The 127,682-nt window shown below is 37.7% G+C and overlaps 2 protein-coding genes, 1 long non-coding RNA gene and 1 other non-coding gene across 6 annotated transcripts; 2 read left to right on the forward strand and 2 right to left on the reverse strand.

Annotated features, from left to right (window-relative positions):
• Positions 1-5,994: 5,994 nt before the first annotated feature.
• trpm3 (transient receptor potential cation channel, subfamily M, member 3) lies at positions 5,995-104,459 on the forward strand. Of its 3 annotated transcripts, XM_038306493.1 has the most exons (26): positions 5,995-6,118; positions 9,823-10,024; positions 13,144-13,357; positions 15,117-15,241; positions 17,289-17,460; positions 41,372-41,546; positions 41,990-42,113; positions 53,560-53,632; positions 59,993-60,093; positions 60,327-60,461; positions 60,541-60,591; positions 66,814-66,849; positions 67,000-67,140; positions 73,182-73,211; positions 74,184-74,476; positions 75,723-75,951; positions 84,620-84,823; positions 89,718-89,858; positions 92,181-92,309; positions 93,081-93,332; positions 95,878-96,052; positions 97,613-97,741; positions 99,270-99,420; positions 100,997-101,190; positions 101,371-101,503; positions 102,049-104,459. In XM_038306493.1, the coding sequence occupies exons 1-26, from the start codon at positions 6,033-6,035 to the stop codon at positions 103,667-103,669; spliced, it is 5,316 nt and encodes a 1,771-aa protein (XP_038162421.1). In that variant the 5' UTR covers positions 5,995-6,032; the 3' UTR covers positions 103,670-104,459. The 3 variants fall into 3 exon arrangements, with proteins under 3 accessions (XP_038162421.1, XP_038162428.1, XP_038162436.1); XM_038306500.1 differs by lacking the exon at positions 97,613-97,741 and having other exon boundaries at positions 84,620-84,787; XM_038306508.1 differs by lacking the exons at positions 66,814-66,849; positions 97,613-97,741 and having other exon boundaries at positions 84,620-84,787.
• On the reverse strand, positions 84,101-85,454 carry LOC119797442. Its single transcript, XR_005282590.1, has 3 exons — positions 85,111-85,454; positions 84,591-84,715; positions 84,101-84,220 (listed from the first exon to the last, which is right to left on the reverse strand). It is a non-coding gene; the product is annotated as an uncharacterized LOC119797442 (long non-coding RNA).
• Positions 104,460-118,435: 13,976 nt separating the features above from the next.
• On the forward strand, positions 118,436-125,444 carry klf9 (Kruppel-like factor 9). Its single transcript, XM_038306522.1, has 2 exons — positions 118,436-119,186; positions 123,496-125,444. The coding sequence occupies exons 1-2, from the start codon at positions 118,829-118,831 to the stop codon at positions 123,774-123,776; spliced, it is 639 nt and encodes a 212-aa protein (XP_038162450.1). The 5' UTR covers positions 118,436-118,828; the 3' UTR covers positions 123,777-125,444.
• Positions 122,322-122,395, reverse strand: trnai-aau. Its single transcript has one exon. It is a non-coding gene; the product is annotated as a tRNA-Ile (tRNA).
• Positions 125,445-127,682: the final 2,238 nt, after the last annotated feature.

Consider the following 127,682-nt stretch of genomic DNA (forward strand, 5'->3'; position numbering starts at 1 on the left):
TTTGTGTAACTTTTTTCATTTTTGTAAAATGATTGCAAACCATAGGTAGTCATCAAAACGCAGTTAACAGAAAATATCTCTGCCTCATTTCTTTTTCATCACCCAGTTTATTTTGCATTTAGTGAAGAATCAGGCAAGGATATATGTAAATTGTAGAAAGCTGTTCTTTTATACTGCTTTGTACCTCAAACATGTATGTTTATATCCTAACTAAACCATTCAGACAGGATTTTTAAAGAAAGGAAGGAGAAGCAAAAGAAGAGAGTGGAGACATTAGGATGTTGATTGGATTTCGTTCTCAATTCACCTTCCTGCCACTGCCAATAACATAGAGGGGATACAATAGTAGGGGTGAGGAGGAGGAGGAGGAGCGAGCATGAAGGGGGGAGGTTGCGGATCTTGACTGTAATGGAGTCAGGACCCCTAACAGGCTGTCAGATGCTGGTTATTTGCTGCCGCAGTCACGCTCCACACTCAAACACCGTGCACACACTTCCAAGAGTCAATCCAATGTTTGACTTGACAGCTGGTGTGTTTGTGCTTGTGCATAAGTGTGCCCCCGTGATAAATATTAATTACACAATGGAGTGCTGGCCATGTGCCACCTCATCATTCTTTATCAGACCTCATAAACAGCATAGTAAGAGAGGGAATCAGAAAAGGACAGAGGTGACGATGTACTGCATAACCTTTTACATTGGCTTTAGTTGTTGGTTGTTTTAAGAGGTTTTTCACAGACAGCCTGTTTTTTCCCCCAGTAGATTACCATCTTTCTTTAACAGGATAATCAGAGTTTGTATTTTTTGAAAACTGTAGAGACGATCTACTTTATGCCAGGACATGTCAGCGGATGAATACACCATTATGGCAGAGCAGAGGAAGAATTGGGCTGTGGGGTAAAACAGTGGCATGCTGAGTCAACGTTGTCAGGCTAATCTGTAAACGCAGCCCCCTCTGCCCCACAGAGTAATGGTTAACCGTGGGAAGTCTGGTGTCAGGGTAAGTATGCAGGCCAGGCACGGTTGTGGACAGTTGCAGTGGGTTTTAGGGTGCCTTGGCGTGACAGGGTCAGTCAGGCGGATGAAGCGGGTGTTGTTGTAGTTGTGATAGTGAAAAAAGCCCTGTAAAAGCAGCTCCCAGCTTTGCTGACTGGGAGAAGTGTTGGGGCTGCTCTCCCACCGCAGAGAGCAGAAAAAAGACCACTTTTTTTGTCTTTGCTGTGCTTGGATTTCTTCAACGATTAGCTTCCTGTCTGACTGACAGATTAGGTCTTTCTATGGACCTCTGACTCTCAGTCTAAGCCCAGGAAAATTATTTTTCATTTCCATCTTGAGTTACAGCTAATGTCGGGTCAAACACCTAACAAACATCAGTCATACAAAAAATATATATATATTATCTATCATATCTGTTAAATATACAGAACAACATGCTTTGTTTCGCTTGGTTGGCAGCATGTAGATGACATTTGTTGGCTATTTATAGATGGTCAATTCCTTTGTATGAAATATTGTGGTAAGAAGTTTTGTTGGAAGACACATTTCCTTCCTCTTCAGGCTTGACATTTTTGTCAGCATGTTTTGTCAAAACCCAGATGGGCTTTCATGATGTAGAACTTAACTTTTATGAATTCATATTTTCTGGTATTTTTTATTTGGATTCAATCTCTTGGTTACAAACTGATACTTTTTTCTACATGTTTTCTTTTTTACTCCTTTCTCAGCATTTATTTAGGAGGTTTGTCTTGTTTCTGCTAACAATGACTTTTCTAACTAGGTCCAATATTCCAATATTCCCAACAATGGAGAATGAAATTGTTTTAATTTGTTTTAGGCATCTAACATGAAGGCATACAATTAATATCAAATTCACACCATATCAGTGTTAACCAATGAAACTCATGCACATAATAATAAATCTTATAGAGGGTTATAGCAAAGTAAATGAACACTAACACATTAATATAAAGTTGACCAAATATAAAAAGCGCTCTAAAAAGCTTTGCAGCCTGATTACGGCAAAACATACTGGTGGCATTTTTAGAAGAATTTTCAAAACTTCTAAATGTTCCAGGTCAAGTTCATAAATCTAAAAAGTAAGATTTAACAATAAACAAACCATTGAGGTGTTTCCAACAGGCAATGTTTAAGTGTTGACATATTTGGAAAAACTTGAAATGAACAGTCTAGTTTTTTGATTACCGTAACAAGAAACTGAGTAACATGCTGATTAGTATTGGAAGTGATAATGCTTAGTGGAAAAAATCCCACTACTGAAGAAAAGCACATTGAAGCTCATGCAACAACTTCTGACAAGAATTACAACAAGCAAATAAAATGTACAACATAGTCTATAGAATCGGTGACAAAGGGCAACGTTGGCGAAGTCCAACTCTCACCGGAAACGTTTCAGACTTACTGCATGCATGTGAAAACTGGTTGAGCGAACTCCCATGCACCCTCCAGGACCCTGCTGAGGTTGTAAAGGTGATACAGTGTTCCACAGCAAGAAGTGAGGAGTTCTGGATATGTCCCACTGGGAGGAGACCCAGAGGGAGACCCTGCACATGCTGGAGGGTCTATGTTTCTCGGCTGCCCTGGGAACACGTTGGGGTTCCCACAGAGGAACTGGCCCAAGTGGCTAGGGAAAGCGATGTCTGGGCCTCCATACTGAAGCTGCTACCCCCCGACCCAACTCCAGATTAGCGGAATAAGATGGATGGATGGATGGATGGATGGATGGATGGATGGATGGATGGATGGATGGATGGATGGATGGATGGATGGATGGATGGATGGACGGACGGACGGACGGACGGACGGACGGACGGACATAGCCTATAGACCAGGGGTGGGCAATTAATTTTTAAAAGGGGCCACACAAGAAAACTGACTTGTGTTGGAGGGCCGAACCAACAATAACATGAGCTTAATTCTGCTCAGTATTAATTTTTCCTATTGTAAAAAACATAGAATTTAATAGAATTTAATGGAAGAAACAATAATTGCATCAGTGTTTCATTTTATTTTTAACACGTTAATTTTCTCAAATACTGAAAGTGTTTTACAGTATATTAAAGATAAGCAACTGTCAACTTCATGCAAAAAGCAATAAATGCTTTTCATGTTTTACAGTTCATTTTACATGCTCAGTGGGAAAAATCCAGCCACAACACTTCCTGATGTATAATACAATGCAAAAATGTCCATTTCTGCTCAGGGTTAATTTCTGTCACTTTTTCCTGCATTCTCTTCAAAAGTCCAACATTTTTCCCAGTCAGATTTGGAAAACCATCTGTTGTCACACATGCCAGCTTGTCCAATTTTAGTTCCAACTTGTCCAAACACGCATTTACCTCCGTGAATAAATCACTCCCGGTTGTTGTCCCTTTCATTGACTGCATGGCTGCCAGCTCCTTCGTGATTTTAAAGTCTGCAGATATCCCACGTATGAAAATAAGTAGCTGGGCAGTGTCACTTACATCGCAGCTTTCATCCAAAGCAAGGGAAAATTTGTCGAAGCTGACCGCTCTGTTCTTCAGCTGAAGTTCCGGATTCCCCGCGATGTCCTCCACCCTCCTCGTTACAGTCCGTCGTGAGAGAGGCACGTTCTCAAAAGCTCCCTTTTTCTCCGGGCAATTTAGGGCAGCAGAGTCCAACAAACACTCTTTAATAAACTCCCCGTCAGAAAACGGCTTACTTTTTCTAGCGATTTTGTGGGATATGACATAACTTGCTTGACAGCTGCATCTCTGGATGTGCAAAGTTTTGTAAAAAGTCCTTGTTGGTTTTGCAGCTTTGCTAGCAAAGCATCCGACTCCTTTGCGCGCTCTTGGTCAGACGAGTTCTTGTATTTCTCCTCATGTTTGGTCACGTGGCGCTTCAAATTGTAATCCTTAAGCACGGCGACCTGTACACCACAAACTAAGCACACGGCTTTACCTTTGACTTCTGTGAATAAATATTTAGCAGTCCATGTCTTGTTGAAAACGCGGCATTCTGTGTCGATTTTCCTCTTTTTGCCGTGGGCTGACATGTTGAGGGCGAGCTTACCAGCATCACTTTTTTTTTCTTACGAGCATCACCTGTCGCCGTTCGCTTACGCATGTGCGTCACTACGTAAATATAAAAAAAAAAAAAGCAATGGCAGTCTTTTCAAAATAAAAGTAATACTGCCGTATTTCATGCTCAGATTAAATAGGCCTATTTTTTGATTTATGTTTTAATTTACTTGACTTCATGCGGGCCAGACAGGGACAGCCAATGGGCCGGATGTGGCCCGCGGGCCGTAAAATGCCCAGGTCTGCTATAGACCTTAACTGAGATAAATTTATGTTATTGCACATATTTTTTTGGATATGTAACATTCTGGCTCATAAAAATAAAAACCCCCAACAAGATCTTACTTTGGAGCCACAGGATTTGAATCTGTTTTCCAAAATATAGTACTAAAGAAGCAGCTGAAGGAAACATTTACAGGGAAATATAGTCTTACATTTTTGGCTAAATCTAAATAAACTGGAATGAATTAAATTAAGCCTAGAATAAAACTGTATAATAAGTTTAATATTTTTTCAATTTGACAAAGCAGAGACACATAGACTTTGAACTGGTCATTCTTGAAGCTTTAGTTTCACAAACTGAAACTAAAGTTGCACACTGCAAAAAATATAAATCTCAATAAGTTATTTTTTCTTAAAATAAGTGTGTTTTTCCTTGATTTGAGGAGGTAAGTAAGACACTTTGCCAATGGAACAAGACAATTTCCTTTTAAAATAAGAAAAAACTATTTTATCGTCTTATTTCAAGTAAATATTATCTAACTATCTTATTTTAAGAGTGAAAATACTCATTCCATTGGCAAATCATCTTATTTACCTGCTCAAATTAAGGCTAAATATACTTAATTTAAGCCATTTTTTACTTATTTCTGGATTGTTTTTGCAGTGCAGGAAATTAATTGAACAAAATCAAAAAAGTATGGGGAAAATTAAAATCAGAGAGCACAAACTTAAAGGTTTTTTTTAGAAGATTTTAATATAGTTTTTCCATTGAAGAATACCCTAAAAAATAATTTCAGAGATGAATGTGAGTATTTTCTACATTTCAGTAGGAGTGTTCAATAGTTATTCCAGTATATTAAACTAAATTTTAGCCATTGACCCTTGACACCTTCAGCCTATTTATATGTGTGAGGAGTACATAAATGGTTAAAACAGCTCTTTTCAACTTCATGCTGAAAAAAATAAGTTTTCAAAAATGTTTTTAATGTCATCAGTTTGGACTTTAAAGACATGCCAGTCCAATAGAGGGATGGTGTTTTTTGTTCCTAGATGTTTTTTTCTCTGTAAAGAGAGTACAGTGAGAAACCATGTCACTGCTACAGTATATCCAAACACTGAAACATATTTTGCAACGCCCGACTTAGACGGCCCACCTAGTGTAATAGACAAAAAGAAATTTTAAAAAATGTAAAACATTTGGAAGCGTGGAAAATATAGAGTACTCTTACTTGTGACTAAATAAAGAGCAGCTAGTGCAAGTCCTTCAAACATTTTTACCATTTCTGAAATTGGTATGCTTTACCTGCACAATATCCAGGCAAATACAGTACCTCTGTTAGACATTAACTTTCTACTTGGAGGAGTGTGTGTGTACGACTTTATTATTTTGCAGTGTCATTCCATACAGGTTGGAAACAAGATAATTGGATTCTGTTAGTCTCTCTAACCTGGACCACATGTGACTGCAGGGTATTAAAGTTTCATAAATGAACAATTAGACTGCCTGTTTGAAATCCCACATACCAAATTCTATCCGTTATTAATGTTTTAAGTGTGCACACATGAGTGCTTTGGATTCCCCTAACTTGAAAATGCTGCAATTTAAGTACAAACCATTTACCATTATCTGTCAACCATTGCTTAAACTGGAGAAATGCTAACATAACCAATGTTTCCTGGGTTTTAGCTGACGTTTCTCCATGGACATATTTTTATAGCACACTGAATTTTCTGTCTCATTTTCTGTCTCATGCAGGCACAGAAATCATGGATAGAAAGGGCATTCAGCAAGAGAGAATGTGTTCATATCATCGCGAGCACCAAAGACCCCCATAGGTGAGTACAGATGTTTGTATAGCTCAAATTTATGTTTTATTTCAGCCAGCTTAGGTCATTTGGATTTGTTTGACCTTTTTCTGACTCAAATCAATAGAAACTTTTTTTTTTTTTTTTCAAAAGTAAGGGTTGTGCAGATTTAGTGCTTCATGGGAAACTTTTAAGTGTAAGTTTATGATGGGTATGGTGACATCTTGACACTTATACAATAATTATAGATTTTCTTATAAATTTTGCAAGTTATTTGTTCAACAATGCTGTCAAATCGAAGATACATAAGAGCCTCTGCAGGGGTCATCTAAAGCTGATCTTGTTGAACTTGTCAAATCAGCCCTTAAATGCCAACATTAGACAAAAGTTAGCGTTATACTGTACATACAGTACACACACACAACCCCTCAACATGAAAGGTGAGTGTGTGGGAAGAATCCACAATTGCAGGGTCCTGGGAGTCCAGTTCTGATGACCTCTCCTGGACTTTTAACACCTAAGCTGTTATCAAGAAGGTCTAACAGCATCATCTAGACTTCCTGCAAATTCTCAGGAGGCACAACATAGGCAAGAAGCTGCTGCTGGCCTTTTAATGCTTGTCCATTGAGACCCTGCTGATGTACAGTTTTTCCACCTAATACAGGAACTGCACTAAGGCAGATAGAGTGAGGCTTCAGAGGACGCTCAGTGCAGAAGAGAGGATTGATAGCTACCCTCTCCCCTCCCTCACAGGCATATGCAGCTTGCAGGGCCTCACCAGAGCTCACAAAATCATCATGGACAGTTCAGCTGTTCAAGCTAGTGCTTTCTGGGAAACATTATAGATACATCAAATCTAGGGCAAACAGACTGAGAAATAGTGTCTTTATGAGAGCCATCATGAAATCCCATGCTGCTCTTATCTACTCTACCTCCACAGGATTACTCCATACATTTACAGTAATATGATTGTTTGTGAATGTAAGCACATAACTAATATCCCATGCAATATGTTTTAATCCCTTATCTTTACATACTGTATCTATCTTAGTTTTATGTTTAACTGGGAAATGTTTAACTTCATTTGGAAATAGTATTTTTGGTGGTAATTTCATTTGTCAGTACAGTAAATACTGTAAGCTCTCTAATCTCATGGTACATTGTATAACAACAATAAAGAGCATTGGACTTGCTTTGAAAAGCAATTACCAGGGGCGTTGCTAGGCACAAAGCTTTACTGGGGCACTGGCCCCCTACCGCATGTGCCCCTCCTGCCATACACAAATACAGACAAGCACACTGCCCCACCCTGATACATTCCTACCAAAATTACCAGTTGAGATATTAATGAGTGTAAGAGCATATTTGTTTTAACAAACATGAACATTTTCAACATTGCAGCTATAAAAAATAAGACAGTACAAACTTAAAAAAAAAAAAAGTTTCCTTATACACATTCTGAAGTAATCATTAATTCATAGGTTTCAGAGTTTTAGTTCAGGGGAAAGTTTAACTAAACCTGAACTAAGTTTTTCTTCTATTTTTTGAGCATTAAAGTGTACCTCCTATTTTTCATTTTTGCAAAGTGGTCAATCACTTGTGACTCAGCTTAGAAAGTTCTTCCTTTTCAACTGATAAAATAGCAAGATGATGGAGCCTGTCTTGTCCCATTGTGCACCTCGGCCAAGTGTGGAGACTTCTCAACACACTGAATGACCTTTCACAACTCCAGCTGTTGACTGGGATGGTGAGGGAGATCTGGATGACCTGCGTTAGTGTGGGGAACATGGTGTTATCAAGCAAGTTGAAAACACACTGCATATCCTTGATGACAAGGCTTTCTTTTTCAACCATAAAAAGCTTTCAAACCATTTTGAATTAAATGAAAGTTTTTTTTTTTCACTCCAAATTTGTCCTGGGGATAGTGGGACAACTTCACTTGTTTAGGACCATCATGCTTTCCCCCTAAGTCACTAATGTCCCCTTCTTGTTTGTGGACGCTGGTTGTTGCTTCCTCATCACCTTCATGGTCCTGTCTCTCCTGTCTCTCCTGTCTCTCACCTGTCTCTTGCCTGTCAGTCTCTCCTCCTCCTCCCTTTCCTACTCCAGCACCTTCATTCTCATTCTCTACAGCAAACATTAAAAAACGTTAATTTATAATTATGTAAATATCTATCATATGGCTAATAACGTCCCTAATGTAACTGCTTAGCTTAAATCACTAATTCACCACGGGACCTTACCTCCCTCTCTCTCATCTTGTTTTACTGCTTCCCTGTCTCTGCTTCGTGTGAGGAATTTCCTGATATCCATCTACAAACCAATTGCAGTCATTTTCAGTTAGTAGCCTATAAAGCATGTGGTTTCACTGGGAAAATAATAAAATTGACAGGTAAGAAACGTTATCAGAACGTTTCTTACCTGTCAATTAAAAAAAAAAATACGTTGCAGCCGCACAGTGTCCCATCCAACTCAGTTGAGAGCAGCGCGTTGATTTACCTGCAGTTCATGCAGTGACATGCGCTGACGTGGGGGCGCTAATACATCCTCAATTTGGAGTAAACAACACACTTGCTACGCATTTCAGTAGAAATATACGTCTCCTCCCGTTGGAATTATCTAAATTGATGCATTAAAAAAAATTTATCACTGTTGCAAATATTCATTAGATTTATACTGGGGCACAGTTCATTTATACTGGGGCACGTGCCCCAGTAAATGGGGTCTGGCGACGCCGATGGCAATTACTATTATTACAAAGTTAAAGGACGATTCAGCTTAAAGATCTAAAAATGAAGACGGCGACATTGTTCTGCCTAATTTTTACTGCTTAATGCTGCTTTTCCAAATGTCTAAGATGATTAGCTCTTCTAAACCAAGTCTGTATAATAGTGAGACTGCAGAAAGCAAAGCAGTTAGAAGAATTAGCAAAGCAGTTAGCACTTTGAGTGGTTGCATGTTGGTTATCTGTGGTAAAAAAAAAAAAAAACAGCTCTGTGGTTAAGCCGATTTTAATAAGCTCCACACAAAAACTATACACAAAAACCATAAAGACTGTTGATTAAAAAAACACATTAGCAAGATTACCCCAATCAACTGAATGCAAAAGATCAAGATAGAAATGAAAAGAGATGTTTTTGTATTAAAAGCATTAATAGTTTGTTCATGCTCTTGGCAGAGGAAGGAAAAGAGAAAACATTCAGTGAGAGAAGAAAGAGAAATGAAGTCAGAATCAAAGCCTCCTATGTCTCTTCATCCAGTGACTTTTATTTTGCCATAATCACAAAATTGAAAAGCTTGGGTTTTAGGGTGCCTTGGCCCATTCAGGAATCACACGATTCCCGACTGTCATTCTGCCAAGTTACTGAAATGCAGAAGAAGGCCAGAACAAATAGAAAAAAAACAGTTGTTTTAAGAGGAGCGAACAAAAAGGGACAGAGTCTATGAGCTGCTGCACAGGCCTGCAAATCCTTCATCTCTCCTCCTCCCTATAAGAAGATGAAAGCGAGATGACAAGCTGCCACTTCAGCCTTCTCCCCCTCTTACACCCGATTATGGCAGCTTTTCACACTCTTTTCTCTGTCACTGTCTATCACAGTCTATCTTCTCATTCGTACTGTTACAGCCGCTTTGTCTAGGGATCACACTTCACAACATTTCAATTATTTCAAGTAAAGCCCTGTGAAATACGTCGATCTTTACCCGGCTCTCACCTTTTTTTCCTTCCTGTCCAGGTGCTGTTGTGGTCGTCTCATAGGTCAGCATGTGGGTTTGCCGCCCGGCATCTCATCGAGCCAAAATGACAAGGCAGAGCGTTTGGGCAAGAATGACAGCCTGTCAGAGAAGTGGTCAATCAGCAAGCACACACAGCTCAGCCCCACTGATGCCTTCGGTACCATCGAGTTCCAGGGAGGAGGACACTCCAACAAAGCCATGGTGACTCCTGCATGTTAAGAGCTGCAATTTAGGGATGCAGCAAGATCCTTTGCAACAAAAGTAGTCAAAACTTAGCAAGTTGCTCATCTTAAAACTGTCAAAAAGAGCTATGGAGATTTACCCATATTTTCAAAATATCTTTATGCCCATATGGCTATGTGCCTTCTACAGGTCAAAAGTCAGATTTGGATTGGAATCCTAAGATGCAATAAATCATGTTAATGACATTCACTTGTGTTGCGCAAAATGCAGACAGAGTAACTCTGACAGCAGGTGGATGATGATGTCTACGTTTGTGACTGATTTACTGATTAAGACTCATTACAGTACAACAATAAAAAACAACTGCAAAGATTCCTGGACTATATTCTAAAATATTTATCAACTGGATAAAGCCATCTAAACAGTGAATGCATGAAGCCATACAGGCACGTTTATGCACTATTAGGTTGAAAATAAATGAAGATTTTAAAATTAGCAAGCCTTTTGCGTTATAGGTTTAGGTAGTGATGGTATCAACGGGATAAAGAAGCAAAAGAATCTATTTCTGTTCTGTTTCAAAACAGATTATAAATAGACTCTAGGTTGGCAGCAAAGGCAAAGAGAAGATAATGGTAGATGTGCGTGGGTATGTGAAAGGAATTGTCCTGGAAAGTAGTCACATGAAAGCTGTGCTAGATAAATATAGATACACCTTGTTGGATGGTTTCGATGGATAATATTGTTTATGTTTGTTGAAAGCAAAAGATCTCATAACAAGACGTAATCCACCTAAGCCTGCAGTTTTCTGTAAATGACTCAATTTAACAAGATTACTGTATGAGTGAGTTCTCAACAGGAAAATTCCTAACACAAAAAATTAATTAGGCCCATGGAATTATGATAGGAATGTATAAAGACTTGTTGTTTTTAAGCAAAATAATATCTCAGATAACTATGAGATGACAAAAGTTGGTCAATCCATTTTAGTAAGTAGTTTGGAGTTGAATTAGGTTAGGTAGGGTGACCAGATGACTTCCTTTTCCCGGACATGTCCTACTTTTCATACCTATAAAAATGTCGAAACACACTGGGCACTCGAACCGAGCAGTCACCTCCAGGGCTGGTCCAGACGGGGCTAGGGAGCCAGCGGAGGACGGAACAACTTAACCCAACTCCGGGATGGTAGCCTGGACATCGGCTGCCCCGTGCTTCCCCCCGCCTGCCTTACCGCTCCCCAGCCCTCCTCTTCCTCTCTGTTGAGGTCTGGTCCAGTCAGCGGCGCAGCAGTCGATGCTTCATACCCCCCCAAAAAAGAACAAGTGTCCTCCTTTTCAGAAACCCAATTCTGGTCATCATAGGGTTAGGTCATCTCCTGAGCTGATTCTTCATGATACAACTTTTTCTTCAAACAAAAACTAAGTCTATTTACAGGACAAAGTACTCTAACTGTTTGAGACATTTCACAGCTATAAAGCTGGGCATACACTGTGCGATTTTTGTCAATTGTTGCATGCAGCTACAGCTGTGCAGGTTTTCGTCGTACAGTGTGAGTTCACAGCTCACGATGTATGTTCTCACACTGTGTGGCCCGACGCTCTGAAGCGATCCACCTGATGACACTGTACGTCTAAAAACGCAGTGAGATGGTGCTACTGGGACTCAGCTATCCGGAAGCCAAACAAGCAGAAGAAGAATATGAAGCTCAATAGAATGAAACGTGCTGCTTTGGCAATTTGTGCAATTTTGTGCTGAAAGCCCTAAAAAGAAAATGCAACGACTTATTTGGACAAAGACATGGCTGAGCAAACGTGGCTACTACGGTCTGTCAATTTTACTGAAAGAATTCCATTTTCTCCCATGCCTCTGTGTTGTTGTCTGAGAGGAAGAGGAAAAAGAGTCCTTTTCTGTGCATGCCCACTGAGCGATCTGCCCACGACCACCTTACAACGGCCGACTGAATTTCAAACATGTTTGATTTTCCCCCGACCTTACAGATCGGCCCGAAAAGGGAAAAAAATCGTACAGTGATGCCCAGCTTACGTCTTACTGTTTTTCAAACATACCAGGAAGTTCTGCGATTGGTTTGGATGAAGTGACTATTTTAGGTCCTGGCAAAGGTTTTCAGTTATATTTAGGTTTAGACTTTTACTGTCTTAATCTTTTACATGTATATTGTTTGTTGTAAGCCACTTAACTGAAACTCTGACTATATAATTTAGTATTTTAGTACAATAGTCCTGCTGGATGGTGATCCTCCTTCCTGGTAATATTTTTACAGCCTCCAACAGGTTTATTCATTCATGCAAGAAAAAAAGTTTGAACCCTCGCCCTTAGGGTCAGATTGTGACTTACATGAATGGGTCATTAACAAGCCTCTGTGGCACAATGATATATACCAAGGATACAATCGCTTCAAGTATGCTGAAGCAGCAACACATTGAAACATTCAGAAAATTGGCCCTTGAGGACTAGGGTTGGGGCAACAACAGAATCTTTATATATATATGTTATACAATCTTTGGCAAACTGTGAATTGGACTTGAATTGGACTTGTGGCTTTTTTAACAATAGCTTTTACAATAGCTTTTATCTAGCTTTGATTTGTCATATCTATTTTATAATTTTTTTTTGGTAAAGGCCAGACTATTTGTGAGCACATAGTTGTCCTTTGAACTGATTTTCCCACTGTGCTGCAGAATTCTGCAGCTGCACCAGAGTATCATTGTCTACTTAGATGCTACTATGGTTAACTTTTTACATGGAACACCATGTCCAGGAAGTTCCGCAATTGCACACTTTTCTTTTCATTTTGTGATAATGCACTAAACAACATTGTGCAAGTTGTACATCACATAACCTTGGACTGAATGACTTTTCCTTGTTCTGCTCACTTTTGTCAGAGGCCACTGGTTTCACTGAAAGTCATTTAAAGATACTGTAATAGATCAATCATGGCTAAAACACAATTCAGTTTTACAATTGAAAAAAAAAACATTCTGCATTCCAATTCATCTTTTTATTTCCACATCTAAAGTTTGCATTAATTAAATAAAAATAATGACAGTTAAAGGGATGGCATTGCTTACAGACAGCTTTTTGTGTTTACTAACTCCAGATCTATTTTGCTCTATTTACAGTATGTGCGTGTGTCTTATGACACCAAGCCTGACCTGCTGCTCCACCTGATGACAAAGGAGTGGCAGCTAGAGCTTCCCAAGCTGCTCATCTCAGTTCATGGAGGCCTTCAAAACTTTGAGTTACAGCCTAAGCTCAAGCAGGTCTTTGGCAAAGGGCTCATCAAGGCAGCAATGACTACAGGGGCTTGGATATTTACAGGAGGCGTTAATACAGGTAAAAAAATAAAGAAATGAACAAAACACTGTGATATTTTATATTTCACAAGACATACTGAAAGTTCTTTCCCTTTTTTACAACATCCATAATAGAGGAAAAAGAAAAGGAAGTGAAAACAACACATCAACCTCATATTGAATCTTACTTGCACTGTGCAGGCAAATACTGGTTTTACAAATGAAGTGGGCACTTCAAACAGGAGTATGATGAGTATGTGGAAACGTTTCACATGAATGATTAGCTATTAAAGAGCTCTTTGTCAAGCCAGTATAGGCTCTCAGGATGATGAACCACTGGATCCAGGTCAAATTACTCAGTGGGCGGTTAGCAGTTCATGTTCACTCAACTCAAATTACACACACTTAAAGTAGCACCAGACACATGGAGATATGCCAGTGATTTATTAATTACAGGACACTGAATTACACTGATGTCAAACAGACTGAAAGGCGTCTTTTAAATCAACATGTGGCAGGCCATGGAATACTAACTGTTCTTTATGTGGTTTTAGGCATGCCAAACATATTTGTAGAGGATACATCTTTACATCTTTAATCATTTATAACAATTTGCTGTAACAGAATTTTAAGCTGGTCAATATATATCGGTCCACAGTTTCCCCAGTGCTGTTTAAAGAGGATGCAACACAGCAGTAAATATGCCCCTTTTTTTTTTTTACTTACTGGCATCTCCTTTAAAGAACATGATGTTTTAAGGTGTACAAATGTTTCTTCATGGATTGTAAAATTATTCTGCATTTCAGATTGAGGCTGCTTTATCCAAAATGAGAATTTGCATTTTGTTCAGAGTCATTACCCTGTTCCAATCGTATCTAAATTTTAACTCCGCTTAGGGAGTTCTTTTTTATGACACCTAACATATTTTTTTATTTTAAAATAAATGCTGGAGACAAAATAGTATAATAGATCATTCAAAAAGCATAAATCTTTCTAAAAAGTCAATCTAAGACCTAATGATAATATATGGATGACCCAAGTTAACACTTAAAACTCTGAAATATGTTTTTTGTATAATCACACAAAAATAAATCTAATTAAAGGCCCAAAATTAAAATCAAAGTAATTTTGATGATGGTTATAATGACACGTGGAAAGATGTAATGTTTTGCCCTTCTGCTCAAAAGCATATCCATTAGGAAGTATTATTGATGTATTTGAGAAATATTTAGTTTCACACCTACCTCTATTTACCTCTAGTAGATAAGATTATTTGAGCATCTGTTTTCACTGCTTTTGAGTTCCTCAACAATGTTATTTTCAGTAAATACAGATTTCTATAAGAAGAACAGCCAGGGTTGCAATCTTTAATACAACAAATTAAAATACTTAAATAGAAAACATTACAGTATTGAGAGATACAGGATTTCCACACTTGAATACAAAAAGGAACAGGGTGTAAGATTTAGTGACAGATTGGGTACAGAGGCAAGAGAGCTTGAATAATAGATGGAAGTCTGTACTCGATGGACAGTGGGTGGAGGTGGAGAAAGAATGAATGTCAGCTGGAGAAATGTGATAAGATGGCCTCCGGGCATGACTGCTGCTCCCCTGAGGATGACACCTAGGTGCTTTAAGAAGTGTTTGCGTATGGCTTCATGTGGGTGTCTATTCATCTTTTGCTGCTAAAAGATTCTGTCAAAATATCATGGCAGAGTGCATGGTCATGACATTAAGCTGTTAATTGATTGTGACAATATTGTTCCCTTTATTCCTGTCTCTGAATCTTTCAATCAAAGGGGTGATCCGCCACGTGGGGGACGCGCTGAAAGACCACGCCTCCAAATCAAGGGGCAAAATCTGCACTATTGGTATAGCTCCATGGGGCATCGTGGAAAATCAGGAGGACCTTGTTGGCAAAGATGTAAGTCTCAGCCAAGCGTCTTTACTCATTAGGAACTTGTATGCTTGAGAACTCATTTGAGTGGCTGCTCTATAAACAAAATGTGTAAACTGTCTCTCACCAATTGACAGGTTGCAAAATGCTCACAGTTCATAGTTTTGTTTAATATATTTTTTTTTGGGATCCCTATTAGCTCCTGTACCTATTAGACCTTTGCCCTAGGGTTCAGCCTATTAGCGGGGCTGCAGAGTTAGGCAATGACATTCCTGATAAACACTTTCACAGTGAGTTGCACAATTGGCAGATCCTAATAAGACCGCAGAGTTCCTGCTGACTCTTTGAGATATCTGGGAGTCACCATTATATTCTCGCTATGATTTCATCAGAATGTGCCACACTGGGTCCTGCTGAACAAGTCAAGCAGAGCCAATTAATGTCAGCGACTGAAATAGGATGATCGAATGCTGGGGGACTTATTTTCTCACTTGATTAGTCTTAACTGTGAGCCTAATGATGAGAATACATTACCTCATATCCTTTGGCATCGCTTCAGTTCACCATGCGCTAGCTTCTGGGAAACTCACCCTTTATGGATATCAGCAGTTTTCAAGGCGATGTGTTTTTGTTTTAGAAGCTTTTAAACGCATGAACAGTGTAAAACAATTCATAAGACGATTGTATTAGGAATTGGTTCAGATTTAGCATCTAACTGTAAAAAGGATTCAGTCTAAGAGTTAATATAGAGAGCTCGGCCTGCAACCTGATCCTATAGATGGATGGATGGATGGATGGATGGATGGATGGATGGATGGATGGATGGATGGATGGATGGATGGATGGATGGATGGATGGATGGATGGATGGATGGATGGATGGATAGATGGATAGATGGATAGATGGATATATGGATGGATAGATGGATAGATGGATGATCAGCTGGCTGGCTACACAGATGGACAGATGGAAAGGCAAAAAGCAACAGCTTATATTTTTGTGCTATAAAAAAAATTGGAAGAAAACCTTCCAGTAAAACTTTATTATTCCCTGGATTCATGTTTGAAGGGGCAGCTAGCTCTCTTATGTAACAGAAAGGCTGGGAGAACCCATTTTTTTTGTGAGCGAGAAAACCCCTCTGAATATTTGGAGGGCTCATATGAGCAGATTTTAGAGTGACATTCTCACACAATGCTGGAAAATGGTGAAGTAAAAATTTATTTTTGAGGACAAGGACATTTTCAAATCTGCTAGAATTCCTTAAATTCCTAAAATAGATGTAGGCATATGAGAGGAGAAAGAACAGGGATTGAAGGGGACAGCACAGAAAACAGGAGCAAGCAGGTATGCAGAGCCAGTTGGTATTTATAGAGAAAAATGGCAAGAAGGGAGTGTGCGAAGAGTGGGCATTTCCATGTGTCCAAACTTTGAAGATCTCCAATACAGGTTGTAATGTCCACGTGTTGTTCTTCTTGTCTGCAGCCATTTGCAATACTTATAGCGTGAAAACTAACAAGTTTGTTGCAGTTCTCCTTTGATCTTTTTTTAGATAACTCTTCTGGATGCAATGAAAGCATGTTTTGTTAAACCATACCTGTTATGTTCATCAGATTGGCTCATTATCCATGCCCAAAGGGACATATGTATTCTTGTGAGATTTGTTGGATCATGGGAGAATTCATTACTTCATCCTCTTGGCTTTGATGGTAACATGACAGGGTTATTTTGTAGTGTAGTCAAATATCAATTGCTTTAAGCTTTTACAGTGGAAAAATGTTTGAAAACCAAAATGTCTTTAGGTTGTAGGATAAGTAGAGCAAAATTAAAGGATTACTTTGAAATATGGTTAAAGTACTGTGCTAGAAGGATTTCCTCAGCAGTTTTTGTTTAACTGGATTACTTAATCTGATCTAACTTTGATGAAGATAAAAAGTCCCTTACTTGTAAAAATATATTTACAACAAACTTGCTTGATTATTCTGCATAACAAACCAGTTCATGAGCTCATTTAACACTCCCTTTTACTTTGTATGTTTATACTTCTCTCTCACCTTTACTGTCTTCCCTCTCAAAGGTGGTGCGTCCTTACCAAACCATGTCCAATCCCATGAGCAAGTTGACGGTTCTCAACAGTCTCCACTCCCACTTCATACTGGCTGACAATGGCACCACAGGAAAATACGGAGCTGAAGTCAAACTGCGGCGCCAGCTGGAGAAACACATTTCCCTGCAGAAAATCAACACACGTGAGTGGACTTTAGCATATCTGAGAGGGTCACCTGCAGGCTGACCTGTGTGTTTTCCAAATCATGGACTCTGCTTTTAAAATAGCATTATGAAGGTTTGATTATTTCATATAGAGCAATACTACTCAGATAGTGGGTTTTCTGTATTGCTTTATATAAATAAAGCCTTAAACCCATTTCTTTCATAACCCTTGCAGGTAATATTTTTAGGCAGCAGAACAAAACTTGATTAGCCTAGGGGATTTTTTTCAAAACCTCCTGACCAGCTCAGATTGGTTTCATATGTAAATAAAATGCTCAAAAAGTATGAAAACTACTATCTTTTGCTATAACAAAAATGAAAGCAAATCAAACATAAACCATCATAAATTATTATGTCCATACTGTTTTAGAACATTTTTTAAAAGCAATATTTACTAGTTAGGATTGACATCGCCACAAAGCAGGCTTAAATCTGGGGCAACAAAACTTTTGCTGAGTTTTGCTGACATGTTAAGACACCTATCGAGGAATCTTTGTGAAATCTGTTGACTCTAATGTGAACTGACAGATCAGAGTCAAGTCTGATTGCCAACACTTTAAGCCTGTGGGGTGGTTGCCACAACCTGTTTGATTGTTTGAATTTGCACAGGATTTCACATTGTATTTTGCACTGACATTCTGGCATTTGCTCAATACTACAATAACGAACAAAGTATATGTTTCTTTTATTCTCTTTAAATCTAAGCAAAGCATCTGACCTCTTACCTCCCCAATATTTACTCCCAACTTATTGTGTCACAATTCAGTTTGGCCCTCTGTTTGGATAAAGGGACAAAAGTTTGATTCTCATGTTGAGTCATTGACAGCGCTTAAGGTGCACTGGTGGCTGGTCATTTGTGATCTGTCATTGGGAACCTGTTTCCTGCTCTTGCTGCAGAGACTAAGTAAAGTAGCAAGGTGAACAAGACCATCCATCACATCAAAGATGTGTTAAATGCACGCCCAGAGAATTTGGCCTCATGAACAGACTAATGGTGCCTATAAAGGTAACAGCAGCAAATGGAGGGAAGCTCATTTTACATGTCATGCAATATTAAAGGCATATATAGGAAAGAAAAAAATTTCCTTTTTAAACTTGTGCAATGAAACTTTAAGCCACTTCACATGTTTTCAGTGGATAAAACCACCAACAGTATCTTCAACATATCAGAGAATTTGTGTCAGATTTTTTTTATCACTTAGCTGTAATCTGGATTTTTGAAGTTCTTGTGGAGAAAGGGTTTGCTCCTTTCCCCTGACCCTTCAGCTCATGTTGGTACAATGCAAAATGAGGTGTACCAGTGGAGGAATAGTGCTATGGGGGAAAAGAAGTGAAAATGTTAATTGCAGCTTTAGCTCCAGTAACGAGAATACTTTAGACAATTATGCACCAACAGAACAACAGAACAAATACGTAATAATTTCTGTTCTTCTAAATGTGTCAATGTTGTTTTTAATAACATTAGGCTTCTGCAATATATTTGTAATTTTCCTTATTATGAGCCAGAAAACACAAATTCTGTGTTTCTCCTATTCTTTTGATTCTACAAACAAGAACAAACACCTAGAACTGAAGAAGCCTCATAAGAAAGATTTTTGAACCAAATATAACAAAATAAATACTTCTCCACTCATGTTTGATTTTGTCATGAATTCTGTTTGTGCAGATTCCCTTTGGATGTTGGAAAAAAACGAAAGCACTCAGTGCTTAATTTAGGAGCTGCAGAGAGCTCCCAGAGAGTCAAGAAGCAGGTTTAACCAAGTGAAATGCCATTATCAAAATTGTCAAAGCCACTTTTTCTCACTGCCGGAACAGCTGCTGATGTTCGGTGGTAGTGACATTATGAGGCTATGTTGAATCAAACTGTGCTTAGCTTTTGAAGATTCAGGAAAACTGTCTGGATTTAGAGATTCTGCAAATGTGCTTTCTTCTCTCCTCATCTGCCAGTCATGTGACCTGTGGACTTCCCTTTGTCATCCTATGCCTGGAGTCATGCCAAAAGGGCTGGGAAGGCAAAGGGATGCCCAGATGTCATGGAAGCATCATCTTTTTCAATTTTCTCCTCATATTATTTTCGGGCTTAAAATCAAGGTGAGCAGAAGTAGTTGTGGTGTTCTACAAAATACGCAACAGTGTCGATTTTGGTGCTATTTGCATAATTTACAGAAGGATCATCCTCAAATCCAGCGGTACACTTCAACTAAGCTCTCTGAAAACTGGTTATTTCAAGCCATATTTTAAATAGTCTGAATTTTAGCTTTTTAAATATTTTGATAATTTGAGAATCATGTAGAATAGTGTAGTATATAGCTTCAAATGTTTTCAAATTGTATATGGCGTTCCATCATTGAATAATGAGCCAAGGGCAAATTTTCAAAGCTATTAAAGAAATTACAAAGATCTAAAAACTATCACTTATTTTTTGTAATTAGATCGCCTGATTCAATATTTTGTTTAGACATATTTTGTTGCCATTCCAGGTTAATGTATTTTAAATTCTTTATGCACCATATTTATATATTAAGAGACTGGAAATGTTTCCCATTCCTTACAATTTATTTGGAGTTCAGTCAGATTGGATGTAGAGCTTTTACAATTACTGATTTTATAGTCTGGTGCAGTTGGATTGATCTCGGTTATAGTTCTGGCTGTATGTTTGGTGTTGCTGTCTATGGAAAAAGGGAGCTCCAACCCAGTCCCAAATCCTTTAACAACCTCTAATAGAATATCCTCTAACCAACAGTCCCTGTAAAAAACGACTCAACAACATTAATGTCACCATGTTACACTGTGAAGATTCTGTACTCGGGATTATTTACACGTTTTTGTCACCAATTGTGTTTTGCATGTTTTTTATTTATCCAGAGCATAGTTTAATATATTTGCCAATTTCTCTACATGGCTTGTAGCAAGCAACAAACACATGTCTTTTTTGATTTTGTTTCCTGAAAAGCTTTGTTATTGACAAGATTTGTAGAGTGCATGACAAATAGTTGTCCTTACAACAGACTCTCCCATGTGAGCTGTGGAAATGATGAATAGAGCAAAGCTCAGTAGGATATTCAAAGCATTTGGAAATAGTTTTATTATCTAGCCCTACTTTGATATGTCCAAAACTATATTCCTGACCTTCCTGTTGTGCTTCTTGGTCTTCAAAAGGATCTTTGTCTACTGATATTCTCTCCTTAATAATCATTCCTGTTTCCATATAAATTTAAAAGTAAGGACATACAAACAAAGGGGGTAGAAAAAAATATTTGTTTACAACATTAAGTAGTTAATTTGCATTTTTTTTAAAAACACGTCAACATCCGCACTTATAGCACATTTTCTATAAGATATTTACCATATCACACAAAATTAATAAGTATGTCATGAGATTGATTGATTGAATCAGCTGTTTGCTCACCGTCAACACCACATATGACTGCCTCCACACATTTTTGCAACAAAAACTTCTGGAAAGGAAACCTATGGAACAATCCCTCTTCCTTTGCCCCAACATTTCACTGCCCCCCGTCCGTCTGTTAACTTGGCAATCTGGAAGAACTAAATATAAATTCAAAGCAAGTCACAATGCCCCATCAAACACCCTGACTGCTGCCAAAACTCAACTGAAAAAAAGGCATGTTTTCAATTATCGCTTTTTAATTCTTTTTATCCTTCCTCCCTACCGAATCTCTGTTGGGATTCCTTAACTTGAACAAGAACAAATTGAGTTTTTGGTTTAAAAACATGTGTTAAAAAGGCTATGTTATTATTTTGCACAATTTCTGTCTCTCATCTGCTGGATATTGTACATACCAGGCTTGTTTCTCAATTTTATTACCTGTGCATAGCTAGTTGTGGACTGCCATGATTTTTGCTACACCAATGCCTCCCACTGAATCCAGATATTTGCCCAAGGTGCTGTCACAAGCTGTAATACAAAAAGATGAGTAGAGAAAAATGTAACTACAAGCTCTATTTTCTGTGTCATGTAGTCACATAGGCTGTACACAAACATGGGATAAAAAGGAGTAAGGTGTGTAGATAGGCCTAATCTCCTGCTGTGGTGTTTTGTTTCTTTTCTGATGTCTTGCCGATTTTACTACTAATACTGCTGCAGCTGTGTGTGAATTTACAGGATATAACCCTTAATATAAATTGGCCTCACAGCACAACAAGCTTAAAATAGTTTCAGAATCAATAATTTTAAACAAACAAATAATATTTTACCATTGCAATTGTTTTAATGGTAATTTTGGGTCAGGTTATTTTTTTTAATCTATATATGAATAATCTAATCTATGGACTATTATAATGTAATCAAATGAACCATGCTATATTTCTCTTTGAATGTGTAGATGGCATATGTCCAAACCCACTGCAGAAAAGTTTTGCATTCCTTGAACCATTCTGTGCTGAATGCAGTTTATTTTACCTCGGAACCTTTTCAGTATCTTGTACTCTTAAAAACTAGAATGCGTATTAAAAACAATAAAGGGACAGCTCAGCTTAACTAAATGTATTAAGATAAAAGAAAAATCAGCAAGAAAATGTTTGGTAATACAATATGCTTCAAGTGCTCCCTTCTTGAGAGAGGTGATGCCAAATGGTTGGAGACTGTTTTACTTAAAAACAAGTTCAGTTAAGTTGTTATTCATAAATACTTTGTGCTTTTTAAACAAAGTAGAACATGGTGTAACATAGGTGCAAAAACACTCATTCCAGACAATGTTTAAACAATAAACAAATATCTTACTTTCATTAAAAGGAAAGGAATTGTTAAAAAACTGCAGATAGTGGTAAAATTAAGGAAATTAATTATAAAAAAAAAACAAACAAAAAAAAACTGCAGATAATGGTAAAATTATCAAGGACGCCATAAAATTCTAACCAGAAAGAGAAAGATCTGAAAAACACTATTAAAGTGTATGGAGACATTGTCATAACACAATACAATGATCAGCTTTAGGGTGATCGGTAAAACCCGAAAGTAACTGTTTAAATAAGAGGGAACCGATATGAAGCCAAAACTTTACTTTAGTAAGTAAATAATAAATCACACATTCACAGACTGTTGTCGTAAAGTGTTTCACAAGAAGGGAAGCCAAACATGACATAATCGTACATGCATGTCATAAATTGTAGGCATAACTAAAACTTCATGGAATAAAAATGTCTCTCTCTGTTTTTTGAAAGAATTTAAAGTCTAAACTCTTAATTTAGAAGGTGTTTTGCAAATGAACACCCAAATTGATCCAAGGAGTATGGAGCAACATATTCTTATCTGATTAAAGCAAGACTGTTTCTTGGGGTTTATGGGCTTCAGAAAGATTTTCTGGGAACCCAAAACACTGAATTCAAGTCACAGTAAGCTGTGAATCACAGTGATTAAGTCATTGTGGTATGGAAATTTATATTAAACTATACTTTCATGTCTTATTTATTTTATAATAGGTATATTGGGGTCATCTATCTATCCATTTTTCATCATGCTTATCCAGGTATCCCAGCTGGGGTTGCGGGGGTGCTGGTACTGTACCTATCTCTATCTCTCAATGGGCGAGAGGTGAGGTACACCCTGGACAGGTCACCAGTCTATTGCAGGGCAACACACAGACAAACAGGACAAACAACCATTCACGTTCACACTCACACCAAAGGAGAATTTAGATAAGCCAGTTAAACTAACAGTCGTGTTTTTGGACTGTTGGAGGAAGCTGGAGTACCCAGAGAAAATGCATGCACAGGGAGAACACGCAAACACCATGCAGAAAAGACCGGGAATCAAACCTTCTTGTTGCAAGCCAGCAGTGCTACGCACTGCACCAATGGCGTAACGACACAACAATAGGCCCGTAAGCAACATAATCTCGGTGGGCCGCATATGAAGTAAAAACACATGATAAAGGTTCAGGATAGTGCGACAGTTCCATTAATCAGCCAAGAAGATACAATTATGCAATTCTCAGTAGTATATGATCACACATAACACACGGAAAAATAGTGACTGCACACTTTAAATGGAACCATTGGTAACACAGAACCACCACATCACAAGTTCCAAAAACTCATTTCAGGGAGATGTTTTTCGAACCCCCCGCCCCCCCATAAGGTACCATTCAGGAGAATTCAGATCAACAACATTAACATTATAGAGTAAATAATTCAATCTCCAAAACCTGAATTCAATTGGAAACCTGTCAAGTATTATGCTGAAACAGTTGGAATACCACCTCTCAAAAAAGTGGTTATAAAACCAAATATTAAATCAATGATTCACCAGAAAGCTAAATCTTCAAGCATTTTGTAGTTAATGAAACTATTCTTTGAGATTAGAAAGAAAAGAGCAGATTTCACTCCCCTTTCTTTTCTTTTTTTATGGTAGAGCGATAACAAATTTGAAGTTTGCGTTGATATTTTGATTTGTTAAAGGCTCTGTCAATTTACAAAATTATCTTTGTGTATAAAAAAGTTGTTTTTATTTGGATTTCATGATTTAACCACCTTCTAAACGTTCATACACAAATACTGTGCCTCAGGCTATGCCAGGTTCCTGACTACATCATAAACAAAAGGCCAAATAAAATCACTTCTGCCTTCAGCACAATTCTCTCAACAACTACACAAATTCAATAACGCGGTATGTCGTGAGTTACGCCTCCCGGACTTTTATTAAAAACATGTCTCATGAAAGCCAAGAAAAACAGAGTTTGAGAAGATTCATAAGTAAGCAACTGAAGAGTTTACTTGCAAAACAAAAGGCAACAGAGGAGAAAACACAGTCAGTAAAATAATTCATTACCTGGAACATTGCTTTTTCCAAACAAAAATGCTAAAGTCAGAAAGAAAGGGCAAGTAATGAAACAAGCTTCATGCATGAATGTTTTCTTAATATCAAGGTAAGGTAAAGAAATGCCACATTGGTATTTGTTTAACCCTAATTTTTAAGATTCTTACACAATCTAAAACTGAAGGGCTTTGCCAGGAAAACAGTGAAAGGCAAGTTGCTGGCATGTACACAATTAAATAAAGCCATCCACTGTGAACAGACCTTTTCTGTGCATTTTGACATGAAATTATTTCAGATATAAAAACAGTGGCCTGCTTTTGTCTGATTGTGTGCATGGTTGTGGGCATTTGCATACATATACAGGATTGTAACCTCCAGCGGTCATCCTACAGTTTCTTTTGGCTGCAGTTTCATTAATCACAGTGTAGGTAAAAAGAGGTTGATAAAGTAATTAAATTTAAAAGCCATAAGGCCTCCCTTTGCAGATTAGCCATGACATGTTGACCTTGGCAGCGGAACAGCATTTACAGACGCTAAGCCTTTAAACATGCAAAGTCAAAAAGGTTGTATTACTCTTACATTTAAACACCATGCAGCAGGTGTCTGGAAACAAATGTCAGGTTTTTGTATTTATATCAGCTCTTTACTGAGGAGTATCCAAACTACCTCACCATTTACTTAAATGCATTTTACTAAATTACTATGTAAAAGACCAGCATAAAGTAAAGCGATATAATATAGGAAATATTAGTTGTCAAATTGCTAAAGTTTCCCCCAGGTTTTCTGTTTCACAATTGCTGCTGTGATTATTTTAATCAACTCTAAGTAATTCCACTCAGATTTGAAAATGTAACAAGTATGAAAAGCCATTATTAGTGGAGCCTCAATTCGGTGAGTCATCGTGACAACAGGCAATCCGATGCGACTATTTCACCCCACTGGAACTAAAGATTTTAACGAAGAAAAGAGAGATACTACTGAAGCAATTTTAGCAGTTTTTCATGTACTGCAAAAATAAATAGATAAAAATAGAATGATCACATGTCACTCATATTAAACAAACCAAAAACAAATAAATCTCATATTCTGTCATATCCCCATGAATATTTAATTCTCTGTTAATTAATGCCGATCATTCTAGGTCCTCGTCAAACAGACATGCAATTTTTGTATTTAAAACCTAATGTCTCTAACAGACCTAGTGAACTTTTTTTTTTTTTTTTGCACAACACTGCAGCAAAAATCAGACTAAATCAGGAAATAAAACAATATAATTGGCTGTAAGGAGAGTGGAGACAGAGGCCACTTTGAATTTACTGAACAAACCCGGCAACCAAACAGGTTAGGTCTAGGGAGAATGTTACTCTGGCAACAGAAACAGAGGTTGAATAAGCTCTTTGTGAAACAGAAAACTCAGTTTCCCATATTTCAGGTTTAGAAAACTTAGAGTTTTCCATAAACCTGCTTCGTGAAACGCACCCCTGACCTCTTTGATGTACTCCTTGGTTTTCATGATGTTGTTTTTTGCAATAACCTTTAAAAAGAAACTGTTGCCTGGATTATTTTTGTTAAATTATTATATTTTTATATATTTTTACATTGTGTTTAAATACCAACGCAAAGTAAAAAAAAAGTGCTGAGAACCGCATTGATTTATTTTTAAGCTATATACCACTGTATATCCATTTAACATTTAAATGTAGTGAAAATCTTAATTTAAACTGAGTTTGGACTTTGATTTTTGATAAATATTAGATTTTCACCATTATTCCCACCAGTAGCAGTACAGTATTCATTATGTTTGCTATTTATTTGGCTGCTGCGGGTGGCGGTGGAAGTTATTTTTAGGTACAGATGAAAAAATAAACATCAAAATAATTTCCTGAAACGGTAGTGTGTTCAGCCCTGTGGCAGAAAGATGTGAGACTTGCTCCAGGTATTGTTCCAGGTTGAGGTTGTGCATGAGTAACCACATTTTATGTAGCCTAGAAAGAGCACATAATAAGAGGTTGGAAATGTGGTACAAATTAACCTTTTTCTCTGGGGTTGGAGATTTTCAACATACATTGCATGGCTTTAATATTTTTACAGATTACAAATCACAAACCAGCAACCTTTGATGTATCTCCAGGACCTACTCTAACCACTATCCAGCCACTCCTAACTATAGACCATTTCCAAAAAACAAGGAATATCATGGAAGAGATATTTTATTTCTTGAATTACATTCCAAAACTCAAACTTTCATGGATTATAGATTGAGAGCCCACAATTTAAAGACGCTCTCAAATGTGCGCTCAGTTTGTCACCCAACAGTAATATGTTTTATTAATTACTCATCCAAAATTGGATGATTAAAAACACAAATAAACATATAATAGTATGTGTCAAAAGTAATTAAAAATCATTTGTGTTTTCTGCCCTTAGACACTGGGTGTTTGTTTGCTAGGGGTGCTGAAGCCATTCAAGTACTATTTTTCCATGCAACAGTTTTAAAGAACTCAATACACTAAATATTATATTTTCATTCTGATTTATAATTCTGGGGGGGGGGGGGGGGGGGGGGGGGGGGGTCAGTAAAAGCTCTTTGCTTGTGTGACTCATGTTCAATTAGGAAGCAGAGGAGAGTAGCACAGCTCTCTCTGACTGCAAACATAAGCTGCAGCTGGTCCATCTGAGTCCTGCAGTGTTTTGGAGGAGGAAGGGGATCCTTCCTTGCTCAGCAAACTCACTGTTTGCTGAGCAAACTAACAACAATCAGTGCTTTTATGTGTTGTCGCCAAAGTCTTTTTGGACACTTACGTTACAACTCATGAAAAAATACCTTGATTTGTTGCTTGTCGCTTTTTTGAAAAGAAAAAAAAACTAATTAGAGGGGTCTAAAACATTAAATAGGCCTGATTTTGTATCTGTGTACAAATGAGCAGTGTTGTGGGTGTGGCTGAAAAAAAACCCAACAACCTTAGTGTAAAGGATCTTTGAGAAGTGGTCTTTAGTTAAGGTACCGGTACTATGATGTAGGTTGACTGATAGTTGTAACTATCTGAATCAAAATAAAGTTTGCCATATACTCCTCAAGAACCATGAAATTTGTTCTTGATCTCAAGGTGACAAAAACAAGAAAATTATTTGTTTTGCCTCTGAGTATTCATACTCAAAAAGAAGTTAAGCAGCCACCCCTCTATAACACGCATCAGTGAAACTTCATTTAGAGTGGGCACGGGAGGGAGGTACACAAATTGTACTAGGATAATTGTGTACTCCCCCACTAGGATAATTTATAGAGGAAAACCTGCAAGTGAGCAGAAGTTTGACTGCTGAAACCACTAGTCAAACTATGCGGCTGTAGTGTAAATTTGAGGCATCCCTGCTTTTTCAACAAAACAGACCCATCAAGATCCTATCCAATCAAAAAGCAGTTTCCTTCAAGAAAAGAGTTCTGCCCAGATGTTGAGATCAAGCAGCGAGATCCCTCAAGACAGTGCTAAGAAAACAAAAATAATAACAAAGTGAGAACAAATGTCTCTGTTCTAGTTGAGAATGAAGCTGCCTTTAGCCTTTAGCAATTCTAAATTAATTTGAACTAATTCTTTTTTAATACATTAATATTTTTTGATAATTTAAAAGGTATTTTTCACATTTTTAAAGGAACATTATTTCATTCAATTGCACATATTTTAGTGTATATCAAGTTTTATCTTGTTTATGAATAAATGGTATTTAATTCAGTGATGCTATATTTATTTATTCTATGAGAGAGACACTTTTATGCATTTCATGATATATTGTTCTAATTTTTCGTTGAATTATACACAATTTTTTCTAACATGTATACATTATCTGCTTTAAGTGCTGGTGTTAATGATGTTGTCTGGGCTTAGAACAGAAAACTAAATATTCAGACAGACAGACAGTACAATATCTCAGAAAAGCATTATTTAAAAATGACAAATCTGCAGTGAACAGCTCATGCTTCTAAGGTAGGAACCTCTGCAAGAAGAAAAAAAAAAGGTTAATGACCCCGTCAATCTGGCAGAGGAAGATTATGAAGGTTTGAGTCACTAACCTGGTCTTAATGTTCAGTCCATGCCCAGAGGACAAGGTAGATTCCAGCTGCCTGGTCGGCTGCCAAATGCTGCCCAGAGAGTCCCAGACGATGAAGCCTTGAAGACTGAAGAACATGGAGGAGATCAGATCTGAGCAGACAAAGGAAGGCAGGATAATCCAGAGGGCTAAGTCAAGCCAGTATTGAAAAGTTTCACAGGAGTTTGGGCCTGAAGATCAGAGATCCAAACCGGAGGGAAATCCAAGACGGTGTAAGGAAGCAGGGTTCGGTAAACAGGCAGAATGGAAACAGGCAGGCTCAGAGGTCCAGAGGCAGTAAGGGTCAGGATGAGGCAATTAGAAACAATAATATTCACTAGAAGACTCTTACCAAGGGCTTGAATAATCTGACACTGATGAATCAAAGAAGGAAGGTTAAATAGAGACTAGAGCGGGTGAGATAGGTGTGAACTGTAATGAGAAACTGGTCGGAGCTAGGCAGGTGGATAGAATTATCAATCAAGCTAGTCATTAGCGCCAAGATCATGACAGGATTTGTCTTTTAAAAAAGCTTTAAAAGACTTAAAAAAAATGAATCTATTTTTTTCGGTAAGCATTTAATATTTTGTAATGATTTCTATTATTTTTGTATTTTATTTTGTTGTTATTATGAGCAAAAGAAATGAACTTACTTTATATATTTTATGGTATGATTAAATAATTGTCACACATTGTATAAGCTTAAATGCAACAACTGAAGCACTCAGTACTTAAGTGACTTTTACAATCAAATTTTCCAAAATGACAATTTATACTTTGATCTGAGTAAATTTTGTTGAGCCATTTTTTTTGTGGGAGAAATATTGTATTTGAACATGTGTGGAGAGTTGTGTATCTGTATCTCGATTTGTGTGTGTGCAGCAGGTTTTGAAAATGTGTAAATAAATGCACAAACATGTATTCAGATTTACAAATTTGTACCAAGATCGGCAAATGTGTAGATCAATATGTAAGCACATACAGAGACACTTATGTCTTGAGTGTTTTTGCTTCAAGACCGAGAAATACAGACAAATCATTGGTTACAAGTCAAGCATTTTCTCACACATTTCCACAATTTCTTACACATTTTTAAATCCACACAAGTCAAGATACAGACACACAACTATCCAAACATGCAAATCATTTTACAATATTGCTCCAATATTTTTTTTCCCACCTTTGCAAATTATGTGCAGTAAACATAACTTCTGAATTGTAACTTCTTTTCCTCTGAAATGGTACTTGCTATCTATACCTGCACCATCCCATGGCCTCTTTCAACGACTTAATAATGTTTTTTGTTGTCAAATTGCCTACTTGCATCATGTTTTAGTGCTTTCCCTCCAGACACCCTGATACATATTTGGCATTTGCAAAGAAGAACCAGCACATTCAATGAGACACACTTGTTCAGTCAAATAGGGAAGATGAGTCATCTGCTGGTGTATTTAATTATGACCATTTAAGCATGCTACAATATATGTTTCACATTCTCCCTGCTTTTTCTAAGCAGTTTTCCCTCTGTTCTCCATTATTTCTCATCTACATGGATAGATCAAGTTTTTAAAAGCTTGAACCACTTTTCACCTTCTCGTATAATATGCATTTAGCATTTGAAGGAACATTAGCAGAGTATTTAAAATACATACTGACATAACAAAATGCACACATCTACTGTAATGGGAATATTTTCCTTTTATAGCTGATGTTGGCATTGGTAATTCCATCCATTTTGTCATGCTTAATCCCAGTTGGGGTCATGAGGGGTGCTAGTGCCTATCTCGAGCTGTCAATGGGCGAGAGGCGGGGTACACCCTGGACAGGTTGCCAGTCTATCACAGGGCAACACAAAGACAAACAGGACAAACAAACATTTGCGAACACACTCACACCTTAGGAGAATTTTTAGAGAAGCCAATTAACCCAACAGTCCTGTTTTTGGACTGTGGAAGGAAGCTGGAGTACCCGGAGAGAACCCACGCATACAAAGGGAGAACATGCAAACTCCATGCAGAAAGGAATCAAACCAGAAAATATTCCCCACTCTATATAGTGATTTAGATACTTAAGGGTTAGAGCGGACGTTCGGGCACATGCTTGTATGAGCTATAATAACAGCAACTTTTAAACGTGTGCATGAGGACAAATAGGCTTGTGCTTGCTCTTGCACGCATTTAATAGGCCTTCTCTCTTGGGAGTGGGTACAGGCTTGTGCATGTGCCCTTTTTTTGTAAAGTGGAGAGGGTGGGTTAAAGTATTCGTGAAAATCTCGCACAATACCTTTAATGGTCTTGCTCAGGGACCCAGAGAGGCAGACCGTGGGAGTGAGTGGGACTTTAACTCAAAAGCTCCAGGACTCAAGCGCATTGCTGTAACCACCAGGCCTTAAAATAAAGGAAACGGAAATAACAGTTTCAGGATCATATCTTAAAACATCTGCTGTTTTGACTTATGTTTAAACATCTGTTTAGTGTTTTATATTTAGTTTTTTGCCTTCCTTGATTAACCAAATTACCTGACTCTCACTTTAGTTTGGGTTTAACATGCATTAAGCTATATCTAAATACAAAACTGAGAATAGCATAAATTGACGAGGATGTCCCAAAGCAAATCACTTTGGTAGTTTAGATAGATCTAAGTGTATTCAGACCTGTTTATTGTTTTTATCTAATGTATCTTAAAACTGTCAGAAGTAAACAAACTCAAAACAGCAATATGTGACTATGCTGCCACAAGTGCGTTACACAGTTTGTGTTATCAGTTTGCAGGTTTTCTGTCTCATCATTCAAATGCCACAAAAGTCGTTAAAGGCCAGTACAATAATTTTAATTTAATTTAATTTTAAATTTAATTTTATCAGACAAAAGTAGAAAAATAAGCTCCTAATATCTGAATGTTTTGCAAACTGTAATTTAATGTTCCATATAGCTATGGCTTCTTCTTTACTGAGTGTGAATATATTTGATATTTATTTCCTTGGGGTAATTCGTGCAATTTGTTGTATAACAACATTTTTATCTATAGAGTATACCTTCTTTACTGTCAATAAACTGCTGTTATTTGGAGATCTTGATAATATGGAAAACTTATCCTTGGGCTTCAGTATTCTCGAGACTAACATGTATGGAAACACTTTCACCTACGGGGTACAGTACTTTGGACTGAAAAAATATCATCTTGGAAACTAGCCAAACTACTTGATGAAAACCAGTGGTTCCATGTGGAGAACATGGAAACTTCACACAGAAAGCCTGCAGCCAAAAGCTTAAACCAGAACCTTTTGACCTACTCATGGTTAGACGACAGTGCTAACCTCTCCTTGCTGCCTCAAAATTAAATAAAACACAAAACTTCATATGAATTCCAGCTCTAAATGCTATTATTAAACAGCAGAGGCTACATTTTTTGTGTATTTGATCATTTTCGAACCATTCTTCTTTTTTGTCTGTTTTGTTTTAGGGGAAACACCATACCATTAGATAATCAGCATCCTTGAAAATGATTTTGTCATCAAACTAGAAACGTTCAAATGTTGTAAATATGTAGACTCACAGCAATGCCTCAGTTCTGTGAGATTTCTTAAGGTAAAAGTCTTTATCAGTATCATAGCTTAAAGTCTTTCTTGTAGTGAGCTCATTTGGGAAATAAGCTTTCCAAATTAAAAATTCACTGTTGACATACCAGGGTTGTGGGTTTAGGTAATCTGTATTCATCGCTAATCATCCACTGCAGCTCTCGACCATGAATTGAAAATTTTTAACAATTAGGCCTTAGATATCTGGGGATTACATTTCAGAGTAAAACATAAAGAAAGATTGGGCCTGTAATGAGAAGCAAAAGAATATCACTCAGAAAAATAATGAAGCAACACACCAATACAAACCCCCTTGGTAACTTTTAACAATAACTATATTAGTTGCTGTACTTTATTCAAAGTTGTTTTTTCTGTCTTTTTTTATGACCCCCAGCCTTTAGCATGTTTAAAAGTAATAAAGGACTAGTTTAAGCCTAAAAACTCAGATCATTAAACAAATTAGTATCTAATTAGTTTATTTTCTTCCTTTATGCTGCTCATCTTGTCTTAAAAAAAAACTAAGTAACAAAAAAAAAAAAAAATCACTGACACTCAGTTTCAGGAAAATTGATGCCATCATAACAGAAAGACAAAAAGTTAGGTTTATCTTACCGTTACAATAAACATATCCAAACCTACAAATGACCCACTTAACAATCACTCACTGTTAATATGAAATGATTAAATTGAAACAGTTAGCAACTCACTCATGTAATTTAATCTATATGTATATATCGAGGGTTTGGAGCCAGAGGGGCGTAAGTGGCATTTGACCAACTTTACAGGAGAGCGAAAACAAAATTATGACCAAACTTTAATCAACTGTATTTATTAACCTTCAACGTCAACATTGCACCCACATACATACTTGTATTAAGTAGTAGTTCAGTAAACAGATTATGATATATTAAAGCAATTAACATATTGTAAAACATTACAAAATCATAAAAAATAGGTAAAAAACAGCAGATACGCCCTTTTGACACCAAGCATATACAGAATTTGTAAAGAAAATAAGGCGTATCTGCTGATTTACATACAAAATATTGGCTTCAAACACTTGACATTCACAAGAAAAACAGTCTTATTTTATTATTTTTGCTATTATTATCATTTATTAATATTTCATTTATTTAGCCTGGGCGTGGCCAAAATGAGATAGACCTATTTCAATTCTGAGTCATGACAGAAAAAATATGTATTTCATTTAAAACAGTTATTCAGTTAACCAGTTAGTTCACCTTAAAACATTTAAACATGTAAAACTTTGACATTTAATTTTTGACATTTAACATTTAAGTTCTTTAACTCTAACATTTAATTTAATGCGTCATGTTTACACATTCCACTCGTCAACTACACATCTGTACTATCAGTGCCTACTACTTTCAGGGAGTTGTAAAACTCTGCATAGTAATTAGGAATACTCCCATTGGTGCAAAGGGTGAGGAGATCCTTTTTTTTCAAGGCATTTATGCCTGGGGGGCTTTCATACAGTGAGCTTGGTGATTGTATGGTGCTTGTGGCTCTGGTTGGTAGGCGTACCATCATCTTTTTGAAAGTTGGGGCAGTGACATCATACTTGAAGTAGATTGTCTTCGGGTCTTCTTTCGTGTAGCGGAACCACTTTATCTTCTGCTAATGGACAGCTTGTCCCTCCTCATCTTTTGATCTGTTCTTCACTGTGAGGTTGGAGAGGGATTTGAAATCAAGGAAATCCTTATGCAGAAGCTCATTCACACGGTATGGGTTTCCCTGCCTTGCCATCCTCACCAGTGTGTAATACCCATCAGGGGAGTAGATGCACACTTTGCGCCTTGCAGTTTCTACTGCGGCATGCACACTGTCGCATTCCATTTGGCTGTGCCCCGACTCCATGAACTTGTGGTCAATTGTTGAGAGAGGCAGCGAGCTCACAGCATGCAAGCACATAGTGCTGAAGGCTGCATTTCTGTTCTGTCCCCCACAAGTGTCTGAGTACAGAACAACATGTTTCACTTGAGGACTAAGTCCTTTAAGGTACATGTGAACACATGTGCTGATCTCAGAAGATCCACGGCCACCTTCCCCCTCATGCCACATGTAGCAGTCAACATCCTTACAGCCCATGTCATACACGGTGAGGTTGTATGTACTCAACTTTCGTGAGTAAAACAGGCTACTCACATTACTCCATGGAGTTGTCAAGACTTGCTCAAGGTCAAAGGTGACAGCCTTGCATGATTCATCTTATTTTGCTCTGTTTTTATCAGTTTCTTTCTGTTCTCTTGCCTTGGTCTTTCTTAATTGGTGGGCATTGTATTCCTCACTGTGCTTTGTTTTTTCGTGGTCTTCTAGACGTTTATACCACTCGCAGTATTTGCATGCGTCTTTTTTAGGAGTATGGAAGGCCATGTTAAACTCCTTGTCAAACACTGACCTATACATACTAAGCTTTTCTGGTTGGATGTTCCACTCTCCACATTTCTCTTTATACAAGTCATACATTTTCATGAGATTTAGAGAACCTTGCAGATACAGCTTGCTTGTGTCTTTTCTGGAGTAGTGAGATTCAAGTGTGGGAAATGAGCGGATGTGTTCTCTGATCTTTTCTTTGCTGCTTTCTGGGATTTTGTTATGCGGTGCATGGCGTCCTTTCTTGCTTGGAGGGGTCATTCCCAAATCACTGTGTGTGAGGGCGCCTGCTGATCGTGCAAACTTCTCTGAAATATCAAGGGTCTTCAAAAAGAAATCCTTGCATACTCTAATCTGCTGCCCATTGGATGTTAAGTAATACTCAAAGGAATTACTTCTCCTTGACACCTTTTCCTTGTTTCTTTTTTCTCCCTTGATTACATGGTTGAGGATGTAGTCTCTCTGCCTTGCGGAATCACCCATCTGCCAATAGCACTCAAAGATGCTTTGTCGCACTTCTTCTGGAAAGTTTGCATTGCATTTGTAGCGGCAGGAAGCGCAATTCTTTTCTCTCATCCTCCTTCCTTGAACAGGCAACCCTCTTGAATTTATGTAACTTTTCCCTGAATTTCTTAGTCTTTTGTGCTTGTTTCTCTTCCAATTTTCAACATTTCTCTGTCTCTAGTAGTTTTTGTATCTTACCTCCATCACTGAAATGAAGAGCAATCTCTGAAGCTTCATCTTCAACTTCATCACTTTCCCTTATTATACTGATCAAAATCTTTTCTGCCTCAGTCAGTTCTTGCATGTCTGCAGTTCTGTCACCCATTTTAGCACTGGGCACCACTTGTGTTACGCCCTTTTGACTCTGAAATGCACTGCAGGGTCTGGTATTACTCAGAGCCACAAGGGCGTATATGTACATACGCCCTTCTGGCTCCAAACAGTACTCCACCTTTTTGGTAAGGTCTTTGTTGTTTTATTGTTTTATTCAATACAGATTCATTTCTGATTTGTATCTTTGGCACCACTAGATGGAGCTAATCAAGACCTTTCATTTGATATATAGAACTCATTTTTGACCAAAATGCCACTTACGCCCCTCTGGCTCCAAACCCTCGATATATTCTGTGTAAAATTGTATATAAAGGTTAATGGTAAATAAAGGTGTCTGTCATCAGGGTCGACTATTACATAATCAGAACTGTTGCCAGGGATTTTATGAGGGTTTTGTTTTCTCTAACTAAATCTCAGTTTTCTACAGATTATTTGGTTAATAATAATAATAATAATAATAATAATAATTATAATAATAATAATAATAATAATAATTGAAATTTGAGTCTTACTTAATCTCACATTGGTGAAATTTACCTCTGCATTTAACCCATCTCCTAAGGGAGCAGTGGGCTGCCATGGTGGGGTGCCCAGCGAGACATTTCCAAAGGCATATTATTCAATTCAATTCAATTCAATTCAGTTTATTTATATAGCGCCAAATTCACAACACATGTCATCTCAAGGCACTTTACAGTTCAACCAGATCATACAGTCAAATTGATACAAAGTTTTCTATCTAAGGAAAACCAGTTGATTGCATTGACTCATTGACTCAAATACAATCCCCCACACTAAGCATGCTTGTAGCGACAGTGGAGAGGAAAAACTCCCTTTTAACAGGAAGAAACCTCCAGCAGAACCAGGCTCAGTGTGAGCGGCCATCTGCCGAGGCCGACTGGGGTTCAAGGAGACAGAAGCAGAGATACAAAAAGCAGCTGTAAAAGGCGGCCCCGTCCAGGAAACACACAGCCAGGCAGACGAGCTCCAAGGCAGCTCCCATGCCAGAGGACGAAGAGAGCACATCCACTCAGTCACGGCCAGAGAAACAGGACCACACCGGAAAACAGGCCGATCTCCAACATCTACCAACAAGGGCGCTGATAGAAGCAGCACAGCCGATGCCCCCCTCCAGGATGACGTCACAGCCAAACAGGAACAGACGAGGCAAAGCTACTCTGAGGAAAAGCAGAGAGAGCAGAAGGTTAGAGATTGAACTAACAGATTCTGCAGAACAGAGAGAGAATGAAGCAGAATGATGAAATGGGGGTCCCTATGTCCTCCAAAAGTCTAAGCCTATAGCAGCATAACTATAGAGATAGCTCAGGATAACCTGAGCCACCCTAACTATAAGCTTTATCAAAAATGAAAGTTTTAAGCCTAGCCTTAAAAGTAGACAGGGTGTCTGCCTCACGGACTAAAACTGGTAGTTGGTTCCACAGGAGAGGAGCCTGATAACTAAAAGATCTGCCTCCCATTCTACTTTTAGAAATTCTAGGAACCACTAGTAAACCTGCAGATTGAGAGCGAAGTGCTCTGTTAGGAACATAAGGAACAATCAGATCTCTGATATAAGATGGAGCTTGGCCATTTAAGGCTTTATATGTGAGAAGGAGGATTTTAAATTCTATTCTTGATTTAACAGGAAGCCAATGAAGAGAAGCCAGGATAGGAGAGATATGATCTCTCTTTTTCATTTTCATTAGAACTCTGGCTGCAGCATTTTGGATCAGCTGAAGGCTTTTAACTACAGTTTGTGGACTTCCTGATAGTAAAGAATTACAATAGTCCAGCCTTGAAGTAACAAATGCATGGACTAGTTTCTCAGCATCACCCCTGGACAGGATATTTCTAATTTTTGCAATGTTCCTCAGATGAAAGAAGGAAATTCTAGAAACCTCTTTGATATGGGATTTAAATGACAGGTCCTGATCAAAAATAACACCAAGATTTTTTACTTTATTATCTGAAATCAGTTTAATCCCATCCAAATGAAGTGACTGACTAATCAGTTTCTTTTTCAGAGACTCTGGTCCAAAGACTATAACTTCTGTTTTGTCTGCATTCAGAAGCAGAAAATTAAGAGTCATCCAGGTTTTTATGTCTTCAAGACATGCCTGTAATCTATGTAATGGGTTAGCTTCATCTGGATTTATAGACAGATATAGCTGGGTATCATCAGCATAACAGTGGAAATTAATCCCATGCTGTCTAATAATTCTACCAATTGGGAGCATGTATAAAGTAAAGAGAATTGGTCCTAGCACTGATCCCTGTGGTACTCCACAGGTAACCTTTTTTTTAATTATGCCTTTTTCATCAATAAAATTCAATATTATAACATCCTTAGTAAAATAGCAAAACGGAAATTTATAAACAACAACAACCAGAAATCAAATATCCCCCAGTGAGCCAAAAAGCACAGAAAAACATCCAGAAGATTAAAAAAAAAAAAAAAATAATGGTCAGTTTGTGTGGAAAATGCAGCTTTGAGCTTTTTGAAGCAATTCATGAAAGAATCAGTTTTAATGTATTTCACCTTTATATATATATATATATATATTTGTATGACTATAAATGTACTTCTGTCGTGTGTGTGTTTGTATGCACACTGGCAGTTTCCTTTTTCCCAATTAGCTATGACACAGCTGTGCTTTCTCCTCCTCATCTGCTCCTTGGTGGGTTTCAGTTGAACAAAAATCCACTTTAGTTACTACAACATTGCCTCCAAAGCTCCAAAGTCATCAATATCAATGTTTGATCTTCCACAGCTGCAACCTCATATGTAGAAAAAAGCAGATTGCAGACATACAAAGGAATGGGGGTATCAAATAGCAAAACGCGAGTCACAACTCACATCCTGCTCTGTTGATGCATTGCTATGTGATGTACCACAGCATAGTGATGTGGTACCTCTTTGAAGTAAGCAAGACCCCTTAAAATATTCTCCTTATGTAACTGTCCCTGTTGCAAGGCCACACAAGGCTGTGTGAGACGCAGCATATTCGTGGGTGCAATCCCGAATAGGAGTGCCCACATCCCCTTGTGCGTGTATACAGTAGGCATGCATTTGTGTGCTGGTGATATCCCCCTCTCTCTTCTGTGAATTATGCAGACCAGAATGAGGGTGCACGAGGGGAAGATAAGGCAGTTATATGGCTTTTGAATTAGAATAGACAAACAGGCAGCATAAAATACAAGTATATGTGAACCAGAAAGGGAGAGAGTGGATAAAAAGGTGGATGGCTGCCGAAGGGAAAATTTGTTAAAAAAATAAAGAGAGCAGAAGAGAGCAGGACAGCTTGATGTTGGGAACATTGCTTGATCTCAGTGGGGCCCCTAAAGAGGGGTGACAGAAATGAACTTTATGGCTTACACGCCTTTTAGAAATTTCACTTGAGTAATGGGAACTAAAATACATACAGTAGAGGAGATTAGAATTTGAAATAGCTTTGAGCAAAATCCTTTTATTTAAGTTTCAAATGCTTTTAATGCACTATGCTTTAATGTTACTTATAATTAGTGATTTAACTTCTGTACTTCTGCCATAAACTAAAGCTTCAAAAGATTCAGAAATGTGTCATAAACTAGAAAGAAAACCTTGAAAATATAATCTTTAGGTGTTGTAAAGCCTTATCTTGAAGAATCATATTTAAGCCACTTCTGATTTCTCTGAAATATTTATTATGATGATCTTTCAGAAGAACAACCTCAGCATCATTTCTCAAATGTTTTAAGAAATCTCTTTAGAGTATTTTTAAATAATAATAGTTATTATTGATTATTTATTTTTCATAAATAAAATAGAATTTTCATGTTTATTTGATTTTTCACTCCATCAGTGGCATACTAATAATATATACTTTTAATTAACACTATTGTATACTGGTTTAATATTATTTACACATATTTTGGCATTTATTGTGTGATTCAGGGAATTATATCATGGTCATATAAAACCCTTCCCACTTCTGTCATGGACTGTTCTCTCTCCTGTCCTCTGGTAAGAAGTTTTGTTTCTTAGAAAAAAAGATCCTCTTCACCTTATACACCTCTGTTACAACTCTAAGCTGTGTCGCATACAGAAGTACGCAGATGACACAGCCATTGTGGGGTGTATTAGGGACAACAGAGAGGAGGAGTCTGGTGGGGGCCACCTGTTGCCGCACCAACCACCTTGAGCTCAACATCAAGACGAAGGAGCTGGTCATAGCCACCCTCTGCAGACTGCCTTCACCACTCAGAGTGGTGATCAGTGGAAGATTGCTCCTCCCCAAATGCAGGACCAACAGACTGCTGAAGTCCTTTGTTCCTCAAACCATCAAGCTGTAGAACTCCTCACTTGGGGAAAGGAGTAGGTGATAGGAAGAGGGACAAGGGTCAGCAACCCCCTCCTTGGACCTCTTCTGCAAAACATGACCTATTGTCAGTCGTGCAATATTCTTCGCTCTCACTTTGTAATAACTAGTGTTGCACAGATGCCATTTTTTTGGCCCCGATACTGATACCCGATACCTGGCTGTGCAGTATCGGCCGATACCGATACCATAATAATATAAAATAATTGCCATCATGGCTTTGTCAAGCTGCTGCCTACCTTTGTGAAGCAGGAAAAAATCTAATACAAAGTGAATCCAGTAGAACTTTTTATTGCCTACCAGGAGTGGGTGACAATAGTTGAATAAGCTTATGGCTCTCAAAATGGTATCGGTGCCCTATTTGTTGGTCCTCGCCGATACCGATACCATTTTAGGGCAGTATCGGGGCCCCGTCCGATACTGGTATCGGTATCGGTGCAACACTAGTAATAACACATGCCAACTACTGTGTAGCCAGTGTTATATAGTACTTTTTTATAAGGTTAGTAAATCTCTGCAGTACAAGTGCAATAATCCAAGTCAACTACCGTGTAGTCTGTATAATTTTTACTTATTTATATGGTCTGTACATTTCTGCAGTGCAAGTACAATAATCCAAGTCAATTTCTGCGCAGTCTTCCCTTAACTCTCTACTGTGCAGGTATTTGTATATCTAAAGGAAAATATTACAGGACATTACAACCTATTATGCGTTTTTTTGTTTTATATGCACTCTTTTTAATTGTCTGTTTTACTTTGATCTTAAATGGCATCTTGCTTTAACTTAGCCCTTTGTAGTCTATATAAGTCTATATAAGGAACCAGAGTTTCCCTGAGGAGTAATCCCAAGGCATAAATAAAGCTGTGTCTAAGTCTGAGTTATGCACTTATGTGGTACCATTGTCTTAAAGTGGACAGTTTCTCCTTTTCCTCTTAAACATTTAAGTTTTATCAAAAATATGTATTATTTCTGTCACAAAGCAATGTTTAAATGCAAATTTTTCATGTTCAGATTGAAATGTATTCAGATTAGAAAAACAAAAACTAGCGTGTGGATTTGAGCAGTGGTTAGTGCGCATGACCCATGTACGGAGGCCTTAGACCTCGACGCGCACGACCCAGGTTCGAATCTGGCCTGCGGTCCTTTGCTGCATGTCTGTCCCTCAAACATACCCCCTTTCCTGTCAGCCTACTGTCAGAAAAACAAGCCACTAGTGCCGTACAAACTCAAAAAATAAAAACAATCAAATCGCACTGTTTATACAGACATAAATACTTGGAACAAAAACAGCTCATTAGACTAAATATGAATTATGTAAACATGTTGATCAGAATACTCTATTAGCATCTTACAGGAATCTGGTCATTTTAAGCTGAAATATGTGACGTTGCATGCTCAGCTTGACTCATTCAGAATAACTTGATCCTGCATTTACATGCATGCTAATCATAGTGTCAATCGGCAAAAAAAAAAACTCAATACTCTTGTGATCAGATAATTGAAACTAACAATTTTGCATGAAACTCTTTTAGTCCGAGTGGCCATTTATTGCAGTTACTGCAATTGATGAGACTCTCTTGTAATAACAACATCTGAAAGAATACCTTTCTAATTTATAATCTTTCTATTTACCTTAGTGTTTTAACTGTAAAACAGGTATTTTATTTTTATCTTATTGCTGCAAATACAAAACAAAAAAACAACATTATCAACAAATTCATTCTTGGAGAATAAATGACATCTTTATTTTTCAATCTGCATCTTTAAACATTTGGATTTCTATTTCTTTTTCATTCTATCTCTTCTACATTCTTCGCTCCCTAAAACATCTCGTTTCTCATCCTTTGTTTCCTATGTGCAGGGATTGGCCAGGGTGTACCCGTTGTGGCTCTTATCGTGGAGGGAGGCCCTAATGTGATCTCCATAGTGCTGGAATACCTCAGGGACACTCCTCCGGTCCCTGTGGTCGTGTGTGATGGCAGCGGGAGGGCCTCAGATATCTTGGCCTTTGGTCACAAATACTCAGAGGAGGGAGGGTATGCACTCACATCTGTACATATAGCATTATTACTAGGATAAATCGTTTAAAGTTGGACTTATTGTTACAGGGATAAATCAGTTTTACAATTTTTTTGTGATAATTACCATATTCACCACATTTGGAGTAGATTAATAATTTGCTTCCTGTTGCAGTTTATACTGAGCTATTTATTTACACATACAGTAAAGGTAATTAAACATCATTCACATATAATTCATAACTATATTTTATCAATTTTATTTCTGAAATAAACTAACAATGGTAGCTTCTTATATTTAATCACATAACATTAATTTAACATCTCACTTTAGACTCATATTCCCACTCAACCCCGGTTTCATTTAGTGATGAATCAATTTAGTATTGATGTCTTTCCACAGCCAACTATCTGACGCTGCTAACACAAACTTCCTATCTTTCCCACTCCTCTCTCTGTAGCATAATTAATGAGTCCCTCAGAGACCAGCTGCTGGTGACCATCCAGAAGACCTTCACCTACAGCCGCACACAGGCCCAACATCTGTTTATCATCCTCATGGAGTGCATGAAGAAAAAGGAACTGGTTAGTTGTTCTTTTTCAAGTCAGGCTCTTTACATGTAAGCACATGCAGAACCTTGCTCCTTACAAACACAATTACAGGACCTTGTACATGCATATTCATGCAAGCAGATGCAGTAAAAGCAGTCTAACAACCTGTGCTTAAATGGAATAATAAGCACAAGCAAAGTCTGACACACATCAGGTCATCAAACACATTAACCTGCAAACGCTACTGTCCCTGATGACTTAAACATTATGGTGTGGTGGATGAATATACCAATGCATAACAAAGTAAGGTGTACAAATTAAGCTTTCTGATCATGAAACTTAGTCTAAAGCTGTTATCATAATGTCTTTTGTGTATGTTAAGCAGATGTAAATGCATTCAGATGACAGTTGAGATAAATTTCACCTGTACCTTGACTCCCTGTGGCAATAATTTACTCAAAACAGAACATGTGGTCATGTTGCTCATTTAGTAAAAGGTGTATTATGGCAGAGGGGTAACTCAGATCCTTCAGGGCTATTTCAGTTTACAATTTGGTTCTCATGTTACATGTTTAATACATTTGACATGGATTTTTTTCTGCTCAAACACATGATTTGTTGCTTTAACATCATCAACTGGCTTTCACTGGGATTTTTAGGTTTGAAATAAGGGAGAAAAAGACAGGAAACACAGCTTTCAACATTTTTTATCAATAATTATCACTCCACTGACTGATTACTTTGTAGAAGCACTTAAACTACAGTTGTAAATCTTACATCTAGACACAACAACAAATTTACATTTTGCTTTGTAAAATACTTTATTAGTAATGATACAGATTTTTAACCTTTTTATTTTCTGCCAGTCTAACATTTTAAGTAATATACTAAAACATATAGCCATGTAAAACAGTTGGGTAAGCATCACCTCAGTGTTTAAATATTAATATAACAAATATATGAAATAAACACAATGACAACGCATTAACTTTAAATGAAGCCTGTTTTTAAGAGCATTAAACCTAAACACTGCAAACTTAACCTTAAACATACCAGAACACTGCAGTGATGCATACTGTATAGTTTTCTATCACACCCACATGCAGCATTCTTCTTGTACAGATAACATGATTCCTTCTTTATGGTACAGAAAATGCCTGCAGCTGTCGCTGTGTCTTCACTCTGCAACAATATTAATGTATACGCTGCTTTTTGCCTTTTACACAGGCGTGTTGTAATTCAAGTGTTTTGGAAATAATTTGCTTGCTCAGGGACATTTAGTAATGTTGGCTGATTGTGGCATTTATCTGTTAATAAGCTACAAATAAAAAACCTCAACATTTTCCTTAAAAGGGAATGTTTCAATACAATGCATAGCTGGATTCCTCTAAAGGCTCTAAAAGAATAATGCATGTATTTAAAAAAATATGATATTCAAGCTGTACATGACTTATAGTCTTTACCGTTATCAATTTTAGGTCAGTGCTTCTCTTTTGTGGTTCTACTTTTTTATCAGTAATATCTCATAATCCCAGAAACAAAGCACACAAAATACGTCAAGCTACAGTTTCACAGATAGTCAATTTTTTGTTACTTGAATTGGTCATAGCTGTGCAGCATGTAAATGTACAGATTTCACCCTCTGTTGGATCCCAGTGACTGTCTGATGCTCAAGCTGACAGAGCTTCTGAAGTACATATAAAAGAGCAGGAGAACAGCGGAGCGTGAATCATTGAGCAGGAGCAGCTGTGAGCTCAGATAATCTGATACTGGTTTCTTTCTGCGCAAAACAAGAATGTAACCATTGTCATATTGAAATCGATTCTTAGGAAATCCATTATTAACATCAGTGATGCATAGCCTGGTGAAACTATGTGAAACATCAATATGCATAAGTTAGAACATTCAACACACAACTCTATTTAAAAGTTATTTATTCATAGCGATAATGGAATTAATATAGTTTTAGAGCACATCTATTCATATCTCATTCCAAAGGCCAAAATCCAAACAGCAGGCCCAGGTATAGGGATACCTACTGTTAATATTTGAATTGATACAGTACCAATGCCCAGGACCAGGGATCTGGTGTTGGTACTCAACAGTGGCTATTTTTGATACCATGCTAAAATCATTTTGAACATGAAGAAGATAAAGGTGATTATCCAGGTGCCTCACCAAAGTTTAATGGCTGCAGATGATGAACGGCTAAAGGAAGGCAGGCATTACAACAGCATGGTATGCAGGAGTTTAAGCTATAGATCTGTGCCCTATTCAGCCTTGATTGCATTGTTTGTTTACTGTTCCAATGGCTTCTGATGTTACCATGCACTTCTGTATGGAAAGTTTCCCACTCTTCCACTCCCTTCATGTAGTAAAGATGCATTTAGGTACCGAAAGATGCTGATGTTTTTCCATGAATAGGTACTAGGTAATACTGATGAAATAGGATTGTTATTTATAAAATTACTGAAGTGGGTGCTCATTCCTGTACAGTACAATAATCTGACTGTAAATCAAATCTAGTCACAACAAAAAGTCAAGAATATAAACCACACATCTGTTCTTCAGATGCACAGTATATTGCATGCACAAGGATGGTCAAGGTGTGTAAATGATTAGACATATTCAGCCGTCATTATCTCTTGACCTTTAGGTTTTAAATAAATATCGTTTTTAAGTATTGGTATTGGAGCACAAAATACAATGTTAAATCCTCCTGTTCTGGTATGATACAAGCTCAGAAGCTCAGAACCAAGGTAAGAAAAAAATGCTCTGGCATCCCTTTGGCAGGTAATTCTATAACTTTTTCAGAAAGCATATGCTTTGCATATGTTTTAACAGTTGTGGCTTATTTGGAGTGGAGAAATCTAAGAATTCGCTACATGAACACAGTTTTTTTCGTCCTCCACTACTGTGCCTGTGTCACACCTTGACGATTTAGACACTGTATGCCTGACATATGGAAAATCTGGTAAAAATGCTGGCATACATTGGATAAGTTATGCATATGTTTTGTATGAGTTATGAGCACCCTGAAGTATGCTGAAGCACGCTGAAACACTAGCGCACATCGACATATGGTGAGTACATTGAGAAATTTTGAGCATACTCACAATTTCCCAACGTATGCCAGCATGCTCATATGTGGAGCATAAGTTACAGGTAAGTCATCTGATCATTGAAATAAGTTAAGTGTAAGTTACTCAAGTCGTGGTGTCTAGCTTATGCAAAACCTATGCGTAACTTGTGCATAACCTATGCGTAACTTGTGCATAACCTAACCCTTGTGCATAACTTATCAAGAACTTATCTCCAAAGCATATCAACGTATTTGACGTGTTCCAGATGACGCTAAACATTTTTCCAATGTATAGCTGCCATATAAACAAATTTCCCAGCAGACATAACGCGGAATCTGCTGCGACTGCAAACCTTTTTCTTTCTTTCTTTCTTTTTTTTTTGGCAGGCGATAATCAGCAGCTAGGTTAATACCACAATCAAATAAATCTTTTTAGTCAGGTCGGTCACCTTCGGGCGCATAGCTGTTCCCATCAGGACACTGGCTTGTGCATTATTTTATGGGAATTACGCTGCCACGCATTATGCATAAGTTCGCCTTGTTGGATATGCTCTGGACTCGTTATGGATACGCCATGAATATGGCCAAAGTAAAAAAAGATACATAGAAGGTTCAGTGTATGCTAGCGTTTTAGGAGATTCTGGGACGTCAGGAATACACTGTCTAAATTGCTAAGGTGTAACAGGGCCCAAAGCAAGGTCATTACTGTTCTTTTAAGCTTTTGTTAAATTCATTTAGTAACAAATCGTTGCAGATGACTTTATTTAACAAGGGGCATTTACTTGAAACTTCTCAGAAAACAACTTTTGATAGTGTTCACGAGTTAAATTTAATAAGACAGATTAAGTAATGTCCATCACTGATAATTCCTTAGGACTTGTTTCACTGTTTTAAATTTTATAGTTTATATATTTTTATTGATCTTTCCTTATCACCAGAATAACAACTAGATGAAAAAATGAGAAGAACAACCTGGCAATGTTTTTACATGAAGTCCCCTTGCGTTTTTATCTTGGCTCTGTTTTTTAAATATTAGAGGATCCCAAAGTTTCCAGAACAGATGGGATATATAATCTCTCCAGAGTATTCTAGGCATTCAAAGAAGTCTCTTTCCATTTCGTTGTGCTCAGAAAATCTCCAAAGTGAGATCAGATGATCAGATACCCAAACCCCCTCAACTGACTCCTTTTGATGCAGAGGCCAGGCCAGCTGGCAGCTGAGTACATATATGCACATATGTATGTATGCATGTACAGTGGTTAAGGAAAGTATTCAGACCCGTTTACATTTTTCAATTTTTGTTTCATTTTATCCATTTGTTTCAATGTCTGCAATGAAACAAAGAGTGAAAAATGTAAAGGGCTGTGAATACTTTCCGTACCCACGGCAATTCTCAGGCAGGCAGGGATTGACTTTTAAAAAGCGTGTGCACGAGGAGAAATGGGCTTGTTTATTTATTAGGCGTTCCCTCCTGGGAGCGGGTACATGGCTGTGCATGTGCTTTTTCTTTAAGTGGAGATGGCGGGTCTTTTCAAACATTTGTGACAATCCTCCACTATACCTTTTAATGGGGAGAAAAAAAAGATATTTTTTATTCTATGCAATTGCAGTGTACATTTTTTATTTTTTTTTTTCAACTACACTGATTAATAATAGAGATTATATTTCTATACTGGTACATTTGATTCATGTCCTCATCGTAATTGTCTTGTAGAAATAGTCACTCTCTGCAAGACTGGACTCCTTTCAAAATTACCACAGTCAACGGCTGCTGCCAAAAATGTAGGAAGCCATTTTTCTGTCCAATTACAAAACTATTGACGGTTCTCTCCACCCTCTCCCCCACATTATGAGTGGGGGTGGAGGGCACAAGATGGCCATGTTGGCATTTCAGAGTGTACTATAAATAATTTAACATAGAAACATCTTTATATGTTTAATTTGGATTAAATATTGAAGAGAATCCACCAGCCCACAGAGCTCCTCAGCCTTCCTGACAGGAGAAACTACGAAGGAGTTGGAGGAAGAGGAGGAAAGGAATGACTGACCTAAATGCACAGTGAGTTGGGGGAGGGAGGACAAAGGAAAAATTGAGCTACAGCACAGAGATAAAGCTACAAGCAGAGATTCAAGGAGAAAACCTCTCATTATCAGCAGGGAAGCAACTCTTTTTCCATTTGGCTGAGTGGAAGAAAAATGTTGACAGTTTACCCCTGATAACATGTATACAAATGATTCTACATTATTTTTTTTACACATTGTTCTCCGTATCAAAGCCGATCTAGTGATATGTGGGAGTTGACCTTTTGGTACCAACACAAGCCTTTAGAAAGCTCTATGTGCTTAGATAAGTGTTAGTGCTTGTGTAATGTTGGCCATTTTTTGTATATGAAAGTGCTTCAACATTAGGAGGCACTTTGCTATCAAAAAGAGATAAATGTTTTATAATGAGCTTGATCCAGTGAAGTGTGAAGGTTCAATCTGTGCAGCATTTTGTAATTCCTACATTAGCACCTCTTATGATGCTGGAATTATCTGACAAACCCTAACCCAAAACACAAGGGAGAACACCACTCTTTTCAGTCTAGATTCATAGCTTCTTCCTTTATCTTTTTTTAGTCTGGATGATCATTTTCTATGCTACTGTATAATCTCTCGTCATTTATATTTTTAAGTGAAACTCAAAAATGAAAATGAAAAGCCTGCAACATAGAAGATAACATTTATTGCCTATCGTGGAAGTAAACCTGTCTGTTTACAGTAAGTACTTTTTAGCTCCTTTGCCTTGGACCAAACAGTTAAAAAAAAGGCTTTCCACATTTTGCTCCAGTTTATTGATTAGTCTTTCTGAGACCGTCAAGATGAACCCTGTTGAATTGCAATGTCACATAGGATATGCTGCACATCCTCTGTGATAAAAGGTAGACCATACCAACAGAGTCACCTTGAGGATGTAATTGGATAAAATTGGATGAACAGTGACAACGAAGAGGGGAGGAAGGCAGATGATTGGATAGTCACATAGTAAGGTTGTGTGGGTGGAGCTGTAAAATGATTGTCTGCAACTGATGGTAAAAAAATAAAAGAAAATTGTCTGTTTGGAAGCATGTATAGGTGGAGAAACAAGAGACAAATGTTAAAACTTTCTGTAATCATTCTTAGTGAACTGTTCAATCATATGTCTATGCCAGGAATGAAAAATATATTAAATGCCAGTGTACAGCATAAAAACAGATTTTTAAAGGAATACAGTGGAGGTAAGATTTTTTTTAAAGAATACACATGCATGTCAAGTCTTCTTACAGTAATGCTACTGAGTGATTAAATATTAAAAATCTAAACCAGAACAAACTTATGCTTAATATTGTCAAGGTGCAGGTGGAGGTTTTGACAGGACCCAAATGCAGACACAAAAGCTTGAGATGGTTACTTGATGGTTTAATAACAAAAGTTTAACTGAAGCAAAAATCCAAAAACATAAATCCACAAAAATCCAAAAATTCTGAAAACCAGGAATACTCACAAGAAGAAGGAGACAACGTAATGACAACAAACCAGCGAAGAGTGACTGAACAGGAGGAGAATAAATAGGAGAGAGAAAAAAAGCAGATTGGGAGCAGGTGTGAACAGAGGCAAGAAGGGAGCTGGGGAAAAGGAGACTAACACAAGAGGGCAAACAAGAAATATCTAAGAACTCAAATAAAATAAAAAATAACTAGAACACAAAAATGGAAATAAGATCAATGAAAACTCAAAGATAAAATTTGAACAGAACCAAAACTGCTACAAATATACTTAATATGTTTTAATTCATAGCCAATATTCATACTGATGTGGCATCAGTTTACACTGCATACACACCCTGGACAGCTTTGGTACAAGAATTTATATTTATTTTATTGGTAGATGAAGAAAAGGCGGTTGTTTCAAACTGTCAGGGATAGCAATGGATTCTTCTGCAGTCAGCAAACAACCAAAATCTACTAAAAATCCATTAAAAAGTGTTGCTGCCATGAAAAATGCAATTTTTCAGCAATATCTCATGAGTTGAAACAAAATGTGACAAAACTGAGCTCAATATCCGGATATCAGATCTCTGTTCCACTCAAGGAAGGAACTTCAGCTGGAGTTCAGAGTGAAAACTGATGCTAACATGGCTCGTTTCCTAGTGAATGTTTCCTAAATGTTTACAGCCGTGTCACTTGTGATTCTCATTTCCTCATCCTGCCTCTAGTTCATTTAAAGGGATGTTTGTGAAGAAGAACTTCCCAGTCTTTGCTAATTTAGAAGAAAACATTCAGGAACAAAAATCCCTTTAAAAGTTACGAGTGAAAGAGTGGCCATGATCCTGTAACACTGCCATTTTATTTATTTGTACACCTGATATCAAAATAATATCACAATGGTATATAAACATGGTTTGAAAGTAACTGAATGTCAGTAAATGTCAGAAGAATACAAACTCACATTCAAATGAGGATCTTATACTAATCCTTATAAACCTGATGATCAGCAATAAAAATTGTGCCATTTTCATTAAATCTTATAGTATCTGTTATTAATCATTTGTTTGACATGCTTGACATAGCTCATCTGCTTAACTGTTTCTTCCATAAACAAGGCCACCTATGGAGCTTGCCTACCATGACCTTCCTTAACAAAGAGAGTCTGCATGAATTAGGGATTCTGTGTTCTTTTTCTGTATCTGCCTCTGTCTATTCAAACCCCTAGTCAGCAGCTGCAAGAGGCAATTCACACCAAGACTAGTTCTGCTGGATGTCCACTATCAATGCATGCATGCTTGATGTGTGAGGGAGTACTAAAAAACAGCAATGGCATAAATACCGTAAATTACGGACTATAAAGCGCACAAGCCGCACGCTCTAATTTTAGAAAGAAAATCAATTTTGTACTTTTATAAGCCGCACCGGATTTTAAGCCGCAGGTTTCCCACATTGTATGAGATATTTACAAATAAAGATATTACACGTGAGCATTTTTTTACATTTGATTTAATCCATATGATAAAAAAAAAAAAACAAATACGGTACATATTATGAACGCTTTTTTTTTTTTCAAACTACCTGTAACACATTTTAAAACACATGTGTCGGTAACACGCAAATAACGCTGCATGTGCCGGGACTTTTAAATGAACAACGCATTGAACAGAACATTGCAGCCGACCAGGAAAAGTCCTTAATCATTTTCTTCTTCCTCCTGCGCACCAAAACCCTCAAAGTCCTCTTCCTCGGTCTCTGAATGGAACAGCTTCAGGATGCACTTCAGTCTCATCCTTGTCACTCTCACTTGAGCACTCGCGGTCCTCTTCATCCCGCAGCAGCCCAGCCTTCCGAAACCCGCCGGTGATGCTGGATGTTTTTACACGGCTCCACGCATTGAGAACCCACTGGCAGACATCAGTGAAAGATGCCCTTCGCATGCGGCCAGTTTTGGTGAAGGATTTCTCGCCACTGGTCATCCACGTCTCCCACTCACTGTGCAGTGCCACTTTAAATGCACGGTTCACACTGATGTCCAGTGGTTGCAAATACTTGGTGGTGCCCCGAGGAATCACAGCTGCAATTGAGTTTGTCCTCTTGATGGCAGCTTTTACAGAATCTGTAATATGGGCCCTCATGCTGTCCATCACGAGCAGTGCTTTTTTTTTGATGAAAAAATCACCCCGGGATTGCCATAGCACTCCGTAAGCCATTCCTTCATTAGGCTTTCTTCCATCCAGCCTTTCTTATTAACTTTCACCACGATTTCTTTTGGGAATTTTTTCCTTTGGCATTGTCAGCCGCTTAAAAAATCACCATGGGTGGAAGCTTTAGTCCGGATGCTGTGCAGCTCAGAACACAGGTGAAGTGCGTCCTCTCGTGACCCCTGGTTTTTACTGAGATGGACGAGTCACCTTTTTTTATTAACAGTCCGCATGAGAGGCATGTCATAAGTCAAAGGTACTTCATCCATGTTTATAATTTCATCTGGCCCGATGGAATGCTCCGCTATCTTTGTTTGGGTGAAAGTACGGAAGAGAGCGAGTTTTTCCTCATAGTCGGGAGGGAGTTGCTGACACAATGTTGTGCGCGCCCGGACCACCAGGCCTTTTCGTTTCATAAATCTGAAACACCACGATGGCCCACCTCTGAAATCTTGAATTTTCATGTCGGTGGCTATTTCTTTAGCCTTCAGCCTGATCTGCACGGTGGAAACACGGCGGCATCTCGCTCGCTGTGTGTTCACCCAGTCTTCAAGACAGTTTTCAAGCTCCGGCCAACTGCTGTGATTACCTCTGAAAGCTTTCGTGGTCTTTTTGCACCGAGTCAGTTCCTCACGCTGTTGTCTCCACCGTCTCACCATCGACTCATTTATCCCAAAATGACGTGCAGCAGCTCAATTTCCGTTTTCAATCGGCAGATTTATCGCCTTTAATTTAAAAGCGGCATTGTATGCTTTTCTTCGAGTATCCATGTTGAGGGTCAGTAGGAATGACTGATTTACAAGACTGCAAATAAAGGTGAAAGTGAGAATTATGTATCGCACAATTTCATTTGACCTCTTTGAATATCCATCAATTTTATTGGTCTGTTTTTCGTGCCATGAAAAAAAAAAAAAAATGTATTAGCCGCACTGTATTATAGGCCGCAGTGTTCAAACAGCGGGAAAAAAGTAGCGGCTTATAGTCCGGAATTTACGGTAGCCTAAATGTAGCAAAGTGAAGTTTTTGGACTGGCCTAATCAATGTAATGTGACCTTCAATGGGTCAATTATTCTCAAAACACTTCTGATAGGACCGAATTCAAACAATCATGCAAAGATAATTGGCTTTGCAGGGATTGAAATTGCATATTGACAGTTTTTCTCCATACTTTTGATAACAGTTGTTGCCAAAGAGGGAGGCACAAAAATGGTATCATGATGAAGGAGCAAGGTTAAATTGGTCTGGATAGCTTTTGTTCTATATTAAATGAAACATAATTTTGTTGACAAACTTGTAATTTACTCATTTAAAATAATGAGGAATTCTCTAAGGGGGAGAAATGCAAATATTAGAATAAATTAAGTCAAATTAGTGAAGCATTACCATAGCTCAAGTGTGTAAATATGAGAAATGTACCAATCCGATACCTGGATTGGATATCGGCTCCAATATTAGCTAATTAGCTGGATCGGATAACAGTGATTGAAGCCTTCACTCACATGGTGAGATATAGCAGGAAAAAAAATGGATCGGTGTATCTCTACTAAATATGCGTTGCACTTGACAAATGCAAACACACTAACTGTATGTTTGATATATCTACATTTGATAAGAGATAATCTCAATGGCCTTATTCAGTCAGAAAACAAGACAGACTACCGTCAGATTACAGACTGTGTACAAATGACAGATTAGACAGCTAGTCTTTGGCGTCTTCATCCTCAATGAAACGACACAGAAACTGGAGATTTAACCCACAATAATGCAGCATCACCCAAAGGGAAGCAACGGTCGCAAATGCAGAGCCTGCATATTCCTGAAGCTGCGCAAAATGAAGCGATTAAGGGAAAGGGGGTTGGGCAGAGACTGCAGGCATGGAGGTGGGAGGAGATGGATGGATGTAGGGATTAGAGGAATAGCTCATTAGGTATTCAGAACACAGATATTCTTCCATACAAATCTTCCCCAAGGTGCCTTTCACACACATATAAGGGCATGTGCCCACACATGCATGCATGAACCTGCATGTTTATTGCAGCTCAGCAACTTAGAAGAATATGGCTTTAAAGATCCACAGAAGCTGAGTGATTCCTCAGTTTCCCTTTCTAGGTGACTTTAGCTTTCTTTCTTTGCATAAATAGACCACCAAGCTCTATTGTGCAGTGTTTCAGTACTTAAAAAGGTGTGTTTTTTTTACTCAAAAACTGTTTGGCACAGCAAGCAAAAGCCACATGAAAAAATGGTTTATGGCAATAAGCAACCGGGGTTCCCCTTCATTTATATCTCCTTTTTTTGTGCTTGAATTTCTGTTTCTCAGATCCCCTCATGATAAATCCCCTCATGCCCTTCCCTCATTACGTCAACTTGATCTTAGCTTTTTGATGTATTTTGCAGGAGAGACAAGAGATAGAACAAGAGTCCGATGTATTGCACAGTACTCCCAATCAGTTCTTGTCCTCTCCTCTCCTTCAGAAGCAGTGGTTTCAGTGAAAAAGATTAATCCAACAAAGGAAAGTGCTCCACTGGATTCATTTTATGATTGAATTTTCTTTGTGCAGTAAGCCTTCATGCACTTGCCGAAGCACAATAGAAGGATTCTAGCGGAAAGACACTCATTGGGCCTTCTGCTGGTGTGGAAAACAGACCCTAACTTGTGTTTATTGCTGTCTCTCTTTCTCATTGTCTCTCAGATAACAGTTTTCCGGATGGGCTCTGAGGGTCATCAGGATATTGACCTTGCCATCCTCACTGCATTGCTCAAAGGTGGGTCAGGGCGTGTATGTGCTGGTGCTTGAGTGGCCTCCATTACACTTTGGCTTACAATCACTGTAGTTAATTGAAGGTCTCTGTGCAATTTATGTTTTGAAGTGTTCGTTTTGTATTCCGAATTCATAAAAAGCATTTGCTTAAAAGTCTTTTCTTCTCATGGGTTCAGAGGCTCTGTGACATTTTTTTATAATTACAAGGTCAAAAACTCTCAGAGCTAATTTGCTAACTTACAGCTGAGATTTGGTTGAAAAGAGAGCTCTAGTCAACCTCTGAGAGTTATTAAAGTGAACGTTTCCTTTAATGTAAATATTTGTATTTACTTGTTAAAATGCAAGGATATTTTGAAAAAGACAATGAAACCAGCACAAAGAATTTCAAGCTTTTTTTAATTATTTGCACTATTAAATGTATTTTGGAAATAAATAAAAAATCTATTTAGAGATATTTAAAAAAAAAAAAGTAAGACGATATATTTTGGTTGCCTTTTTGAGCACTTCCTTACATGTCTTTTTTGAACAACTTGCCAATTCAGTCCTGGAATTTAGTCCAGTTATTATTGCCTTGAATTATTTTTGAAAACTGCTGACAATGATATAATGTATAGAGGTGTCTGTGAAAAACATAAAACCCCACAGCATCATTTATACATCGTTGTTAGGGTGGTTGCTAAAAGCCTTTTAGTAACACTGAGGGGGTTGCAAGAAATTCTGGTTAGTGCTGGATGTGTTCTACGTGAAAAAACAGTCTGCATTCTACATTTTTTGTGAGCTTATAGTGTTTTTTCTAAGGGAAACTACTGTATATTGGTGAGATTAAATGCATCAAATTTTCTCACTAAATAAGAGACAGATTACTTTTTGGATAGATGAAGACAGCAATGACTAATTCATAAAAAACAGCAGAATCTTCTTTAAGTCACAGCTTTTTATTGTATCACGTCAGCTACAGATTTGCACTGGAAAAACATTAAATTATGTATCTTTTTATTGTGAAATTTCACTTTCTTCCACGTTGCAAAAATGGTTTTATTCCATATTTGCAAAGGACAAATTTCTTTAAAGTAAGGCTTTGTGAACTTGCCATCATTATTAGATATTTTATGGGGTAAGATAACTCATAAAAAAAAACATATGCATAGGTGTCTGAATTTGTAAATGTAAGATAAAAAATGTCAACACATATAAAAAAGTATATGTGATGTATATGAGATATGATGATATAGAAATAGTTTCTGACATTCAGATTAACTGAGAAACTTGTTTTAATATGCTCATAAAAAACCCAACAGTTTGAGCAACTAAACCAAGGATGCTTCAGAATAATTAAGATCAATGCAATACTTAAGTAGAAACAATCACAAAAATGGAAAAGTGAGATTATATATATAAAAAAAACTATACCAATCAAGGGATTAAATAACAAATTTAATAATATTATTAACTAGCCATTACATATAATACCTTATATGTAATGGAAAGTAGTTGTCAACATAGAGTATAAAAATAAATGCTCATAATATGGTAAACACTGAGAAACAACCACAGCTCACAGTGTGTGCCACCCCGTGTGTTGGTCAAGCTGGTTTTTACTTTTTCTGATTCACATACAGAATTACATTGAAAACCGGTGAAGTTTAACGTTTTATTTACAAAAAGCAACAAGAATCTGGAAGCAGAGAATTAAAGGAGGTCGGTTGAACTTCCTGGTTGGTCTGACAGCAGAAAGCAGATTGATAAGGAGGGAGTTGGTTAATGACAAAGGATGACTGATTGATTAGCTCACTTGAGAGATGAAGCGAAGGCAGCATGGATCTGTAAGGGGTTTGATTCAGCAGGCTTTGCAGACTGTACCCTTAGGTCCTTGAGAATGTGAGTGAGACGTTGGTACCTGCAAGATATGTTGTGCTGGAGAGCAGGCAGGAAGGTGAGGAAGACTGAGAACTGCTACACATAGGTCAGACCTTTTCCATGAAGATCAAAGAGGAACTGAGGTTTACTGGTTGTCTGGAATATAAAGTACACATATAAAGAAATTCAGAAACACAAATTCAACAAGAACGATATTTCCAGTTTAGGTCTTTGGCTGGAATACCATCAGGAGTAATCATCCAATGAAGAGAGATGATCCTTCACTTCCTTATTTACATGCAAGTCATCTGGACTGAGAATTGTTCTCGGATGTGCAGCAACATGGGTCGGCCCAGCCACCAGCAAAGATCCTCTCTGTGACAGGAAGCTCAATCATCCCAGAGAAACAGCAAAACGCCAAAGACCCTAAAAGTGTTAGTATATAGTGCCCATTTAATAATATATTCACAGATCTGTAATTCCTCTAGCTTCAGGAGCCTATCAGTAACAAGGATTAAAGCTTTTGGGAAGGAAGGTTGCTGTGAATTATGATTTCCAACTCTATATGAAATAAAAAATAACGCGTCATCATCAGCTATGATCATTATCATGATCATAGCTGTTCATTATGTCTACAGCTAAACACAAATTATTTGAAAACACAGCCACAAGCCATTTTGGAAAATTGGAAAAAAATTGCAAAATACAATAATAAATCTGATCTGCAGGTACTATGTAAAAGAAACACATAGGTCACCTGAGCTCAGGACCACGATAGCTCGTAAGCTCACTGTTTCCATACTCTGCCTTTTAACTCAATGTATCAAGCCCGGTGTCTTACCTTTACCAAATTTTCTTGACGTGCAATTCAAAAAAAAAAAAAAAATGTTGAATGGCTATATGTCAGAGAATAGAACACATATTGTTTGCATTTGATGTGATTTTACAACAATCCCACAGCATGGTGTTACCACTCCTTTAAACCTCTGACAGCTGTTAATTATTTTTAAGAAAAAATCTCTCCTTCAGTCCTTCAAATATTCTTTCTGTTGTTTGGGCAAAAAAAAAAAAAAAATACCTATTTTCTCTTCTGGTAAATTTATTTTCTCTAGAGAAATATGTATAACTGCTATTTAGGCTTAAGAGGGTTACACCACTAACTTCTCAAATTCAGTGGTAGCAGAAAAAAATGTATAAATTACAATCAACACAGTTAAACATAATGTCACATTTTTTTTAGCAGTGAGGATTAAGAGAAATGAGGTTGATAAACTCTGTGTAATTCAAATAAAAACGTTTTTTCTCCCCTGTGTTTTAATATTTCCCAAACACTCACACTCATACAAACAAACAAGCGTCGGAATGTAGAATCCATACTTTTTTTTTATTGCTGTTCAGTAGCTTGTATTGACCATGGTTTGCCTGGCTTCCTCAGGGACTACAGCTCATTCCTTTTCACAAAACACCTTTTTACACATAAATACAGGCTGAACAAACTTCTGCATAGGTAGAGTCAGCAGATCCTGTGGGGCTTCTTAGCAATTCAGAGCAAATGATTGATTATCGCAGGAGCTGTATTTCAGGGAGGCACTTCAGCTATACAGAGGGGGGTGTGGGGGTGGCACGATCTACAGTTTGGAGAAGAATTGTGTGAAGGAGAAATGTGTTTTAAACAATTTATATACAGCAATGATAATGCATATGCAAAATAATTTTTCATCCATTTATATCTCCTTGATCTTTAAACTCATCCCAGACTTATGTGCATTGGTTCCTTTAGTTTCCATATGTTTATATCCCCCTCACATATTCTTTCTACGGTATCAGTTGATCATTCCATCATTTTTGTTCCTGATTAACATTTTTTTCTTTTTGTTCTGTACACATGGTCACAGGAATGCAATTTAGATAAAAATGCAAAGGATGATTGAGAAAGATAAAAGAAAATGATATAGAATAAATTGGGAAACCTAAAGATAAGAGAAGAATCCAGCAACCTAAAAGAGGTACCGGTCAACAGTATGGCAGAAAATTTACATGCAAGTCACATCTTGCAACACTCAAGTTAATGGGAGGTGTAAAGTGAAATCTGTCACATCTTGCCTAAGAGCTTCCTAAACCACTGGACTAGATTTATTTGTTAAAGAACTAAGCTGCTGCCTGAAGCTTCACAAAACAGAGCAGAGACAGAAACCTTAGCTGAGAAAAGAAGTAAGAGAAATTATTTCAATAAGTGAGCACCACTTGTGCTCTGTGTGTGAGATATTGATTAGGGCACAAACACGCACACACACACACAACATTTTGCATGTACTGATTCTTATTAGTGGTACTCTGTCTGAATACAAGTAAGCTCTAGTAATTCAGCTCAGTCCTTTAAACCGTTTATAGAGCACGCTGTATAAAAAGCTTATCAAAAGTCATTAATTTCCCATCAAAGCATAAGGGATAATAATGATACTTAACTCGTTGCATTACAGTGGCCTTCCAGGAAAGAATGTTCACTGGATTTTCTGTCTGGTAAATTCTAATGAAGGAACCAAACTGGGACTTTTTTGTTGTTGTAGAATTACAATGATTAACAGGGACCTAATCATGCTTGTTTAAAAAAGTGATGTTTAAACAATGCTATTCTGAGCCTTTGTCAGTGATTTTCCAAACGAAAGTTTTCATATCGATGAACATTTTCATCCTTACTGGTTTTATTTGATATTCAGTTTAATTCCATTTAAAATGTTGAGGTGTCACAAGAACGATTATTTAAGCAAATTCATTATGTATTCATTTATATACAAATAATGTATGTTGTGAATTTGTATTTGGGTGTCTATAATTTGAATCCCTGTTGATAATACCCATTTCCACCAACTGCTTCATAAGTCATCTATTTAGTAAATAGACTCCACCTGTGTATAATGCAAACTCAGTATAAATGCTTCTGTGTTCTAAGTGCCTCTGTAATATCAGTTAAGTGGTGTGAAAAAAAAACATATTTATTCAAAGACATCTTTTTGTGAAGTGCTTTTCAACCAATATTTGAAGACAAAAAGTTAGAAAACTGTAAATCACATAAAGTGACAAATGGAGAACACATCATTCAAAGAAGCAGCCAAATAAACTCATGGTATTTCTGCTCCCTGGTGAGATGGCTCTCAGTTGGTAATTTACAAGATTTAGCCTTTATGGCAGGGTTGCTCAAGTCCAGTCCTCAAGAGCTACTATCCTGCAACTTTTTGATGCATCCCATTTTAAACATACCTGAATCAAATGAGTGGCTCGTTACCATGCCTCTGCTGGGCTAAATGTGCCTTTCGATTCAGGTGTGTTAGAGAAGAGATGCATCTAAAAGTTACAGGATGGTAGCTCTTGAGGAGTGGACTTGAGCACCCCTGCTTTTTGATTATGTGGCAAAAAGACAGACGTTGATGAACAAATGAAAGGTTTTGCTTTTAGTGTGCCACAAACCATAGAGAACAAATTATTTCTTTAACGGTGCAACAATTATTACTTTTTATACATTATCCAAAATCCCTTTAAGCTCTGTGCAAAAGTTTAAATGTAAGTTGTCATTTTGAAATCACAGTTTTTTATGTTATTGGACATGGTTGTTTTATGCTTACTTGAACCATTTAAAGAAAAGTCTCCTCTCTCTTTGCCAAAGAGTTATGCATTTAAGGTATTATCAATTAGCAGGGATTTTTTTAATGGAAAAGATTTATAACATTATTTTGCTTGTTTCAGAGATGATTTGAGGAATTCCTTATAGTCAACGTCAGTGATCCCTAATCATGTGCCTCGCATTCTGCAGAACAAACCACTGAAGATGACAAAGTAGTAAAAAACTTACAGTAAAGGCAGCACAGCATTTTGAGGCAGATGTTTTCCCAGCATGTTTCATGATTATGAAAAGATAGCAGCAATAATTGAGGTAAAGTTGAAGTCTTAATATAACAATGAAAAAATTCATGACAGCTGTCAGATTACTGTTCATAGCAAGAAAGAAACAAAGTAGCATCTGACTGTAAGAGACAGAAGGACTGTTCAGAAGGATAAGTGATGGATGGCAACCCTTCTTGCAGAAATATCTGCACAAAGACTTCTATTTGTATCAGTTAAAGAAGGCAGCCACAAAGCTGAATTTAGACTGAAAGCTTTGCCAAAATAAATCTAATGGACTTACAAAATATGTTTTTTAAGTAGAAACTGTATGTTTTCGCATAGAACAAAATGAAGTACAGTGAAAAACAAACGGCATGGTTTATGGGATAAAACTATTGTCAATAGATATCAGGTAAGATCATGTTAGGAAGGAGGTGGAGCATAGATTAAATTAAACATAAATCTTCCAAAGAAGTTTAAATAACTAACAATCAAGCTGTGTTGATTGTTAGTATGGAAAAATTACCACATATGTTTTAAACTCTATATTTATTTCCTCAGTTGCCTCCTTTTCATATTTAATGCTGTTGTTCCCTGCATTCATGACGCATGCTGTTTTCTTCTACAGGTGCCAATGCCTCGGCCCCAGACCAGCTGAGTTTGGCTCTTGCGTGGAACAGAGTGGACATCGCACGAAGTCAGATCTTCATCTATGGACAGCAGTGGCCTGTAAGAAGAAATAAATGGATGGATATTTAGGGTTACACTAAATGCTCTCGAATATACTGATAAGGAGGTTTTTGGTCACTACTTTAAAATTTCTATAATAGAATCACATCCTCTCTCACATTTAAAAAAAATCAATGGCTACATTATACAAAAAAGATGGATGCTTAAAAAAAATCCTATATGGAGTATTAATCTCATACCAGGCTTTTATGTGTTCTTGAATCTTTTTGAAGGTTGGTTCCCTGGAACAGGCAATGCTGGATGCCTTAGTTTTGGACAGAGTGGACTTTGTCAAGCTGCTGATTGAAAATGGGGTCAGCATGCACCGCTTTCTCACACTTTCTAGACTGGAGGAGCTTTACAACACGGTATAAGATGAATTAATTTGGTGGTGCTACTTTTATTTCATTTACTTCTCTTTCTAATTCTTGCCTTTATAACCAACAGCGACACGGACCATCAAACACTCTTTACCACCTTGTCAGAGATGTCAAAAAGGTAAGACTATCATTACCGTTTCAGTAGCTCTGTAGCAGCTCAGGCTCAATGGATGCTAATATTGTACTCTGGACATGTTTGACTACCAAGAATCAGCTGCTTTTTTTGTGGTGTATAAATGTTGTATATGTCTTTGTTTGTGTGTGAATATATTTGGAAGATCTAGCTGCTGTTAGCTCCATCATAGAGGGCAGCTTTTATCTTTCAGCTGGTTTTGCGCACTGCATTGGCTGTTTAGAGCTTTGCAAGTTTTTCAACCCTCATTACTCACAATCTCTCCTTTCTCCAAGGCCCACACCATTATGGTAAATAATATTGTTTACTCCACAGGAGCTGAGATGGACTTAAATGTGAAAAAAAATACACCTTACACACTACATACTAATATTTAATCAGACTAAATATTTTCCTGTTTCTGGTCAGTCTGAATTGTATGAAATATTTCCATTTGCAAAGTCCAAAATAATGAGAAACTATTTTGTGTGAGCCCGATCTATTAAAAAAAATCATATAAGGAGTGCTAAATTGCATGGGGGAATGCATGTGTAATAAGTGGACGTGCTGTGGGAGATTTTGTGGAAAAACATAAGATAGACAAACAGGTTTGATCCTCCCCTGTTAAACAATTAAATTAGATTTGCTATTGGCAGGTTGAAATTGTCTGTAAAAGAAAGATGTAATTTGTAGCCATTGAGTTTCAGGAAATAATTACTACAAAATAAAATAAAAATAACAACAGATGGGGCTAGCGTCTTTAAAATCAGTTCTGATCATTTCATACTCCTGTAGGCTTTGGACCAGTTAATTGTAGACACACCTTCAATTCTAAAGACAATACTTTAGAGCTACTCACTCGCTGTGCGATGTGGAGGGAACATCAAAAGCAATCAGGGAAGAAAAATACCTGGACCTCAATGGCTCTAGCTTATACTTACAAATTCGGGTTGCCTGAAGGTAGCAGGCGAATCCATTCTAACAAATATAACCAACAAAAACAGCATGTTGGTGTCAAGCTAGAGAGTTCAGGGAGAAGAAAAAGGGTAGAGAAAGAGCTGCAGTTTGGGAGACATCCTCTGTTGTCTAAAGAAACTGTTTTGGTGTTTGGCTTTACTGTCCATAGCTATACGTGATTGAGTCCAAGATTGCCATCACTCTTGCAACTATGGTTTTTGATTTGTCAGATTCATGATGGTTGAGGGTTGTAACACTGAGGGACTAATAGACTTTATAATAGTTGGTCTTGTAGGAAAATTATATTAGGCAGAAATATTAAAGAAAAAGCTCAAAATATCAGAAATGGAGTTGCTTTTTAGGGAAAAAATGTCTCCCCAAAAGATAGTGAATCTAACCTTGTAGCCAGTGTAAAAAAAAAAAAAAAGGCCCATACACAATAAACTCAACCCTTTGGGGTGCCAGTGACAAAGCCCTGGTCTCAGTCTCACAGAAAATATGTGACAAGAGTTGAAAAAGTGTGTGTGAAAGGAGCCCTGGAAGCTGACTCTATTACATCAGTTCTGTGAGGAAGATTGGACAAGAATTACAACAAGCTATTGTAAACTTGTGGATGGTTATCCCAGATATTTGACCCAAGTCAATACACTTCTGATATGGAAGGATAAATAGACATCTAAACCTAAACGACACAAATCAATCTACTGCATCTTTTTTGATTTTTGGACTTTAGCAAATAGAAGAGTTGTTGGTAATTGTGAATAAAACAATTAGTATAGCTATAGTTCAATATAGAAAATATCTAGACAAAATGATCTCTTTTAATCTTGTTGCACATTGTAAGCATTTCCATAACGCCTCCAGGTTATACAACATAGGAACTAGATTTTCAATTAAGCATCTCCTTGCCAATCAGGAGATATCCCTTTTTTACGAGATGATGTAAAGGCCAGCAACATCAGCTTTAGTATTCTGAGATTTTCATTGTTATAAGCCTACTACAAGTAGTGAACACATTAAAACAGCTGTAATCTGATGTTTCTGTGGAAAAAGATCACTGCATTTCTCATACAGTTGTGTATTATCATCATGCAACCCTTTAGTGCATGGCATAATTCTCCCTTTCTATTCCAGTGAAGGTGTGTAACTTAACATTGTTGCTGAATGTCTTTGTGTCACTGTGATTTAAGTATGTTCCCTAATTAGATTTAACCGATGTCATCACTTCTTTACCAATGAAAATGAAAACCTCTACACATCTGCCATGTTTGAATTCAGTCAGATTACTACTGAGGCTTTTTATAAATCTTTACTAGGGGTGCCAGAAATTGTGTAAGGATAGTGACAGAATGGCTGCTGCACAGCGCTATAAAATTTAAACCTGAAAGTAGAAAATGATTAATTATACTGTATAATTAAGACATGTTATTAAGAAAAATATCTGCCAACTGAAATGGGTTGAGTTATTGTAAAATGTTCTTGTTAAGGACATTTAAATCAAACCTTTACAATAATCTGAATTGTTTGTGTATCAATTGGCATGTATTTAAATAAATTAACAATGAACAACCTAACAGTTATAAGGAAGTACATTTGCAAAATTGAATTTTAAGAAAACATAGGCTGACTAGTTGGTAATGCATGCGACTACTGGCTAGTGTTTCAAAGCCGTGAGTAAGGTTATCGTTATATTGATCGGGATTGTTCTATGTTGCTGGTTAAGCAGCCAACTGAATGTCAAAATGTCATCAAATAGGTTTTGTGTGAAATAGTCATGCTAGGTGCTATTATAATGCCATATAATATGTATGTATGTATGAATGGAAAATCTGGGTTATAGGTAGAATTTTGATGTTTTACTATCTTTGTGTTAAAGGGGTCATAGAATGATTATATAGGGTATTTTGTACTGGTTCTTGAGGTCTCTGAATAGGTGTGTAACATTGTTTGGGGCTGAAAATGGCGAATTTGCTGTTCTCTGAGCCCTAAAGCAAGCCTGGTTAAGAGCCCCAGAATGAAACAACTGATTTTGTTTTCATTTATGGTATACTCATGAATATTTAGATGAGCTGTGCGCTGATTGGTTGGTCTACAACGAACAAAGCCACTGAGCAAAGACACATTATTGCAACAAGCACTCACTCACTGAAACATTGAGATTGTTGATATGGTAGGGCAATGGTGTCAAAACTACACACATTTGTTACTTAAGTATAAGGATAGATACTGCAGTTTAAAAAAACTCTGGTAAAAGTTGAAGTATCACCTTGACCTCTTTACTCAAGTAAAAGTGAAAAAGTATGTGCTCCAAAAACTACTTAAAGTATAAAAGTATTAAGCAATCTTTAAAAAAAAAAACAGCCAGATGCCACCATATGAATTGAAAGCTCAATTTTCAACAATTTTGAAAATTTCTTTGAAATAGGGCCAAGGATGAGGGAGGTCTTGTTGGTCTCCGTCTCCATCTCCCTATATGCTCTCACCTGTGTCCGACCTTTCAGACATTTCAACATCTTTTTCTGAATCCGACATTGTAGCATGGCATAGACAATTAGTGTTTGAAGTTTGAAGAACACCTGCTTGCTTCTGATGATTTCCTTTGGCGTCAGCACAAATTTGACGAATAGCTAAGCAATGAGTGTTTTCGTAATATGACGCATGTAATTACACAAGTTCTCACTAGATGTGAACTGCACCAATGATCTGCATTGGATTGCACACATCACGTGAAATATTTAGAAAGATTAAACCGAAGCCAAGAGTTACTAGTAACGTTTGTTTTAAAAATGTAAGGAATAGAAAGTACAGATAATTTTTTGAAAATGTAATTAGTAGAAGTCAGAATTAGGAAGAAAAATAAGTAATTGAGTAAAGTACAGATACCAAAGAAGTGTACTTAAGTACAGTAACGAAGTATTTGTGCTTCGGTACTTGACACTTCTATGGTAGGGTGATGAGACGTCCCCTTTTTCCTGGACATGTCCTACTTTTCATACTTGTTCGTAAATGTCCGGGGGCAATTTCAAAATCATTCGGGATTTTGGTCGACAACAATGCAGCAGAACCGAGCCGTGAGCTCTGAGCAACCGAACCTGACCCGGTGACGGTAGCCTGGACAACCAAATAAGGCAACATCCCCGAATTGACGTCAATTTGTTGCTTCGTTTGATGGATGAAATTTAGAATTGTAAGATTTGCAGAGAAAGGAGGTGTCGAGAGGGTTTGAACTTCACTGTACGTCCATTTCACCCACTGAACTATCGTTATTCATCTATGATAATGTAAACTCGGTTTTGCATTCTATGACCCCTTTAACAGTTAGGGGTAAAGGCAAAATTGGCTATAAAACTTAAACACTTTATCAAACACAAATACTTGAGTTAGTAAACGTTTAAAATATTTCATATTGGTAAGTATAATACGCTATGAATTATTTTGATTAACGTGAAATCTAAATAGAGAAGTACAAATACAAAAGTTGGGTTCACAGTATAGGAGGAGTGGTGGAAGGTGGAAATATTTCAGTGTATGAGATTGTTTTGATAGTTAACCTCGGAAAATAGGACAATCTAAACAATGTATGAAACAGATTAAATCTTTGAAAGTGTTTTTATCAGTTTTTTTTTTTTAATAATAGCAAAAAATTAAAGTTAACTCTTTGAGCTTGAAAAATTACTTTAGGTCCAACAAAGAAATTAGGGGGGACAAAACGCGGCTTTGATCCCTTCCACTGAATTAGCCATGGAGGTCACCTGGGGGGTCTTAACGGTTATTAGGGGGTTCTGATGGGTCATTGACTCCCATGTCAGAGTGGTTTCAGTCACATCCCTCAGTGAAGTGTGGGTCAAGTGAGGGTAGGTATAGTTGAATCTTGTGGGTATTGTTCCTAATATTGCTTTGTAAGTCGGATTGTTTTAGCAATACAGAGGACTAGAAATTAGTTTTCTCTCTAAGAATTCCTTTACTATGTTTGGCAAACCAGAGGTTATTTTCTAACAATTCTTAATTTTTTTTTTCATTCATGAGAAACTAATTGGAATTAAACAGATGTATAATGTTAAGTTTACATTATCTTCTGTGCTACAACAAATATATACGTAGAATGGCAATGGTTATCCACAAGTGTTATTCTACATCAGCATCTTGTATGTCAAAAGGTGTAAAAAGTATGTCAAAGCTTTTTTGTGGTGTTATATAGCTGCTAAGAGTTATTTAGTGAGAGAGGTGACCTAAGGTACCACAAAGATCGATGATTCAAAACTCAGTTTGTCACTTTGGGTCCAAAGGAAAGACTCTTAATCACAGATTGTTCTCTGTACGCTACTTGATGTGCTATACTGCTCCCTAATGGATAGGTTGAACACAAATTTGCCTGCTATAGGACTTTTAAAACATCTTTCTTTTCCTTAGAAATGGAGAGGACTTCTAGGTAAACTGCTTAAAGAGCTGATAAATATTTTAAGAAAGCTTTAGCCTCTTACATAACATGTAATGCTTTTTCCAAGAAAGTATGTAAAAGATCAGTTTAATTGGTATTTTTACCTAACATCTTTCCTGCATCATTAATGAGAGAGTCAGACTTTAAGGTGGGAAGATTTGTTTGAACTCCCAGCCTATTTAAGTTGGAACACACAGCCTATTGCAGAAGCAGAGACAGAGTTGGTTTTAAATATGTCAGATAAGTGGTGTGTCCCCAACGAGCAGTGGAGGCAGGGTAATAACTGCAGTGTCTAAAGTCAAGGTTGATGGCATGATGAGGAGCAACGAATATTGACATATTGCACATAAAATACTTTTGTTTCAATATTGACTCTCCCCTCCAGCTTTAATAGCTGCCTGTAGCTCCATGCTCCTACTTCAGCTCTCTTCCAGGCTGTCGATTCAATTTTAACACAATTTTCTTACTTAAAACACAGTATTTAGCCTTCCATAAGAACTTTTTATCCTTCTCAATAAAATGATGACAACTCATTTTGGTCTTTGTTGTGATATTACTCAGACATGACACTTTTATCCAAATAGATCTTGAGATTTCAATATCTTTTGTGCCTCAGTCACATGGTGTTTTAAGAGTCCCATCCTGCAAATCTTTAGGTTGTTATTGCAAACTAAAAAATAATGCCTAATAAACTACTGAGGCAAGGTCTTGTTAAGACACTGAAAGTTTCAAAAGACTGGAAGAGAGATACTGCCTGCGTTTCTGTGTCCCAAATATCCGCTGCTCTTGCTTATCGTGCGGTTTACTCACTGACATTGTGTGTTCTTTCCAAGCGAGAATATCCAGGGTTCAGTTGGATCTACTTCAAGGTGAATCTGATGATCACGTTTTCCTTTGTAGCAACAAACAATTTGTGATGGATTTTGTTTTTGTCAGTGTGTATGGTTTATTTCTGATCTCTTGTTTCCCTAACTTTGTTAATCAACTGGTGTTGGTTGTTAACACGCTCTGGTTTATAGGGAAATCTGCCACCGGACTACCGCATCAGCCTCATTGACATTGGGTTAGTCATTGAGTACCTCATGGGTGGAGCGTATCGATGCAACTACACCAGGAAGAGATTCAGAACACTCTACCATAACCTTTTTGGGCCCAAAAGGGTAAGTAATTGATCTTTACCTTCATTAGCATCTTGCTATTCTATCAACTTTGGCACTAATGTCATTAAATGAAGCGGGTCATGTCAGTTGGATTAGCTTCATGATCAGATTTTTCATGCCAGTGCAACACAAACCAAATTATATTCAGTTAATTAAGTCCTCATATAAGGATACTCTAAGGAGAAAATGTTTACCTTGCTGATGCAAATAGTTCATTAGGATAAATAGGAACCTTTAGAATATTGTCAAGTTTGATTATTAAAATTTGTAGTAAATAAAGAAATAGCAATAAACGCAAATAGATTTAAAGATTCCTGATTTGTAGTCCAATATTATACTTGCATAAATATCTTTAGCCAGGCAAAGCCATAATGTCACTGAATAAGCTATTGGCACTAATGTTATCCTTTTAAAAAACCAAATCCAGCAGTTTTTTTTCCATAAGAAAGAAATAAGGTCACTTTATTTCCGACCAAGACAGAGGATGCACCCTGCAAACTGTCTCCCTATTGGGAGATCAGAGTCTCCCCGTCTTCTTATCAATATGGTCTAACCTAATTCCATCTAACTTAAACAAAAATTGGGCCTATTTAGATTTTATTTTCTTAAACATGATCATTAATTTGGATTTTTCTCTAACTGTTATCTTTCTTCCTTAACAACAAAATTATTTCACATACCTACAGGTGCTGGTCATAAAATTAGAATATCATGAAAAAGTAGATTGATTTCAGTAATTCCATTTAAAAAGTGAAACTTGTATATTATATTCATACATTACATACAAACTCATATATTTCAGATGTTTATTTTGTTTAATTTTGATGATTACAAATGACAACAAATGAAAATCTCAAATTCATCATATCAGAAAATTAGAATATTACTGAAGACCAATAAAAACAAAGGATTTATAGAAATGTTGGCCAACTGAAAAGTATGAGCATGTACAGCACTCAGTATTTAGTTGGGCCTCCTTTGGCCTGTATTACTGCAGCAATGCGGCGTGGCATGGAGTCGATCAGTCTGTGGCACTGCTCAGGTGTTATGATAGCCCAGGTTGCTCTAATAGTGGCTTTAAGCTCTTCTGAATTGTTGGGTCTGGTGTATTGCATCTTCTTCTTCACAATACCCCATAGATTTTCTATGGGGTTAAGGTCAGGAGAGTTTGCTGGCCAATTAAGAACAGGGATACCATGGTCCTTCAACCAGGTACTGGTAGCTTTGGCACTGTGTGCAGGTGCCAAGTCCTGTTGGAAAATGAAATCTGCATCTCCAAAAAGTTGGTCAGCTGCAGGAAGCATGAAGTGCTCTAAAACTTCCTGGTATGTGGCTGCGTTGACCCTGGACCTCAGAAAACACAATGGACCAACACCAGCAGATGACATGGCACCCCAAACCATCACTGACTGTGGAAACTTTACACTGGACTTCAAGCAACGTGGATGAAGTGCCTCTCTTCTTTTCCTCCAGACTCTGGGACCTTGATTTCCAAAGGAAATGCAAAATTTACTTTCATCAGAGAACATGACTTTGGACCACTCACCAGCAGTCCAGTCCTGTTTCTCTTTAGACGCTTCTGACGCTGTCTGTGGTTCAAGAGTGGCTTGACACAAGGAATGCGACAGCAGAAACCCATGTCTTTCATACGTCTGTGTGTGGTGGTTCTTGAAGCACTCACTCCAGCTGCAGTCCACTCTTTGTGAATCTCCCCCACATTTTTGAAGGGGTTTTGTTTCACAATCCTCTCCAGGGTGCGGTTATCTCTCTTGCTTGTACACTTTTTTCGACCACATCTTTTCCTTCCCTTCGCCTCTCTATTAATGTGCTTGGACACTGAGCTCTGTGAACAGCCAGCCTCTTTAGCGATGACCTTTTGTGTCTTGCCCTCCTTGTGCAAGGTGTCGATGGTCGTCTTTTGGACAACTGTCAAGTCAGCAGTCTTCCCCATGATTGTGTAGCCTATAGAACTAGACTGAAAGACCATTTAAAGGCTTTTGCAGGTGGTTTGAGTTAATTAGCTGATTAGAGTGTGGTACCAGGGGCCATCAATTTTGAACCTTTTCACAATATTCTAATTTTCTGATATGATGAATTTGAGATTTTCATTTGTTGTCATTTGTAATCATCAAAATTAAACAAAATAAACATCTGAAATATATGAGTTTGTATGTAATGTATGAATATAATATACAAGTTTCACTTTTTAAATGGAATTACTGAAATCAATCTACTTTTTCATGATATTCTAATTTTATGACCAGCACCTGTATATGCAAAAAATATGCCAAAAATAACCTATAGTTTATGTTTTGCATACAGACATATTTTTTTGATAAGTATGAAAGCAAATGTTGAACTTTAATTGCATCTTTCCAACACCACTGAACAACTGTGAACTTCTAGATCTTGTCCTATCATATATTAGTAAGCTTGGAAAATTCAGTTCAGGCAACCGGATGTGAAGTTTTATTGAAGATGTTTTGCCTCTAATCCAAGAGGCTTCTTCAGTTCTAACCAGTGGTTTGGGAGAACTGAGATTAATATACTGCAGGTCTAACAAAGAATTAGGGGGGGGCAAAAGCTGACTTTGATCCCACCTACTGATTTAGCCATGGAGGTCATCTGGGGGGTGTTAATGGTACTTAGGGGGTTCTGATTGGTCGTTAACTACCTCGTCAGAGTGGTTTCGGTCACATGCCTCATTGAAGTGTTAGTCAGGTGAAGGCAGGTGAGAGGTGAATCTTCTGGGTGTTGTTCCTAAAAGTGCTTTGCAGGTAGGTGAAGGGTTATATCAGACCACCTCCTCTGTTGAGAGATGTTTTTATTTCAGGTTAACAAAGATGACATCCAAAACCCCTCACCCCTCAAACTAGCTTTCTTCCTTGGCCAGAATATTGACGTTGTTGTCCTCAAAGGAGTGTTCTTTAGCCTTCAGGTGTAGGTGAACAGCTGCGTCCTGTGCTGAGGAGGTGATCCCCTAACGGCTGTTAACACCCCCAGATGACCTTCTTGACCAATCCAAAAGGAGGGATCAAAGCCACCTTCTGATTTTGTCCCCTAGTTCTTTGTTACACTTACAGTATATCAATCTCTGTTCTCCCCACCACTAGTTAGGACTGAGGAATCCTCTTGGAAGAGAGGTGAAAAATCAAGAAAGGTTCACGTCCAGTTGCCTTAACTGAACTTTTTAAGCTTGACCATGAACCGGATGACTATGAAACATATATTAGGAAGAAAAAAAAATTATCCTTAAGGGTGTGCTTAACGGCTTATTATCAAAGTACATAAACTAAATGATACAGTATGTGAAGTGTACAGTTCAGAATCAGATGTTCATGTGGATATATCTTCAGCAAATACCACTATGATAGAAAGAACATTAAAATCCTGCCTACATTCATGGCTTGTGTGTGTTCACATCATATAAATGCGGCTTGTTGGATGATGTTCACTTGCTTGTTCCGCTTCATCAATTTAATTATCGCAACAGGTGTAGCTCAAACAGAGCAATGCACAGGTAGACTGAAATTATTTATTTATTGTTCAATGGTTAAACCAAAAGTCTGTTTGACTTTGTTTTTCTATGTATTTAATATGTTTCTTACAAACTGAAAGCAAAGAACACACTAAATAATGCCCTTCAATGTGCTGGAGAATGTTGAGCAAATGTAGGTAATATTAGGATCAATATTAAAAGATATGAAGGTTAGAATAACTTTGAAAGAGCATTTATTATTTGGACCCAGATGGAATTAGCTTACATCACAAAGCATGACAGCATTTATATTTTTCATAAAAAAAAAAAAGAAGTTACATTTGCTTCATAAATGGGTGATTAGGACAGATTGGCCCACACTGAAGATGGTCAGTTTATGTCAACGTTCATTGAAATGTTAGATGTTATGATCTCTGACAGATGTTTGACTTTATAATAGTTTCGTAAGACATAAACTCCTCATTACACAGATGACTGAACGCTGGAAAGTTCAGCTGTGCAAACTGCATACGCACTGCTCCACAGAGACTGCAGTGATATCATCAGACAGCTGAGTGAGCACATGTACATTAAGAAAGCTGTACAAGCCTAAACCTTTGGCCCCCTCAATGAATGGGACAGAGTTGTTGTGTCACTCTTTCCATACCCATGGTCTCTGTCCACTGTCCCGGTAGAGGAAGGCATCAGTGTGAGTAACTACAGTAATGTATACAGTTGGTATAATTGGTTACCGTTATTATATAATGACCACTTCTTTTCCAGAGAAATGTAAATGCTCCAGTAAGTTAATTCTCTGGAGGTTAAACATAATGTGAATGTTGTGCTATGCCCCATAGCCACTTCCATGGCAGTGAACAACAGTGAGCCTAGCTGAAGGTTTCTGGGTCATTTTCTACAGTACATTGTTAAAATAATCACATGACTAAGTGTAACAGACCAAGAGAAGAAAACACATGCAGTAAATGTTAAAAGGATGAAAAATTTGATTTTCAACAGTTTTTGAAATAACGAGTCTAAATAATCTGACAGGGATTTGTATTGATCCTCACTGACTCAGCTGTTGTATGACTTTGGCTGAAATAACAAAATGTCACAACACATTATATTGAAAGTGTTACCTATTCTGTAGGTAAAACAGTCAATGCTTAGTCAGAGGGAGAACCAAGACCTAAACTAGGTTTGTGGTTTAACATTGACTGGAATATTTTAAACCTTAGAAACGTTTCATTGTACTGGTGCACTTCCGTTGCAAGTTTAAGGTTGGACATCTGATTGCATATAAACAACAACCTTAGGCACATTTGGACTTCTTGACTTTGCTGTGAGGTCAACTTCCACCCCAGTCTAAAGTCTCCATTAACTGATTTTTAAGGATCCATTATGTCTCCATTATGTTTTTGTGTCAGCTGTGGCTATCTTCCCTGTCCCAGCTGCAGAACATTCCTCCAGAGCATTATGGTAGCACTACCAGGGGTGACATGGTTTAGATGGTGTTAAGATAATTCTCGTCTCAAGAGTAACTTATCCTCTTTGCTTCTTCTCTGACTTTTGCTTTCTTTTTGCAGCCAAAATTGCCACATATTTCATGATGAATAAATTTTATTAATTAGTGGGCTTCTTCTTAGGCATTTGGTTTTTCTGGGTTTTGATTTAAAGCTATTGTGGCTGCGGGCTGAATACAAATGAACAAAGTTTTTTTTTTTAGATTAATTAAGAATCCATTAGGAAGGTTTAGGAAAATAAATCAGTTTCACATTTTTCTTCCAATTCACACTGATATGCAACTTGACACTGGATGATTACATTAAGTCTAATTAAAATACAGTAAAGATTGTGGTATAAATTTAACAGAATAATGATACAAAACACAATAGGTCTTTCACATTTTCCAAGAACTTCCATGATAAATTACCTTTTTTTTTTATCTATAGCCTTTATTGTAGAATTGCTAAGTCACACTGGTAACTATAGTATATTTAGAGGAAAAAACGTGACTGTAATACTTGAGGCAGATCTTGTGTTTGTTTGTTTTTTTCCCTTTTCACTGTACTGTAAGTTGTGAGGCTGGGTGTATACCACGTTGTGCTCCAAGATGTAAATAGTTAAGATAACATGGGAACAAAGAAGCAGGACAAGCACTAAGATAATATACAGTCAGTTTTAGTTTTACTGTCATTTTCTGGATCAAGTGAATGTACATTCAAGCACAAAAAAGTGACAACAAAGCCTCTAAATAGATATCACCATTCCCAAAGGAAACAAGCTATTTTTACCAGCTAGATGATAGTTCATGAATGCATAATTCATACATGTCCTGTTTTTTGACAGATGTTCAGAACCGTAAAGGCACACTATGATGTAAAGCATGCAAAAACAGGAAGTTATTGTCGCAGTAGCAGTCAGTGGTTATGAAACAGCAGTTTCTTTATATTGCTTTAGACAAGTCATAAATTGAGGCACAGTTACTGTTAGTCTATAGGTTTTGTTTGTTTATAATACATATGTCAGGGTTTAATCTGTTTGTGCTTTTGTCACTTTGTAGCCTAAAGCACTGAAGCTTCTGGGGATGGAGGTGAGTTGAGATCCCTTTAAGGATGGCATTTACTTGTTACTGTTCCTCTCATGCAGCCAATTCTGAAATAAATACGTTTTGCAGCTTTGTCCATAAAATAGTCGGAAAGTTTACTTTATGTTCTCTTCTTTGCAGGCCTTGAAACAAACAACATATAAAAGCTTGTTTTAGAAACAATTTAATGGGACTGTGGGAGAATTTCTGGGCTAGCTAAAAAAAACATGTTGTTAAAACCATTACTGCATCTTGAGAGTAGAATATGAGAAAGATTATGTGGGGAAAAAAAAAATAAAAAACTTATGCTCCTTTGGCTTCCCCCAGTAGTTCTACTACCATTTGCAAAAATGCACCACTCCCCATCATAAACAACCAATCAGAGCCAGGAGGAATGTCTTAGCAGTGCTTGCACCCCTCCCCCACACAGCCCTGTCAAGCTCAAAACTGTCAGTGTGCTATAGTTGTGCTTATCCGCAGTCATCTGTGGCTCTGTTTGCTACCATTCTTCTTATAAGCAGTAGCTGAGGAGGCAGCGCTGTAACGCAGCACAGAGCAAGGTGGTTGGTAGCTGCTCCAATGTTTATGTTAACACATTTTCACATATTAAATTTTTAGAAATCCATACCACAGATTTAATGAAGACGTAATTGGGGAAAAAGCATGTATTTTCCTGAGACTAAATATATAAAAAATATACAGTAGAATAACACTGACATCATGAGATTACAACACTCCAGATTGCATATCTATGAGAAAATTCCCTTTGATCTGATTTAATACCTTGGTGTTAAGATTGATTCCAGTTAATCTTTTTCCCCTCACATCAGAAAGCCAAACACACAGTTCTTCATAAAGACTGTTTTAATGAATATGATACTTTTTTCTGTCACAGTGATTAAACCATGCAAGTGAAGCATGGACCTACTGGATATGGGTTTCTTCTAACCTCGCTTACTTGTTATTGATTGCTATCAGGATGATATGCCAATCCGCAGAGGCCGGCAGAAGACAACACGTAAGCGGGAGGAAGAGGTGGACATTGATTTGGATGACCCTGAGATAAACCACTTTCCCTTCCCCTTCCATGAGCTCATGGTGTGGGCTGTACTTATGAAGCGGCAGAAAATGGCACTGTTCTTTTGGCAGCATGGTGAGGAAGCTATGGCCAAGGCTCTGGTGGCATGTAAGCTATGTAAGGCTATGGCACACGAAGCGTCTGAGAATGACATGGTGGATGACATCTCTCAGGAACTAAATCACAACTCCAGGTAGGTGACAGGCATTTTTACTCCAGTTTTTTCCTGTCTTATCTACGCAATCAGAATGTCACTCTAACTGAAATGTAGATTAGATAAAAGAAAAAAAAAACTGTTATTGCCTGGCCCCAGAAGGCCTTCTCCATGAACCATGGAATTAAAGTGTCTCTACTAATGTCTTAGTATTAGACACAAGAGGACAATAAGCCATATGCCCTCATCCCCACCCCCACTCCATGACACCATTTTATATCTCTGTAACCCCATTCAGTTATTTAGCTGCTTTAATATAAGTTTTAATATGAAGTGAGAGAGCCAAAATTCTGGCAGAACTTCAATAACTCCCAAAGTGCATAGATAGGGGCAAAGATCTGGTGAAGATGAAGACAGCAAAGCTTGACAAACTAACCAACACATTTAATCTTGTGGCTTTCATCATCCATCACTTATTGATGTTATTTAAGTTTTGACTACATTGTTGTTTTCTAGCATTCTTGTGATACTATTTGTATCTTTAACTTGTCTGCCTTTTCTTGTGTACCTTTGGGAACAAATTATTTTAAGTTGTGTAAGGAGATTTCCCTTTTAAGTTTAAAATTGCTGTTTTGACTCTGGTTCAACCAATCAATTTTGCAACTACAAACACTTTTTCTCCTTCTTAAACATTAGCTAAAAAAAACAGAGGGGGTCACTGTGAGGATTAGCTGTAAAAAGTCACTTAATCCAAACTTTGAGAAATAATTTTACTGTGCTTTATATCAGCACTTGCCTTAAAGAAAGTGGATGTTTTTTTCCAGGGCAAGAGCAGCACTTTTTAAGGTAGGTGCTTCATGTAGGCTGCTGGTTATTACCGCCCTACATACTGTAGGATGGAGATGGCGATTCATTTGTCCAGGACAGGGAGAGAATAGGGCTCAAGGAACAGAATTCATAAGGATTATTAAGATGTGTGAATACATAAAGATCAGTTTGTGCATGATTTTCCAATAATCCAGTCATGCAGATATGAAAGCATGTAATAGGCCTACTATTGAGAAATGATTGCGAGGAAGATCATTCTGTAAAACACCAAAAGTATAGGTTTTAGCAAAAAGAACTAAACAATTAAAGTATTGTGGGTGGTAAAAACATATACGAATATTGTATTGTTTTGATGTTATGCCTAAAAAGGTCTGTGTGTTTCTTGATTAATTTCTTTTTGACAGTTAATTACTAGTAAATTACTGTCTTTTTTATTTTTTCCAATGTATGTTCATAGAGAGTTTGGCCAGCTAGCTGTGGAGCTCCTAGATCAGTCCTATAAACAGGACGAACAGATGGCCATGAAGTTACTGACATACGAACTGAAAAACTGGAGCAATGCCACCTGTCTGCAGCTGGCGGTAGCAGCCAAACACAGAGACTTCATCGCTCACACCTGCAGTCAAATGCTGCTGACCGATATGTGGATGGGGCGACTCCGCATGCGCAAAAATTCAGGCCTGAAGGTAAGATGAATGGTGCACACATTTTGTAGAAAAATAGAATTTAAATAATAATGAAGTTTGACATATTACCATACTTATATTATTGTGATTTGTCCATGGGTTTTTATCAGTATGTAAAAAATTAGGTTTAACAAAATAACTATGCAGCACCACCATTCTTTGCATCAGGCACTGTAAGATGTACATTTAACTCGAGTGAGGCTAAAATGCCACAATCCTTTGGGATATATTAAAAAGTTGTTCCCCAATGCCACAATATTCAAACAAATGCAACTTAAAGGGACAGTGTGAAAGATTTACCACCATCTATTGGTGCACTGATTAAATCACAGATCACAGATTGCTAGTCTGTGGTTTGTAATCATTGCTAGAGTTTGAAAAGTTTTGTTTGGACCTGTTTGTTGTTTTTGATTTTCCAGAAATACACTGGCATATATATATATATATATATATATATATATATATATATATATATATATATATATATATATATATATATATATATATATATATATATTCCTGTCTGTCTCTGCTGTACCTGCAAAATCTCACTTTCAGCCTACTTTAGGCCCCTGTCAGCATAAGGAATAATGGGCAGTTTGGTGTGGGTGGGATAATCATTCAGCTTGTTAAATTTAAATCAGAAATATTATTTTAAAATGAGGAGAGACTAACACAGTATCAACTGATAGTTGCCCTCAGCACTTGCAATAGGTAATTTTTGCTTTTGCTGGTGAAGATTTTATCCAGAACATAGTCTGTATGACTGAAAATCACAAAAAAAAAAATGTTTTTTTGAATTGAGAAAGCTTCCTGGATTGGAAGTGAACGACTACAAACATCTACAAACTTGAAAAACTGGGGGGGGGGAGAGTCAAGTGGTGTGTTTTGTAACTTTTTAAAAACTTTTTTGGAATCATTTTTGCTTTTAGATGTGCAGCAGCAGACACGGCAATAAGTAACACCAAGCTCTTACTTTTTATAATGTCACAACCCTTTTAAGCATACATTACAGCCGCGGTTCTCAAAGTGTGTGGCGCGACCCACTGGTGGGGAATTGAGACGTGACAGGTGGGGCGCGCCAAGTTCCGGTGTGTGTGTGTGTGTGTGTGTGTGTGTGTGTGTGTGTGACTATAAATGTAGAATGTGTGAGAGCAAACTGTCCTTATAGCTGTATGTTGTCGCTTTTTAGACCAATCAAACCCACAAAGTAATCATTAATAGCCTACATGCAGTCTAATTAAAAGAACATTAGATATGAGAAAAATTTCACCTGGAACTGAAGTGCCAAAATAATGATTGACGTGACGTCGGCATATTAGATTTGTAACGGAATAAACTTTCGCGCCCCAGTGTTGCCAACTCAGCGACTTTGTCCCTATATTTTAGACCCCTCCAGCGACTCTTTTTAAAAAAAAAGGGACTAGCGACAAATTAGCGACTTTTGGAGACTCTTACGTGAAAGCACGTATCGTTCCTTTTCTTGTCCTCCAGCGGCAGGTGCTGCCGTGGGGCGCCTCTGTCCCAACCCCGTTCTCCCCCGCTATCGCAGGAGTCCCTCTCAGCGCTGCAGAGACACATCATGTTTACCCTCAGCGTCCAGACTGCAAATAAAGCGCACATGCGCCGGGATTGACGGCGCAGGTTGATCATAAATAACTGAATTTGAAATATTTTATCTTAAATAAATAGGACCAGTTTATTGAAATGACGTCTGACTCCACCCTGAGGCTCAGGTTTAATGCATAGACTAATAATGAATTCTGGTTTGGAGTGGAGAGGGAGTATCCACTCATCGGGCAGAGAGCTGTGTGCATTCTTCTTCCCTTTGCCACATCATATCTCTGTGAGATGGGCTTTTCAACTGTTGCTTCACTGAAAACAAAATACAGATCTCAGCTGAACATTGAGCATGACTTGAGAGTGGCAGTATCAAGCCTGCAACCCCGTTTTGAGAAACTGTGCAATGCAAAACAGGCTCATTGCAGCCACTAATGCAGGGATAAATAGACCTGTATTGCCAGATGGATTTCACTTCTTTTCTTTTATTAACAGATTGCAGTGTGGCACTTTAATTTTTTCTATCTTTGAGCTTGATACAAATTTTGACACAGCTGCATTTTTATTTTCTTTATTTTTGAGCTTGCTGTTATTTGATGTAGATAGTTTGTATTTAGATACTACTTGTTACTTCAAAAAAATTGGAAAATTTTAAGATTGTTGCATATTTCATTAGCATTGTGTTGGGAAAATTGAAAATTCCCCCTTGTCCAAAGTGGGGAATGACAGAAAAAGTTTGAGAACCACTGCATTACAGGTTAAGTTTTGGCCTAAAACATTGTTGTTTTATAACAGTGGTGGGTACAAGTTTTTCTTTTTGCAATTCAAAAGTATTCTAAGATTTTGTTTGTATGTGTGTGTGTTTTTTAACCTTGCATCATTTAGTCCTGAGTCTACCTGCCAAGTAATTCCAACGTCAAGTAAAAGTCAAGTTTAAGCTTTGAACTTTAATTTTAGATTCCTTAAAGCAATATTTTGACTACACATGTAATTTAATAACAGAAGAATACTTGATTTAAGTGTCTAGACTGTGTTTTATTGAAGTGTTAATTGTTTGGCCAGGATGATATAGTTGTTTGTTGTTTTTGTGAGTGTATGTAAACTACATTTTCACTGTCTTAGATCAGGGAATTTGGGTCATATGATAAACACTGCCGAATTTTTTAAATCAATTTTAATCTAAGAATTTAAAATCTGAGAACGGTATAAGTGATGCATCAATTTTCAGACCTCTGGCTACAATAGTTCTAGAGCTGTGAGGCTTTGAACTTGTGGTGTCACAGCGTCTCCAAACCTCTCCAAATGTGCCATATTGTGCCAAATGCTATTACTCAACTATTCGATCCATAGAACAAGACTCAAGCATTTTGATGGCCAAACATTTATGAAGCAAATGTTTTTCATATTTTTTTAAGAATCAGTGTATGTACGGTAACAAAATGTAATCTTTATAAACCTAAAATAACATAAAAATCTATAAAAAAAAATGTGAAACTGCTGCTGAAATAAGCTCCAGTGTTTTTTTCCTGAGCTGTCTTTTGTTTTGTTTTTTCAGCCATAGGCACTGTAATAAAAAAGAATCAGCGTCCAAACTTAGAAAATATCGGAGCATTGTCAATAAACAGCTTCGAACTGTGCTCACTGATCCAGTTCAGAGTATTTCTCTCTTCTTGCAGTTTGCCATTGAATACACCCAAAAATCTTTAGTTGACCAGCCATTCATATTAGTTAACTTTACTAGGTTATCAAAAGGATTGGCCATTGTTTAAATTCTTATCTCTGTTTCTGATTCCTAGTTTCAATTTCTTTCCCTAACAATTCTCAGTTCCAATTTTCTGGAAAGGATGAATCATAACAGTTCACATGTTGTAAATGTGCAGGGTCACCAGAGTTCTTTCTGGATTATTAAATTGTTAATATAAATTGTCAGAATATTGTTTGAAACCAGAATATAAATATCAAACCTATGAACTCTAATATGCATTTTTGACAGGATTACACTTTTACATAGATTTTCTCTTTTAAATCATCATTCATCTTTTCTTGCTTCATCTATCAGGGTAGTGGTGGAGCTGGTGCCTTTCTCCAGTAGTTTATGGGAAAAAGGCGGGGTACATCCTGAACAGGTTGCCAGTCTGTAGCAAGGCAACACAGAGACACACAACCATACACACAAACACACACACCTAAAGACAACTTAGGGATTCCAATTATCCCAACAGTCATGCTTATGGACTGTGGGAGGAAGCTGGAGTACCCTGAAGGAACCAACACATGTATGGGGAGAACATGCAAACTCAATACAAAAAGACCCTGGGTCGGGAATCAACCTTAGGACCTTCTTGCTGCAATGCAACACCATACACCACAGCCCAAAAAAAGATAATTAAAACACAAGTACATGTATCCCGTAACCGACGCTGCACATACATATGATGTGACAACTGCATTATTGATTCTGATTATGAATATGGTACAGTGCTGAGCTGAGTGCAGAGCTGATGTGTGTTGGGCTAAGTAAGGTATTCCTTTAGGATTTCTTTTCCCAGTAATTCTTACTTCTTTAAATTCCACTCCACTAGACGTGCGGGTTTACTTTTGTGCACAGAGCATTGGGACATTTTGCAAACTAAGGTTCAGTTAGAGGGTTTCATAATAGGAAACTGATTGAAAATAAAATAAAATAACCAGTTCCCAGTTACTTTCATAGTATTTTTAATTTTATAGATATATCACAAGCAAAGGTTTAAATAAATTTTATACTAAATGCATATTATAAAAGCAGTTAAGCTGTTATGAATTTCCGGAAGGGCTCAGGCAGAGGAAAGATTCTTATCAGTAGATAACACTTAAACAGTGTGACCAGATTGAGTCGTCTTGCATTTAAGCACTTTGTTTAAGTCTGTAAGTCAGAGTACATGAATGGCTTGACCTTAATTATAAGAAGAACATCCTATCACACTCCATTAATGCTAATGTGGTGAATGTCTTAGAGGTTTAATCGAAAAGCAGTGGTTAAGTTTGGACCAATATTTGCTTGTGTGAGTTCTGCAGATGTTTGGTGTTAGGGTGACACATGGCAGCCTCGAACCATAAAGGTTACAGCTATTTATGATGAATAATTGCCTCAGGATTTGCTGAAGTGTGGGTTCACACTCATCCACATGACAAATTAAGTGAGACTATAGAATGGGTCGCTCTGCCTGCTTTTTCTCCAGAGTAGGACAGACTTTGCAGTTCAGTAAATATTGTTTGGCCTTTGCTGGAGGAAGGTGAAGCGCGCACTTCTAAGACAAACTCATCGGAGCTGAAAGACAAACTGAAATAAACCACAAGTTGAACAAACAGGGTTTAATGCCCCTAGGAATTTATGATGAAATAAGAATGTGAAAACATTGTCAAAAAAACCAACTCTGCATGTGATTTAGCTATTTTGCCTGAAAGGACAGCTGTCCTCAACCCCCCACTCAGAATAGGAGTCTCTAAATGGACTGTGACTTAAAATAATTAGCAAACATCTTTCTTTACACTAGAATAGGTCTGATAGGATATTTGCTTTAACCCTTTAATTGGAAAAAAAAGTGCAAATGCAAAATAAAAAAAATTATAGTTTCAAAGATACCTGTCTATATTCTTTTTTTTTATCTGTTATACTAATATGTCATTAACTGGATAAAAGATTTTGAATGTGGCAAAAGCTAAATACTCAAAAATGTATACAGGTGTTTACAGCTGGTAGCAGATAGAAAAAGGGAACTTGATTATGTTTGTATTCACCTTCTTCTTCCCATAATCTACACTCTCCTTACTGAACATGTGTTGTTCTTGTCTTTAAACAAAAGAAGCAGGATTTGTGCCTCTTCTCACTAATGCTGGTGTTTCTCTCGGGGGCTGATGTAGAACAGTAATCATCCTGGCTGTTTGAAATCAGGCTTTTATAATTGACTTTCTCTATGAGAGTGCCTTTGACCAGTTGATAACAAAGGTTTGCTACACAGCTGCAGGCAGGCATGTGCATGATGAAAATAATCTTTACAATGCTGACTTTCAATGAAATGACTGTTGTCTTGTTTACATATTTTTTCACCATGTCCAAATCCAACCAGTGATTACCTTGACATTTTTTCTTATTAAAACAACAACCTTCAATGTATTTTATTGCAATTTTTTGGGAAAGACCAACAGTGGGCAGGATATGTTTGCTAAATGCAAGGTGTTGTTTTCGTCAACGATGGTGATTACGAAATTCCATTTACGCTCCTTTTTTTCATGACGATAATGAAAACTGACTAGCTAAATATGGATCTTTGATTATGAAAATGTGATTAGTCATGGGTTTGAGTTTTTATTGACAAGATGAGACAAAATACAAATTTGCAGGTGGTCGGACAGACGATCAATATGCATTGTGATGGTGAAGATTCTAAGTCATCCAAGTTATTGTCATGAACCGAGGACAGATGGACCCAGTATTCAGGAGAGACAGTCAGTAGGAAAGTTCATAAGGTTTATTAAAATTAAAACCAAACAAAAGCGGAGCTGTGGCTCGCGGACACTGCAGGCGGGGGGGCGGGGCACCGCCCAATCTCAGACACTCTGGGGGAGAAACACAGGTAAGTGACCACGATCAACTGATAGATTATCTGTGAAGGTCACTTACCTGGTTTAACAGTCCAGACCACGAGTGTCCCCAGTGCTGCAGTCCCAGAGGTTATGCTGGAAGCTGATCCTGGTGAGGGATCCAGAACAGACAGGAACAGAAACAGGTGGCAGGATCCAGACTTCCAGGCATCCACAGACTTCCAGGAGGGTTCAGAGTCAGACTGGGACCAGAAGCATGACCAGGTGGTCACACACAGGAGCAGACAGGATCAGGTGCAGACAGGCAGGCTCAGTGGAAGAGGGTAGCCGAGACAGGACGTAGGAACCGGAACTTGAAGCTGGACTTTAAACTGGTCTCCTCCCTGGAGCCAGGCTTACTTTGATAAAACCTAAACCCCCCCCCCCCCCCCCCCATAATGAGCCAAAAAGGACTCCGCGGGGGAGGAACAGTGGACGATCAGGAGACGAGACAAACACTAAAACCCTCTATCCACTGGCAGCTAGGATCCAGGACATGAACCAAATAAAACTGGACAGACTAACAAAAAGACAAGCAATGATCTGGCACTGAATGCTCAGGCTGAACTGAATATAAACCAGAGGAAACCGGTGAGAGGAATAAATTATGATTGAGGCAGGGAAGGAAGAGGGCAGGTGAGAGGAATTACTAATTAAGGGAGAGCAAACAGGCCAGATCATGACAGTTATAGTCATTCCAAAAAAATTTAAAAACAATCCACCGGACTTTTTCAATTAAAAATGTCAGAAATAGTGTTGAGTTCAAGGCTTTTATAGAGTGGACCAAAAACAAAGCCTTGTTTTGGCTTAGAAAACGTGCAAATTGAACCGGACGAACAGGTCCGCCCCTTAGGAATGGGCAGTCGTTAGGTTGTTTGTTAGCCTGCAATAGCCAAAATTGTCAAAGTAAAAAGAAAAATGTTTTTGTTCATTGCTTTTTTGGAGCAATGGAGATTTTATTGATCTGTGTATAATGCATAATTGTCTAAAACCATTTCTTTATTGTACATTTTCTTACCTTTTCTGTCTGCTATATTAATCAATATGATGTGTTGAACTAGATCTGCTATTTTCACAACTTGTGAGACACTTATTTTTAAAGTAGGGCATTAATTCATAAAAAAAGTTTATTTGAATTCTATAAATCAAAGTTTTCTGCCCAACAACAATGATGAACTGCACAGCAGCATTCTGTACCCAGCAATTGTTGTATCTAGGCGAAAGCTGTCAGTCTGATAAGGAATCCGGTTATTATTCGAAGTTTTAAAAGTTACCCTTTTCTTTTTGCAACATAAAACTAGACTTAAACATTTTTAAGTTTTAGTCGAATAAAACTGACTAAAACTATCACATATTGTAATGACTAAAATGCAACTAAGACTAATAATAGTTTTCATCCTTAAGACTAAGATGAGTGTCAAAAACAACACTGGGTTAAGTTAATAAATTTTTTGTTTGTTTTATTATTAAAAAAAATGTAAAATTGAAATTGACAGGTGCATTTACAAATGAGGTAGGAAATCTGTCAAAAGCAAATCTTGTAGTCATGAACTTCAGAAGCCTTAATGGGAGATACACGAGAAAACAAGGAAATGTTAAAAGAAAACCATAAGTAACCATGTTCAAAGTTAGCAACAAATAATAAAGGCAACACAAAAAAAGATGAGGAAGAGTGTGTTCTACTTAAACAGATTTTCTGTAAAAAAAAATACAAAAGGATATGCATATTGGAAAGCAAACAACTGCAGATTGTCCTAAAAACACAACACCCATGGTGAAACATGATGGTTTTCTAAAGGTGCTTTTCTTTTGCAGGTGTACAGAAGCACTGAAAAAACAAAGCAACTGCTTTTGGCATTTACTTAATCATAATTAGCTACTTTAACACAATTGTTTTATGCCCTACTCTGTTAACATGAAACAATTGTGTTAAAGTAACTAAATATGATTATGTGAATGCCAAAAAATGGTTGCATTTTTTTTTTCAGCGTAATAGATTAAAGGATGGATTATGCTAAACAGGCCGTCTGTTTAACACAGTACAGTCCATAGCTGAAAAATAATTCTGAGGTTGCAAAGACTTGACGTTCTGCCAAAAAGAAAAAAGCAAAAATGACAATAGTTTATATCAAGGCACATTAGAATGTCAAAGTTCAGACCTACATCCAATTAAGGATCTATGGTAAGATATTAAAAGTCTTTTAAAAAAGTTGTCATTCTGTCTATTAAGTTATATGTATTTTGTCAATAATTTATGCAATGCTGGTAAAGATAAAAAGTGGTTTCACAAAGTTAGTACACAAAGTATTAACCTCAGGACATATGAGCATCATATGTTTCATAAATATTGCATTTCTTTTCTTGTTTGGTTACATAAAACGTATTACATTTAAATGCATTAAAACTTTTCAAAAGTTTGTCACTGTTGCTGTTATGAAATCAAGTTCTTTCATTCCAACCTTTTTTTTACTTTTCCCTCATCAATCAGGTCATCTTAGGTCTGCTTCTTCCACCCTCCATCCTTAGTCTGGAGTTTAAAAACAAGGATGAGATGTCCTACATGCCACAAGATCAGGACACTTACCTGCAGGAGAAAGAAGAGGAGGAGCCTGAGAAGCCGGTCAAGGAAAAAGAGGAGGAGGACATGGAGTTCACAGTAAGATCTTACTGTGAGACGCAGTACAACTCCGTGGTGAGAGAACCCACCTCAGCCCCGCATCACAGAAATTATACACATATTCAAACAAGACAATACACAGATATACATACACACTTTGTTTTGGTCTATTACTGATCACCGTCCACATTCAGTGGGCCCTTCTAAATATCTCTTATGGACCCATTTTTGTTCTCATTGTCCACGATGAGAAAGGAACATGCACATGCACACAGTGCTCCCCACACACTTAATGTTTCTCTATTCTGGGCATCTGAAAAGTTCCAGTAAAAATCAGCCTTTCCTGTTCCTCGTTGTCTTACCAAAGACTTGGTGTGGAGTTGTAGCGTCTCAGTCTGTCGCCGAATGTGGGTTCCCTCATGTTTTCCTCCCCTATCCTTCTCTTCCTTTCTGCCCTCTTGTTATTTTCCAAGCTTTCTCTTTGTTTCTCTCTTTATTTCTCCCTTATATCCTGCAAATACTCCTTCTCTCTCGCTCTTCCTCTCTATATCTTCTTTTTTCCCCCTTCAAACTTAGGTCTGATTGAGGTACAGTACTGTATGCCAGCCGATTGCTGCCCCTCACTCTCTCCCATCAGTGATGGTTTGCTGCAGCACACCACTCAGCATGTCAGCTGCTGAGCATGGGAGGCCCAGGCTTTTGCATTATATAACTGTGTCTGCCAGATACCGCAGGGCTTTAATCATGCAGAGTCTGAGCGCATTCTCCCAGCTCACAGTGGAAGAGTTGGTCCATCTGCACAGACATGGATGTACAGCAGGAATAGGATCCGTTCTGTTTCAGTTCGTCTGGTGATGATTCCCTGAACCAGTTTGTGTTTTCCTCCAAAAGATGACTCGGGATTTGAAAAGCAGTTTCAAATCCCCAAACTGGATCAAGTCATCATTTTGAGATGTGACTAAACGGAAATTGTTCATCTTCAGCACCGCTCTACATACTTTCCATCTGCATACAGCTAAGGCAGCCAGCAAGCCAGTGCAAATGCTCACAAAATGGGCTTGTTAGACCTACTTAAAGCCCTAAGACTCTTTGGTATTGAACAAAACAAAACCAAAATGTTGCCAGATAATACATTTGTAATGATTTCCTTTTGTTGCCCTGGCTTCTGACTGCTCAAACACACCCTCAGATTCTTATGAATCGCAGACAGATTCATACACCAACTGCTACACCACAGAGGGAGATTGTATTCCTGTATCCTCAGATAGTTTTGATAAATCACCCTGTAATGAAGTTAAAAGCCTGTGTGACATACTGAATGAGTAATGAGCATGTTGGTTGCTGAAAAGGCATGGTGTGATTTACACACTGGCACTTGTATCTGTTTCTGTCAAAATTCCAGTGGGAGTGTGCCTGGAATAGAACAGTGTTTCACACATTTGGGAGAAAAATGTCACTACGTACAAACATGTAGGCACATGTTCTTTGATTTTAGGCTGATTCCTCAATAACTTTCTGATTTGTTTAAGCTCTTACACAATATGTTGAAAACTAGGGTCAGCTCTCAAACATAAACTTTTGGTTTAAAGTCTCCAACAAACTCATTGTCAGCATGAATGTCATAATATTTTCAAGAGTTTAAAAATGCATTTAAATTATTCTTTGTCAAGGGCATTGACTGTTTCCTCTCAGGGTTGAACTACATGCACAGGCTCAAATGTGCACATTTTATTTATTCTATATATATATACCTACTGTAATATTTCAATACAAATTTCTACAGAGGTTGTAAACATACCACAAGCTTAAGGCATTGATAACCCCCTGGTATTAAGTAAAGAATAAGAAGTGGAATAGCTTTGGCTCATTTGGTAACAGGCCTGGCATGAATCAAATCTTTTGTTATAGTCCATAGGTTTTTACATAGGTTTTAAAGTCACAGTTAGCCTCAACGTTAAATCTTTTTAGCACTTTTTTCGTCCAAATTTCAACATTCTGACACAAACTGTCACCTTAACAACAAGATATTGTTTCTTATGTTCAGGAAATAACAGGGAAGTTGTAATAGGAGTGCGTTCCTGAGTTTGTTGGATTTTGACAAAGCAGATGTCCAAGTTTTGAGGGGAGCTGAGAGTATAGTGGGGGCCAGGGATGCTTTTATGGATAATGCAGATCTTTAATTACCAAATGCTGAAGTATTTGCTGCAGTCCATCTCGAGGTGTAGTCGTTGACAGGGATTTGTCTGCATTGGGATCTAACCTGACTCCGCCAGATGGATTTGCTCCGCATATCCATCTGGAAACCTTCGGTTGAAGTAATTTTGGGAAGGGGCGAAAATACTGGTTAGCTGATTGGCCTATGTTGGTGATAGACGGGCCAAATAAACCAATCAGATCAACGAAGCATATGACGTACAGCCAGGCTACTCTTGCCGAAACCAGTCGGGAGAAGAGCAAAAACATATTTTCCTCTGAGAAAAGCCTCCAGAGCAGTGTTTTACTCTTGTTTCAGTGAAGAAATACTCTGTAATTCCAACAAAACTTGCTCGATAGCCACGCTAGCGCTAGTTTCATCAGCTGAAGCCGCCATGTTCTTTAGACTGAACTGTCGGGCTTCTCGTTGCGTCACACCTCAACCCGCCTCAAAGCCAACGCTGATTGGACGTTCGTTTGGTGAACGGCTCCAAATTTTCTTCTACGGAGAGTCTCCAGACTGATTAGCGAGTTAAATCTTGAAAGCTCGCGAGATCAGGATGGTCTCAAGAGGCTAATTGGGATCCTCAATATCTCACTTTTGTTATATATGTGAAGGTCATCCAATAACCCACAACCTGCCCTGGAACTCCAGGCCAGATGATTGTCAGCTCCTCAAAGGTTAAGACCATGGTTCTCAAACAGACAATAGTAATATGCTCCCTTGTTGTGTTTTTACAGTATGATAACCCATTAACAACAGATATCCCTGTCTAAAATAAAGTGAGTTTGATTTCCATCCATCCCTCTATCTTCCGCTCATCTGTCATGGTTATGGGGGGCTGGTGCCTGTCTCCAGGACTCAATAAGCTTAAGGCATGTTAAACCCTGGACAGGTCGGTCCACCAAAGCCCAGAGACATTCAACCATGCACACACATTTACAGCCAAGGGCAGTTTAGAGACTCTAATCAACCAGAAAGTAATGGACTGTGGGAGTAAGCCAAACTGGAGAAAACCTACGCCTGCACCAGGAGAACATACAGATTATATGCAGAACATTCTAAGGCTAGGAATAGAACCCAGGACCTTATTGCTACAAGACAGCAATGCTACAAACTCCATCATGCAGCCCTGAATAAAATTATGTGCCAGCTAATCTACACTGTGGATTACTGTGGATATGGCTTGGGGCTTACTGTGCACTCTGTGTGCAAACACTAATAACAAAACTGTCCAGTCTGAGCGAATTTCAGCTTTCCACATGCAATGTGTGTCAAAGGCAACAACTGACTTTTTACTATTAATACAGCATGCTTTGACACAGATATTTGCAACCCGTACAATGGTTTCTGGTTACTAAAACGTCTTGCTTCCAAATATGTACCTTGAAGTATTACTGAAATTTAAAGCTTACCTAATGGACAGACCAATATCTGCTGAACATAAGTTCTACAGTCATAGTGGTACTTAAACTGGCTGCGTGGACCTGCAGCATGAGGGCTTTCCCTCCCCCATCATCCTTCATATATAGGGATCAAGTATATTTCTGATGACAATGCAGGAAAACTTTTCTAAAGACCAGATTAGTCAAAGAGCAGGGCAGACATAGGAAAATTAAAGTGGATCTGATACATTCCCAAACAAACGTATAACTGCTGTGGCAGCCAACATCAGTTACATCTACTGTTATCGTATGCATGAAGACATGCAGAGATAGAACATTACAGTATGAGTATTTTAGAACACAGTATCTCCTGTCAGCCATTATGACGACAGTATTATGTTGATGGTGGTTTTCACAACCAATTACACTGGTACTCTCGAAATTCTTACGTTTCGATAAAAGTAGAGAAGCATTAGAGAATTTTTCCAGTAGACAGTTAATAGCTTAATGACAGTGGTTTAGCAACGTCCTAATGGACACAAACAAATATTTCTGGATTTGTCATTTTGAGCCCATATTTAATCTTGTTCCCCTCATTTTTAAATAAACAAAATCTATATTAAATTTATACTTTTAATTTTTTTTTTTACATTGAGTGTCAACATCCATACAAATGTACCTTTTAGAATAAATCATTAAACGTTTTGAAATACTATGGCATTCATATCTGTACAGGTTGTATGTAAACTTCTGATTACTAAGAGTTGCCTTTACACTTAGAGCAAAGTTTTGTGGATAAGCTCCCTCAGAGAAATGGTGTTGCTTTTACATTAAGACCATGACCCATTAAAAAACAGTGGGCTCTGAACCCTCTCTCATGGATAAAAATGTGTCACAGATCTATATGAGATATCTATGTCTGATCTTTTTCCTCTTCTCACTCTGTCCTCTTCCTGTCTCTATCTCTTTGTCTGTCTCCTGCCTCCTAATTGTTGTCTGAGACACAATCCATGAGTGTCTGTGTCCTTGTCATACCGTGTTACTATGCCAGCCTTCACTCGGACTCCACCTCACACAGACATTTCACATTTTGGAATGACAGCATTGCCTGCGCTTGCTTCTTTAATTGCGATATGAAAAAAGAAAAAAAACTGCTGTTGCTCATGATATAACCCTCTTCTCCACCCTTTTTTTTTCTTTTATCCAACCCCTACTTTTTCCACCTCCTCTCTTCCAAAAACTCCTCCTCCTCTCTATTCTCTTTTTTGCATCTTCTCTTCATTTCCATCCACCTCACTCCCCTCCTTCCCACACTCATCTTTCCTGAAATCCTCACACTTTCCCCTCCCTCGTCCCTCTCTCGCTCCGTGTGGGCTCCGCATTCACCCAGGCAATGTTGGGTAAGGTAACCACAGAGACATCCAGAAAGAAGGATGTTGAGGAGGTTCAGAGCCGCCACCGTCTTATCCCCATGGGACGAAAGATATATGAGTTCTACAATGCTCCGATCGTCAAGTTCTGGTTTCATACGGTCAGTGTCGGCCTCAGCAACACCTCCCACATTCTCCTGTGGAAATTGTTTCTGCTGACTATGCAGCTGAAGTTTTTGGCCAGTAACATCTACTTTCTCACACAGCCTCCATTGTCATCAGGCTCCTGTTCCACAGTGTCATTAGGCAGTTTTACAGAGGTGTTAAAGTTAAGTGAGAAGGGGGAGACTCCTGGAAACAGCAAGAAAATGAGAAGGAGGGAGGAAAATTCAGTCACTTACTGTAAAACTGCTATTTTATTGTTAGAAAATGTTAAACATAAAGCTTCTTGTTCCTCAAGTAAACATTTAAATTACCATCAGATGGTTATGACAATAAGAAGAACCTGTTTAGGATTCTGCTTCTCTTGCTGTCTTTGAGTTTTGTTTATAACATGTGTTTGGTGTTGTTTCTGCCTGTGAGCAAGTGCATAATATTTTCTACAAACTGACTCTTTGTTTTCCTATGCTTGGATTCCTTCAATTTGCTTATTCAATGGAAAAATCTTTTCAGCACCAGGAGGGTTTTTTCCTCTTTATTTGTTTTGGAAAACATGTTTAAACACTGCATTATTTTTTTTATTCTGCCTTCTTTATTCCCCTTCACCAACCTCTTTTTCCTGTCATGGATGTTAAAGTATAATGCAAAGTATATCTGAGTTATTGTGCTATTAGAGGTGATAGCTGTTTTCCTCACAGAATGTGGTCTTCACCTTATTATATTCCTACCTGTCACAAATATGACAGCACTGTGGAGCGCTGCCATATTTTAATAATCAGGCTCAGAGTTTTTCATGCATTTTGGAGTTAATAAGACAAGTCTCTGTCACCTTTATTACAACCACTTAGGTGACTTACAGTAGCGCAACCTTGACTTGTAGCTAAAGAATAAGCTCTTCCTGTTTATATAAATTTTGCTTTCATTTACAGGCACAGTAAATAAGGCCCTTTCTGGTCATCTGCATTTAAACATGCACTTCTTGCAAAGTCTCCTCAATAAGTTTTGCTATAAAAGATTAGGATACTGCTAAAAAAGACAAAAAGACATTTAACGCTTGTTACGACTTTCTCTGATTACCTCTGGGCTGAGAAGTTCAGCTTAAAAATATGAATTGCTAGTTATTCAAGGCTTTAAAATTTTACTAAAATAACAAACTCTTCAAAATTCTACAAAATTCTTTTTTTTTTTGAATTTACATGTGAGACATACTGTAGCTGTCTTATTTTTTAAGTATTTATCATTTGGTATTGAAAGTTCTTTTAAAACTGAATATTGTGTTGAATATCATTATTTCACTTTTTAATGACATTGTGGTGTCTTTGAGCTGTGGTTATATTAAAGCATTAAAAATAATTAAATTATTTTCTGTAGGAGCCTTAATGAGAAAATAAAATCAATCAAGATCAGTTGATCTGGTTTAGGTATGAAAAATATTTCCACTGTTTTTAAGAAAACAAATAAAAATAATAGTGATATGAATATAATATATATAATATTAAAAATAATATAAGTAAAAGAAAACAAGAAAGAAAGAAAGAAAGAAAGAAAGAAAGAAAGCAAGCAAAGCCCAAAGTTATTTACGGAGAGAAAGAACTAAACATTTTTTAATCAGTTTTATTTATTTTCAAAGTTGGCTTAATAAAAACCTAAATTATTAAGATTTTCAGATGTTAATCTGTTTTGGGGACTGATATTTGCAAATTGGTAGAATTAACATAAATAATGTTTAGTTCAAGCAGGTGACATAGGTCTGACATGACTTAATCTAACATGTCTTAAAAGAGACAGAACTGAACTCTCACAAAGACTACAAAACAAAAACTGTTTCTATTAATGACATCTTATTACCTTTTGTAGCATATTGTATAAACAACCAACTCACCTCTGTAGAAAAATGGCTTCCTTCCAAGGGGACTCATGTTTTCTGTTGCACCTTACACTCTGACCCTAGGGGTTGTCTACTCAGTTCTCTACACACTGTGACAACTTCCACTTCAGGGATTCTTGTTGTTAGCATAAACAGTTATGGCATGTGTATAGTGTGTTTGTTTTCTGGCTTTTTTCTTTCTTTTTGCATGATCCCAATAACTTATTACGATTTATCCAAACTGCAGGTTTACACCGTATGCAATATTAGTCGCTTTTATCCCTGAATTGTACCTGTTAAGTCTACAGTAACTTCCCTACTGTAGTTTTAAAGAAATGTTATACAGTTTAATGTTGTTTTGATGTATTCTGCTCAGCTTGATGAAAAATACTGGAACAAACCTCTCACCAGAATATGACACCACTCATTTTACTTCTACATCTCTACTTTCATGCAGATGGCTTATGTTGGATACCTAATGTTGTTTAACTTCATTGTCCTGGTCAAGATGGACCTGTGGCCTTCTCCTCAAGAGTGGATTGTCATTGCTTACATCTTTACTAATGGCATTGAAAAGATGAGAGAGGTAATATATAATGGTTCTGATGCAATGCTTACATTAAAATGAAATATATGATGAAGAGGAAGAAGAATATAAAATACACAAATCCACTAAGCTTTTAATTAGTTACATCCTTTACTAAGGGCGAATTTCAAATGTTTTTCTCTTTTTCATTTCACAGTTTTTGATAAGTAAAATTCCTGTTTTTGTACATAAAATAATAATAGGGAAAGAAAAAAAAAAGTTCAGTTTTATATCATTTAGTCTTGTGTGCCTTTATAAGCTTTCTTCTGTGTGTTTTTGCCTTTGTCACACCTGTATTTCCCCATGAGGTACAATAAAGATATTTCTTCTCTATTCTATTTGAAAGAAATGAGTGATGGAGCTTTGAAAGGGAGGTAAAAAGCACATCAAAGCAGAGCAAAAATGGAGCCGGATGGTGACAAAGACGAAAGCAGGGCATAGAAATGAAGAAAAAAAACAGAAGGAATAAATAGAAAATACATATCATACATTAAATTCAGTTACACTCTGTGCTTTTTTAAGTTTATGGAATGCATAAATCATTGTGTCACATCATTTTTTAGTTCTACTGTTTATAAGCTTTCTCAGATGTCAAATACTCTGAGTTGTGAGCTCATACTGCCCTCTTGTGCTGATCTCGATGGTTTGCATTCCTAGTCTACTATTTGGATTATTTTTGTCTCCTTTCATTGTCCTGTTTCTTTGCTTTAATGTTTATGAACCTTTTATATAATAAGCCTTATTTGACCATAAGTCCTCACTGTTTTCTAGATCCTGATGTCTGAACCGGGAAAGTTGCTTCAGAAGGTGAAGGTGTGGCTACAAGAGTATTGGAATATCACGGATCTGATGGCCATCCTCATCTTCTCCGTTGGCATGATCCTGCGCCTCCAGGAACCGCCACTCATGAGCTATGGGCGGGTCATATACTGTGTCAACATCATCTACTGGTACATCAGGCTTCTTGACATCTTCGGGGTCAACAAGTACCTGGGTCCCTATGTGATGATGATTGGCAAGATGGTGAGAGGAAACAGGGGTTGGGTTTATTTTGTTTGCCTCTTATCTATTTTGATATTTTCTCTAAATTATAGGTTGATTTTTAACAACTGTTTATTTTCTGATTTTGATGAATAATGAACCATGGTTACTGTTTATTCATACTGAGTTGTGTTATTGCAAAGATCAAAGAAGGAATACATTGTCTCTTAACCTGTAACAAGTTCAAGATCATAGCAATAGATTTATGCAAACAGGTATAAATCGGTAAGCGTCTTATTCTTGACTTGGTTTCTGACTCAAGCTGTGTACCAGCAGGCTAAAGTCTTTTATATGAAAATTAGCTGCAAGCTAGCAAGAGGAGTTTGGATTTACATGAAACAATATACTTGGAGCAAAAGGTGGAAATATAAATACAGTACATTATCTTCGTTTCTGTAAATGATTTAAACAACTTAATGTCCTTGATTTGCCTTAAGCATTTCAAGTGTGAAATTGATTACAAAGCTGCGTCATTAAATAGATTTCCCAAATGTATGTGAGAATCACCTTCAACAAGTTAAGTGAACTTTGTTGTTGGAATAGGTTCAAATCTGTTGTCAAAAGGCAATCTGCAAAAAATGTATATTGATGTCATGGTGTCAAAGAAGAGTGGCACATAAAATTTTCTGAATATAGAATTAAAATGTACTTTGTTTAATAGTACTGTTCTTCCCCATTCCTTTAAATTATTTTACCATTATGAAAATAATAAAAAAAAAACACACACACACACATACAGGTGCTGGTCATAAAATTAGAATATCATGAAAAAGTGGATTGATTTCAGTAATTCCATTTAAAAAGTGAAACTTGTATATTATATTCATACATTACATACAAACTCATATATTTCAGATGTTTATTTTGTTTAATTTTGATGATTACAAATGACAACAAATGAAAATCTCAAATTCATCATATCAGAAAATTAGAATATTGTGAAAAGGTTCAAAATTGATGGCCCCTGGTGCCACACTCTACTCAGCTAATTAACTCAAACCACCTGCAAAAGCCTTTAAATGGTCTTTCAGTCTAGTTCTATAGGCTACACAATCATGGGGAAGACTGCTGACTTGACAGTTGTCCAAAAGACGACCATCGACACCTTGCACAAGGAGGGCAAGACACAAAAGGTCATCGCTAAAGAGGCTGGCTGTTCACAGAGCTCAGTGTCCAAGCACATTAATAGAGAGGCGAAGGGAAGGAAAAGATGTGGTCGAAAAAAGTGTACAAGCAAGAGAGATAACCGCACCCTGGAGAGGATTGTGAAACAAAACCCATTCAAAAATGTGGGGGAGATTCACAAAGAGTGGACTGCAGCTGGAGTGAGTGCTTCAAGAACCACCACACACAGACGTATGAAAGACATGGGTTTCTGCTGTCGCATTCCTTGTGTCAAGCCACTCTTGAACCACAGACAGCGTCAGAAGCATCTTGCCTGGGCTAAAGAGAAACAGGACTGGACTGCTGGTGAGTGGTCCAAAGTCATGTTCTCTGATGAAAGTAAATTTTGCATTTCCTTTGGAAATCAAGGTCCCAGAGTCTGGAGGAAAAGAAGAGAGGCACTTCATCCACGTTGCTTGAAGTCCAGTGTAAAGTTTTCACAGTCAGTGATGGTTTGGGGTGCCATGTCATCTGCTGGTGTTGGTCCATTGTGTTTTCTGAGGTCCAGGGTCAACGCAGCCACATACCAGGAAGTTTTAGAGCACTTCATGCTTCCTGCAGCTGACCAACTTTTTGGAGATGCAGATTTCATTTTCCAACAGGACTTGGCACCTGCACACAGTGCCAAAGCTACCAGTACCTGGTTGAAGGACCATGGTATCCCTGTTCTTAATTGGCCAGCAAACTCTCCTGACCTTAACCCCATAGAAAATCTATGGGGTATTGTGAAGAAGAAGATGCAATACACCAGACCCAACAATTCAGAAGAGCTAAAAGCCACTATTAGAGCAACCTGGGCTATCATAACACCTGAGCAGTGCCACAGACTGATCGACTCCATGCCACGCCGCATTGCTGCAGTAATACAGGCCAAAGGAGGCCCAACTAAATACTGAGTGCTGTACATGCTCATACTTTTCATGTTCATACTTTTCAGTTGGCCAACATTTCTATAAATCCTTTGTTTTTATTGGTCTTCAGTAATATTCTAATTTTCTGATATGATGAATTTGAGATTTTCATTTGTTGTCATTTGTAATCATCAAAATTAAACAAAATAAACATCTGAAATATATGAGTTTGTATGTAATGTATGAATATAATATACAAGTTTCACTTTTTAAATGGAATTACAGAAATCAATCTACTTTTTCATGATATTCTAATTTTATGACCAGCACCTGTATATATATATCTTTTTTTTTTTTTTTTTTTTTTTACTAGATTTAGATGGCTCGAAGTGAAACTTTAGAAAATTATTTATCAGGATGTATTGGTGTTGCTTTTTTCTGACTTATTTTTTTAACATCCTGCTGGTCATTTTGTAACGCCACCCCCCCTTTCTTTTCCCTCCTCCTGCCAGATGATCGACATGATGTATTTTGTCATCATCATGTTGGTAGTGCTCATGAGTTTTGGGGTGGCACGCCAGGCAATCCTCAATCCTAATGAGGACCCCTCCTGGATGTTGGCCAGAAACATCTTCTTCATGCCTTACTGGATGATCTATGGAGAGGTGTTTGCCGACCAGATAGATCGTAAGTTTTGGGTGTCTGCTACTGGATAAAATGTATTCTCTTGAACAATCTTATCTGAAAGACCAACACAAAGTACTGGTTAGCTTTAAAGTGGAGTGGAGATGAAGCATGAATTAGGTTAAAAATGTGAGAGTCATTAGTGGAGCAAAGTTATAGAATATTAGTGAAAAAGCAGCGGGATAAAGAACAAAGAACACGGCAGAGGTGTCAAGGATAAAAACTATGGAGAAATATAAAATGGCGTCAGGTTAAGACTAACCACAACTTAAGATAAATCATCTAAAAATATAACTATAATGACAGAACTGAGACATGGTATTCTTAGCAGACAGTCGAAGTAAGGAGAGGACTGTTACAGAAAAAGGAAAACTTTAACTGGAAAAATTACAGAGATCCAAATCTCTGATTCTGTTGAACAGCTTTTTGTCATGTTTTTCACAAATTATATAACAAATTAAAGGCTAAAAGAAAATGCTGGGGAACCCACTTTAGGGCTAACATGGGAGCAGATTATGCCTAACAGGTCATCCTTATGATGCATGGTGGTGGTGGTGTCATGATGTGGTGATAATTTTTATTTTGATCAACAGTAAAGTTTGACAGCCTCAATGGGATAATGGACAAACTAAATATCTTGCAAGAAAATCTATTTGAGAAAAATGGTTTACCTCTTAAGGTATGCAAAGCTGGTAGAAACGTTGCTCAAAAACGGTCGATATTGCAGGATGGGGTTGTTGTTTTATGACTTAATTTTTATTACCATTTTTGCAAGATATATGCATACAAGCCCACATTTAGTCTGCTGCTCTTCACTTACGAAACACTTAAAGTAAGTTTAAAAGTATATGCATCAGGTTAAACTTACAAGTTAAGTGAGTTAAATATACAAACATAGCTATAGTTGGTAAATTAATAAGCAGCACAAATTAGGATAAATGACTGAAATAGAAATAAAATTAAAAACAATATGAATAAAAATAAATACATAAAAATAAGAGACATGTGTAAATCATATTTAAAAAAAGAGAATTTTACTGCTGATGTGGTTGTTTTGCAGACTATCAATGTGCAAACAACCCACACCTTTTAAATTTCTATTTTCAGAAACAATTAATTTTCTCATACCTCTAATTAATCCATTATTATGTATTGGTCTGTTACATAACCTGGCAAAAAGTTCATGGATGTTTTTGGATGTAGTGGCACAAAATTTGAAAAAGTTCATAATTTTTTAATGCACTATAAATAAGACAGATGGCATCATGCTTGAAGGGATCATTCTTGACAAATCGTTGTTCATCGTACAGGGAAACTATTGGTTTGGTTTTTCAAATTCATCAGGAGTTTATTATGTCTGCATTGTTTTGTAACTGGTTAAAATTGTGACTTAATAAATTAAATAGAGACTGTTGGAAGTGTCTGTGAGAAAATGAGTGACTGCCTGTCTGTGTACTGTTCTGTTGTCTATTTGTGTAGTACTGTAAATGAAGGTGTGTACAGAATGTTAGGAGTGGCCCAAAGAGAAGAGATCTGAAATAATGTTTCCATTCTTTGTTTCAGATATGCATAATAAGAAGGTACAGCACAGGCTGAATGAAAAACTCTGGCTGGTCGAAAATTACTTACGAACGCACGGAACCTGGCGTAGTAGTGGTCCAACCCACATTGCCCAGACCATTCTAAATTCCAGTAAATCTATACATATAGACCTCAGTTTAACTACATCTGCCTATCCCACCTCTCCTTCGTCATCCTCGCGTTACCAGCATGTCATTCAAAGCCCAACCACAGAGGCCACTTGAGAAAAAAGTCTGCATGTGTTCTCTATCATGTTTTCTTGCTGTAAGGCTAAAGTTGCAACTGGTATGATACCTTAGGTCAGCTGCTAAACTAAGGGTTTTGAACAACAAGTCAAACAAAATCTGAGTTTGTGAGACATAAGTCTTTTCTTTAACAAATCTTAAAAGAGATGATGTAGTGGCTTGACCTAAGGCTATTAATTACCGTCAGCAACTTCACTCCCACTAGTTTTAGCAATGGTCGCTCAGGTTGCAGCAGCACTTTTTAGATTTTTTCTCATCTTTTTAAGGTCTTTGTATCTTGTCAGCTGCTGCACTAAAAGAAAACATCAAGGATTTTAGATATCCTTGATGCCTCTTTCCTTGATTTTCTTATTATGGTTAACTATAATTTTTTTTTATTTGGAGAAGTGACCATTTCGCATGAATTATATGATTTAAACAACAGTTCAGCTTCTCAATGAAGCAGTAGCACCACTGCTGAAATACTTCCCCAACTAAAGCCAGCATTTGTTTCAATGATCTCCAAACCTTGCTGAAAACATTAGATTACATTTGAATGAAACGCATGTACATACCAGGACATGTTCACCCTTCATCTTCTGTAATCTGTTTTTTCACGTGGTTCAGTTGTCAGAGTTTTTGTGTCCAAAATTTGTCGACTCTAAAAAAGAAATAAATTACTTCAGTTCTCTGTCTTTGGGCTACATTGTGTGAAGCAATTGAGCACCGAGAAATAATGAGCATGACCACCCTGAATCTCCGAGGCAAACAAACCAAGGACAAATGCTGAATGTTCCCTAGATCAGCCACAGCAACTGAACCATCATGGATGGAAAAACATACATTGTTTCCTAAATACATGTCAGATGGACATCAGAGCAATCAACCATTGTGGAACGAAGTTATGACTCTCACATGTGGCAATATATTTTAAACATGCGTTTAAATATATTGAAAACACAGATAGGGTGAACACATGATAAATGTGTCGTTCTGTGAAATCTGTTTACTTTATTCCCATTTCCTTACATGAACCCCTGCCATTATAGTATTTGCTCTTTCCAATTCCTTCCCCAAAAAAGAAGCATGCCAATGAAGTATGCTTCTTGTTTGTTTGCAGCATATATATTTATTTATTTACTTTGTTAAATACTTAAGATCTGCTTGTCTTTTTATTTGGTTGTTTCCACTCATGAATGTTAGGGTATGATCTGTAATTATAATTTTTTATTTTTTTTGCATCAGTCTTAACCTTTAATTTCATATGTATTCATTTTTGGTTTAAGTTATGCCTCTGCATGTATCTCTTATCAAACATGCATCCAGTATATCCATGACAATATGGATAGAAGAAAGTATGTTTTCTATGCTGTATCAAATTGCATGTTTTTTTTTGTTGTTGTTGCACTCTGCAGCTCCCTGCGGGCAGAATATCACCACAGAGGATGGCGTGGTGGTGAACCTGCCGCCATGTAAGACTGGTGCTTGGATTGTACCTGCAATCATGGCTTGCTACCTGCTGGTCGCCAACATACTTCTTGTCAACCTACTCATTGCAGTGTTTAAGTATGTAAACTTTCTATTTTACCACGTAAGAATATAGATATCTCTTTAACTTTTATGCCTTTTGCCAAATTATAACCTCAAAATGGAACATAATTGTTATATATATATACTGAAACTCAGAGATGAGTTCCAAAGAGAATATGCATCTTGATTTCTGCCCAATCTAAATCAGATCTCATCCAGCAAATTGCCTTCAACCATTTCCTAAATAGGGCCCAAATATCTCAAGCTTTGAACATCTAAGCACTGTGTGATGTTTACTATCTGAATATGGATGAAGGGTGTGGATTTAACAAGTGGCTTTCAGGTTTACTGACAGGTGATGCAAGGAGGCATTAATCAGAGAATCAGAATCAGAGACCCCCTTTTAGTCTAAAGAGGCTAAATAGACGGCCTGAGGTGGGAGAATCTGTATAGAGAGTCCAGGCGTAATTTCTTTTCAATTGAACATTATGTATGACTTTCTGCTTCTCCATTACATAAAAACCAGATTTAAGTGTATAAGAAATGTAATTATTCCTAAAAACAAATGCTACTTTTGATTGCAAGATGTAGTGGCCTGTGCTTTCTTCCAGTAACATATGTATTACAGTGCTAATGTATGAAATTACTATCTACTTTAAAGTTTCTTTCACGTCAAAGCACTTATAGCAATATTTTGGACAGTGATATTAAAATGTGTTGTTTTTTTTGCAATATTTTAGAACTGCTATTTTGCTTTTGACTTTAAAAGTGATCCTTGTAAATCATTAGCACAATGTAATGCAGCTCCTGCTGAATTATAATGCTACTAATTCACTTTTTTATCAAAAATTGCATAACTATGACTGCTTTTGATGTGTACCTATTTATTTATGTGTGTTAAGAAATCATTGTCCCGTTCAAATACCAATCCGTCTCCAAGTTAAAACCTAAAATATCACATAGGGTAAGAGGAAACTAGCCATGAACTGGAATCTGCTAGAACACAAGCAGTACTGACCAAAACAAACTGAGTTTTATTTGCCGAGTAGTTGCTGACCATGTTAGATGCATATGCCCAAAAATGCCACACTTCAGTATGACGTTTTCATCTCCTTACATAGACGAGCTGAATCCCTCTTCATGACCAGATGTTAGGATGTAATGGGAGAAAGTAGTTTAAAATTTAAATTACTTTATCACGAATCAAAAGCTAATCAGTTGTAAACTAGACACAATTTACAATTAATTATCTATAACATGTCTAAAATTTTCTGATGACTTAAAAATAGAGTCTACTTTCACTCTAGCTTGCTAAGAGATATTTAATTCAGATGTTTCATTCTATAAAACTTGAATTAATTCCTAATTAAGCAAATTTGTTGTTGTTAAATTGGTATTTAACCTTAAAAAAAAACAGTTTAACATATTAATATTTAGCCCAAATTACTCACCCAATGCTTCTCACCTTAACTTCAGATGTTGAAGCTCTTAGTTTATCCGCTGGTTACAATGAAATGCAGCAGTATTAATGAATGGAGTCTCTTTATTTGAGATTCACTGTCATCTGTGAATCGGTAATGGCTAAAATTTGTTTGTGCTTGATTGTTCACAGCAATACATTCTTTGAGGTAAAGTCCATCTCAAACCAGGTGTGGAAGTTCCAGCGTTACCAGCTTATCATGACCTTCCATGAGCGTCCGGTTCTTCCTCCACCCCTCATCATCTTCAGCCACATAACAATGGTCCTAAAGCATCTATGCTGCCGCTGGCGCAAAAATGATGATGACGAGAGGGACTATGGACTGAGTGAGTGGAAGACATTCATTATTTTAAATCTGAAAACAAGTGTTTAATGTTTTCATTTATAGACTTTGCTTTTAATCTACACCTAAACTTTTAAATAAATACAGAACATTGAACATTGCAGGTCTTTTACTGACATAAAATGAATAACATTAACGTTTTTGTTATTCTTTTACTACCCAGAGCTTTTCATCACAGAGGATGAGCTGAAGAAAGTTCATGATTTTGAGGAGCAATGCATAGAGGAGTACTTCAGAGAGAAGGATGACAGATTCCACTCATCTAATGATGAAAGGATCAGAGTCACGTCTGAGAGGTCAGATAAGAACACAAAAATGAGTGGGAATCTAAAGTGCCTTGCAAAAGTATATGTGTCTCTCGAACATTTTAACACATTTTGTTACATAAGGAAGTCCATAAGCCTTCAGATGATCCAAATTGCTGAGGACAGAGTTTTAAAGAAAATTAAAAAGAGAGATTATATTTTTCCTGTTTTAGCAATTTTTATTGGCTTCTTGTTAAATCCTCTTTCTCACATATTCATTCTGTAATAACTGCGCTCCATCTTATATCAGAGATCTGATAGTTCCTTATGTTTCTAACAGAGTATTTACTATCATGCAACTTTTCAAATTTTTTTTCATGGCCTCATAATCTTTTCTGTATGATCAATGAGCTCTAAACATGCCAATTAGAGAGACTAATCAATTCCCCAAATTAACCAAAACAATAGTAGAGATTTGTACATTTCGAAAACAAAAACTAAACAAGTCCTGCTTAAAGTTAATCAATTTTTTTACATTTACACGAAATGTACGCCTAACATACCCACCAACCATTTCATCTTCATTCCCTTTTTAGAGTGGAGAACATGGCAATGCGATTGGAAGAGGTCAATGAGAGGGAGCACTTTATGAAAGCATCACTGCAGACTGTGGATATTCGTCTGGCCCAAATGGAGGAGCTAATTGGAAGAATTACCGTGGCTCTGGAGCGTGTTACGGGTGTTGAGCGTGTTGAGGTCACTAAAGCACGCTCCCGAACCTCATCTGATTGCACAGACTCAGCATATATACTTCGCCAGGCAGAGTGCCCGGATTCTGCATACATCCTCCGCCAAAGCAGCTTTAACAGCATAGAGGGCAATGCTTACCGCCTACAGGAGGCACTGGAGGGAACAGCTGAGGGCTCCATGTCCCCTCCCTCTCCTACTGGCATGGCTGCTCGGACAAGAAGTCACTCTTTCTATCTTGGGGGTGGACGTGCTGTTGAACGCACAAGCGGGGCTGAGCGGGCTGAAAGATTCTTTAAAGAGCGCTCACTCAGTCTTCACAGAGCCAATAGCTCACAATCTGTGTCTTCAGCTGCCGCCACCAAGGAGTCTAAGCCCCTCCCACTGGCGACGCTGTCGGTTTCCCAGCAGCACCGTCCGTCATCATGCATTGATATTTATGTCTCAACATCTGAGGAGGTGGGTCCTGCAGAGGTCTTTCTTGATCCTCTCCGTGTGGTCCCACCCCTCCAGAGAGACCGTTCACTGCAGTCAGATATTATAGAGACGGTGCTGCCAGGAGGCCGTGACTACAGCAGCACTGCTACCAGCGGTTTGGGCGACAGGCACTCGGAGGGCGGCGCAGGCAGCAGTGGAACAACTGGAGCTATGTATGATGACAGCGCGGCTGCTGATTTGTCATTGTGCTCAGCAAACCTCTTACCATACACCACCCTACCTCCTTGGGATATGGAGCCATCTCCACCTCCCTCAGCAGGGCTGCTCGAACGCTCCAAGAGCAGCCGCTACCTCTCCACCGCAGGCACAACATTCCTTGATGAGCCTCCTCTGGTCAAGTCCCACAGCCTCATGTTCACGTCACGAAGTTGTTACGGTGGACTGGGGGCAGGAGTTCAGGTGAAAGCCACAGAATACACCAGCATCACTGACTGTATCGACACCCGCTGTGTATCAGCTCCATACACTCCTGCAGAATGCTCACACTCACCAGGAGGATCCACCTCATTCACCTTTGATAAGCCGTTAGACATTAGTTCCTCTCATCCGGAGAGAGAAGCAGAGTTAAGTCACACAGAGTCTGATCCTGAGGACCCAGATGACCTGATACCAACCTCCGATACTCCTCACATAACAGGCCTTGGCAGGCCCAGTGGGGCTCCTCTCTGCTCAAACCTCTCCAGGCTTGAGCGAGCAAATAGCTGCTCCTCAGATGACTCCCATCCTTCACTCACACTGGCTCCTCCGCATCGGAAGAGCCTGTCAGTGAGTGAAAGGATGGAGAGGGGACAGGGTTTGGGAGCAGACAGGGGACCTGGGCCTGGGGGGCGAGGTTTTGCGGGACACAGATACCCTTTCCTCAGGAGCAAGTCCGGAGCACGACCTGACACAGCCAAAACTGACAGCCTGTCCATAAGAAAGCTGGCTGCTCCATCAGCTTTCCGCAGCTTTGATAGACAAAACTACACGTGACAAGGGCCTATTGGGGCCCTTACGCATTGTTGGGGCTTGGGTGAAAACTGAAAAGGGCCAGAGTAACAGCAGGATGAAGTTGCCCATAGATACTGATGTTGAGCATACCTATTCTGTGTTCCATTATTTTTTAGGTTTGGAAAAGTTTAATTATTATCTGATTAAAGGGCAGCTTTCTGCAACAGTAAGAATCAGAAGGTCTATGAATATCACTAAAAAGAAAGAGCTATGAATTTAGATTAGTTTATACCTCTTGTAGCAAAGTAAATTACAATGGGGTGCCATAAAAATGGAAGTTGTAATTGTCCTGTAGGTCTTCCACAAACTGAATTTACACAAAGCAGACATTGGCCACTGTTTTGCACCACATATCTCAACCTAGAAAAATAAAGTATACTGGTTTTTCTACCTGTTTTATGCGGTAGGCACTGTTCAATCTGAGAGGCAAAGAAAAAGGTGAAGAAAAAGACTGTCAACTTCTTTTTGATATTTTGTGTAAGCAATATTGCAGGAAATGTTCCATTTCAAAGCCTACTTTTACATATCCCAAAATCATTATTTAAACCAGAATGGTACCCAAACAAGACCAGGTTTAAAGACAAAAATTGGCAAAAATTCTCCCTCTTTCAAAATTCCAAGTAATCCACGATAAAAATCAGATCAAGTGCATCCATAAATTATGTAAGAAAATGGAATGGCAGGGGGATTGACAACCAAAAACACTAATTATAGCTAATTTGATACTAAGCAGAAAAAGTTAGTCTGTCTGAAACAGACTAGCTACATGTATTGTCAATACATGATTCATTTTTCCACCTCGACTATCTTCAAATCTTTAGGGTTTTAGGTGGCCTTTTGTATCAACTGTTCCTTTTGCATAATTTTCAGTTTCCTTTATTTAATTAGATTATTGCTTTACTAAAAAGTGAACTTTGAACATGCTTCAAATCTCTTTTTCTTCAGCAGTGGAGTCTTTCGATGTAACCATGTATTTAGACTGAGGGTTTTAAGCTCTTATTGGCTCTTTGACAGCTCCTCTGATATTTCTGCTCGGTAAGAAATCTTGTTAAAAGCATCTGGACATTGTGATTTCTGATGAATTTGTGTTCCTTTCAGTAAGAATATGGGCCAAATTGTTCTTTCAAAATGTTAACAATTAGAAGAAAGGTTTTGTTTTGTTGCATCAATGCCATCTATTAATGCAGAATCAGCTAATCCTTTTTCACATTTTGTTACATTTATGATCTAATTTGATTTGATTTGATTCTATATATACATTATTTGGCTTGGTACAGACATTTTTTTATGAACTGAACATAAATGGCCTCTTTTAGAAATATGTTAACATGATGATGAATACTTATTTTCCCTGCTGTATGCTTTTGTCATCTTGAATGTTGATATCCCTAATATTTCCTCACTTAAATTTTTCAAGATGCAGTTCACCGTAAATCCTTTCTTAATTCAAAATGTATGTATTTTTGATTAATTTTTAAAATGTATTATTTAGTTATTGTGTTGAAACAAAAGACTTTTGAAACTCCTAAAAGAAAGTAAGCAGAAAAAGGAACAATCTCAGGCCATCTGCATCCTTACCAAAACTATCAGTTAAATGCGCAGGTAAAACATGTTTGTCTTTGGATTAAATAAAAAGCTTCAAGATAATAGTGAAGGGGCATCAGCCAATTTAAGTATAATCATCTAATATCTTATCTACTGTTTCAATCATTGGCCATAAATACAAGTGTGTACTGTGATTTGACTTATGCGTAAAAGATTTTATGAGACTTTATCAACCCTTTTACCAAAACTGTAACAAGTGAAGCTGCCAAAGCTGAGTACAGGAGGGAGATAAAATTACTATGATCAAGCCTTAGCTTGACAGATGAACCGGGTGTGTAAACCTTTCTTCTTTGGACTGTAACTTACACCAAAAATATCCACACTCCATAAATCATAGATCTGTTATTAAGCCATTCAACTGATTTTGGCCGTGGTATTATTACTCTATCAAGATACAAATAGATCCGTCCTTCATCCTTTCCAGTGTTTTGATTTGTTTATTCTTTTTTTTCATTGAAAATTCAAGCAAGCCACCTCAGAGAGACTAAAGGAAAGCAACTGGTTGATGATGATACACCCATACATAAACTATGTACAGATCACAAAGATTTACTTTGAAAAAGCACTTATTTGTGAAATTAGTTTTTGAATAAGCTTGAAAATAAGCTGTTGAGTATATGCACTTTTGGTGAGATTTAACAAAGGTGTTCATCCTAGATGACAAATGATGAAGAGAGCTGTTCGTCACATGATGGTAGCTCGATTTATGCTTTGACATTTCTAATGTTTATTTTTGTGGAAGAAGTAGGTGGGGAGAGAGATGCCTTTCTCTGATAGATTTGCAAAGACAATATATTGAGTTTGATGTTTCAAACGCTTTCTCTATTTCATTTTAACTTAATCATGTTGTATTTATTTTGAGAAAATGATTCTATTTATATCTATTTTCTTGCTCATTAGCCATGATTATAGGAAATGCCTGTTTGAATTACAAAATAATATTTATATGTTTTCAGTGATATTTTTGTCAAATTTTAAGTATTTTCTAATTAAGCTTTTAAATACAATAAAATATGACCACCTACATGCACTAAATGATGATGTAAAATATTTATTAAATATAGATTAGTCTCAAATACTGTACATTTCCATCATATTTAAAGTATTTAAAGTAGTTTTTATTGTGTGATTTATCAAGCTACTTATGAAATTTTTCTAATGTTGATACGGCAATACACAGTTGCCAGCATACCAAACTTAGGGTGCCTTTTTGGCATGGATGGAGTATGTGGGCATTTATGTGATTCAAGAATCTGTGAAGTGTCTCATTTTTGTTTCCTTTTTCTCATATAGGGGTCAACTATCAATAATCATTTAACATATACTTTAGTTGTTCCCTTTCCCATCTATTGTACATAGTGGGGAGCTTGTTATTAGCTAGAGATTGGATTATTGCTTGTATGAACATTTATTTGAATTAATTTCAAGACACCAAAAATCATAGATGTCTTTAGCACAGTGGCTTTGTGGATTACGAGAATAAAACAATCTGTTTGCATGTGACAACAGGACGTTATGCGAGCCTCTCTTCTTGGCTAGGGCTGCTTTTGCAGTAAGTCTACTGTTTAGCTTCAGGGGACATGATTAATTTGTGTTTTGCAATCAAAATCTTCCAGACTGTTAAAGATCTCCAGTTTTTAATGCTGTAAAGCATTAGGTGACTGTGGTTAGTGCTTTCTTCTGCAAAACCAAATATCCCCAACCTTTAAAGAAAAGCTCAGCGAAATGTCCCTTCAATCTACAGGTGTGTCTTGATATTTTAGAATGTAACAAGATTGATAAACTGGTTCATTGTTAATTTAATTCAAACTGAGAAATGGATGTAATGTATAGCTTCATTACACATAAAGTAGTATCTTTCAAATATTTACTACAGTTACATATGACCTTAGCTTACATCTAATGAAATCCAGCGAATTTTTGCAATGCAATAACAGTAAAATGTTATGTAATGGCAATGTCAGGGTCTCCTCAATCATAAAACTCTAACAGTCTATGATGTCATCAGCAAAGAGATAAAGCCACAAAGGACAATTTCTACAGAAACAGTTGTTATTTTGTTTCCCAGAGGACTGCATCTAAGCATGTTACTAACAAGCAGAGTTGAAGAAAAAAGTACAGTAAAATAAACATAAGTAACACGGTTGACTGCACCCTTGACATGTTTGTGGAGAAAAGCCCAAACAAGAGTGAAAAGGGCTTCACAAATTATGGAGTGCAACTGGAGTCAGAGCTACTGTACATGAACCACCATATGTACCAGGATTTCAGCTGTCACATTCCTAGTGTAAGCACACTCCTGAATTACAGTTAGTATCAGAAGCATCTCACATGGACTAAGGAAAAGAAGGACTGAACAGCAGCTCAGTGGTCCAACTTCTTTTTTGCAATTAATTTAGAAATCAAGGTCAGATAAGCTGGAGGAAGAGTGTAGAGGCTCATGATGGTCCAGTCTGAAGTTCGCACAGTCATCTGCTAGGATTGTGCAAAATCACCCCAGATTAGTACAGAAATAGTTCTGCAGAACTTTCGCTTCCTCTTTTTGTCAACATTTTTTTTAATAGATTGATTTCATATTCCATTGGGACTTTTTCATTCAAGCAAATGCTCCAATACCTCCTTCAAATAGGATGAAACAGGTATTACCCTCTTGGAAATGCCAGCACATGACCTAAACCCAATAGAGCTCACTGAGTATTGAAAAGCAGTAGATGAAAGACTCCCCATGTGTCTTGTGGATGTTTACATTTTTCAAGCACAGTTTTTCCTTCCTGTTACATTAGAACTATAAGCTTAGATACATCCCTCATTTACTTTGTTTAAAAAAGAAAAAAACATATTAAAACTTTTGTGGCTTAACCTCTTTGTGGAAGTGCAACTGGCTGTCTTGTGAGCAACTGTCAAGCTGACAGCCTATCCTATATTTGTGTAGGGCCTGAGTAAATAAAAATGAATAATTTCCTAGAAAGTGGATTTAAAATTACATTCTGATTTACTGAGATGCACCGGTATTTGGTTAAGCATCAACCGAAGGTTCGCAGTGGTGAGTAAAGATCATGAAAGAAAGACTATATGTCTGGCATTGATGTTTGACACATGCAAAAACGTAATTTTCTTTTAGCTTCCTTGAAGATGTGCAGATTGAATTGTGAAGATAAAAGGATGACCAGAGGTCGGTGCTCAGGGACAATATTACCCCAGTGATGCAAGTTATTAAGTCTTTAATGAGTCACATCTAGGGATGGGAATCGAAAACCGGTTCCTGTTAAGAACCGGTTCCGTATTTTTCGATTCCATGGCATCGTTTGGCAGCTCGCTGAACGATTCTTTTTTCGATTCCCGCAGCAACAGAGCCTAGCGCGCCGGCTCTGGGGAGCACGACTTACGTCACGTTTTTTACGTACGTTACGCAGCTTACGCAACTTACGCAAGTTGGAAGAACTATTCGAGGAGGAAGACAACGAGCTGCGGTCACTTTGTGAATCAAAGCCCCGTCTTTCCTTAGCCCAGAGGGTAGATCAGGAAATCCAGCTCTATAAAAGCTTGCCCTCCATCCCCTGCAGGGATAGCGCCACACTGTGGTGGTGGAACAAGCAAGATGTGCTGCCCTTGCTATCTGGACTGGCTGAAAACTACCTCTGTGTGCAGGCTTCCTCCACCCCATCTGAGAGGGTGTTCTCCACGGCTGGAGACACCTTAAGCCCTGAAAGATCCCGTATCCTTCCAGAAAAAGCAGATATGCTCATCTTTCTGCAAAAGAACTGTTAATTTTCCCTACTACTGTTTTATAATTAGTACTTTTTGTTATTTAAAATAGGTTATTATCCCATCATTTGTTATTAGACATTGTTTGTTATTAAGTTTGTTCTTGTATTCATTTTTCATTTAAACACAGATGTTACTCCAGTTTCACATTTCCTGTGGACATCTTGATCTTGTTGATTTTGTAAGATTGTGCAATAGTTAAGTAAACAAAGTTGATTCTGATAATCAAACTGTTTGTTCTCCTTTTTCCCCCAAATTGGAATCGAAAAAAGAATCGATAAAGAATCGAATCGTTTCATAGAATCGAAAAGGGAATCGGAATCGTGAAAATCTTTTCAATTCCCAACCCTAGTCACATCAGAATTAAAGAAGGAAGAGAAAGAAAAAGATTAGTTTGTTTAGAGCTGAAGGCGCCAATTACAATCACTGTGTTTATATATATATATGTTTTGTCTTGGGAAAAAGCAATAGCCTATAAATGAATGTCTTCATAGTGGCTCATCTTGCTCCCCCTCTGAAATATAAATTGCCGGCAGTAAAAACAAAATGGTCTTATTTTTTTGTTTAGTTTGTTTATTGAAACCAAACTCTCAAACCAAATGGAGATAGACTGAGATGGATTCGTTCAACCTATTGTCTACCAAGCCATGACAGGCAGGGAATAAAGTTCTGTGTGAAAACAAATGGCTGTGCTTGACTTAGCTCCTCCCTTTTTAGGCAATGATATTACTTTGTGTGGTCTTTTTTCCCCACTGCAAAGAATATCAGACTTGTCCTTGGCATGTAGAAACAGTGGGATGATCAATACATCGACATGTATGCTGTTGTGCAAGAAAATGTTAAAGCAGGAAATGTGAATGTGACTTGCTTGCGTGTGAAACCAGACATTTAGAATACACCATCAACAGAGAGTGATTCCAGAACAATAAAACCCACCAGAGATTATCAGTGTACAGTAATTTAAATATATTTTCTTATGCTGAATCATACATTTTCAGTAAAAGACAAGCAAATGTCGATTATAACCTGTTAGTTTTTTTCATTTCCTTTCTATAGAACGTGGAGACTAGTAAGTTGAAGGAGAATTTCACACAGACATACCTCTGCAATAATTACTAATGTTAATCTAAAAGGGATCTATTATATCCCACCTATTGGTCACACTTAATTTTCTGTTATTTAAATGCATGCAGTTCTTCCACTCAGCTTGTACACATATGACTTGTAACGTTAACAGCGAGTAAGTTGGAAGGAGATTATACAAAATAAAAGTAGAGTGTATTTGGATACAAATACAAAGCTGTACTCAGTGTGAATAGGATCCTGTCTGGCATGCATTGTTAAATAAACAGTTATATAGATTGGTATCTGTGTAGTGTGTGTTTGTTTTATTTCTTTAAACTGTATTCAGCAAAAAGCTACTAAATACTGTGACAAACAAGTCCAAAATGTGTTCATGTTTGTGCATCTGCTGATTAACATGTTGGGTCAATCCAAACTTTCTAAGAGTATCTCATTGTTGGAATGACCTATCTTCAAGAATGTCAATGTGAGTGTTGAGGTCTCCTACAATAAACCGTCATAGTCCACACATAACCCAGATAATGGCCATTAAATCATTTAAAATGTTGATTAAGAACAGTCTGACAGTGATAAGAATATACTGGCTTCAAGTCAAAAACCGTAAAGCACAGATTACTTCATTTACTCACTCTCTAAATGAGATCTACCTAAATCTTTGGGTCGCTCAGAGGATGGCCTGCCATCTCCCTGTCACTGTTGTAACTTTAAAGCGGAGCTTTTCCTGACTCATGTTGATGAAATGTTACCAGACACCTTTTATAGTAGTGGTCTGATCGAGTGGGCTTGCAGTGATTAGTATTTACAATGAAGTTTGCTATCAGATCTCTTACAGTCATTATAATCAGTGACTTTGCAAGCAGAAACGCCAGGAAGTAAAGGTTTTAAGGAGTGGGGCCTTGTGGGAGAACAGTGTAACATTACATAGTAATATTGGTAGTTTCTGTTTAAAAATGTATTTTTTAGATTTAGTTAAATGAAGCTTCGGCAAAAATTCAAGCCAATCATCTTTCAAGATCCCCTTCATTTAGCTTCTGGCCAAGCTTCCCTATTGCAAGCCTGTGAACTTTCCCCCATCCTTGCCCAAACTCCTCCCTCATTCTCAGACTATTCACAATCCCATTCTTCCTTTAGCTAACTCAATCCAATTTAATTCAGTTTATTTCTATAGCGCACAGCCAGCTACCATGTCAGAGGATGAAAGAGAGCACATACAGTTAGTCCCAGTAAGAACGACAGGAGTACTCTGACAAACAGACCAAGCTCCAAAGTCTATAAACAAAGGTGTTGATGGTAGCAGCACAACTGATATTTCTCTCCAGCATGGTGTCACATCAAAACAGGAACAGCCCAGATGAAGTTACTGTGGTGATAAAAAGCAGAGAGAGCATAAGTTTAGAGGATGAACTAACAAATACTATAGAATAGGAGAATAGACATAGAATGAAGCTGTATGATGAAAGTGGTCCCTATGTCCTCAAGCTGTCTAAGCCTATAGCAGCATAACTATAGAGATATCTCAGGATAACCTGAACCACTCTAACTATAAGCGTTATCAAAAAGGAAAGTTTTAAGCCTAGCCTTAAAAGTAGACATGGTGTCTGCCTCACAGACTAAAACTGGTAGTTGGTTCCACAGGAGAGGAGGCTGATAACTGAAAATTCAGCCTCCCATCATTCTTTTAGAAATTCTAGGAACCACTAGTAAACCTGCATGTTAATAGTAAAGTGCTCTATTAGGAACATAAGGTACAATCATGTCAGGGTATGGAGAGGTTTGTAGCTGGACATAAAATGCAGATGCGATGCATGGTTGGTTTCTTCTAGATTTAATGATGGAGGCAGTAGTAGTATAAATCCAAAATAATCAGGTCATGAACACAGGAACTATAACAGTGTACACAGGAGGTGACTGACAGGAACTGATGTGGACATGAAATAAAGACGATGATCCAGCAAAGACAAATTACAGAGGAGGGGTATATATACACTGCAGAGGAGACTAACAGGAAAACAGGTTGGAGTAATGATCTGAGTGGGAACAGGTGTGCAGAGAAAGAACAAGAAAACCAATGGAAAGAAAGGTGACACTAGGGAGCAATGAAGAGTAAATGTGAAATATAACCTAACTGTAAACGGTGAATGGCAAAATAAAGATAGAGCAAAGACTAAGAAATGGTGAATAGGAGATAATCTGTGCAGTCAGTTTATCCAGATTATCATCCTGCCTTCAAATATTATTTCTGTCTGAGCCACTCAGACCCCCGTACACCATTCAACAGCAGCCTCTGGCCCGGTCATCTCTTCGCGGTTCGGTGCGGCGGCTGGAAGTCGGTTTTCATGTACGTAATCCAAACTGCAGGCACCATAATAATAAAATTGAACATGTTTTGCCAGCAAATTTCGGCATTTTAAGCTAATTTAGGCGTTACAGTTTTTTTCTGAATGCTTAAGCTCTAATCATGATTCTTGTAGCACAATTTCTAAAACTATTAATACGTATAGCAAAACCACTCACTGAGTTTGCAAAACTAAAAGCACAAACATTGCATTGCACTCAGTTTGCAATTTTGTAACACACATTTTGCAAAACTGTAGGCACAATTCACTGCACAACACTCTATTACCACATTTCCAACACACTCCTGGCAAAATTATATACATGTATGGCTATCATTAACATTATTTTGCCAACTGTCTTGCACACTTTCACATGTGAAAAATGTTTTAGATAATTAGTTCACTTTGCAATCAGCCTAAGCACTATAAATAAGCCACAGGTAAGCTGTCTGTGTGGAGTACAATGGATGGAGCAGTAAGAGTGAGAAGAGTGAGAATCAGAGGAGGCCGAGGGAGAGAACGTGGAGTTGAAGAAGCAAGAGGGTTAGAGGAATTTGAGCCGCTACACTGTGGCAAGCATCATTAGGACATTTTGAAATGAGAATCGGTAAGTACTTTGTAGCACCGCCATGCTCTAATGAGAAACACAACAGTACCATACATGCAAAAATACTGATATTGTTACTTTACAGAATTGCTAGACGTCCAGGTGTTGGGGGCAGAGGAAGAATGTTCACTCCAGAGCAAGAGACCCATATAGTGAACATGGTGATTGCCAATAATGCAATAAGACTGCACGAAATACAGCAGCACATAATTGATAATAAAACCATCTTTCAAAATATACACAGTGTAAGCATTTCTTCACTATGTCATGTACTTGCACGCCACAGAATAAGAATGAAGCAAATTTACAGAGTTCCTTTTGAGAGAAACGCAGAGCATGTACTGTAAAGCAACTGCGATATGACTATGTGCAGGTAAGCTATAGTGTCATTGGTTCTGAATTTGGAAGTGCATACTGTAGTGCTGTGCATGGGCCTGATGTGATGCATTTGTTTTCTCTTGTTCAGAGAGTGATGGAACTAGAAGCAGATGCTATGGGACATGAGCTACTTTTTGTAGATGAAGCTGGTTTTAACCTCAGTAAAACCAGGAGACGTGGCAGGAACATTATTGGACACCGTGCCATCATCAATGTCCCAGGACAACGTGGTGGTAACATAACTATGTGTGCAGCTATAAGCCAAAATGGTGTTCTTCACCATCATGCAACCATAGGCCCATACAACACTGCACACATTATTGCATTCCTGGACACCTTACATGACATGCTCACTGTTCATAGACCAGAGCATACCCGATATTTCATCATATGGGACAATGTTAGTTTCCATAGGGCTGCCTTGGTCCGCAACTGGTTTACAGACCACCCATTCTTCATGGCACTCAACCTCCCTCCATACTCTCCATTCTTAAATCCCATCGAAGAGTTGTTCTCTGCATGGCGCTGGAAAGTGTACGACCGTCATCCTCATCAACAGGTAGCCCTTTTACCGGCAATGGAGGAGGCATCTGGAGATATTGACCAAGCATCATGTCAGGCCTGGATACGGCATTCAAGGAGATATTTTCCCCAGTGCCTTGGACTGGAGGATATCGCATGCGATGTGGACGAAATTTTGTGGCCGGACCCAGAAAGACGACATGATGAAGGCTGATTGTTTTTTTGTTTTTTGTGAATTTACTATTTTGTGTTCTGACTTTGTCTTGGTTTTGATGAGTGTGAATAAACAGCAATACTTGAAATTTGGATCCTTGTATGTTTACATGACACTATGACAAAAGTATGACCTCAAATTGACATCTGTACACAGAGAAAGAGAAAGCCATATGTGTTTTGTATTCATACCATCAGTGTGTAGTTGGCACATTGTGTGCTTAGTAGATAATGGCTTGTGTTTACTGTTTGATACGAAAACACAATTTTTACAAAGGTGTGAAGATGCTGATGAAGGTTCTCAGTCATCCAGGTCATAGTCATTCCGTAAAAATTCAAAAATATCCACTGGACTTGATTTTCAAGATTTGAAGACGTTTCGCCACCTCTCCAGGAAGCTTTCTCAATTCAAATGTCTGGATCCGCAGTGAGTTTGAGTCTTATATAGACAACGCCTTGTATCGCTTGGAAACATGCAATAGAAACCGATGAATGGGTCGTTAGTTCCATCGTTAGCCTGTAATATCTGAAACTGTCTATGATTGTTGTCAGTGTCAGATTGATGACAGTTTCAGATATTACAGGCTAACGATGGAACTAACGACCCATTCATCGGTTTCTATTGCATGTTTCCAAGCGATACAAGGCGTTGTCTATATAAGACTCAAACTCACTGCGGATCCAGACATTTGAATTGAGAAAGCTTCCTGGAGAGGTGGCGAAACGTCTTCAAATCTTGAAAACCAAGTCCAGTGGATATTTTTTGAATTTTTACGGAAAGGTGTGAAGAGTTAATCTAGTTGTGTTCGCTTTTTCAAGAAAACTGCAATGTTTTGATAATTGGGTGAAAGGTTTTCTTATTTGTGTGTAGAGTTTTGCAAAAATAGCCAAAAGTTACAAAAAATTTGCTTAAGCAATCAGAAAAACTGTAATAAACTGTTTCAGAGGAGTGATCATAGTGATCTGCATCAGCAGCAATGTATCTCTCTCTCTGCCAGCTCCCTGATCAGCTTCTCTGATTGGATGATGTGGCACATCGAGCAGCAAAAGTTAAATTTTTCCAACTCCAGCAGCAGCTGCGTTTGCAGCACGTCACACGCGTCAGATGCTCAGAAGCTCACAACGCGCTGCTTCTGGAGTTGATGCTTTGCTGCGCCTTGATGCGCGTCAACCATTGACTATTCAAACTAGCTGCTCCTGCTGCCTCTGCTGCTTTAGGTATGAAAGTAGAATAACTTTGGAGCATGAGATAAATGTATCATTAACATGAAAAAACTGATATCTGTCAGATAACTAAGATATATATATATATTTTTTTTTTCTTCCACTACAGGTTCATTTTCCAGTTTTCTCTTGCAGTTGTTGCCAAAAAGTATAAAACACATTATACTTCAATAGTAAATAAATGTTATAGTTTATTGGATTACTTTCAGTAACACTACATGATGCACACAAATAGAAGACTGTAAATTGCACTGCCAGAGCAGCCTTGTATGTCTGATTGTTGGACTGTTTATTGCAGCACTAGATAGTGACAGAAAAAGAGGGCCCCAAAATTAGATTTTGCTTAGGGCCCAGTGGAGGCTTTGGCCGGCCCTGTTCCTTTCAACAATGAAATCTGCCATGTGTTGGGGTATAAATAAGGTGCGGTCATTTGACCTAGAATCAGGTGGGTTTAGGAGGAATTTTTAACACCATTACATTTGCAAAGAGACGTCCTAGTCCACAATTGCATAAGGGGCCAACCAGGTGTCAGTGACGGGGCCCCTAAGAGGTCAGGGGCCCCAACAGCAGTTCAGCATTGGACAGAGTATGCTTATTATGTAATATGATTCAGCTACATAAAACGTGAGTTTTATTAACTGTATAATAAAACTTAATTGTGTACTTTAATTGCTCTGGGCATATCCCTCATAACAGACAGGGAAATCCAGTTCTTCCGCTTGTGGGTGTGCTGATGCGGTCATGTGTGCATGTATGTGTGTAAGCGTGTGTTGGTGGTAAAGGAGTGTGTTCACTGAAGGAAGCGGGGCCCGCAGTGCTGAGCTTGCTCTCACTGCCACACGTGGACATGGGAACATTTTGTACCGACATTCCGCACGTGTCCTCTCATTCTCTCCGTACTAAACCACGCGCGTGCGCCCCTACGCACTCCAAAAAAGAAGAAAAAAGCAACCTTATCTCTGCCACGACCGTGTCAACATGACGGTGTGACCCAGAAGTACGGCGCAATCCTGAACTCTTGCACTTTTGAAAGAGAACATAGTGGGGGAGTAAGGGAGAGAGGGAGGTGGGGGACTGCGGCAGCCGCAGAGGCACCTCCTCTTCCACTGAAATGTTTACAACCTCGCTGTAGGAGGATCAGGAGGTTCAACCGGATTTTATTTCTTGGAAATTTAGGGGTTCTGCCACTGAATCCAGAAAAAGAAGGGTGGGTGGGAGTATATGAATGATTCTGGGACAGCACAAGTTTTAGATGCACAAAAAGGGAACTTTGTGTCTCTGCAGTTCTTTTCAAATCCCTTTACTTGTACATTTTGTTCCTGCAGTACACGACTTATCCAAAAAAAAGGAAGTGGTTCTTTTGAGTAAAATAAAACTAAAATGTGAATGTTTTTATTGATTGTAAATTTTATAATCAGAAAGAAAAAAAAATAGACAAACTCTTACATGAATTGAATGTCTTCATCTCGTTTTGTAATGTTTCCAAGCATTGCTCAATCTCTGCACCCTGAAAACAAAAATATTTTCTTAGAACTTGGCTATGTGAACCACCCACTGCAATGGACACCCCTTTTTTAAAGTAAAGGATTGGGAAATAGTGGTATTATTTCACGTTGGAGATACTTGATGGGATTCTTTTTTTGTTGGGAAGATCAGAGAATTGAAAAATAAAAGGTTGCTCATTATAGTGATTTAAAAAAAAATCATATAATCCTGGTGAGAACCAACATCTCCAAAGTAGTATCATTAATCCTTTCTAAAAAATTCAAGTCATTTTACTTCTAGTCAGAAATTGATTTTTTTTCCCAGTTGTGCAGTAAGAAGACTTCTTTACAATGTTTATGTTTCTCTTTTTATACTTTGCTTAATGAGTTTGCATCTGCAGTCAAGAGTTCAAGTGTGGCTTCAGGGACAACAGGGCTCGGCTAATGGGGGTGTGTCACTGAGAGTGGAACAGCAGCTATTTTTGCCTAACACCTAACAAACATTGCACATATGTCTGCCATGATATATACTGTATGTAGTCACCCAATGAAACTTTCACACCAACTTGTAAACAAACTGCCCGTCTCACTGATAATTATAATAAGTAGTCCAATTAACTGTTTTAATAAAAACAGGAGTGGGTCTTGTGTGCTTCCTTTGAAACCCAGTTACACATAACCAATGTTCTCATTTCTACACCTAATCAATTTATACACTTCATAAAATGTGGTAACAGTGCCACTATGGTTGATTAATTGGCACTTAGAAAATGTTGATGTCACCTGCACTATTTATAGGGTAAATATTGAGTAATGCAGAGAGCAGATATAGGCACAACTAAGTAAAGACAATGACTGATCATGTAGGCTACATGAACTAAAAGTGATTAAATTGTTAGGGAGGCAACATGCAGCAGTTCTGCAAAAAAATGCTGCACTGTCCTGGTCATATTATATTTTTAGATTCATGTGCATAAAAATATTGTCATTTTCTATAGATTCACCCAATTTGTACTTTTAATAATTTTACCCTGAGTATAAAACATAAAGCTCACTCACACCACAAACCTTATTCACACATATGTTTGTATATAAAGGTATCTATTTTTTTCTTTTTATGTTGCTTTTATTACAAAAAAAACAGTAATGGTGTAAATCAACCTGGAGCTGATGAAAATGCGCATTTTTTATTATTTGTTTAAGGGAGAAATGTCAATATGTTTTAGCATATAGTATTAAATCCCTTTATTTCATTATCCCTTATTTTGTTTTATTGAAAAAACATTATTTCGGTATTATAGCAAAGTAAATACAATGTATTTACTCTAGTTTCAAGCTAAATTTAAAAGGCAAAAAAAAAAAAAAAAAAAACATATTTCCCAGCTATTTTTTAAACACAAACGCAACATTAGGTCTGCCCTTAGCTAGAAGCCCTGCCTGTGATTGGTCACTTTCTCCGTCACTCAGACCGGAAAAAGGGCATGCGAGCCATGGTCGCTATCAGCCAATCGCAGCGCAGATCTATTATGACACAGCGGTATTCCGCGAAATTGTTTCTTGGAGTTGAGAAAACTGGCTGTTGCTCGCTGTAAAATAGGACAAGTGGGCGCAGAAGTAGAGGCACACAGAACGGCAGGACAGGCGTCTGGCACATAAAGGCGAAAAGAACAAATAAGGAAAAAAAGGAGGAAAAACAGAGGAGCGCAACTGTTCTCTCTCCTGAGTCAGTGTTTATTTATCCGCCCAGCATCCCCTGGAAGAAACACTCTCTAAGGACGACACGTGTGGATCATTAGCCAAGGAGGACTGCGGTCTATATAATATTTTCTCCCCAATTTTTTTTGTCTATAGATATATATTTATATATATACTCTGCAGCAACTTTGCACAGACTCTCTTCACTCCACCCAGATCCGCTCCAGTGATGTCGGAGGTTGATGCCGTGGACTGCGTCCCTACGCGTCCTCTGGAGAGAACAGAGGACGCCTTAAAAGATAACCAGGAAAATGGCACTTTACTAATGGTCGCGATGATATTATTGGATTTAAAGAAATGTGGTCCGTCCCCTGTCTGCGGCGGAGGGAGCAGCGAGGCGGGAAGGCAGGAGAAAGAGAAGGAGGAGCGGGGGAGCAGCCGGGGGTGCCAAGCTGTCAAGGCGCCGCGGAACAAGGCGCCCGGCAGAACTGAGACCCCCGAGAAGAGGCACGGCTGCCCCTTTGCTGGCTGTGGGAAAATGTACGGAAAGTCGTCCCACCTCAAAGCCCACCTCAGGGTCCACACCGGTGAGCGACACGCCTACAAAAAAGGCTCGCTTCTGTAGACGCCCTGCGTCACTTCACTTTTACGCGCATGGGTTTCATCCACTCATTAAAAAAAGTCCCAGATTGTTATTTTCTATATCTGCCTTTGTGTGACTTGTGAACTGTAGGAGCATATGGTACCGCAGGTTATATGACAGGTGGTTCGATGGGTTCAGGGTCAGATCATGCCTGCCACTGGCTGAGCAGGCTGGAAAGAGGCGTGCGTTAGATAAAGATGTCTTAATATGTTGTTGACACGCGCCTTCCTGTGAGAACATCGCGTTCTTCTCTTCGCTCTGCGTTTTGGGGGCGCAATAAATCGCACAGAAAGCAAGTTAACTCAAATCATTCTTCATTTGGGGGGTAATAGTTAAATTCCTAACTGTTAAAGTGGTCCTTATGTTATATTAGGGCTTATATCCAACACGCTGATCAATCCGACCCAGTTGTCACTGTATGTTCTTTGCTGGAGGTAACCGCCCCCCTCCCGCCCCCTGCACCACCGCTATCTCATCCATCATCTCCGGCTCCACACCCCTCCGTCCGGTTGTAAACAAGAGCAGACATGTGGTTTGAGTCGAGCACGTGGAGGAAAAAGTGGGGTGTGGCCTTATGTGGTTTTATTGTCATCTAAATAGACAAGCTCCACATCTAGTTAAAGATGGTTACCATTCTCAAGAAAAAAAAAATACCTTTTTTAACGTAGCTGCAGTGTTTAAAGGGGTCATAGAATGATTATATAGGGCAGGGGTCTTCAATGTTTTCCAGGTTAAGGATCCCCAAACTGATGTCGAGATTGAGCGGGAACCCCCTAATTATATATATTGTATGAAATTGTGTTATATCAAACTGGTCATATAGTCACTCTTATTACAAAAGTAATTTCACCCTTGGATCATTAAAGTATTTCTGATTCAGATTCCTGGTTGATGGGTCAGGTGTTGTGAATGAAATGGTGCCCAGCTTGAAAGATCTCCTGTGTGTTGCTGAATGTGTGCATTGATGACTGAAAGACATCTTCTGCCTCCATTTATCTGTTTGCTACAGTGTGTTGAATTCATGTTAATGTGGATTTAAAGACATTTCAATTAGTGGAAAAAAATAGCAGGGAAGGGGATATAAAAAAAAGTAATCAACCAAAACTTTCGTGACCCCCATGCAGTACCTCTGTGGACCCCCAAGGGGTAGCGGACCGCTGTTGAAGATCTCCGATATAGGTTATTTGGTGCTGGTCCTTAAGGTCTCTGAATAGGGTGTGTAACATTGGTTGGGCTGAAAATGGCATATTTGCTGTTCTTTTAGCCCTAATGCAAGCCTGGTTATAAGCTTTAGAATGAAATGACAGGTTTTCTTCCTTTTATGGTATGCTCATGAATATTTAGATGAGCTGTGCGCTGATTGGTTGGTTTACAATGAGTGAAGCTGCTGAGCAAAGATGCATCATAGCAACCAGTACTCACTCACTGAAACATCAAATTGTTGATATGGTAGTGTGACCAGACGTCCTTATTTTCCCGGACATGTCCTACTTTTCATACCTAGAAAAATGTCTGGGGGGGGATTTCAAAATGGATTTTGGTAGAGTACAGTGCAACAGAACTGAGCTGTCAGCTCTGGGGGTGGTCCGGGAACCCCGGCGGACGGGGGCAGGGGCCCAGCCGGGGACAGAACGACCAAATCCGACCCGGTGAGGGTAGTCTGGACACTGGCGCCCCCACCCCCTTTCTTTTCCCCTTTCTCCATGCAGCTAGGAACACTGCATTTATGCCCATGGTTCTGGCTCATTTTCGATAGAGAAACTGCCTGCTTTGTAATTCTTGTACAAGTAAACCCAACTGTAGGCTAAACAGCTAAACTAGTGTCTTACATCTACCTCTATTCATGCTCTTGGGCCGTGAACCAGTGGGCTGGTCTGTATGTCAATTTCGGGGCGTGACAAAAGTACAGGCCAGAACCAAATAAGGCAACATCCCCAAACTTACGTCCATTCGGGGCTTTGCTTGGATTCACCCGTTTTATGGTGGAAGTTTAAAATTGTGAGATTTGCAGTGAAAGGAGGCGTTGATGGGGTTTGAACTTCTCTGTATGTCCATTTCACCCACTGAACTATCATTATTCATCTATGACAATGTAAACTCGGTTTTGCATTCTATGATTCCTTTAAGTCTTGTTTTTCAAAGTGTCCATCTATTGCCTGTATCTGCTTACCCATATGTCATAATACAATCTAAATTGATTGTTCAGCCAACCTACCCAATAGTCCTGCATGGGCAGTTCTAAATAGGGGGCCAACAGGGTCAAGGGGCTAGAGCTGGAGCAGGGGTTCTGTCAGATCAGCATATGCTGTCAAATCGGCATACGCTTAGTTTTTATCTAACCTAAATTAATTCTGAGTCACAACGTAAACCACAGCCAATGTTTTCTATGATTTTAAATATTAAAACAAAATCCAACCAAATTACAATTCTTGCACCAAGTTTTTTTACTACTAAAGTAACTTACTCAAAATTAATATAGACTAATATGGTTTTAGCTATAGAGTCTTCTTCTCTCAACATCCCGGGAACTTCAGTGATGTCTGGCCCTTTCTGCATCCAAGAAATCACAGTAAAATCAAATTTGATTTCTTTTTTAAAAGTTAAATTAAAAGAGTTTTTGTTGGTCACTACACTGCTGCTGCAATTCACTTACACTTAGACATCTTTTATTGTCATTTTGTATACATAATGTTTGCAAAACAACATTTCTTTTTGTACAGCTTTCAGAGCATTTTCATAAAGTGCAGCAGTGATCAAATTTGAATAGTGTCGGAGAAGAGACATGGTGCAAAAAACCCCACATCGAAATGGAAGTTCAGAGCATTAAATATATATATGGTGCAGATATGCAGTATTTTGGTTTGGTATTGTCAGTGTGATGCAGAGTGTGTGACATGATTTAGAGTTTTCTCAACAGTTCAGCTGTCTTATGGCGTTGGGGAAGACGATGTTTCGGAACAGCTGGACCTGCATTGAATACTGTAAAGTCTGTTCCCAGATGGCAGCAGGGAGAAGAGTCCATGGTGGCGGTGTAGAAAAGAAAAATGTTATATATTGTCCTGCAATAGTGGGATAATGATGGCCCGTACGGGGATCGAACCCGCGACCTTGGCGTTATTAGCACCACGCTCTAACCAACTGAGCTAACCGGCCTGTGCCGCTGTACCTTTCTCACCAGTTAATTGGTAATTGGCGTGGTTAGGCTGGTTCTTCCTGAAGAATGTGGGAATAATTCTTTGCTGTGCATGTGCGCACATGCATATTAGAACAACGTATGCCGATCTGAGAGCGTACGCTGTTCTGACAGAACGCCGGCCCCTGTTATAGCCTCTCTACTGAAGACATAATACCAAATCAGTTTTGTAGGGTTTGTGTTGGCACAGATATATTTAACCTCTTTAAATCCACCAGGTTTAAACTTTCTTATAAATTAACTTGGCTCTGATTGGACATTTTTAATTAACAGGTTTACTTAAAAAAAAAAAAAAAAAATAAGGTGTTGCACCTTTAGCTTCGGTCGTATTGTAATAGGATTACAATCTTCATCTGCTACATCAAGGTCTCTTGATCTGTGAGTGCCATTTTGGCTGTAATACATGATGAACCATTACCCTGTCTTTTTTTATTTTGCTCCATGTCCCTATAAAAAAAGGTCCACCTGGTAAATTGGTCTAGAACCACCACTTCAGCCATGCCTTTGGACTTTACTCTAGGATAACATGTAAGCTTCATGCAGACAGACTCAAGGCCAAGATTGAAACCCAGGACTGGTTGGCATTTTAATAAAAGGACATACATGACAATATATACTGTATATCAGTGAATGTATCAACTTTAATATAATATTATTAATGCAGAAAATATCAACTATTGTTAATGCTGTCTTAGATTTAAGGTTGTATACTGCAGACAATTAATATATTCTATTATCAGTCATGTAAACATCCTCATTTTTCATTTTGGTCTCTTAATAAAAGGCTATATTTAGAAGTAAGCCTTGTGGAGGATAGTTTTAGCAGTATTTTTGTTTTATTCTTATTTACTTGATTGGGGGATTTTTTTTTTCAGATCAAAGTGGTTATAAATTATGTGATAACAATCTTATGGATGGCATTAACAGTTTTGCTTTTAAGCACTGAAAAAAAGAAAATTTAAATGTAACTTTTGCCTGTGAACTTATTCTACTAAGAATGAGCTAACTAGATTACTTTTAAAACAATGTGTATATATAAAATATGTTTTTGTTTTCTTAGGGGAACGGCCCTTCAAATGCACCTGGCCGGAATGCAGCAAGAAATTCTCCCGATCGGACGAGCTTACGCGCCACTACCGCACGCACACAGGCGAGAAGCGCTTCAACTGTCCGCTGTGTGAAAAGTGCTTCATGAGGAGCGACCACTTGACCAAACATGCCCGCCGACATGTGGGTTTCCATCCCAGCATGTTGCAGGGCTCCAGCGCTGCCAAGAGACGGCGCTGCTCCATGTCCATGTCCTCCTCTGACTCTGGGGACCAAAGCCCTGCAGGAATGTGAAACACCTACTGTCTCTGTCCATATAATATTTTTCAGAACGGTGTTTAGTAGAAGGTAACATACCCTGACATACCTCCACATGAATCTCAGTCAGCCAGGCAAATATTCAGGGACTTTCCTTTCACGTGTGCAACTGATTATCATTTAACTAGGAGTCCACTGACTCATTCCCTGAGGTAATTTGTATTTATTAAGGGTTGTTCAGGGTCTGACAGGGATGTCTAGTTATTTTTTTCCTTTTTCTTTATTTTATTTTTATTTTTTACTCAAAGAATCTCAAATAAAAAAAAGGACATAAACAGTATTGCTCTTAGAAACTCCACTTGCTAAATCACGTTCCATTTAAAGATGAAGTCAGCAGCCAAACATCAGCTACAGCATCTTGCAATGGATCAAATCTTAGTGAGATTTGAGCTTTTGGAAATTGTCCTAAAATCCATAATGAAGATTGCTACAGAATTTATTTTACAGTTACTTTTCCATCTAATACAATGTGAATGCACTATACAGCAGTATTATCTTGTAAATATATTAAACAGACAGGATATAGACTCTGAATAGTGTGAATAGTTGTTATTAGAGTGTAATAAAAAAGGTTAAAATATATAGAGATGCAGAACTTACTTATTTAATTTAGTATATTTGGCTACGGACTTCAGCTGTGCTTTAAGCTGCTTAAACTGAAATGTTTTTTATGCAATGAGGAACTTTGCAAATACATGCACGAGAAAATATGACTATATTTACAATACTTCATTAATCTCATGGCAGGGGGATCCAACTACAACATTTGTGTTGTTTCATACAGACTTTGATTGTCTTAGAGGTGCAGAAAAACATAACAGGGTAAAGCCTTTTAAAATCTGAAGTTATTATCATAAAAGAAAATGTTTGCTTGTTTTTTTATTTTCCAGACCATGATGGTTTTTTCAGTGTGTGCCTTTGTAGCAGAGGAGAATGTCGACATTTTAATCTCTGGGAGGGTTTTGGGGGGGGATACTGCTTGAATGGACTTTAGTTTTTCATATTCTTCATGTTGCATCTTCTCAGAAACACTTTACAAATCAACAGATCAGAGACTGTCACTAATACCAACTGTGCCAGTGGCTGCACATTGAAAACTGTACATTGTTTTGTTTGTGACATGGTTTTTATAAGTGACTCATGATGTTTTGGTCATGTCTGACCATATCACACCCCCGTGTGGTGACATGGAAGCACAACATTTCCCATAATCCTCAGAAAAAAAGACTCTTGTTTTATTATTTTTTGTAGCACTTTGATGACTGCCTTCATTTCTTCGTTGAGAGCAATTGTATTTCATCAGGTAGCATGTCTGTATTTCTTTTGCTTGACTGGCTGTCCTTTATAATACCAACTACTAACAAAGTGAGAGGTCTTATTAAAATCACTACATGTTTAATCTTAATTTTTATACTTGTCTCCTTTCATTGTATATGTTTGCTGGGTGAAATACTGTTTTGTTTTTTTATGATGCATTAAGATAATTGTGATTAGATTCAGGTGCCTTTCAGGTGAAAGCTTTTTTTTTCCTGATGCTTCTGTAATCAGGAACTATCAGCGCAAGCCTCGTGTTATTGCAAGACACACAACCGTGTAATAATTACTTCTCGACGTTATTAAAATTTCCTTTTATTTCCCTTCAAATATTTACTTGTTGCTCCTTTTTTCATCCATTTACACCGTTTTATAGGCATCATTAAAGAGAGCTATTCAAACTGTAATTCTGAGCAGAGTTTTCCATTTGCTTAGTGTTTATTAATCACCTTCATACACTGCACATTACATTAACATTGGTAAATACTATAATGGAACTGTTTACAATATGTAAAAGTCATAAAAAAGGAAACTCAAAAAAAAAAAAAGAGTACATGTTAAAAAAAATAATTTCATCTCACAAATAAACCAAAAACGATTAAAACAGCTTTTAAACTTCTCCATCTTTAAGGCATACTATATTTGCATTTAACAATTAAATCAGATAAGAGAGGTTTGTAAATAAAGGATACTGGTGTACTGAGTCAACCATCCTTGATGGAGGATTACAGAATGTTTTCTACAATCTACATAAGGTTCAGTTTCATTGTCTTACATGTTGTGGCATCCTAGCTTTGTACACATGCACATATAAGAGAAGAGAGACTCTTCCTGTTCTAGGATCATGTGTTTTCCTTCATAATTGGCAGCGTCCAGTGATCATTTTGTGACACTAAACCAGATTCTTTAACTCAACAAACTCAATATTTAAATTCTATTTGAACCTCCCTCCTTTAGTTCCTTTGGCTTTAAACTGCACAGTACCTTGCAAAAAGTATTTGTTTAATCCCTTTTTACTTTTTATTAAATCAAATCAAAAAATTCCATATGCATTACTAGATTTAAATGTGACTGATCAACACAGAATAAGTACATAGTTGGGAATTGGTAGAAAAACAATACATTTCTCAACATTGTGGAGTGCATTTGTATTCAGCCTCCTTTTCTGAGATACTCCTAAATATAAAGCAGTGAGATTATTGAATAGACTTATACCAATTTTTCCACTATGTTCCTTAATAGGAAAGACCAGGAATACATTTGTAGATATCTGTAATTGTTTTACTTGATATGTTTTTATGTACCTGTTATTTAATTGAATGCCAGGACTCCCTTGAAAAAGAGGTTTTTAATCTCAATGGGATTTTTTTCCTGGTAAAATAAAGGTTAAATAAATAAATAATTAGAGAAGTTTAAAGAAGAGATGTATAAGTACATTTAACAGAGCTTCAAGGATCCACAGCTCAGGTGAGAGAAACAAGACAAAGATTGTAATCTCCAAAAGAAGTATGCAAATATATTTGTGGGGTGGAAAATTAACACTTTCATACGGAACACGTATCCATATGGATGTTACAGATTACTAATTCCAATTGAGAATCACAAACAAGAATTAAATTTAGATTTTTAAGATAAAACATTAAACGGAATTCTCATGAGCTAATGTAAAGAATTACTGGATGCACTCAACATTTTTGAGATTCTTATTTGTAAGAAATTAAGAATACCAAGTATTCCTTTTATTCTGCTTCCTAATTATGACCCACATTGTGTTGATCTTTTACATTTAGATAAAATAATACACACTTATGTGCAAAAATCCTAGGGATGTAAATAATTTTGAAAGACAAAGTGGAAAACAGAGAATCACAGTCAAAATTTATAACTTTCCCTTCAGGCTTGTCTGAAGCCTGTATTTTTTAAGTAAGCCACTTTCACATATAGTGCAGGACATAATGATATGAGTACATGAAGCCTAAAATAAAAGTGCAAAATAAAATAAAAAGAAACAAACTTGTGCCATAACAGCAGCGTATGATTGCACAACTGAAGATTAAATGGACAAAATCTGCGTGCTTTAAATATTCCTCAGTACCTCTATGCTGTTTGTCCTACAGCCATTCAAACATTCATCCATGAACTCCTTAATTTGACATCTTACTAGGCCATTGCAGAGAAAGAGGAAATGTTGATGTTAACGTGTGCAAGGATGTGACCTGTGCTACATAACAACCCTGTACAGTACTAAGGATACAGTACCAGAAATTCTCTGTTTTGGGATTAGAAAGACTACATCCCACATTTCTCATAACCAGGTAAACCATCACTTATCCCTTAATTCCATACAGTTAATGCATTAAAATAAGCAGGGAAAATAGATCAAGGCAAACCACATCAGGACAGTTTAATCAGCAGTAATGATAATGTTTGCAACAGGTCAGGGGACAGGAAACCCTTTCACAGCAGCAACTGACCTCTTCCTGTCTATGATCTAATACAAAGGGGGTCACATCATGTCTGACCAGAGGAGGAGTGCTCAAACAGAAGTGTTCGTCCTGCCATAGGAGG

The sequence above is a fragment of the Cyprinodon tularosa genome, unplaced genomic scaffold, assembly GCF_016077235.1.
Source record: "Cyprinodon tularosa strain WSP-4 unplaced genomic scaffold, ASM1607723v1 ctg1155, whole genome shotgun sequence".
NCBI lineage: Eukaryota > Metazoa > Chordata > Actinopteri > Cyprinodontiformes > Cyprinodontidae > Cyprinodon > Cyprinodon tularosa.

What these genes read in the sequence shown, in the direction of transcription:
- klf9 (XM_038306522.1), top strand. Translation starts at nt 118,829, where the DNA reads ATGTCGGAGGTTGATGCCGTGGACTGCGTCCCTACGCGTCCTCTGGAG. An exon ending in CCACCTCAGGGTCCACACCG is followed by an intron (nt 119,187 to 123,495) that starts GTGAGCGACACG and finishes TTGTTTTCTTAG; the next exon opens with GGGAACGGCCCTTCAAATGC.
- trpm3 (XM_038306493.1), top strand. Translation starts at nt 6,033, where the DNA reads ATGCAGGCACAGAAATCATGGATAGAAAGGGCATTCAGCAAGAGAGAA. An exon ending in AGCACCAAAGACCCCCATAG is followed by an intron (nt 6,119 to 9,822) that starts GTGAGTACAGAT and finishes CTTCCTGTCCAG; the next exon opens with GTGCTGTTGTGGTCGTCTCA. An exon ending in AAATACTCAGAGGAGGGAGG is followed by an intron (nt 41,547 to 41,989) that starts GTATGCACTCAC and finishes CTCTCTCTGTAG; the next exon opens with CATAATTAATGAGTCCCTCA.